General features: G+C 36.3%; 10 protein-coding genes across 18 annotated transcripts in view; 4 read left to right on the top strand and 6 right to left on the bottom strand.

Annotated features, from left to right (window-relative positions):
• LOC109082824 (homeodomain-interacting protein kinase 1-like) overlaps positions 1-6,700 on the top strand; it is a gene marked incomplete at its 5' end in the record, with an annotated part of 18,913 nt that extends 12,213 nt beyond the window's left edge. The window contains 5 exons of the mRNA XM_042713984.1: positions 1,136-1,291; positions 1,451-1,609; positions 2,360-2,547; positions 2,921-3,030; positions 3,993-6,700. Of these exons, the coding sequence (XP_042569918.1) occupies positions 1,136-1,291; positions 1,451-1,609; positions 2,360-2,547; positions 2,921-3,030; positions 3,993-4,400 (1,021 nt within the window). The remainder of the gene's footprint in view (positions 1-1,135; positions 1,292-1,450; positions 1,610-2,359; positions 2,548-2,920; positions 3,031-3,992) is intronic.
• A 2,143-nt stretch (positions 6,701-8,843) lies between these two features.
• Positions 8,844-20,667, bottom strand: LOC109078870 (E3 ubiquitin-protein ligase MARCHF9-like). The gene is made up of 4 exons (XM_042713563.1): positions 19,040-20,667; positions 11,353-11,508; positions 11,031-11,223; positions 8,844-9,826 (listed from the first exon to the last, which is right to left on the bottom strand). Exons 1-4 carry the CDS (start codon positions 19,382-19,384, stop codon positions 9,492-9,494), a joined length of 1,029 nt encoding a protein of 342 aa, XP_042569497.1. The 5' UTR covers positions 19,385-20,667; the 3' UTR covers positions 8,844-9,491.
• A 7,705-nt stretch (positions 20,668-28,372) lies between these two features.
• On the bottom strand, positions 28,373-34,467 carry LOC109078876 (tetraspanin-31-like). Its single transcript, XM_019094057.2, has 6 exons — positions 34,278-34,467; positions 31,424-31,591; positions 31,239-31,319; positions 30,994-31,134; positions 30,573-30,683; positions 28,373-30,147 (listed from the first exon to the last, which is right to left on the bottom strand). Exons 1-6 carry the CDS (start codon positions 34,338-34,340, stop codon positions 30,073-30,075), a joined length of 639 nt encoding a protein of 212 aa, XP_018949602.2. The 5' UTR covers positions 34,341-34,467; the 3' UTR covers positions 28,373-30,072.
• Positions 34,468-36,860: 2,393 nt separating this feature from the next.
• Positions 36,861-56,875, top strand: LOC109078872 (arf-GAP with GTPase, ANK repeat and PH domain-containing protein 1-like). Of its 7 annotated transcripts, none has more exons than XM_042713538.1 (20): positions 40,428-40,871; positions 41,290-42,395; positions 45,158-45,216; positions 45,587-45,674; positions 45,786-45,871; positions 47,652-47,793; positions 47,884-48,018; positions 48,108-48,223; positions 49,276-49,419; positions 49,890-49,970; positions 50,173-50,277; positions 51,135-51,318; positions 51,410-51,517; positions 52,049-52,186; positions 52,436-52,495; positions 52,743-52,891; positions 53,847-53,937; positions 54,052-54,274; positions 55,263-55,530; positions 56,130-56,875. In XM_042713538.1, the coding sequence occupies exons 2-20, from the start codon at positions 41,375-41,377 to the stop codon at positions 56,334-56,336; spliced, it is 3,405 nt and encodes a 1,134-aa protein (XP_042569472.1). In that variant the 5' UTR covers positions 40,428-40,871; positions 41,290-41,374; the 3' UTR covers positions 56,337-56,875. The 7 variants fall into 7 exon arrangements, with proteins under 7 accessions (XP_042569476.1, XP_042569478.1, XP_042569472.1 ...); XM_042713537.1 differs by having other exon boundaries at positions 40,429-40,871; positions 41,059-42,395; XM_042713542.1 differs by lacking the exons at positions 40,428-40,871; positions 41,290-42,395 and adding an exon at positions 36,861-37,174.
• A 901-nt stretch (positions 56,876-57,776) lies between these two features.
• Positions 57,777-65,303, top strand: LOC109084241 (zinc finger and BTB domain-containing protein 39-like). Its single transcript, XM_019098925.2, has 3 exons — positions 57,777-58,050; positions 59,528-61,042; positions 61,892-65,303. The coding sequence occupies exons 2-3, from the start codon at positions 59,561-59,563 to the stop codon at positions 62,783-62,785; spliced, it is 2,376 nt and encodes a 791-aa protein (XP_018954470.1). The 5' UTR covers positions 57,777-58,050; positions 59,528-59,560; the 3' UTR covers positions 62,786-65,303.
• Positions 64,461-67,783, bottom strand: LOC109084246 (G-protein coupled receptor 182-like). Its single transcript, XM_019098930.2, has 2 exons — positions 67,061-67,783; positions 64,461-66,527 (listed from the first exon to the last, which is right to left on the bottom strand). The coding sequence occupies exon 2, from the start codon at positions 66,522-66,524 to the stop codon at positions 65,448-65,450; it is 1,077 nt and encodes a 358-aa protein (XP_018954475.1). The 5' UTR covers positions 66,525-66,527; positions 67,061-67,783; the 3' UTR covers positions 64,461-65,447.
• A 4,400-nt stretch (positions 67,784-72,183) lies between these two features.
• Positions 72,184-79,605, bottom strand: LOC109084244 (phosphatidylinositol 5-phosphate 4-kinase type-2 gamma-like). Its single transcript, XM_042713561.1, has 10 exons — positions 79,173-79,605; positions 77,761-77,858; positions 77,430-77,526; positions 77,037-77,183; positions 75,162-75,308; positions 73,340-73,378; positions 73,141-73,254; positions 72,776-73,040; positions 72,548-72,651; positions 72,184-72,442 (listed from the first exon to the last, which is right to left on the bottom strand). Exons 1-10 carry the CDS (start codon positions 79,332-79,334, stop codon positions 72,362-72,364), a joined length of 1,254 nt encoding a protein of 417 aa, XP_042569495.1. The 5' UTR covers positions 79,335-79,605; the 3' UTR covers positions 72,184-72,361.
• Positions 79,606-80,697: 1,092 nt separating this feature from the next.
• LOC109076291 (SPRY domain-containing protein 3-like) lies at positions 80,698-136,718 on the top strand. Of its 3 annotated transcripts, none has more exons than XM_042713558.1 (12): positions 80,698-80,889; positions 81,266-81,375; positions 92,000-92,136; positions 93,610-93,685; positions 98,561-98,685; positions 98,894-99,029; positions 99,676-99,861; positions 117,236-117,385; positions 125,604-125,661; positions 133,960-134,079; positions 134,241-134,374; positions 135,198-136,718. In XM_042713558.1, the coding sequence occupies exons 2-12, from the start codon at positions 81,364-81,366 to the stop codon at positions 135,330-135,332; spliced, it is 1,269 nt and encodes a 422-aa protein (XP_042569492.1). In that variant the 5' UTR covers positions 80,698-80,889; positions 81,266-81,363; the 3' UTR covers positions 135,333-136,718. The 3 variants fall into 3 exon arrangements, with proteins under 3 accessions (XP_042569492.1, XP_042569493.1, XP_042569494.1); XM_042713560.1 differs by lacking the exons at positions 80,698-80,889; positions 81,266-81,375 and adding exons at positions 90,186-90,295; positions 90,839-90,915; XM_042713559.1 differs by lacking the exons at positions 80,698-80,889; positions 81,266-81,375 and adding an exon at positions 90,144-90,295 and having other exon boundaries at positions 135,198-136,717.
• Positions 83,217-87,052, bottom strand: LOC109084248 (insulin-like growth factor-binding protein 5). Its single transcript, XM_019098934.2, has 4 exons — positions 86,459-87,052; positions 85,565-85,599; positions 85,017-85,136; positions 83,217-84,632 (listed from the first exon to the last, which is right to left on the bottom strand). Exons 1-4 carry the CDS (start codon positions 86,826-86,828, stop codon positions 84,519-84,521), a joined length of 639 nt encoding a protein of 212 aa, XP_018954479.1. The 5' UTR covers positions 86,829-87,052; the 3' UTR covers positions 83,217-84,518.
• Positions 136,719-140,533: 3,815 nt separating the features above from the next.
• LOC109076290 (LIM domain and actin-binding protein 1-like) overlaps positions 140,534-144,179 on the bottom strand; it is a 16,759-nt gene continuing 13,113 nt past the window's right edge. The window contains exons 7-11 of the mRNA XM_042713546.1: positions 144,095-144,172; positions 143,661-143,706; positions 143,382-143,425; positions 143,108-143,241; positions 140,534-141,601 (exon numbers count right to left, since the gene is read on the bottom strand). Coding sequence (XP_042569480.1) covers positions 140,653-141,601; positions 143,108-143,241; positions 143,382-143,425; positions 143,661-143,706; positions 144,095-144,172 — 1,251 coding nt within the window. The 3' untranslated portion in view covers positions 140,534-140,652. The remainder of the gene's footprint in view (positions 141,602-143,107; positions 143,242-143,381; positions 143,426-143,660; positions 143,707-144,094; positions 144,173-144,179) is intronic.

The following is a 144,179-nucleotide window of genomic DNA, read 5'->3' as shown; positions in this document are numbered from 1 at the left end:
ACAGCAGTTTACACTTGCAGTTTTACACTTCAGGTTCTGTTAGAAACCTGGATTCGTTCAACCATCAAGTCTGATTTGTGTAAAAGCTTTACTATGGTGCTGTGCTCGAGTATGAATGCATCTGGGGTTTGCTTTAAAGGTGAATCTCACAAAACCTGTCAAAAATATCACCTCAAAATCAAATATATTGTTATTAATTAAAACACATTAATAATAATGGTATCATTTATTTAAATTGATAATATTTTAAATATTTCTGTGTGTGATTGTAGTAGTAGTAAGAAATATGGTATTATTATCATCAATATGATTATTATATTATAACAGTTAATATAATTATTATTATATAATTATTGTGATTATTGTTATTATAAGTCAGCTCAAAATAGAATTAAAATATTAGTAATAGTATTTTTTAATTACAAATAAATAGTCTATTTTTCTATATATTATTATTATTATTATTATTATATAGCAATTATTATATTATGATTTAATTGTTATAATTATTGTGTTTTATTATGTATATTATTATTTTATTATTAAGTAATTAATTTTATATAAATCGTATTAATTACTATTATTATTATTTACTGTCATTGTTGTTATTAAGATTTAAAAAAAAAAATAATTCTCAATACTGTAAGGTGAGAAAGAAAATGATATATATTTAAGTTATTTCATTTATGCTTTATGTTATTTACATTTAAAAAACAATATATGTAAAAATAATTTGGAAACAATACAGTAATAATTAAAAATGTACGTTTTTCTTTTTTTTTCTTTAGATTTTAAGGTGAAATATGAGCCGGGGAGGTTCTTGACACGTTTTGCTTGATTCACATGTGCTTTGTTGTCTAATTACAGTGTTAAAAGCTTCCGGCTGATCCGGTGATGATGAAAAAGCATTTTGCTAATGTACTAAGTGTGAATATAACTTAAAAATGATGAACTGGAATATTGCGCCTAGCTGTTCCCGGTAGAAATCATTGCAAATTGACACTGTGTCTGTGTTGCTGCTAATTGTAATGTAGAACAATGTGCTGCTGCAATGAAAACTGAATTTTACAAATTGCAAGTAGCTAATAACCAATTACAATTCTCAAAACAGCATGCATTTAATACACTCTGCCAGGGGTCGACATGGAGGTCAGTGCGATGGGACGCAGCAGGGCTCTGCACAGGGGCGCAACGTGAGCACACAGCCCTCCCAAACAAAGGCAGCCAGCAGTCGTACACAGCAGAGTGGAGTAAAGAGGTCAAAGGGTCGACATGCCGAGAGCAGAGCCAGGTAACACTGTTAATGAGTCTCAGAACGTGCAAACAACTAAAGATTTATCAAGAAAACAAGTGTCTGGAGAATAGATCGGCAAATGTACATTTCAAGTCAGACTGTCCAAAATATGGTACTGGGTACTCAATTAAAATCTGTTTTCTGTCTTTGTGACAGACCCACGTCCTCCCAGCAGCTGACTTCTTCAGTAGCGCACAACTGTGGTGATGCGTCCCAGCCCATCATCATCTCTGACACTCCGAGCCCCGCCGTCAGCATCATCACCATCCACAGTGATACTGAGGACGAGGACGACAGGAAGTTTCCTCCTGAAAGGTGCAGCATCACTTTCACATCCCAACCAAAACTCTTTATTGTAGTTGTATTGTAGTTGTAGTGTGTTTCTGTGTGTATATATATGTTTGTGTATGTATGTTTATATAGTTAATTTATTTTATGCTACATTATTTTTCTTTTAGAAATATCTTAATATTGCATTTGTTTATTTATTTTTCTATATAGTATTTATATGTATTCCAAAATTTGCAAAAAAATAAGTAAATAAAAAAAATGGGTAATCTTAGTAAAAAAGAAATTTTTGAGTCGTTAAGATCTTTTCAAATAAATTAATAACAATAAAATTAAATTAATAAAATGTGTAATTTTATTCAGTAAGGATGCATTAAATTGATCAAAATCAATAAATTTTCTTTTGAACTTTCTATTCAGCAAATATTATTGAAAATAATGTATCTCAGTTTCCACAAAATTATTAAGCAGCCCAACTGTTTTCAACATTGATAATAAGAAGAAATATTTCTTAAGCAGTAAATCAGCATATTAGAATGATTTCTGAAGATCACGTGACACTGAAGACTGGAGTAATGATGCTGAAAATTCAGCTTTGATCACAGGAATAAATTACATTTTAAAATATATTCAAATTAAAAAAAAACTGTTCTTTTAAATGGTTATAATATTTCGCAACAGGGTTTTTTTTCATAGTTTTTACAACCTTGGTGAGCATAAGAGACTTTGTTTAAAAGCATGAATTCAAGTTGTTTTTCTCTTGTATGGTAACTGTAGTGTGAACCAGCGTACAAACGTCATCAGCTGTGTGACTGTACATGACTCCCAGGACTCGGACTCGTCCACCAGCACCCCTCTCAGCCCCAAATGCCTTCCCAACTTTGTTGAGAACAACACACACTCCAAGTCTCTAGCCGTGGTCACGCCGTCAGTGAAAACACAGCTGTGGGATGGAGCGTCAGGAGGTCAGTGAGACTCATTCTGACTTCTAATCATCTAAATATCGAGCTTTGATTAATTAAAGGGACCACATTCTACACTACAGCGTTTTCCCTTCAAGTCCATTCATGATAAACAAGGCTTCTTACACCAAAATCAGTCACAGTTAGTTTTAAATGAGCATTTTAGAATTAACCAGGATTTGTTATTTGTTTGTTTCTGTAACTTTTTATATGAAAATTGCCTCTGTTATGATTGGTTCAACTCTTCGCATGTGAAATGAGTAAAAGCAAGTTGTTGAATATTGAAAAGACATGGATATACATATGGAAGTGGTCATATGATAATGTCATGGTTGTACAGATTTGACTATATAAGATCTTCTTTCTGTACCTCTAGAGCAACGTACTAATAGTTCTGGAAAATCAAAGAAAGGAACGGCCTCACAGTCCAGCGACCGGCATCAGAGAGCAGCATCAAACCGATCTCAGCCTCTCAACCTGAGCCAGGTACATCTGTACAGGTCCACATTAACCGATCTCAGCATTTTTTAATTGTCTGTTAGCTTTGAGGTCATCTAAAGTCAAACATCTAGGGTCAAGTATGTTTTTTTTTTTTTTTTTTTAATTGATACTAATATTAATATTAATAATATTTATTCAGCAAGGATGCATTAAATTGATCAAAAGTGAGAGTAAAGACATAAAATTGTTACAAAAGATTTCTATTTCAAATAAATGTTATTTGAACTCTCTATTCAGTGAAGAATCCTGAAAAAAATGTATCATGGTTTCAATAAAAATAAATATTTCTTTATTATTTGTAATCATTATTGTCTTATTATGATCAGTGTTTAAAACAGTTTTTGCTGCTTAATATTTTTGTGGAAACAGTGATACTTTTTGGATTCTTTTATGAATAGAAAGTTCAAAATAAAAATAGAAATGTTTTGTAGTAAGTGTGTTTAGTGTCACTTTTTTTATATATTTAATGAATCCTTGCTGAATTAAAGTTTTTGTGTGTGTGCCGTTTTTTTTTTTACTTTCACTTTTAATCAGTTTAAAACATCCTTGCTAAATAAATATTAATTTAAGGATCATGTGACACTGAAGACTGGAATAATGGCTGCTAAAAAAAATCAGCAGCTTTGCATTACCAGAATAAATTACAATTTAAGATATATTTAACTAAAAAATTAAATTGTAATAATATTTCATATTATTACTGTTTTACTGTATAGCATTAAATACTTCTTTTTAAAAAATTAATAAATTAAAAAAATCATTATTATTGTATCTTTGACTGGTAGTGAATCTGGATCAACTTACTGTTTGAGCAGGAAACACAACATCTCATGGTAACATCACAGTTTCATGGCAGAACATGGCGTATTTTTTTAATATTGCTTTTTTCAACCGAGTCATCTAGTGATTCTTTATGCTTTTGATTCACTCTGTGATTCATTCAACAGGCGCAGCAATCAATGATGTCATCCCACGACCGTGCAGGGGGCGGATCCCTGAAACGCCAGCCCACCTACCCTCCTACAGGCCCCTCCCACTCCTACAGGCTTCATGAAGCATCGCTCTTCGGCTCTGCCTCCAGTCTGTATGCATACCCTGCATCTGCAGCCCTGGCCTCAGTGTCGCAGGCCGTGGACCAGCTGCACAATTCAGCCTCCTCCTCCTGTTCCTCTTCCTCCGGCCGGCACACGCGCCCCCCCGGCCCGTACTCAGCCTCTCTGAGCCTTCTGCAGAAGAACAGTGCCATGGGCGTCATAGCTCCATATCAGCAACAGCAGCTGTCCACACCGTCCTATCAGCGGCCTGCGGCATTTCCCCTCAGCCAGAGGAAACTCAACCAGTACCGGTACCTGTGAGAAGCAGCCGTCTGAACATGTGCTGTGATATATGGGTAATACCAGAATGGTGTCATGGATGTTTAAGTGGAAATGGCATTTTAGTTTCTTTTATCTTCTTTTAGTGTTTTATTTCAGTGGATCACTTCTTGCATTTTAGATCATTTCAAACCATGTCATAAACACAAAACACTGGGCTTATTTTTAACTGTTTCTTAAAATATCACCTGCACAGAAGCCTCTGGATGTCTAGAAAAAAAAAAACACCTTAAGATACACCAAACTTTGTGTGTGACTAGAAAAAGAAACATGGCTGTTTGGAATAGCATACTATCATACTTCTCTCAGGATTTCTGCAGTGTACTGGATATATATAAGATTTTTCCAAAGCGACTTACAAATGAGAAAAACAACAAAGTGATTCATATTAAGATGACTATAACAGAGCACAGTTTGTGCAATTATGTATCCCACAATGCAACACACTCGACTTGAAATTACTAGTTCGTTTATTGTGATGAATGAGGCAACCAATTTTAACCAATATCTCTTATTCACTTATTTGAATGGACTGATATTATTTTCAACATAATGCAAAAAAAAAAAAAAATCGTTTTCTCATTCTCAAGGTAAATATATATATATATATATTTGAATTAATTTAATTGGTTAAAAAAAAAAAAACGTTAAATTTTTTGTAAAAAAAAAACTGCAACATTTTGTTTTGGTTTGTAAAAACAACCTCTTATTATTAAGATTTTATTTCTTTTATATTATTTTCTTTACAACTGAGCACCTTTTTCCCCATCTATTCTTAATGCCATAATGCAAAAATCTCATTCTTATTACTTTAGGGTAAAAAGAATTATATATTGCTTAAATTAATTTTTTAAATAATTACCAGTATAGTTTATTTAAAACAGTATTGTTTTTTTATGCAGTGTATACTGCACAGTAAGCAGTATGCTAGTATTCCATTCTGAACGAAGCCCATGAACAGTCACCTCTGAAAAATGTTAATGATGATTAAATAGGCCACTTTTTTAATTAATGGAGGGATCTTATTTAGTCTGGAAATTAGAGAATTGTGTTTTTATATATATATATATATATATATATATATATCTTTATATATATATATATATATATATATTTCAGCTGTCTTTGGGATGTGCGTCAGCAGACGGTGATATCTCTTAGAACTGATAAAATTATATTTATAAACGTTTCATTGACGTCTGCCCAATTATAAAAAATCTGTTGAAATGATACATAAATGATGTCACTCTGACAACACTAAAGCATTCTGTTGGCAGACCCAAATTTTATATTTGGGATGGTTATGTTTGCAACATATTTTGAAGTGGTGGCCGCATGACACAGGATGTCATCGCTGCTGTTTATTGGTGACTAAAACTGAACTGAAACTAGAAACTAAAGGCAGATTACCAGGAGAAAGTGAGCTAAATATGATACACACCTATTTTATATATCAAACTAATATTGAAATTTATTCCTAGTTAAAATTTGCTTATCATTAAACAGTCTTGTTTCCTCAATCACAAAATAACCATAAGAACATAATTTAAAATAGTTTTCATTTTTCATATTATGTTTTATAAGTGACATTTTACTGGCATAAACATTTTGTGTCAGATCTCTGTAGTTGCACACAAAATAATCAAGTTTTCGCTTTCAATATAACTTCTATTGTGCTTTATTTATTTACTGAATATATGTGGACTATTAATGATATACAATATGTATCTGTTTTCATTTAACCTAATAATAAGTGTGCTTTCATTTAAATCCTTTTAATTCTCTTCAATTTTGTGTATTTTTTTACATTGATTTGAAAGTATCCTTTTATTCTACTAGCACTTCTGTTTATTATTTGATTTGTATTTTATGTGTTTTATCCATAACTTGAGAATGAATTTGTCAGTGTGAATTGTCAGGATGGTTATCTGTCATTTGTTCTGTAATGTCGTCAGCACAATATAATGTCTAAAAGATGATGGTTTGGATAGTGTGTGTGTGTGTGTGTGTGTGTGTGTGTGTGTACTTACCCTGTTTGCACAGTGAAATCAGAGCAGGACCTCAAAGATTATCAGAATATTTAGATAGCGCTTAAACAGATGGTTAAGCTGTTAGCTGTTCATCTCTGTTGATCTTAGAGCACTTCATGTGTCGTTCTGAGCTTGTCTCGTAATGTTGCTGGGGTTCTTGGCTTTGGTGCAAAGATGGCTGTTTATACTGTTTAATCACCGTGTGATGTGGAGTGCAGAGTAGATGAAATCACAATAAACTTTCATCCAGAACACAGTGTGTGAGTGATAAATCTGAGGCTGCAGGAGCCAGTAGGCCGAGTGATGAATGAAGCTGCTTACTACACTCGTAGCGGTGGCTTTATTTTTATAATCTCTCTGAGGGGAATGTATTTTGGTGATAATCCATTGTCGGTGGCATTTTTAGAGCCAGTTTGGCTTTTCTCTGGCTTTAATCTTACTCCAAAAAGCGTTTTAAAAAATAATGCAAAAAAAATGGTTTAGCTAATATGCATGCAACAAAACAAAGGGAGTGCTTTTACTAATGAATCATCATATTAGAATGATTTAGGGAGTGCTTTTACTAATGAGAGAGATAGATAGATAGTTTTGATTACATTAATAAGTGATTTTTTAAAGTTTTATGAATTTAAAAACAATATTTTAAGTTTGTAATAATATTTTCACATATATTACTGTTTTTTCTGTATTTTTGATCAAATAAAATGTAGGCTTGATGAGCAGAAGAGACTTCTTTCAAAAAATTTAAAATAGTAATGTTTCCAAACTTTTGGTCTGTACTGTATATATGTATATATATATATATATATAGTATATATATATATATATATATATATTATATATATATAGTGAATGGATGGATATTTTAAATATATATTTCAACATCCTTTCTGTTCATTTGTAGTTAATTGATACAGTCATTAAAAGGGCTGTCAAATTGATTAATCAATGAATCGCATACAGAATAAAAGTTGGTGTTTGCATTTTATATGTGTGTACTGTGTATATTTATACACATATATATATATATATATATATATATATATATATATATTTATATATGCATATAAATATACAGAGTACACACATATATGTAAACACCACAAACTTTTATTTTGGAATCGATTAATCACAGTTAAGTGATATGACAGCCCTAATATATATATATACTTTCTAGTTGTCTAGGCCTGAGAAAACCAATTAAAATATTTTTCAAAATTTTTGTGACTGTTGGAGCTCTATATCTAATGTTTGTAATAAATATTTCTTACAGTATTGTACCTAATAAAACCTTTCCATTTTGATCACATATAAAATACATCTGTTGCTCCTCAATGGTTCCAGGGACCATGTGCGTGTAATCTAAATACTAATTCTCAACAAATAAGGCCAAATATTATGCAATATGCTTACCAGGCTCTTTAACTCCTAAGTAAATATGAGCATGTGGGTAAACACAGCCATTACATGTTCAAATAATACGCAGTATTATCATCGCAGAACATGATTAAATGCTGTAGACTCTGGTGCTGCTGTGTGTGGATGTTTCAGCGGTGTGACATTGTGGAAGGACTCACAGTGGGCTCCTGGCATTGACACACATCTGCCAGGTGAAGGCTTGTGACAGACACTCTCCCTGCAGCGTCGTGACCTCTGCAAGGGTCTCCCAATGATAGTGGCACCCAGGAGACCTCACGCTTGTAACCCGGAGTGATATAATCTATGAAGTACTAAAACAAAGCTGAATCAGATCAAGGTCAAGACACAGCGTGAGGAGCCGAAGTAGCTTGTTGGTCTCACACGTGCTCCTGTTCCTGAGAGAGTACAAACTGCAAAACAGCTTAATACTGAGCCATGACCCACGAAAATATTCTGTATTACTAAATCATATGAAATTGCGCCTGTTATGCACAACGCTACCAGTGGAACCCACACGAATTCACCAAGCTGCTCCCTCTAATGGAAACATTTTGAAGTTTGTGTTCAACAGATTAAATAGAAGAAAGAGATACAAGTTTTAAACATCAGAGGGAGATTTTGTGTGTGTATGAACACATTGAAATTGCAATCTATGTTTAAATGAACCGGTAATTGTATGCATTCATAATCATATAGATTGAACTAGAAAACAGAAGAATATAATATGGATCGTTATCTGCCTAGGGCTAATCAGTTGTTCTTTCAAATTAAGCTGCATTTAGTCATTTGTCTCTTATATGGTAAAATTGCTTGTAATTCAGTTTTGTTCACATTCAAATGAAAGCTCTTTATGTGATCAGCCATTGCTGAAATGCTACGTTCCAAACCGCCAACAAAAAAGTAGTATAGGTGTGTATCTGTAAGAGGATGCCACTTAAATGAACAAAAGCCTGTGTGATGATGCATTTCACAAACAGCAGATGAACAGTAGTGTTTATTCAAACGAGCACCATTCTGAATAAAACAAATTCATCATGTCCATGTGTCGAGGAGGCATAAAACTCTACCCTCATGCAAAGGTCACTGTAAAATATACAGGTATCTTTATTGCAGAGAAGATCAAATTCTTTTAAATGTTCACGTCTTTTTATTCTCTGTATAATCTTATTATTTCTTATTGCACCCTCCCCTTTTATATTTTAGCATGTAACAATTCGTATCTCGTTTCCCTGGTTATTGTGATCGTTTGGTTATGGTTGGCTTTCTTGTTGCGTCAGAAGCATCCGTAAACATCATTTACAACAATAGGTCCCTATTATGGGTTATCATATACATCACACGTCGATGTCACTTCATGTACCATTCTCCCTTAGAAAATCAAAACGTTTTAAAAACCGTATCGATAAAAAAACAACACCAGCGAGGAAATCGAACTTAAAAATGCAATAGTGTGCTAGATCATGAGAGAGTCTCGCCAATAGAAACTCCAGGAATGAATGTCGCCAATGTCCTACGCATTGTTCGTGTGCATTCCTGTCTGTTACGCAAGGAAAATCACAAACATCCTGGCATCGTAACACTGTCTTTTGGAGCCTGAAATTTGTCTTTGTTTCTCTCTCTGACCTCATACGGTCGTGACCCGCATCACCACCTCGCGGTTGGTGGCGGTTCCGAGCCGCGTGTCGCTGGACCGCAGCTGGCTGAGGATGTGGAGGATGGTGTAGCCGCAGTGGTGGTTGAGGATAGTCCTTAACCTGCGCACTCGCTGCCTCCCCCTGCTGCCGCTGGCCAGGCCGTGTGGGTTGTTGCGTGCACCGCGGCTGCCTGCCTTACTGCTGGAGCTCACCGGGTCTCCCAAGTCCTTCGACTTCTCATAGTTCAATACTTTCCACTGCTGGTTTACAGCCTGCCATCGCTTGAAGATTCTATACACGGATGAGCCCTCGTGGATTATAAGGCCTGTGAGGAATTAGAGATTAGTGGATGTTACCGATTCATCCATAAACATATGGAAATTCACTCTCACTTTAAAATAATCTTCACTTTGTTAATGCACTAGGTATCATGAACTAACAACATTTCGGACAGTATCAATTCATCTAAGTTAATATTATTTTATAATATTATATATTACATAAATTAACATCAGTTTATACATAAACATCAAAGTTGTTAATAGTATAATAATATTATAAATTGTTAATAATATTTATAACATTTGTGAATGGTATATAAACATTTTTAAAACTAAAAAAATTAATATTGAATTTCTTTTTATTTATTTATTTACGTAAGAATGCTGTATCACAGTTATTAACATCAGTAACATTTCATCTTCACGCATTATTAATGTACATACAAATATTAATAGTATATCTATTTGTATAACTTTATAATTAAATAAAATTTTCTAATACATAAAAACTTAATTTATTTTATTAAATTAATTTTTTATTAATGTTAATTACTATTAATAATTTATGTTTGTTCACAATATACTATATATAAGTTATATAAATGTTATTTTTAATAATATAAAAATTAAGAAATAATATATTACATAAATTAACATTCTGAACAAACATTAAGACATTAAGATATTTATAGTGTATGTATATATATATATATATATTTTATATATTTTATATAAATTTGATCTTTAATGAATGTGTTAATGACACCACACACAGTTTTTTAAATTATATAAACCTTATTTTTTATATTAAAAATATTTAATTTTACATAATAGTAATATATTACACAAATTACCAACAGTAACAGTTCTTGAATTCTGAATAAACATTAAGAAAAATATTAATTTATAGTACATTAATACATTTATAAATTATAATGTTAAAATGCATTAGTATATGCAGAAATTAACATTAACCAAGACCAAAATATGCTTAAGAAGTATCATTCATTAATTCAGTATACCTAATATATTAACTGTTAACAAACCTTTTTGTAAAGTTCCCATAATTTCCCTATAACAAATTTATACATATATACATTCATACGTATATGCAAATGTTTTCATATTAGGGTTGTTATGATTCAAAATTCTTATAGTTTGGTATGTAAAGCCAAAAGCCTATATGAAATCAAAGACAGGTCCTAATCATTTAAAAAAAAAATGGATCCATAGTGTTTTGCTTCTCACCTATGCACACAATGTCCATGAAGCCGTACATGCCATAGCAGATCTGGAAGAGCAGGTCCTGGCGCTGCCACTTGGCAGACGGGCTGAGAGAAGACCACACCAGCCATGAGATACTGGCGATGAGGAAGAGTGAGCCCAGGATAATGGCAGCGATCTGCACCTTCTCAATCACCGTCAGAGAAATCGCCTGCCACTGATACACACAGCATTAAAAAGATGAGACAGCATCTTCTTGCTTTGCTTGTAGAAGCCTATAAATAGAGACACTAGCCAGTGCTTCGCCCTGACCCAGATACATCACGGTTTGAGGCTGACGCTTTACCTGCAGAGGGTTCTTGGTGCTGATGGCTAGGACTTGGTACTTGAAGTAGCAGAGCTCACAGCTCCAGGAGCCTCTCTCGCTGATCCAGCGAATCAGACAGGGCTGGTGGGTGCAGCGTACGGAGCCGTCGCAGCGGCATGGGCTCAACAGCTCCCCCTGCAGACAGGGGAGATTGAAATCTGATGACCAACAAAAATCAATGCTATTTACTGTCTTAATAAAGGTCCCTGGACAAGAAAAGCCCCAGGAAATGGTTCATTTTCATTGACTTTCATCAAACATGATAACTTCCTCTGCCTCTGAAATGCCCTCTTTTCTGCTGATGTCACCAAGGCTGTGGGGCAGGAAGAAATAATATTAACCAATGGCAATAACACCAATTACAGACAAATCATTACAGTTAAATCCTGATCAATACAATCAAGTTTCACCGCAAACTGTTTCCAGCTTAATATTTGCTTTAACTTGAAATGTCAAATATCATTTTATGTTCTATTTAGCCAGTGTTGTTATTGTTAAATAAATCTAAACATATGAAAAATTATTGGTGATTGAAATAAAACCGAAATAAGATAAAACATTAATATTAGATGAAAAACGTCAACTTTAATACTTAAATGAAAATTAGAAATAAATAAAAATAAAATATTATTTTAAATTTAAACAATAAAAAAATTATTAAAGCTATATAAATATTTTAAAAAGCTAATAAAAATGACTAAAATTAAACTAAAATAAGAATGAAAACTAAAAAAGCAATTCAAAAGAAATTGAATTTGCGACAGCGAAATGTAAAATTTTTCACAAGCCAAACATGTCAGTCTCTGAGAAACATGTAGTTTAAGCCACAAAAAAAACTTTGTTAAACTTTCATTTTCTAAAATAAGTGCTAAAAAAGCATTTAGAACATCTCCAGCATATTTTACAAAACCCAAAAAGCAAACAGTTCAGCTCTCACGCACGTTATCGCGTCTGTCAAAAACTTAGGCGCACAATCATTTGCAATATTACAACTAAAAACATCAACATAACACACTCACGGGCATCAATCACTTCACTGAATACTTGCAAGCTAAGAAATAAATAATTATCTTACAATCCATCTGTTTTCAAATCCCCATCCTTTGAATATCACAACTTCGATATCTGTCAAAAAATAATGTGCAACATCTGTTTCAAATCCCCATCCTTTGAATATCACAACTTCGATGTCTGTCAAAAAATAATGTGCAACATCTGTTTTCAAATCCCCATCCTTTGAATATCACAACTTCGATGTCTGTCAAAAAATAGTGCAACATCTGTTTTCAAATCCCCATCCTTTGAATATCACAACTTCTATGTCTGTCAAAAAATAATGTGCACAATAAATACTAGTATTTACGAGAAGCAGAGTCCCAGCGAGTACACGCATTTCCTGGAAAGCCCATTACCGGATGTTTTCACTACAACATTAGTTTCTGAAAAGAAGGATAAAATGCTGCCTGAGTGGTTTCGACATGCTGTCTGTCAGAGACCGTAACGTACCTAATTCATAACACATGTGAGTTCTTCACCCACTGAAAATGACAGGTGATTTTTACTTCTAGTTTCTATTTCATTTCTTTCAGTGCTACCTAACAAAGATGTTGGCTCCAGAGTCTCAGATAATCACATGAACATCCAGTGGGATCCCAGCACACCTGCTGAAAGCCTCACAATCCTGTGACATCTGTTGTCATCTAGAGCTGCCATTACAAGCACAGGGCACCGGGTAAGAGAACACACACCTCAATATCCATTTATGAGCGGACGCTGCCACACACACAGTGTAGTGGTCGAGTTGATTTACGTAAATGAGTTATTACTCATGAACCCATCCGCCATTGCAAATGCTAAATCGATCAGGGACACAGCGGGCTTCATGCGGCTGCTGACGTGAGCTTTGTACTCCAGACTTATGAGGGTGTGTAGAAGGGACTGGAGGATCTGAAGAGTATGCAGTTAAAAGACGGGTGAGTTATTCTGTCCTCTGCTGCTCCAGACACTCAATCCATACACACCTGGGAGAAGCGCTCTGCAGGTACAACACTCGCTCTTTGGGTGAACTGATGGGAAAACGCATTTGAGAAATTTCATTGGAAATGCACCGGCTTTTGCATTCTGTCACTATGGTGCATTCTGTGGTTGCTATGTGGATGCTAGGTTGTTGTCAACAAAAGAGAAGCTTTAATTTTAATTTAGATGTATTTAGCGAGAAACCATGAATCAACTAACATTACAGATGCAACGGCAGCATTTCGAGAGCTGCCAAGAGAACATTCAATAGATAGAATGTGAATAACAAGTCAAGTATAAAGAAAAGGATGTCCAACTGGGGGGCAGAGATACAGTACTGTTAAGATTGATGTAATCTTTAGAGAAAGACTGCAAACAAAAGAAACACTGAATGGCTTCTGAAGAACTTCGGCATAAAAGAAAAGAGAATAGAGCAAAGCGATCTACGGTCATCAAGACATCAATTGATTCGTTAACTGTGGTACCAGCATGTCTAAATGCAATTTTGAGGTGTGACTTAAATAAGAACTACTTTAAGCTCAACAATCACTATTGATTCTGAGGAGAAACACAGATGTACTGTATAATGTGTTCAGTTAGTCTGAATAAACAGAGAAACAGGCCAGTAAAGAGATTTTACTTGGCACTACTGAGCAGTCAATCCAGCATTTGAAATACAAACAGTGGATCCAAAAGTCCACAATGTATGTATATATATATATATATATATATATATATATATATATTTTTATTTATATTTATTTTTATTGTTTTTGTAATAATCCTTGTGAGTGTATATATATATATATATAATTTAATAATAAATCATATTAAATCTGTAAATAAATATTAATTGATTTAAATAATAATACAAGAATTGTTTTAAGTTTAATAATCACTATTGATTCTGAAGAGAAACATAGTTTTATAATATGCTCTTCTCAATTTGTCTGAAAAAAACATGCCAGTAAAGATAATATTATAATTATTAATAATTATAAATAAATGTAATTTATTTAATTTAATACATTTTATATTTTTTAAATACATTTTTATTTGTATAAATAAAATTAATTAATATTTAATTAAAAAATAAATAATGTTAAATAAATAAATATTAAAGATTAATTAATTTAAACAATTATAACAAAAACTGTTTTAAGCATAATAATCACCATTGAATAATTACTATTCATACTGAGGAGTCTCAATTTGTGTCCTCAATTTGTTTGATAAACATAGAAATGGGCCAGTATATATGTGTGTATATACATATATATATATATATATATATATATATACACATATATATATATAATATATATATATATAATATATATATATATATATATATATATATATATATATAGATATATAAAGAAAAAGAAAATCTGGGATTTTTAAACTAATTAAAATGTAATTATTTGTAATGTAATTAATGTAACATTTAATAATTAATTAAATGTAATTTAATTTATTAATGAATTTAAAATTGAACTATATAATTAATTTATTAAATTACATTATATTACATAAATATTGATTAATAATAAATATTAATTAATTTGAAAAACAACAACAACAATAATAATACATTTTAATTTTATTTAAATAAGTTGATATATTTTATTGTGGAAATAGAAGGTTTTAGGATTTTGAACATTTTAAAACTAAAAAGTTATTGAATAAGATATATTTAAGATTCTGTACTAATCACTACTTAAATAACTGTAACACTGTTCATTGTAACTCCTTTATACAAAAGGATTTTCTTGCTTCCATTAAGGCACTAGATGCTCTTTGGAAGATCTCGAATGATGCTGGAGAAGATGATCAGATTTATACCACATTAGCTTAAGTGTTGCTGTCATTTCCATTCTTATACTGAACAGATCTGCATCAAATTAAAGAATATGAAACACGCATTTTCACCTTTGAAGCCCACTGTACTTGTCCTGTACATTTCCCGTCAAGTTCTCCAGTACAGTTGACATCACGAGTCTGTCCAATCTGATCAATGTGAGCGTTACGATAAGTGGACATGGATGAGTCATACTGTGCTTTAAAGTACAGCCTGTCCTCCTCTTGTTGTTTCAGAGTATCTAACTGTTATCTGAGATCCAAGGCCAGATTTTGTTTAGCCAAAATCATACATCAGTAACAAAAGCTCTCTCCATCTTTACATCTGTAATTAGCACTCAAGTCATTCTCTGTACATAGTAATCATTGACAAAGAGCTTTGTTCTGTTTGTGAAAAGAGACAGCAGCATCGTGGCAGATCTCGCTTTGGCGCTAAAACCAAATATTTCAAAAAACCTCTCTCAGCTTAATCTGATTAGAGCTCGTATCCAGAACAAGCACATCAAAACAAATCAGTTTTACATGTTCCATAAGCCCTGACAGATCAGAAAGCTGACTAATGAGGACTGATATCCCATCTCCCCCTTCAGCATGCCACTCATAATTAAAACAACAAGGACTATAATTCCTGGAGCTATATGTTTGCATTGTCATTCATCTATATACTGTAGCTTTGAAAAGTGAGTCATCATTATGCAGCTGCATTGTGTCAATCACATGAGCCATAAATCGTTCATAAATCTGGATAATAAACGACTAAACAGCAGTGTTATTATAGTTGTTTAAAACTAAAACCATATTTGTTACTTCAAATAAACACTAACGGAGACAAAATAAAATAAAATATGAAAAAAACGTGACATCATTATGCAACTGGGTTGTGAGTCAATCGCTTGAGCCATAAAAGGTGACTAATCACTCAGGGGTGTGTTTCCCAAAAGCAACTGTGTCGCAAGATCCGTCGTTACCATTAGAGTTCAGTGTAACTGATGACCATAATTAGCTAACGCTTTTGGGAAATGAACCCCTGGACAACAAGCAACTAAATAGCAGAGTTATTACACTTAACTAAAACCATACATACTTTAAAATAAAATGATATATATAAAGTTTTTAATTATTATTCTAAATTATTAAAATTAATTTTAATTCCTTTTTAAGTTTTTAAGTATTATTCTAAATTATTCTAATTCATTTTAATTCCTTTTTGTGTTTTTCAAAAAATGTCCATACATTGAAATTCAATGGGGTCCAGTAATGTTTTGAAGTCCAGTGTTCCTCAAAATATCTTCTTAAGCAAAGCAAAGCAAAGCAAAGCAAAGCCTTAAAATTATTTTCTAAAATCTAAAATAATTATATGGGCCTATTTAAATAAAACTAATAAAAATTAGAAATGCACAGAGCAAAATGACTAAAATTTCAATAAAATCAGAAAATATAAAAACGAATTAAAATATTTATAAACTATATAATAGTATCTCTATACTAAAATAACACTGCTAAATAGGTGTGACATCAAAGACAGGAAAAAAATATTTTAAAATGTTATATTCTAAATATTATACACTATTTATAAAATATGTAATTGTATATTGAATGATTTTAAGAACCTCCAAAACAGAATCAGGCAGTGGTAAATTATTTATAATAATATAATGAAATATGTGAAATTTAGAATGGTGTGTGTGGTAGAATACACAGCTACTTTTTTTTTTAATTGTTACTTTAATTATTATTCTAAATTATTCTTATTAATTTGAATTCCTTTTTATGTTTTTTAAAAAAAAATGTCCACACACTGAATTTCAATGGGGTCCAGTGTTGGTTTGAAGTCCAGTGTTTCTTTTGTGTTTTGCATAATGACATGAGCATAAGTTAATTGAAGAGTTATGATTTTTGGGTGAACTATCCCTTTAATTTTGCTAAACGGTGCAGTTACGATGTCCATCAGCAGAGGCTAATGCCCCCTGGATCTAAAGAGGTCAGTTCTTGAAATTCTAATTAAATTGTATGTTAATGAATAATATTATAACTATGAAAGACAGATCTTAAAATGCCTGAAAGTGAACTGCTTGTGCCTGTATTCTAGCAGCTGTTTTTCTTCTGTCTGTCCAGCACTTTCAACAGCTCATTAAACCATTTACCTGAGAGGCAGGTTTACACTGAGAAGCATCTCGCATTGAAAATAGACACAGAGGCTGACAAAATCAGATGGACTGCCAGATGGATTGTGTTGGTACATCGCTAACATCTTTCCATATTAGCTGATGTCTACAGCTAACTTGCAGCAGACGAGCTTGACAGGTTTCGCACATCTGTTGTTTCTCATCTTGGCTGTTGACCAAACATCCATCCTGTGTTCCGCCTATCCGATACAAATACAAACACACTGATTTATCCATGAGAATCTGATTATACTAATATAGATGTTCAGTTCACTGGATGACGAATCAAGCAGGTCATCCATAACGGGACAGAAAACATCACTCATAGATCTATTCTGCTGCTTAATAATTTGACAATTAAAAAGTGAACTGTGTTGCCTATTATTTTAATTTTAGGATCTCACTGAGTCTTGTTTTTCCCAACATTTCAGTTTCAGACCATGTGAATCCTGCTCCTGGCCTGCATTTACTCAACAGTCTTTGCATTGCAAATGAATCAGCTTCAGGCTGCCCTGGGCTTTAACATCCACACTAGGATCTATACATTTCCATACAGAACGTCATTGAGACGTCTACTGCTCATGAAAAGCAATAGAGAGGTTAATTGGGTGGGCATATTGAACCTGTAAATCAGCAGTCTCTAATGGCATACCTGTAAACCCATCAAAAGAGAAATGCATTATTAGTCTACATGCTGCCATTGGTTCCAGATTGTGTGACGGTGAGCTAAACATGCTGCCGATACTTCCCAAACAATTTCTGGTTATTTATGCAAAATTAAGGCTCACATTAATAGGTTTAACATTTACAGTAAGCAAGCAACACTACAGAGCAATGCATAACGCATAAACACAATATAATGCATATTCTGTAGAACTAAACAAAATGCTTATTATACACATAATTATGCAGTGCTGATGTTACAGTTTATTTACATTAATAAATATGCTAAAACTATTATCCAAGATATACTTAATTATGCAGATTATTTTTCTGCTTATAGTATAAATTAGATAACTTTCTTGTTGTTTTTGTTATTATTGTATTAGAATGTATCATTATAAGCCACATTTTGGTGTTCATGCAAGTGTTTTTACATAAATAAGTACAAATTAATGTCATTAATAATTAATAATATTATTGCATTGTATTGTAATTATATTGTTGAGCTGTTTACAGTTATGCTTTGTTGTTCATAGTATTATTAATAGTATTAATCACATTTCAGTGTTCATGCAAGTGTTTTAACATAAATATTATCGGACAACACATACTTATTGCATAACTATTTCATGGAGCTGTTTACAATTATGCATTGTTGTTCATATTATTATTATTATTATTATTATTATTATGAACCACAATTCAGTGTTCATATAACGTTGCAATGACATTTAAAAAATGAGCAATGTTAATGAACAACGTGTACTTTGTGGAGCTGTCCATAGTCTACTGTAGTAATTCACTACAGCAACAATAACAAACAGCATGTGCAGCATGGCCACTGCATTATAATGTACCACCAAAATGTAAATTTAAAATAGGAAATATGAGCATTAACCTAAAGACCCACACAGGCCTTGTTATTGTGCTCACACATGTGACATAAAACAGCGTCTGGGTACCTGCTCGGGCCCTTGGAAGCAGATTCGACACTGAGGTGTTCTCATGCCGCTGCCCGTGCTGCTGGAGAGGCTGACCGCGTCCAGGCCCGCCTGCAGTTTCGGGTCTTTCTCCTCGAAAGCCAGACTCCTGGGCCTGGGGTCACTCCCGTAGTATTCTTCCTCGTCGTCGCGGCTGGAGCAGTCAACGAAGGGCGGCCATCCGCAGCCGCCCATCCCGAGCCCCCTCATGCTGCTACTGGGTCGTCTGCTCGGCTCTGCGTCACTGTCGGAGCGTCCAGAACCGGATCGCATGAAAACCAGCACCTTAAGTTCGTTAAAAAACATGCGGATCCGGTTCTTGAACATGTTTGACTACATGTGTATGTCGTATGGCTGAAGTGAAATTTTTTGATGGTTTACGAAAGGGGTGATTATTTTTTTCGGTATTTTATTTTTATTTATTTATATATATATATGACTATTATTATTATATTTGATAGTTATTATTGTTGTTATTTTATATAATATTATTATTTTTATGCATTATTAATGTTGTTGTTTTTATTAGTATTATTGTTGTTGTTGTTATTGATCCCGTCAGGCCTATTATTAATATTTTATTCGGCAGAAACGGAGTTGCTACCCTAAAGTCTCAGAGGAAAGTGTCCAAACCAAACGTAATTGGTCAGAAAAATCTCTGGGCTTGTTATTTTCCTTCTGATGGCATGTATGTGCCTGTTAGGGCCGATGTTGTTCCTCTGATACAATCATGATAGGGCGCGAGGATGACAATAATAAGCATATGGTATTGCAATAAATAGCCAGCAATGCATTGTTCCAGGTCTAAATAGATGTAATTTTCATAAACTCCCAGCAACCCAAAGCCTGGACGCACGGATGAGAGACAAGGAAGATGCAAAATGGCATTTCAGAGCATCGCTGCCACATACAGTCATCGTCGGGGGATCCTTCAGCATAAAAACATAATCCAAAAGAGCTGGAAGTTGGATTCGGGTGCAATCCTATAGTTTTGTTTATTGTTCATCAGAGGCATCATGACGAAGCTTTCACATCATTTCCTTGTGCATCTTCCAATCGACATATTCCAACGCCACCTCCCATCCCCAACGCAGAGCTCAGAACAATCCATTAGGTTGGTGTTTTAAAAACAGCAATAATAATGGCAGTATTGGCTGAAGAGCTGGGGGAAATTGCCAGCATCTTGGCTCCATTTGAAGTTCATCACCATCCCCCTCCCGGCCGATATGGTTCCTCGCCACGTTCAAAGGAAGATGGGTCTTCCAGAACGGAAAAATAAAAGGCACCGTGCGCAGGTTCGCCTATTTTCCTTCTTCGCAGGGTGTGATAGTCAGTCGGAGCGGCTGATGCTGTGGATCGTAAAGTGATGGGGATGCTGATGCTGCTCCCCTCTGATTCATCCTCGAAATGGACGTTCTGCCGTGCGCATCAACACACGGCCCTTGTTTCCAAGGCGCGCTCTCGCCCAATCAAAATGATTCATTTACAAACGTCTCGCTCCCGTGCGCGCTCCTGCTCCATTCTCCCGTGGGAGAGTCCAAGTATGCTGAATTTTGACGGGCGCCGCTGTCCAAGGTGCTGATCTCTCGTCGTGACGTTTCCTCTACGTGTCAAAGGGACGCGGCGGGAAATATAAATGAGCTTTACGGGTCAGATCTGCTATGCAGAACCTCTTGAACTCTGCAACTCAAAATAGAAGCATATTTTTGAAGATTAAACCATATTTTCAAGCTCAGGCAACTATATTTACACAATACAGGCTTATTAAAGGGGTCATATGACGTTGCTAAAAAATAACATTATTTTGTGTATTTGCTGTAATGAAATGTGTTCAAAAAACACATTATTTTCCACATACTGTACATTATTGTTTCTCCTCTATGCCCTGCCTTTCTGAAATGCATTGATTTTTACAAAGCTCATAGTTCTGAAAAGCAAGGTGTACGCTGATTAGCCACCTATCCAGTGCATTGTGATTGGCTGAATACCTCAAGCGTGTGGCAGAAATGTTACGCCCCTTACCATACTGTGATTCCGTGTCCCGGTACGACGAGACAAAACCAATAAAACCCATTATAAACTGTTGCATCCAGTGGGAGATAATTACGGATTATAATGACTGTCTTTTTACGTGTTGCATTGCATCGCGCCATGTAAACATAAAACCATGTCTGCATTTGTGAACGGAGAAATGACAAACTCTACAATGCGCTACTCTACATTGCTCAAAACTCACATTTGAATCATCAGTGGCAAATCCTTTACATATGAAAACGTACTTACAGGCTGTGAGTCAGCATTAATTGTCAGAACACCGGCATTGTAGGCTATTGGTTTAGGAAACAGTCCTCGTCCTCCGTAAAATGCGTTGCACACATCTGAATATTTGGGTTGAACTGTTCTGGAACAGTGTTGTAAATACAACTTAACCACTGATTTCTAGTTGTGTCCTCTTTTAGAAGGCCAAACAAAGTAGTTTCACTTTCACAAGGAAACACACAGAGACTCCACGACATGGCAGCGGTGGCAACAATACTACAGCTAGATTCAAAGTTACTCATCCTTTCTTTGCGTGAACATTTGGGCGGTGTAATGCAAATCTTCACACACAGTGACGTAGACATCTGAGGGCGTGTTTAAACAAGGCGTTTTAGGAGGGTGTGGACAAGTCTGAACTTTTATAAAGAATATCTCTTTGGGTATGAGACATTAGTCTTTGCAACTTTAGGGATCTTATCTATTCACGAACAGCATGTAACACTCCAAAGATAAATGATGTTTTCAAAAACCTTGAAATCGCATCATATGACCCCTTTAAAAATGTGACAGGGACTTGAAAATGTTCTGCATAACAGGATTGACCCATATAAGGACACATTCGTGGCTTTAGCTGATGGCTCAGCAATCTAATGCAGTTTATTGATTGGAATTCTTGTCAACTTCTGCCTTACCAGGGCGGCTCTAAAAATTGATCTTTCACACCCGGCCATTGCATTTATTGCACGCTGTGTTAAGTAGCTAGGACCTGGAAGAATGAAGTGACAATTGTTTCTTTCATTACTGCCTACTTGATGTTCTAATGATACTGATACAGAATTACAACTGACTCTAAAAGGTACATGGACACTTGGTGTTATAATGCCACTGTATTAAATAACAAAATATAAAATGAAGTGGCATTTATGAAACAAAATTGCGAAAAAAAAAAAATTATTAGTGATGCATATTTTTGGCAGCGTTCACTCAAAAACTGAGATCAATGTGGCATATTACCAATCAGTTCCAAAAAGAAAGACAAAACCTATGCTAACTGAAAGAAAACAAGTTGACAAAAAAGATTGAAATATTTGGTAATTATACAGAATAATGAGACATTTCCTAGCGAATTTTTTGATGGTTGGTCATTTTTGATCAGGAAAACCAGAAGTTTGGGGGGAAATCTCGAAAAAAGTACAAAAATATCACTTTTTGGGGGAAGTTGTTAGACCCTGTGTAAGCAAAGTGAGTTTTAGTCCAATGCAATAACATTAAGCATTTTTCTTTTTTTGGGTCCTCTCTGGGTCAAAACATGAAGGTTAAAGTGATGACTTGTGTCATTCCAAACCGTATGGCTTTCTCTTTTCTGTGGAACACAAAATACTTTCTGATGGCACTTACATGAACACATGCCTATAACTTTGATCAGTCCTCTACAGTTATAATGGACAGTGAGTCAGACCCTGGTTGGCACTGAGCTGTCAAAGCGATCCTCTCTGGTAGTACAGATCAATCTCCAACAAATCATTACATACATATTACTGATTTATTGTTATGGCATGACTGTGCTGCACAAAGGCATATAGTGTGTCCGTTCTGCTCATCAATAATTGAACTTTTGCAAAGTGAGTGGACCCTTGCATGCACATATATTCTGATACAAACACTTCCTGGGAAATATTTATAGGATAATATTTTAATACCTTGCTCTCACTGGTGAACGGTGCAATTTGTTTATTTTTATTAAATAACTTTTTTAAAGTAATTTAAGTTATGTAGCAAAATCCTGCAGATTTGCTTTAAACAACATTAGGAAGTTTAGGGCCTATGTTGAAGATTACATGCTACACAGAAACATGACACAACACTCTTGGTTCAAGCTCTTGTTCTGTCCAGACTGGACTATTACAATGCTCTCTTGGCAGGTTTTCCAGCCAGTTCGATCAAACTTCTGGATACAACTAATCCAGAATGCGGCTGCAAGATTGGTCTTTAACAAGCCGAAAAGAGTGCACGTCACACCTCTGTTCTTCACTTTGCACTGGCTAGCCATTCAAGGCATTGATGTTTGTCTACAAAACCACCACTGGCTCAGCACCCCTTTACCTAAATTCACTACTTTAGACTTATGTGCCCTCCAGAAGCTTGCATTCTGCAAGCGAACAGGGCATTATAATGCCTTCCCAATGAGGCACAAAATCACTTTCACTGACTTTTACCTTAACTGTTCCCTGCTGGTGGAATGACCTGCCCAACTCAATCCGGGTCCTTAGCCATCTTAGAGAAACGGCTAAAAAATAAAAAAAAAATTAGTCTCTTCCATCTGCACCTGACCCTATCTACTTGTTTTCTTTTTATTTATAAAACAATTGACCCTCTAATACTAGCATTCTCTATTCGTTTGACTTGTTTTTTTATTATTATTAAAAAATGACACTCTGACTATAGCATTCTTCATTCTTTTTCTATTATACTTATAAAAAAAAAAACTTTGTTTCTTGTACTGCACTAGACTAACTGAGACTTGTCACAGCACTTAAATATTATTGCTTCTATTCTCCTCATTTGTAAGTCCCTTTGGATTACAGCATCTGCTATGTAACTAAATGCACGTATAAAATGAACAAAAAATAATTTATTAAAAATATTACCACGCGCACTTCCATATTTAATGTTTTTAAATCAAGGCTCTCGCTCACAAAGGGTGCATTTATTGGATCAAAAATACAGTAAAACAGCAATATTGTTTAAAATAACTTCTATTTGAATATATTAACTATTGGAAACTGTGATGCATTTTTTTTTTTTTCAGGATTCGTTGATTAATCAAAAAGTTCAAAAGAACAGCATTTATTTGAAATAGAATTTTTTTGTAACATTATAAATGTCTTGTTTTGGTCGGTTGGCCACTCACATGTTAATTTGATCCATTCAATCTACTTGCACTTTACACAGATCATTTACATTCGCTTTGATCATCATGTACCCACCTTCACGTCACTTGAAACTTCTATGACTTTTTTGTCTGTGGAACACAAACAGAGTTATTATCATAACATCAAAGCTTCTCTTATGCATACAATGAAAATGCATCCTGATCACTGTCAAGTTCAGCTGTAATTTTGCTTGGTTTAAAAAACATCATGTTCAAACAAGATGTGAACCCGTGTCCCCTTGCACGATAAATAAAAACCAATATACCACAAGACTAACACAACCTAAGCTCTATGACTTACTTTCTTTTATGATGGATTTTTTTTTTACAAGCATGCAGATTTACATTTCACAACATGTTAATTGATGGTCTGGAGTTGTGTGGTTTACTTGTGAATTATTGTGATGTTGTCGCCGTTCTGACGGCACCCATTCACTGCAGAGGATCCATTGGTGAACAAGCAATGTAAATTTCTCCAAATCTGTTCTGATGAAGAAACAAACTCATCTACTCCTTGAATGGCCTGAGGGTGAGTAAATTCTCAGCAGATTTTCATTCTTTGGGCAAACTACTCCCTTAAGCTTAGTCCTAAAAGAGTTTAGAAAGCACACAGGTTGGCTTGTCACTCCAAACACTATACCAGGGCCGTCCTTTCCAAACAGGTCATCTGATGCTGTGTGTCTCACGCAGCGAGGACACAGTACACGCTCAAATCTCATTACCCACAGACAGTTAGGCTGGTCCGTCTTCATTTGCACGAACAGCATGCATCTAGTCCATTCCATTATTTATGCTGCTATTGACCCCCTTGTCTCCTTGTTCTGAGGGGAGATTACTCTTTCTGTTTGTCCGACTGGATCAGCATGAGATATCGTAAACGGCTTCATTATATGTCTTCAAAAGACTCAGCCAACAAAAATGGCATTCGTCATAGCAGATAACACCTCACAGGTCAGGATGCAGAGAGTCGTTTTCCCATTGCTGATCATCATACTCCATATGTTGCACTACTACATTTAGGTCTTTGCTAAGGCTGCTTCTCAAAAATCTCATAGACCTTTTGCTATATTGGTCTCTAGACAGGTGGTCAGACCTGTTAGTGCATATGGACACTTGTAGAAAGGAGTGAAAACTGGCAAGTGTCCCAACACAGAGCCCAAGTGTGCTGAGAGGATGGGGGGCTTGCTTTGCTGAGCATGTCCGGAAATTCAAGGAAACCAGACACCTTACAGTGCACATTTTACTTACATGAGCACAAAACAAAAAATAAGCCTTCAAGAATTAAAACGTTATTAAAATAAAAATTCTACAAAATTATACAATAATAGACAAGCTTCATAAATGGTACACTTTGCATCTAATTGAACCGCAAAATTGTCCAGCTCTAATAATAAAATGCACTGTCGTTCCATTTTAAATTCAGCTGATGTGTTTATCCATGAAGTGCTTTCAGCTGTGAACCATTCGATCTATTTGTTGTGGCCACAACAGATTATTGATGCACTGAAGCTCATCAGTGCAAATGATAAGGTTATATAATGGCATTAGGATACTGCAGACATTTATTTACATTTACCTTTATAAAAGCAATAAAATTGAGTCAATTGTATAGTTGCATCTAAAGCCTGAAAACCTCTGTCTGTCATTATTCACAATATATCACATCCTCAATTATTTTATCACTTAAGTTTTGTTCAGTATATTCAGTTTGAGGGGTCATGCACAACTTCAAATGTTGTGATTTTATATGAACCAGTGATATTTTGACATTATGTTCTAGTATTTATTAATTTGAATGAGCTTTTATTTGCATATTTTCACTTCATTTTAAATTTATGTTTAAGTTTTGGTAATTTTGCTGTGCTTTTGTCATTTTTTCCTCACTTTTTTCCCCATTATATTCAGTTCAAGGGGTCATGCACAACTTTAAATGTTATGATTTTGCATGATGGGAGAGATTAATAATTTTAGCAATATTTATTATATACTAGTATTTATTAATAATTTGAATGAGCTTTTATAGTTTTTTAAATTTGAATTTAGGTTTTATTAATTTTTTATTGCATTTCTTTTTCTTTTATTTTTTTTTTTAGTTTTTTTAGTTTTTTTTTTTTTAATTTTTTTTTTTTAATTTTTTTTTTGTGTCATATTTAATTTAAAAAAGCACAAATATTTAAATATTTTTAATTGTAGTAACTTCTGTAGTTTTATGATTTTCTATTTGTCTAATTCTCTTTTAAATTTTGATCTAATATTTATATTTTATTTCAGCAATGTATTCAGAAAGCACTTTTTGATAGTTTTAGCTTTAGTTAACAATAACAATGTTTGGATTGTGGATTACAAATACTATACATGCACAGAATAAGCTCTAAAAGCAAAGCTTTTACATATTAGACCAAGCTTTGCTTTTTGGATCCTAAACGGTATCTAAACGCAGCATTTTGCTGTTTTTGTTCCAGTAAGCACCACATAGAGGCAGAGCATTTTGAGGTGCAAATACACTTGCCTAAAACCAGATTATAATGACTTCACCCATTATATAAAAGCACTACATGATCATGGGCACAATATAAATCAGCAGACACACAGCACAAAGCTTATTGTTTATGCTGGAATTTGAAGTGGATCTTTTACCTCTGAGAGACATCACAACAACAAATTTACCCTTATAGCATGAGTGTTTGTCTCTCACAAGGGGAACATCTTGTAAGATAACATTGTTTACAGTGGAATATTTTTTAGTACTGGTATGAATCATTTTACACACTCCTACACCCCTACACAAGTTGCATAATCTAAATATAACAGCCTAGTGTAAATTGTTTACAGGAAAAAAACACCTCAACACTGAATACAAAGTAAGGAGCTGGAAAAAAAAAAAAACATGTCTTTTTTTAGGATCATCCTTACGTAATAATGGATTATTAGCAGTGGAAATAAAAAGATGTAAAACTTGTGTTTTTAAAGTATGTTTGTTGTGTAATATTTGATTATTTGCAGTTTAAAGACAAAAAGCAATGACAACAAATTACAGTTTGCTTTGATATTCTAATCCAGTGGTTGTCAGTTGATACGTTGCGACCCATTTTTTTTTGGAGTTGGGGGCAAATGCTAATTGCAAATGATAAAATGTCACCACAATCATGTACATTTAAAATAAATGCAAATTAAACAGGATTATCAACACTTTTAAAATGGAGAAGTACTTCCCATATATTTTGATGATGACGTAAAAGGCTGTGTGTCCCATCAAACTCTATTCAAATTCACTTTGTAGAAGTAGAACAAATCTGACTGACATGAAACATGGACAAGATTAACAAAATGGCCTGATTCTCAAAAGTTATGAACAAAATTATGCAAGGTAAAATAACAGACCAAAGTAAGTTAAAGGAATAGTCCACCCAAAAATTCACATTTGATGAAAATATCCTCACAATCAGCCCATTCGAGATGTAGAGTTTGTTTCTTCATCAGAGAACAGATTTGGAGAAATGTAGCTTGTTCACCAATGGATCCTCTACAGTGAATGGGTGCCAACAGAATGAGAGTCCAAACATCTGATAAAAACATCATAATGATCCACAAGTAATCATTTGTTTAGAACAGTTTTGGACTGTTTTGACTTGTAAACGGTGTATATTTCTCTGCTGATTCAGATGAGAAAATGTTTTTTACGGGAAAAAGCTAATATATGGACATATTAATGATAGATTTCTTTCTTACAAACACACAGCTTTTCACTTCACAAGATGTTAACTGATGGACTGGAGTGGTGTGAATTACTTGTGGATTACTGTGATGTTTTTATCAGCGGTTTGAACTCATTCTGACGGCACCCATTCACTTCAGAGCATCCATTGGTGAGCAAGTGATGTAATTCTAAATTTCTCTAAACCTGTTCTAATGAATAAATGAACTCCTCTTGGATGGCCTGTAAATTTTCAGCAAATCTAAAAAACATTTGTGGGGGTGAACTATTCCTTTAAACACGGGTTTGATACTGTTGGGTCACCACTTAATGTCAAATGTAAAATTTTAATGAGTTTTGAAGCAAAACCAGTTAAGGAACACAACTCATGATGAGTGCACAATAAAAAAAAGAGAGAATTTCACAGATATTGATCTAAGAATATTTAATTGGAAAAGTCAGTTTCAAAAATACAAGGCAAATCCAGGGAAAGTGGTGCTTACAGCTTACCGAGTCGGGTAACGTGGCCTTCTCACAATTGCAATAAATAACTACTATAGCACAGACATTGATTTCACCTCTTCAAAATCCATCAGTGAAACACACTCATAATACCATGACCAAGTGAAGCAGAACACATTTAAGCTGCACTGAGTGATGGTTCAGTGTTTCCATTTTCTCAATCATGTGGGGCGGAAACTAAATCGGTTAAGACTTTGAGTATTAGCCAGTATGTTCCTCTATTAATATGCATAAGCAAATTAACACAAGAACATACTGGACATATGGAATTAACATATGCATGTGCACAAAAGTCATTACAAATGATCTATCTACTACAATAACAATGTTTAACATTGCAAAAAATGCACACTTGGCAACTTAACACTATTCGCACAAAACAAGAAAAAATTATAAGCGCAACAACAACAAAAAGAGAGAGATTTGGCAAAACACAAAATAAGAAATTTTTAACTGAAATGGCACATTAATCAGTGCTAAAATTATGGACCTGATGCCGTTAGTACTTTTTAAAAATAGCTGGAAAGAAGCGATACATGATTGCAAATAATAAAAACTGCAAGTTAGTGCATGAGTATATGGCTTAAACCAAGCTGACAGATAACTGAGCAAATAGCACGCCAAAATTATTTCAACAAACATCCACAAATCAAAGCATAAGATATTAAAACACTATATCCATGAGTAATACTAAGCTTCAAAGGAAATGAAGAACTTAAAAAGTCCAGTGAGAATAGCGAGACCCGGCTGAGGTGGTAGGATCTCTGCGGTTTAAATAAGAATGGAAAAGAATCTGTAAATTGGTTGAACGTCGACCCTGTCACGGTAAAGACTATGTACAACAGGAGGGCTGCAGTCCATCGGCAGGGGAAAAGCTCCCATTCACATGGCTCAGTTACACACAGTAAGACAAGTGTTTTTTGAATATTCACGTTTTATGTCTAATTCCTAAACTAATATCCCATAGGCTGGACTGGTCACCTCATCGAGACGGACTTCATAAAGCATTGCACAAAACACAGGTGTTTTTCAGGTCTGCACTGATTCAAAGCGGACATGGATGCGGTTTTCCTGGGAGATACATGACTAACTGATACTAAACATTAACATAGTTTATGTGGGTTAACTTTCTGTTACACTGAAACTACAGGAACCATTTCAGCACTATATACCTAGTTATGTGTACATAAGTGAGCTGACCGTGTCACAAGAAACTGAGGCTATGAACATGCAGACACCGATGGCTTTACATTGCAGATTTTCGTTTTGCATACAGGAAACAGGAAGAGTTTCTCACATCAAGGATGGGGGAAGTGCCAGAATGAGCTTCCTATCATACATGAAACCTCCTCCTGCTGGTTTAAATTAGCCCTCTGCAGACCTTGTGTGGAAAATGGGTCATCAAAATAGATGTGTTTGTTTGTGCGGTGTGTTATCTAGTGTGTTCTGAACCGGGTGTGCAAATGTGAGTTTGTTAGCGGGATCTGTGGTTGTGTTCTGCGTTTAATGCTTTAATGGTCTCTTGGTGCGCTCCACTCTACCTGTGCAAAAGGGAACTGGAATAGCTGGACTAGTCTAAACATAGTTTAGGACAGACGGTCTGAGGGACTATAAGAAAGCACTGGGGTTCGCCCTCGGGTCCTTTTGGTTCCTGTAGCGCATGGCCAGCCAAACTCCTAAGATCTGAGAGAAAGGATAAAAATATAGATTAGAAACAAAATACTGGTGCATAATAGCTGTAATAAGCAAAAAGTCATTCAAGTCCACGTGCTAAAGTGATTCCATCATTTAAGGCAAATTAACACTTGAATGCATGGCTGAAAGTGACATATTTATATATAAGCAATATGATTAAATAAGAGATCAATGTTCAATATTAAATAAACAAATTTTCCTAAAATAATATTATATTATAATTAGGCATGGGCCGTTATGAGATTTTTACGGTATGATAACCTTAAGCAAAAATATCCCAGTACCACGGTATTGTTGTTACAGCTCTGAAATGTGTTATTTTTAAATGACTGGGTAAAAAAATCTCAGAGTAGTTACCACAACTTTGTTGATCCTTGCACATGTGACCCAGACAACATGTGATCTGAACTAACCTCTGTAAAGCTGAAAAAGAGGCCGACTCCTCCAAGGATCTTCAGAGCTTCTGATGAATGCTGAAGCATCTTTTCACCGCAGGTGAGGCAGGAGCTCTTTTTTACACATGGCTGCAGGAAAAGAAAACAGGGTATTCATCTTCATTTTTCACATTCGGGTAACTCAGCATTCACCAATCAGGTTTCGTGTTATTATCAGATACAAATGCACCATAAACTGTAGCGGGTTGATCAGACAATTTCTCACAGTCTAAGCGAGCCAGAATAAGATGTGGACCAGATTAAATTCTTGCAGCTCGTGCTTTTTGTCATGCTCACCCCCTTTCCTACCCAATTTCCTTTTCTTTCTCTATTTTATCTGTTCACTAAAGTGTCAAATAGCCAAAATAAAACAAAAGCGAACACAAGGATATATTCTTACAGCATCACAGAGTTGAAAGTCAGACATAAACACTCCCAGGTTCTGTGTATTGTTGAACAAGCCACAGCAGTCCAGCTTCTTCTCAATGCTGATTCTTGTGTTGTCATTCATCATTCCCCAGGATGAATTCAGCAGCTTCTCCTGTTTTGGGAATGTGACAAGACAAAAACCAGGAATCACACTCAGTTTCTCAACAAACAATTGTGCAACAACAACAAGAGTGCTTTAAAGTTAATTAGGATTACCTGTTGACCCTGGTTCATGGCCAGGCAAGAACAGGAAACTCCAAACTGGAAGAGGAACACAACGAAGAGAATGACCATGTACTGTGGAAAAGCAGTCGTGGTCAAGGACTTCACAAGATTCAGAAAGAAGAATATAGAATTGATGTTTTATAAAAACATGTAGTACAAATGCTGCTAAAGGATACAAAGAAAAGCATGACTTGGTGATGATTGACGGCTCCAATGAGTCCCACAATGGCGATCAGCAGCAGAAAGAAGCCCACGGCAATCACGCCACCAATGATGTGGATGCTGGAGACAATGCCAAAGCCTTTCCCCCATGCTGCTACCACAATCAACAGGAGACCCACCAGCTGACGATGAAAAAAGACCAATCAGAAACACGTCACAACCTTCCGTATACATAAAATTTTATTAAAAATAACAATATATTTTGTCTAAAGTGGAACTGAAATGGTGCTTACAGCATAGTTTACTTCCATAATATGACATTTTCAAGTTAAATTTATGAGGAACTGGAACTTTATTTGTAGAGTTTTTTTAAAGTAATAAATAAATGAATAATTAAATACAAACAAACAATAAAAACACCATACTGGCACTGTTACAATAAACATTCATTTTAACTGAATTAATTTGTTTACAATTTTTTTCCATAGGATTGTCTGAAAAAATAAAACTAAATAAAAAAGTTAAAAAAACAAACAAAATAAAACAAATTAAATCCAACAAAAATAAAGTAAACAAAAAATTGATTGAGAAACGAAATAAAACCAAAACAAACCCAATCAAAATTAAACAAAACAAAAGGAAATAAATATAAAATAAATTAATTAAACAAAAGTAAAACCAAACCAAATTAAATAAATTTAATTTAATAAATAAAATAAAAATAAAATAATAATTAAAAATAAAAAATTAGGTAAACTGAAAAAAAAAAATATATATAATATATATAAGTTACAATAATATTTGTTGCACACACATATCACACTTTGGCAAACCAACAATTATAAAATAAGTTACAATCAATAGTGCATGCAAAAAAGATGGTAAATTATGAATGTTCATCAATGGGCATGGTCTCTCTCCATATGACCATGTAGTTGGAGAGAATGTAGTTAGCTAGAGAAGGACTTGAAGAAATAACAAGACAAACAATGCACTGATGAATCATTCACAATAAGGCTATTAGAGTAAACGGTCAATTTTTATTTCATGTTGACTTTAAGTGAGGCCTACAGTTGTTAAAACTATGGGAATTTTGCAGTGCCTAAAGACGACTATTGCATTTAAATTCATCACAACTACTGTGACAGAGACATGAAGCACAGCTCGCATGCTGTTATGCTTCTAAAATGTGTATAACTAACTACACATCATTTCTATAAGCTAAACTGTGATTAGGGTCAATCTACAGTTCAAGGTTTTGTCTGAAATCTATATAACCCAAAGCAAAGGGCAGCAAGATAAAGACTAGGTACAGAGAGCAACATGATGTGTATCAACATAACCTAACCGAACAGCATTACTGTCATAGACAGCATATCACAAAGCCAACCGAATAATGTGCACACAGTCCCTCCTTAAATGGCAGCATGAGGTGTATGATTATGGCCTTACGGAGAACATTGCAAAACCAAACCAAACACACCACAAAGTGGTCCAAGTGATGAAGACCCTGATTTGTATGTTCAAAACCCATATTTAAATCAACAAATTTACAGTACACTCATTACAAAAGCAGTCCCTATGGACAACCTGAGGTGAAGCTTCTTTACCTTTAAAGGGTTAGTTCACCCAAAAATTAAAACTATGTCATTAATGACTCACCCTCATGTCGTTCCAAACCCATAAGACCTCCGTTCACCGTCGGAACACAGTTTAAGATATTTTAGATTTAGTCCGAGAGCTTTCTGTCCCTCCATTGAAAATGTATGTATGGTATACTGTCCATGTCCAGAAAGGTAATAAAAACATCATCAAAGTAGTCCATGTGACATCAGAGGGTCCGTTAGAATTTACTGAAGCATCGAAAATACATTTTAGTCCAAAAATAACAAAAATTATGACTTTATTCAGCATTTTCTTCTCTTTCGGGACAGTATACCGTACATACATTTTCACATGTATGTGACAGAAAGCTCTCGGACTAAATCTAAAATATCTTAAACTGTGTTCAGACGATGAACGGAGGTCTTACGGGTTTGGAACGACATGAGGGCGAGTCATTAATGACATAATTTTGGGTGAACTAACCCTTTAAGGCCTTTAACCACTAGACTACACCACCCAAAGTCATTTAGCAATGCAACTTCATTTACAGCTCTGACTGAGTGCAAAGTCCCTTATTTTTGGCAACGTGTGACACCATGATTTTAACCCATCATTGTCATCACTCGTGTGAGTCAGAGACATTACGGAAGTATGATCAGTGACTCAGTCCTGTGTGTATCATATTAAGCAAGCATGCAAACTAACATTTGAGCCTGACAAATACATTCATGAAGCTGCCAGACCAAAATCTTCCAGGGTAATCAACAGTGAAATAGACACACCTACATATATATATATTTGGGACATTTAAAAATACACTTATTCAAAGAGGACTCGAGTTGTTAAAAACATATTACACAAACACGGGGCGGTTATGCAACCGTGGATGGCGAAATATAATTCAGAAGATTCGCCAACAAACAAACAAACAAACTAAAAAAACTTAATATCAACACCCAAGCCTGTTTTTATTCCCTTTAAAAAAGGTTTTGTTTAACTAACGTTAGTAAGTTACCGCCTATGACAACAAGCAGCTAAGTTAGCTGATTCATTTACTGATAGCTATAAAACAAAGACCTCGCCTCTATAACCTAGCATCAGACACCTTTATATTGAATATAAATACAGCAAAATGTTCATAACACGCCTTAAATCCAGTACAAATTACAAAAAAGGGAAATAACTAATGTTTCAAGTATTTATACCGGATTAGCCGCTGCTAACGGGCTAGCTGAGCTAAATATACACGTATGTGCGACTCACCATATAAACTACATTTAGCGAACAGAGGGCGTTTTTCGAGCACGTAAATCCGCCACAAACCATGTTGAATCTTCGGGCATTTACTGGTGAGATGAAATGATATGTTAAAGATGTTGTTTTCGCTGCTGTGAGTGCGTTATAAGCTGCTCTTTCTTCTTCTCTTGTGGTAAGCAATATTACGAATCGTTCATTGGAATCGAATCTTTTCTATGAATCAACTGAACTGAATCGTTCCTAGCTTGTGGTCCAGGGCTGCGTTTACCAGCCACCAATGCGATGCTTTTGAGAAACGCAGCCCAGATCTGGAGTCAGCGACTAAATTAAATTGAGCATTGTTTAATGCCAATGTAAATTATATTTTGGTTGTAAATAACTATAATGTTTCAATAGTTGAATCACGGCTGCAACTAACTCAACTAAAAGACATGAAATTAGCATTAACTACTATTGTTAATTAAACAGAAATGTGTTCCTCCATACAGAAACGTTTTTTAGAGGATGTTATGAAACTACGTGATGACGCACGTAAGTAAAGGAATCACTAAAAATCCTTCCGTTTTAATTGATTCTTTTTACATGAACAGTTCCAAAGAACTGATTCGCGAAACTCGGTTCATCTCTTGCTGAACTAGCCGGTGACGTCAATCGGAACCGCAGCCCCTCTAGCGGCAGAACTTTCGCTCACGCGCTTCGCTTGTAATACACGCGAATAGACGCTAGGAGAGGGAATTTCCTAAAACATTTTCGTTGACATAAACCCTACCGCATGAAAAACATACAAATAACAGCCAGCGTGTCCAAAATATTAACTCATTAAAAAAAATTGACGGTGGAAAAAATAGAGGTCGCTTCCCTTTCTTACCTTAATATTTTTTAAATGAAGGAAGTGTCTAAAATTTATTTTTTAATGTATTTTTTATATCAGTGTTTGATTTGACAGTTAAGCTAGTTCACACATGCCATTGATACAAAGTATAATAACATGTATTACTATTTCCAAAATTATCGTTCCTTTTCCTCCTTTATTCTCGCAATAGCACACGCTTCTGCCACCATACTAATTTTATTTATAAATCTTACGCATCTTAAAGAGATGAAGACATATTCAGGGAGGGTTTCACAGTACATTTGTCCACCTGTCCGCATACATGCATGCTCCATGAACGAGAAGGCAGGTATTTTATAGCACACAAAGCGATCATGCTTAACGTGATTTGGTTTAGAATGCTTCTGGATATTACTATGTTTATTGAGATAATAATAATAAGTGCCCTGATTTAACGATTCTTGTAAATAACGAGCCTTCCTTCACTCCTTGTTGACTGATGTTTAACCCAGCGCTGAAGTGAAGCTTGTGCAATGGCTGAGCAGAGTAGCAACAAACTACGTCACACTTCGGCCCGCCCACTGTCGTCACGGGCGTGAGACACAGGATGCTGCATTGAGAACTGATGAGAAACACAGGCCCATATTCCGAATCAGACACTATGCATCACTGAAGATACTGGGAAATTTACATTTTACTACGTTTTTTTTTCGTCTCATGCGAGAAATTCCCATAAATGCCACATATTACTTATAAATTCATATTTTATCGAATTGTATAGGGTAGGCTGAGGCTAATTGTCACACTTTTTCAGTCAATTGAATGTCAGTTTATCTGTAGGCACAAATATTTGTTACAAAATAAAGCTACATTTTGATACTAAATGTGATAAGTTGTCACAGTGGGAGCCTGTTATTATGGCCTATAATATGAAATATAACAATAAAAATGGGAAAAAAATCTAAACATTATTTAAGCCAATAACAGATATTATAAATAATACATTACATGAAAGTCAGTTAAAAAAATAAATAATACAACTTGTAACACAGATATTAATCTGACAAAGTGCCTGAATTTACATAAAAAAATACCCTTGTCTGACAAACAGCATGTGACAATTAGCCCCAATTTTCCTTATTAGTATAATCATAATAAGCTGTCATAATAGGAACCTGCTATTAAATATCATATTATATGAAATATAAAAAGAAAATCAAACTATTATTTAGGATAAAAACTGATATCATAATTAATAAATTATAATTAAATGATAAATTAAAAACTATTAATTGATTATATTACATTAAAACAGTCTTCCTTGACATAACCTTTATGAAAAATATATATAAATATATATAATACTCTTGTCTGACAAATCTATTTCCCTTATTGGTATTATAATATATATATATATATATATATATATATATATATATATATATATATATATATATATATATATATATATATATATAGCTTTTTTTTTTTTTTTTTTTTTTTGGCCATATCAGTACTGAGGTTTTACCATTACAGCTCTAAAACTAAATGTTAGAAAATAAATGTCTATCTTTTTGAAAACTTATTTGCAGTTTGGAACCAAAGTCTTATTATTTTTTTTTTATTATTATTTTTTTTACGGTTGCCTTGAATTTACCACAAAATCCTGTTTGCGAGAAAGCAGCCTATGAGATGGTGACAGTTTTTAAAATCAGGAAGTGAATTCAGAAAAAACGAAAGAGAGAGGAAATTCATGCAAGCAAAACTACTTCTGCTCTGAGCTGCATACCTAGAATCTGAACAGCTTTCTGCTTCTGTACGTGACATTGACATGAATAAACGGGCAGGAAATGCTGAAGGGTTACAGGAGAAACTCCATGCAGTTTGAGCAGTCACATTGGTCTAAATATGAATAGCACAAATAAAGTTACACACTCAACTGCAATTAGAGCTGAAGTGAGAAGACATGAAAGCTTGCAAAAGACCATAAACAAATTTCTCAAACAGCTGGAGAGGGTTGAGGACCAGCAGCTCAGGACAGGACTAAAGGTTTTCCTCCACAGCATTCAAGGTGAGCCAGAGTTCCTTTGAAAGTTCTCGTAAATATCATGAGATGTTTATTCTGTCCACTAGAACACTTGCTGATATGGTTTTGCAAGGTGAGATGTTTACGACTGACTTGCACATAAACAGTACGCTGTTTGAATTGAGGTCTATATTGGAGGCAGATTCGTATGTAAGTTCAAAAGCACATTTGCAAGGAATTAGGCTTTTTCACAAGGTTTGATTGCTATTGTTCATTATTATGTTTGTTATCTTGAGCTTTGTAATAATGTCATATAATAAAATGTCCCAAATGTATATTTTAGGGAAGGCAGACAGATAAAAAGGAGAATAAATGTTTAGACTCATGTTAAATTGAATCATACATCCAGTAGACGTCTCCAAATGCACATGCTCCTCCATTAGACTGTGATGATGAACTGTTATTACAGTCCGGATGTAGAATCAGAATCATGGATGTTAATTTAAAGAGGCCCAGGTTGAAACATTAGCACCATCTTAGAGACATTGTCATGGTGGCAAGCTTTTGAATACGAAGTGCTGGTCCATTTCCTGTCTGACGCGCTCTTGCTGCCCACGAAAGCCACATCCTCTTCATCTCAGGCACCACCTGTCTATAGTGCTACTCTTAATCTCCGTAGCTGACCCAATTATTTTAAGTTTACCATAAGATTACAAATTAAATTTGCTGTTGGGTTTTAAATTATCTGGCATCCATCGAGTAAGGCATAGGCAAGTTCAGTTATTTTAAGATGCAACATCTATAAATCATGTTAGATGTGAGCGTTGACATGTGTGCATATTTTCAGGTCACGACATATGGTGTCATTGACTAATGCATCTTTAATATAGTGTTTGTTGATACTCCTTATAATTTACTTCCTCCTCGCACTTCCTCTTGCGAGCGTTTAATGCATTCGTCACTCTAGATTGCAGCTCAATATGAAGACATTATGAGCATAATCTCACACCTTATTTTTCTGTAAGCCAGAACCAAAATGAAAACAGGATATTTTCAGTACTTACCCATGTAAAACTTGCCACAATGATGTTAAGATATTCTGGATGGTTGCTAAGGTATTCTAATTGCGTATGATATTGTTTCTATCATATAGTCCCTTAGTTAACACATTTTATCATTTTCACATTTTAACCAGCATCACTAATGCTGTCTGTAAACAAAGTTGCAGAACAGATGAGATGAAATAGTAAAAAACAAGTGGATGCTCTTTGAACATGGTTTGTGTAGCCTACATAGTCATAAGATGATTCAAATTATGCTTGATGAGAATAAAATAAAAGTGAAGGAAACTGGTGCTGTTGGCTTCTGAGCATAGGGATTTGCGAATAGGACTGACACATTTAAATGTTGCTTACTGCAGGGAGCCAAGAGAGTGGGAGACAGGCAGAGTGACAGGGATTTAGGGAAAACATATTTCTGAGTGAGGCAGAGATGTCGACCGTGAAATTTTAGCACAGAGAATATTTAGCAGGATAATAACATACAATACAATTAAACAAACTATATTGTTTTTAATTTTCTGATGAAAATGTGAGTGCCGTTTGCCTGTGGCTGCCAGGATGTTGCTATGTGGTTAATAAGGTATTCTGAGAGGTTTCTAGCGTGTTGCTATGCGGTTGCTAAGGTCTTATGGTTTGTTGCTAGGGTAATTTCTTTCATAATTTACTCATGCCATTCCAAACCTGCATGCATTTTGTTTTTCTGCGGAATACAAAATCAGATATTTTGAAAAACATCTCAATGTTTTTTTTTTTACAGTCCCTTTAAGAGTTTTGTTGAAATCCCTTAACTATGAGCAATAGTAATAGTGACTAATCCACTAATACATAAAGAAGAAAATCAATAAAAAGAAATGAAAATGAGAGATGTTCAGACACATAACTGCATGCCCTCTTCCTAAATGTTCTGTTGAATAGTGTTCTATATGATATCTGTTTTCATGATTGATAGCAATCAATAGCATTGATTTGTAAACTCAATACGACTGCTAATTGAAGGGCAATTCCTACCTCTACAAGATTATTTCAGTGAAAAATATATATATTTATATATATGTGTGTGTGTGTGTGTGTGTGTGTGTGTGTGTGTGAAGTCATTGACCCATGAACAATACCTGCTTTGTCATCAGTACAGTAACAGGAGGTGCTTCAGTCATAACAAACATTAACATGGCTGGTGTGTGTGTGTGTGTGTCATTACTTTTGTGTGTGTACATATATATATATATATATATACATAATTTTTTATTTTTTCTCCAGACATCTAAATAGTCTTGCATGGGACAGCTATATTCTTTTACTCTCATACCTGTCACTTTCAAAAGGTACACTTTTGTACTTTATTTATCCCTATAGGGTGTATATTAGTACCTAAGGTGTACATAGTATCTAAATCAGGGGTGTCCAAACTCTGAGGGCCTTTGTCCTGCAGAGTTCAGCTCCAATTTTCCTCCACACACCTGCCTGGAATTTTCTAGTATGACTAGTAAGATCTTAATTAGCTGGTTCAGGTGTGTTTAATTAGGGTTGGAGCCAAACCCTGAGTTTGGAGACCCCTGATCTAAATGGTACCACAACAGAGACAGCTTTTGTACCTTATTTTCTGAGTGTACTGAATCAATCTGAGTGTAGTATTTACTTAATCTAGTATTTAATCAAGCCCAGTTGACAAACAGATCAGTCAATAAATTTGTCAATAATATTGCATGCCCTCACACAATCACTTACTCATTCATACACACCTTGGCAAGGACAGTCAGTGCACAGCGCAGGGGGGTTAGATATGGAGATAGCGAATGGGAGCCAGAGACTAGATGGAATCAGTGCATGAAGGAGGAGGAGTTTAGCCTTAGAATACCTTGGTAACAAGCAAGCTCAGTGTCTAGGAAAGAAAAGGTGGGGGGACACGGCGGCTCCTGAATCACTGTACTGACTGTGACTGTGATATGTGGCACGTTGCCGCCTGATACGGCACTGGATCGAGTGCAAAATTAGCTTGATTGATGTGTCAGTTTTGATTAGCTTTGCATGCAATCACTCATATTTGGGTTGTGTTTTCTTGTGCTGTTAACCCTCTTTCCCTGTCAGAACCTTGCAAGCTTTACAGTCTGTCTTTATTCCTCAACACATCACTGATTCTTGCTTTTTAAGCAGGAGAGAGTGTGCGAGCAAGAGAAAAGAGAGGGAGAAGGCGAGGGAGGGCGGGAGGAAGGGAGAGCGAGAGGAGGGGGTAGCGGGCTGTGGAAAGCAGGGGCTGGGAGCTGTCTGGCTGGTGACAAGGGCAGAGAGAGAGAGAGAGAGAGAGAGAGAGAGAGAAGCAGGAGATGGAGAGAGCAGGGTATTCCTGCATGGTGCCGTTCTGCGTGGGTTTGAAGAAGACCTTCAAATGGAGAGATCTGAGGGAGCCTTGTTCATGATGCGTGACTCGTCTAAACCTTTAGCGTGAGATGCAGCTTCCTCTCTAGAATGAGGCATGATTGTCTTGCGTGTCTGTTCTATTGACATCCCCGACGGCTTGACGCACTGATCACTGGATGTGTGATGGATAGACTCTATATGGGGACACTGGGATCTCTCTCTGTGGACTTACCATAAACATTTCCACCGATCCAAGTGGCATTTAGACTGACTCCTCAGTTTGACTCTTCAGTCTGTCAGCATCTCCTCCACTCACCGTGGAGCAGGTTGGTGAAACAATGTGCCTTGATCTGAGGTTACCAGTTCTGCATGTCTCTCAGACGTAATTTTACTCTTTGTCATCCTTGGAGGAATTTTCTATCTTGTTTCCATCTCGTTCAATGTAATTTTTGCCTTCAAATCTGCCTCTTGTTGAATGTAGTCAATGGAATCAAGAGCATGCTTTTCATGCAGGTGTGGAGAGGTGGGCACATGTCTGCATGCCTAAAATAGGTGTGAGACGACCAGAGAACAGTATTATGAAGAGAATGAAGTCTGCGAAGAAACATGAAGGTGTGAAAGAGCACAAAGGACATTAGCTAAATTCTTGCCCACTCGAGGGAACAAGGTCAGGCTTCACTTCATTTTGACATGCTTGCCTGAATTGTCTCTTTCTGTGAATTCTTTGATTTCTATCCACTGTAGAATCCACTGAACAAGAGAAGAAGAAGATTATTTGACTCTTTGAATTTATTTTCTGTCCTTGATCTGTTGAGAAATTCTGGACCTCATGAACCGAACCGGGACCTCACAGTCAAAAACCACCTACCTTATCTCCCTCACCTTGGTGAAGGTAGAAACCACTGAGGAGAATGAGTTGGAGAAGTCTAGGTTGGCTGTGGGGGGAGCAGTGTATGATTCCGATGGTGCTAAACATCTCAAGCACGCTGGATCCAATAATGAGGGCCAGGAGTGCCAGAAAATGGGTGAGGCTGTTGAGCTGGAAGCTGGAGAATCTGTCAAATTCTCAGTGGAACAGGAAATACTCCAAAGCCCAAGGGAGGACAAGGCACTATTTGCAGATGGTGTTCATCCCAGAGATAGACAAAAATCAATGATCTCACCCACCACAGAAAATGGAAGAGCCAGAGAATCCCCTGGAATGGCCCAAACCTCTTTTTCCCGGGATGTAGCTAGGCATCTTGGTGACATCCCAGTCCGTGCAACCCAGCGGCCTGTGTCGCTCCTTAAAGCTCACGGAGGTGGCCGTGAATTTAAAGAGTCCAGAGAGAGCATCCATGCCTCCTCCAAGAGCCTTGACCGTAAGGACAGTCGGACCAGGATCCAGTCCCCAACCAGCCCCACTCCTGGATCTTTTCGGGCATCATGGGCTGTAAGCGAGGTGAAACATTGCGATGAAGACCTCAAAATGGGTGTTGGGATGAAGAAGCCCACTGAAGGGGACATCATAGCCATGCGAACTCAAAGCCCTCGAGCAGAGAGATTAAAGTCAGGATCTACATCTCTTCCCACCCCTGTCGCCTTGATTACCAAGCCTCAACGCAAAGGAAAGAGTCGCACCTTGGACAACAGTGACCTGAACTGTCTGTCCGAGGACCTCCTGAAGTGCAGAGGTGGTCAAATGGTAGCAGACTTTAGAACAGCTCAGTCCCAGGGGGCTTCAGCACGTGACCGCAAAATGCTAAGATTTATTAGTGGCATTTTTACCAAGAGCACTCCAGTTGCAACCAGTGCAACCATTGTGACCCCAGTCTATAGCACCATTCAGAGGGAATCCAGTGAAGAGGAAGGTAGGAGAACATGATGTACTCATCCATATACAAATGAAACTAGCAGATAAATAGAAGCAAGATTGTTTACCTGGTCACGCCAGGTAGTTTGCACATTTTGTAAATGAGGGCTTCCTTGTGTATGAACATCTGCAATCCATTTATAAGTTTCTAAATGCTACATTTACATTGAAGGGATTGTTCACCCCAAAAATGTGTCACTCTAAACCTGAACGACAGTTCAAATCTATGCAGTGAAAGTCAGTGGGGTCTAAAACAATATTGGACTTTTTTATTGTCTGAAGAAAAAAACTTTTTAAAAACATCTTTTGTATTACACAGAAGAAAGAAAGTCATACAGGTTTGGAATGACATAAGGACTGATTACAGAGTTTTTATTATTTATTTAAATGGTTTAGTGTTCTTAGCCTGTTGTTTTAGCTGCCATTAATTAAAAAAAATTGACATGTGGAAGTCTGTACAAACATTTGGGGAATTCTAATGCCTAGGGATATATATATAAGACGCTGAAAGCATCCTAGCCTTTTCTTTATAACCACCCCTACTGTTTCTGTTTCTGCACTGGAAAAATTGGAATGGTAAACAAATTTGATAATACCCATGCCACAGGCAGCATAATTTTGCCCAACATCCTAATCCCATCTTTGATGTTCCACCCACTTCCTGTATTCTGATCTCATTCTTTCATGGAAGCTTCAATCCTTTCATCACCAACCTCTTAATTTCATACCATATCCAGCCATGAATATTAGCACTCTAAACTGGAGGTGAAACATTGGTTTTTGTAGTGGAGAACTAACTCAAAGACGCAGACAGTATCTGTATCCACAGGCATTTCAAATCCACCCAAGCGAAGTAAGTCAGTTTTTCTTCTAATGATCTGCTGTAATGTTGCAGAGATGCCTTCAATTTATATGCAGAGCTTGTTGAACAAAGGATTCTTTTCAAACAACGTCTATGTTTCTCAACAATATAGATTTGATAATTAGGTTCCTTATCTGGTACGATATAATTAGTAATTGCACAAGTGAAATTCAGTATAGTGGTGTGTGGTCTATATGCTATGAGCAGAAGGTCTGATGTGTCTGTACACACAACGCATGCGCACACAAAATATTTACGTATGTGTTCTCCAAGTGAATAGAAGCAGTGGCTGGAGGTGGGGTTGTCATGGCAACAGGGAGGGCTGAGAGAGTTGCCTGTTGTGTGGCTGTGTTATGCCAGGGAGCGAGCCACAGATGAAATGAATGGGAGTGAGGGTATGCGAGGAGGGATCCTTTTGACAACGAGAGAGACCAGCTTTAGAATTTTAGCATCCGTTTAGATGGAGGGGGCGGCGTGTGGTATATGGCACATAAGGATCGCACTGTCTAACTGCACTGGCTCAACTCCTGATGTGCCGTGCCATACAATGACCTCATAGATTTGCGCTGAATTCAGAGGGGGTTAAACCTCTTCCGTTGTGTCATGGGTGGCACTTGAGCGAGGAAACTGCAAACATCACTAGTGCCAACTCAGATGGTATGCCGATCAAAGCTGTGAACTCTTGCATCTGTGCGTCGTGAGCTGCTTTAATCAGTCCACGCCAGTCACAAGGGTGTATCACACCGAAGCACCCCCCTTAACAAAAGCATCTCATCTGCTGCTTGATGCACACACAGGGTGACACAGCTGTGCAGGCACACAAAAAAACGAGGTGATGTGCTCGTCTATCACTGTGTGCCCGATCTGAAGCTCTGGTGAAAAATAGTGAGCGTGTGCTAAGACTTCCAATATAAAGCAGAGAGGGGTGTGGGAGCTCCATGCTCACTGCTGCACGGATACACCTGCAGTCCTTCACGCCCTGTGAATTATCAGAGATTTATAACACCTCCAGATGAACCATCATCTGAGGCTATACAGTGCAATGAAATTGCACTTCGATGCAGCATAGGAATGTGCAACAGAAGGGCTGGGTAATGCTTGATCTGTGTTTAAAAGGACACCGATTGCTGTAAGAAAGCTTTCTTAGGCCTGAACTGAATTTGATAGTCACAAAAAATACCGTGGCTTGACGTGAAGGGAAGTGATAATGTCATTAATTCTGCTGCTCTGTGAGTGTTGTGATCACTGTACAGTCATAAAATCATGTCAAACTCACTCTTCCTGTAAGTGAGTCATCTGAAGTTTCACGTCACTGACATCAAGGGTCAGAACAAGGGGATTTAAACTGTAGATCAATATGAGAGATCTTTTTTGGAAAACAGAAATACAGTAGCTGACCTATCGAGACTAGAATATTCATAAATCAGCACATATCCCATTCCATTTTCTGTTATATGATTCATTCATCTATTTTTCTGCTGCAGTTTTATTTATATTATACTTGCTAAGCACCAATACAGACTACAATATTACAAAATATAGAACCCCAGTTTGATTTAAATTAGACATTGCACTTAGAAGATATGAGACTCTTCCTGATTTCCATTTTTGTCATTAATTTAATCCCATCCCATGGCAACACCATTCGAGATATTTAAAAAATCTGTTTGTAATTCAGAATCTTCAGTGTCTTGGTGTTACATTGACCAAGTTTGGTGATCACATGAATTTTAAAATAGCTTAAAAAAAATAGCTTATTTCCTGTTGGGCGGAGCTAATGACTATGATATAGAAAGTTGTCCGGCTTCATGAGAACAATATATTTCCTAGTTTGGTGACTGTAGATAAAACTTTTTTGATTTGAAGTTATGACTTAATGTTGACTTTTCATTTTTCAGCTTCATGTGCCAATAGCCAGGAATGGACCCTAACTCGTGCTATTCCAGAACTGCGATTGGTGAGAAAACTTAAACATTTTTTTTAATACCTGAAGCATATAAACAACAATTTTAAATTATTTTAGGCATACATCTATAAAAACAATATTTCAGTTAGTTTAGTGTGCTAAAAAAAGATTTATTTTTAACTTTTGTCATCCTGTTGAGTAAGGATACATCTTTGCCTGCAGGAAAGAAAAATCACAAATGAGATCTCTTTAAAATCCCAAATGTTTCTTCTAAACTCCAACAAAATCAAAAGATGACAAATGGAGACTTTTGCTTAAATCCTGCTTTAGCTTAAGACCCTAGTAGTCTCAAATGTGTCCTCAGGAGTTTCAGATGAGATCTGTTTTTTGGAGTAAAATATTATCTTTCTGCCACATACAGGGGGTTCTGGGTAGCCTTCGCAGTGGAAAATCTGCTCTAGTAAACAGATTCATCACAGGAAGTTATCTTCCACTTGAGTCGCATGAGGGTGAGAACTTTGTTCTTTCTCATCTCTTCTATGAAGACTGTCATTTTAACCGTTTATGCGTATTATTGTTATCTTATCTTTCGCTTTTGTCCTCTTTTTCTTCTCTGAAAGGGGGAAGATATAAAAAAGAGGTGTTGGTGGAGGGACAGAGTCATTTATTGCTGATCCGAGAAGAATCTGGCCCACCAAGTGCACAGGTGTTTATTTCTGCTAAGTACACTTGAGACAGAAACTTACTGTATGTAAGACAGAAATATTCGGCCAAAGTGTGCATCTTCCTCTTTTTTTATACTAACATTAGTGTGTCAGTAAAAAATTGCCAATAAGTTGTCTGGGCCATTAAACCAGAAGTGTTTAACTAGAAGCTCAAGAAGAATTTTTGCAATTACGTTATAGCATTATAGCAGAGATTAAGAATGCTGCATTATGTTGTGTCATGAACTGCTTCAGACATATTTTGGACAATGCATGAAATTTAGCTTGTGTAGCAAAAAGTGTCTTTGTGTACATATTCATGTAGAGTATATTTTGGGGTCTTATGAAAATTCACAATTTTATTTATTTATTTATTTATTTATGTATTTTTTATGTGTACTACCATTCAAAAGTTTGGAGTCAGTATGTTTTTCAAATAATTTTTGAAAGAAGTCAGCTTCACCAAGGCTGCATTTATTTAATCAAAAATATAGTAATATTGTGGAATACAATGACATTTTAAAATAACTATTTTTTTATTTGAATACATTTTTAAATGTAATTTATTCCTGAGATGCAAAGCTGGATTTTCAGCATCATTACTCCAGTCTTCAGTGTCACACGATCCTTCAGAAATCCTTCTAATATGCTGATTTGCTGCTCAAGAAACATTTATTATTATTATAAATGTTGCAAATAGTTGTGCTTCTTAATATTTTTGTGGAAAATGTGATTTTTTTTCAGGATTCTTTAAAGGGGTCATGAACAGCTTTTTATTATTTTGTACTGTTCTCTGAGGACCACTATAATGTTATCAAGATTTTTACATCAAAATGCATCATAATTTAGAAGTAAATATGCTATTTTCTGTGTGTTTTGACCCCCCTCATCTGAAAGCTCTGTTTGAATAGGTGTGGCGTTATTTACACATGACGTGCAAAGCGATGGGCAGGTCTAAACAGGCAGTGATGTAGAAGCAGGTGTTGATCTTATTCTGTGGAGGCGGGGTTTACCACACTATTACATCATAAAGTGGCACATTCGTTAGACTAACTAGAAAGTTTTGAGTTCTGAAACTTACAGGTGTTTTTATAGTACACTGATCTCTTATATGTCAATTTTGATTTGCTCAATTCATGACCCCGTAATGAAAAGAAAGTTAAAAGAAGAGAAAAGAAAAGAAAATTATTTGAAATTGATATCTTTTGTAAAATTTTAAAGGTCTTTACTGTCTCGTTTGAACAATTGAATACATTCTTCCGTAATGAAAGTATTAAATTCCGGGAAAATCTAACTTTTGAACAGTAGTGTATAATGCTTTAAAGGAATAGTTCACCAAAAAATAAATAGTTGTTGAAAATTTACTTTTAAAGAAATTTAGCATTATATCACTTGCTCAGCAATGGATGTTCTGCAGTGAATGGGTGCCGTCAGAATGAGAATCCAAACAGCTGATAAAAACATCACAGTAATCCACAACACTCCAGTCCATCGGTTAACATCTTGTGACGCAAAATGCTACGTGTTTCTAAGAAACAAATCCATAATTAAAGCATTTTAACGTTAAACCATACTTTTTGGCCAAAATATATATAGTATATATATAGTATATATATATATATATATATATAGTCCATAATCCATAATAACTGCTACATTTCTCCAAATCTGTTCCAAATCTGAGGGTGAATAATTTTAAGCAAATGTTCATTTTTGGGTGAACTATTTCTTTAAATGTTTCTGTTTTTCCCCTGTTTCTCATTTCTGAATTTGTGATTTTAGATCTGCAACTGGCTTGATGGCGTAATCCTAGTTTTTAGTCTGGAAAATGAAGCAAGTTTCCAGGATGTGTACAAAAACTACAGTGAGCTAAGCGCCCATCGTAACATAGCAGAAATCCCAATTATAGCAGTTGGAACACAAGGTAAGAGCTCTACTTGTCTTGGCTTCAGGGATGTTTTATTGAGCAATACGATGTTGTGTACAAACTCGATGTCCGTTTTTCTTCCTGCAGATAAGATTAGTAGCACTAATGCCCGTGTGATTGAGGACAAGAGAGTCCAGCAGCTGTGTATAGATGTGCGTCGCTGCACTTATTTTGAGACCTGTGCCACATATGGACTTAATGTGGACAGAGTATTTAATGAAAGTGAGTTTCATCTCAAAATAGGGGCTAAAAAGGCATGTTACTTTAAAACCAAATGCAAGTGTTGATCGGACAATCTGTTTCCCACTTAGTGACTCAGAAGATTGTTGCTGCCAAGAAGCAAGCCATCCTTCTGGCCTCCTGTAAATCTCTCCCAAACTCCCCGAGTCACTCAGGGGCCTCGACTCCACTGTCAGGGCCCGGACAGGTATCTCAGGGCTCATGAGTCTGTCTGCTGCTTGGGTGAATCTCATTAAAGCTGTCAAGAAATGTCTAGGCCATTTTCTCCTTTTTCCAGTTCTAAGTTCGGTGGAAAAAATTCTTATTTAGAAAAAAAGGATGTAAATGTAACAAAGTACTTTTGTGAGATACATCTGTAAGTATTTATAATTTCTTATACTTAAAAATTCTTCTTTCTTTTTTTTTCTTTTCTTTTTTTCTTTTTTTTCATTACAATATTGTGAATTTGTGGAGAAATTTGCCATTAAAACAATGAAAAACACACAAAAAACTTTATATTATAAATATTTATATTACTTTATAGATATTAAACATAACGTTTTTTTCTTTATAAAAAATTAAATTTCCTTGTGTAATTATTTTTGTTTTGTTTTGTTTTGTTTTGTTTTGTTGTTTATTTTTTGTTTTGTTGTTTATTTTTTGTTTTGTTTTGTTTTGTTTTGTTTTGAAATATGACCCGGACATTTCATTGTAAGACTGACCCCTTTATCATTATAATTATTGTGAAGTATTTTAACGAATTAAGTATTGTGATGGTGTTGTCCTTTCAATGTTGAGTATTGTTGGGGTGTAAAAATTTGCTTTGACAAAATATTCAGATCTGATTAATTTAATATTCTTTGCCTAATTATATGCTTTGCAAAAAAATCAGAAGTTTGGTCACATTTTGGTTGAATTTTATTTATGTTATTTGATAATTATATTAATTTTTAACATAAATAATTATAATAATTTAATAATTATTATTAAGCAAACTTTCTTTGACAATAAATGACATGGTTATATTTTACTATAGATTAATTCTAAATGATTAAATTCCATATTTCATATATCCATTAAATTCATATTCCATGTGAAATTTTCATTTCATTTTCGATTGCACATTTTTACACCCCTGTTATTAAGTATTTGACTGTTTTGAGTGATTGTGGAAAGTTTTTGTCTCCATCAATCTGTCTGCACCATTCACCACTCCACCCTCTGTCTCATTCTTCTCACCATCCCATCATCCTCTCTTAGGCCAGTAATGGGGGTCAGAGTAGTGATTACCCCTCCTCTTTGCCTTCTACTCCTGTGATAAGTCACAAAGACATACGGGGTGGGGCAAGTGGAGATGGGGGCTCGCAAAGAAACCTGCCCCGACGACGGACATCTTTATTTGGGGTTAGTTCTTTGAGCTCAATACAAAGAGTGTCAAATCTTGCCAGTTAGATTATGTGCAACACCAGTGAAACTGTGTGTGGAACGTTTGATACTATACCATTCATATTTTTAAATAAAATTGGATTTATATCTGAATGATATATCAGAGGTGATTTGTGTTAATTTTTGATGTTAAAATAAATTTATTCTATCCTAATTTAACCAATGGCAGACTGGGAAACCTGTTTGAAAACAGTCATTGTGTGGCCAAGTTCTTGTTGGTGCAGAAATGACACACTTTTATACAATAAAAAATTCTGTTTTATACAATAAAACAGAAGCATGGCTGTATCTTTAGTAATAGTTTCTGTTTGTGAACTCTCGTTGTCACTCTAACACTCACCTCATCTCATGAGCCACATCTGTTTCCTTCCTTCATGTGTTTCAGTTTCTTCTCATCTGCACTTTATTTAACGTGTCTGTTATTTTAGAACCGTCGTGGGAGTGACTCTGAAAAAAGAGCTTCTGATAGCAGAAGTGACATCAGCAGTCGATCAGTTCCTATTAAACAGGTACGTGTAAGATTTCAGCATTGACTTGAAGATATGACGTGAGACTTCTGAGAAATGCAGTGGCCCCGGAAAGTATTTGGACACGTAGAAGATACTTAAAAATATCTCAATCTCATTGCATTCTAATAAAAGAAGAAATTATTAATAAATAAGTAATAATGAAATAAATAATGAAATAAATTGCTTCTTTTTTCTTTGTTAGGGGACTTTGTGGAAACGCAGTGAACGCTCTTTAAACAAGGAGTGGAAGAAGAAGTATGTGACGCTGTCAAACAATGGCATGCTTACATATCATTCAAATATAAATGTGAGTAATGCACTTTTGTTTTCAACAAAGCATCAAAAATATTTTTTTTGCAGAAGTTTACCTTGTGCTTTTTTGTTCCGAAATAAATGCTCAGTATTTTTAGCTTTATTTGTTGCATGTAGTCTAAATTTAATAGCCTTTATATATGTCTATATAGTTTTTATGCATTTTCATTTGTTTTATTTAAGGAATAACTAATTTGGCAACTAGCTCAACTAAGTCTGAGTTTTTTATATTTTATTTAAGCTAACTTTTTATGCCTGTAGTTTTAGTTTCGGTTTTAGAAACTACCCAATATAATCATATTAAACAGTTAATATAGTACTGTGTATACTAATTTAATATAAAATATTATTATGTTAGGTATTTGATAATATATAATATATTAAGATAATGTATTGTTGATATAATAATTTCTTATTATATTATTGCATTCTATTATATAATTATATAATATAATTATATAATATAATAATTCCGTATTATATTATATTATATTATATTATATTATATTATATTATATTATATTATATTATATTATATTATATTATATTATATTATATTATATTATATATAGTTCCATAGAATTCTAACGTTATAATTACATTTTGGGTGGGGATTTATCATTTGGTTGGAATGGTTAAAATCCAGTGCAAAAAATATTTTCAAATATTACTCTGTTTGTTGGACTTTTTTAGTTATTTTATTTATTTTTATTATTACTGAAAAATCAATAGTACTTCAGTGAAATTGCATTATGGCATTTCTAAAACCCCAAAGCTGTTATGTTGAGATTCTAGACTGTGTAAGAATAGATCATACTGTAGTATGTTATAGATGTATTTTTGTGATTGCAGGAGTTTATGCAGAATGCTCAGGGTAAAGAGATGGACTTATTGCGAGTAACAGTGAAGGTGCCAGGAAAGCGTCTTCATCGTGCTGCTACTCCTGGTGGACCATCCTCTGGCCCTACTCTCATTCCTGTGCCCGGTGTAAATGGACTTAGTAAAGACAAGCAGTCATCTGAAGGTGGCGCTTCATGTAAATGAAAACCCTTTTTTTTACGTTAAAGTGACCCATTTTTTTTTTTTTTTATGTACACGATCACAAATCTCTTTCTCTCTTTTTCCAGCAAATCTTCTGACTGTAGAAGAGGCGTCCAGCACTGGTTTGTCTTTTCATAATGATCAAAAGGTGAAACGTTGCCCGTCATCTGTGTCTAACAAAGGCTTCAGTGTGGGTATGTGAATTATTTGTTTACACCTTTCACTCATTCTTCCTAGAACAGAGTTGGAGAATAACTAATTAAATGTAAAAATACTACTAATCTGATGATGACAGAAGTTCAGCACTATTTTCCAACAAGTAACTGTGTAGCTACTGATTCAATTCAGCTGTTGATTCATATGCATTTCAATTCATTTTTTCTAATTTTGCACCAAAATATTTAGTTAAATACATTTAGTGTTAATTTGTGTGTTTGATACTGTAAATTATTGTTTATTACTAAATAATTATAATAATAATTTTTAGTTAAATACATTTAGTGTGAATTTGTGTGTTTGATACTGTAAATTATTGTTATATATATATATATATATATATATATATAAATGGTATTATATTAATGTTATTGTAAGATAATGAAATATACTCAATTTAATTAATACAAATGTAACTGTATTTTGGGTGTGTATTTATTATCAGAATGGTTACAAGTCTGGTGCAGGAAATGTTTTGATATTACTTTTTTTGTGTGTTATCTTAATAGACTCGAGTATTGAAGGGGCTACAAGTCCTCCTTTAGGAAAAGACCACATCCCATCTTCTCCAATGACTGACAGGAAGAAGAAAAAACGAAACAGAAGTATTAACTTGAAAGGAGACGCAGCGGCTGGGCAGGCTGAGGGTAAGAGATCAGATTTATGAAAGATCACCAGATGCCACAGTGATCCAGTTTCACTGATTAAGCGATTATTATTAGTATTATGGGGAAGAGTTGAGGTGAATTTGCTTTCCTCTCTTTTCTAATGTGGACCTGATTAATTGCTTTCTCTAAGGTCCTTTTACAATCTCTTTTACTTCTTTCTTTCCTCTGTCTTTTCTTCCTTTCTATCCTCTTATCCTCTGCTGCCCTGGACTAATTTCTTGCACCGAGCCAAGCGCAAAATGTGGAAATTAAAAAGCTTTGGTAGCTTGAGAAACATTAACAAAACAGGTAACCTGAATGTTTGAAATGAGTGGCTGAGCTGTCTCTTGTCTCGCTTTCTTTTCTGCAGTATGTGTCCATATCCATCTCTTGTCACATCATTAGATTTCAGAAAATGGGTCTGAGTGTTTCTGTGTGTGTTCCTGTCTCTCTCAAACATAATTATACTGAGACGATACATTAGACTGAGGACACGATGGGTGTTTTTATTGATCCCTTCCTCTCGTGTAAATAACTGTTGCTCTCGCCCAAACAGAAGAGGAGAGCTCAGACTTCATCATCATATCAAGCACAGGACAGAGCTGGCATTTCGAAGCCCAAAGTCAAGAGGACAGGGACACCTGGGTTCAGGCCATCGAAAGCCAGATCCTTGCAAGTCTACAGAGCTGTGAAAGCAGAAATAAGGTAAAAATTAATCCAATCTCTATCAGCCTGACAGTATCAGAAATATATTTCAAACATTTACAGCACAAACCTTTATAAGCTTTCAAGAACACTTTTGCACTTATGTGCAATATCCATTAAAAAGGTCCATTCAAGTTTCTGTGGCCAGTACGTCTTTAAAGGACTAGTTCACCCTAAAATGAAAATTTGCTGAAAATGTCCTCACTCTCAAGTCATCCAAGATGTAGATGAGTTTGTTTCTCTGTCGGAACAGATTTGGGGATATTTAGCATTACATCACTTGTTCACCAGTGGATCCTCTGCAGTGAATGGGTGCCGTCAGAATGAGTCCAAACAGCTGATAAAAAACATCACAATAATTTAATAACAATAATAACAGTAATCCACTCATCTCCAGTCCATCATCTATATTGATGCTTCCTCCTGTGAAAAAGTCCATGTCCTGTTGTCCCCTCACATCAAAATCCACCGACATATTTTTTTGGACTGTTTTCGCTTGTAAACAGTCCTTGATCTGTACATCTTCCTCTCCTGATTCAGACAAGACGGCTTTTTCACCTGAGAAAAATTTTAGCTTCTTACACAAACACAGCTTTTCGCTTCAAAATACATTAATTGATGGACTGGAGTCATGTTTGGACTCTCATTCTGACGGCACCCATTCACCACAGAGGATCCACTGGTGAACAAGTGATGCAATGCTAAATTTCTCCAAATTTGAGTCTTTTTCTACATCTTGGATTGCCTAAACTAGAGTAAATTTTCAGCATAAAATAAAATAAAATAAAATAAAATAAATAAAAGGGCTATAACTGGTTAATTTGCTTATTTCCAGACCAAAAAGGATGCTGATTCATCCTACATACATAAATCATGTTAGGCAGCAATATACTATACATATGAACAGTTTGCCCTGCAATATTACAAAATAATAGACTTCATTTTCAACTCTCAGGCTCGAAGGAACAGCCAAAGTGAAGCTGTTGCCCTGCAGGCCATTCGTAATGCCAAAGGGAATGACCTCTGTGTGGACTGTGGAGCACCAAGTAAGTGCGGTCCTGAAATAATGCCTTGTGATGAAAGTCTAAACAATAAAGAGTACTATATGTTGAGATCTCTGTCACTGTTCAGTATGTGAAAACACTATGGTCTCCTGTCAGATCCAACATGGGCGAGTCTTAATCTTGGGGCTTTAATCTGCATCGAGTGTTCGGGAATACACCGGAACCTGGGGACGCACCTGTCCCGTGTGCGATCGCTAGACCTGGACGACTGGCCCAGTGAACTCACAAAAGTGCTTGCGGCTATAGGCAACCATATGGCCAACAGCATTTGGGAAACCTGCACCCAAGGATGCCAAAAGTTGACACCTGAGGCAACAAGGTGAGCAACGAGGTGCCTGTTAAAATAAAGTAAATAAATACATTCAGTACTGTTCAAAAGATTGGGGTTGGTTAGTTTTTTTATTATATTTTTAAAATTAGCCTCTTATGCTTACCAAGGCTGCATTTATTTGATACTGTGAAATATTAGTACAATTTAAAATAACAAATTTCTATTGTAATATATTTTAAAATGGCATTTAATCCTGATATGGTAAAGCTGAATTTTCAGCATCATTACTACAGTCTTCACTGTCACACGATTCTTCAGAAATCATTCTAATATGCCCATTTGCTGCTCAAGAAGCATTTCTGATTATTATCATCATTGAAAACAGTTGTGCTGCTTCATATCTTGTGTAAACCATGATACTTTTCCACCCTCCCAGGGGAGTTGAATAGAAACAGCATTAGAAATCTTTTGTAATGTTATAAATGTCTTTACTGTCACTTTTAATCAATTTAATGCCTCCTTGTTGAATAAAAGTATTCATTTCTTTAAAAAATATATATCATATTGACCCCAAACTTTTGAACAATAGTGTACTGCACTAAATTAAATTAAATTAAATTAAATTAAATTAAATTAAATTAAATTAAATTAAATTAAATTAAATTAAATTAAATTAAATTAAATTTTGCTTTATACTTAAAGCAAGTGAATAAATCTCCTAATGAAAGACGAAACACTTATATTCAGTTATATATTACATTTATATTCACTTACAGTACACATAAGTCTTAAACTAATTTGCTTCTAAACGCATACATTTATTATTAAATCTGTTAAGATATTTTTACTGAAAAAAAAAAACCCAAGACAAAGATACTGTTTAAGATTTTTTTTATTTTTTTTTGAAGTATTAACTAAAAACATAAAACAAGGTTACGGTGCTTCAGTCTTCATCATGACACAATGTAAAGAGATAATGACTAATGCGGTTAGCCACTATGATAATAATTTGGCTTTGGCTTTGTGTTTGTCTCAGAGAGCAGAGAGAGTCATGGATCCGTGCCAAATATGAACAGCGGGCATTTGTGTCGCCCTTGCCCGCTCATTGTTCAGAGGACACAATGTCGACTTGGTTGCTTAAAGCAGTAATTGACAGAGACCTTCCCACACTTCTGCTGCTCCTCGCACACAGCACCAAGGAAGTGATCAACATCCCACCTGAAGGAGCAGCACAGCAGCATCACAGCGCTTTACATGCGTCCTGCCAGCTGGGCGACGTGGTCATGACACAGCTGCTGGTCTGGGTGAGTTATTGAGCCGGTGTCTTTGAGTTAAAGGAACAGTTCACCTAAAAATTAAAATTTGCTGAAAATTAACTCGCCCTCAGGCCATCCAAGAGTTTGTTTCTTCATAAGAACAGATTTGGAGAAATTTAGCAGTACATCACTTGCTCACCAATGGATCCTATGCAGTGAATGGGTGCCGTCAGAATGAGAGTCCAAACAGATAATAAAATAATACACAAGTAATCCAAAGAACTCCAGTTCATCAATTAATTTCTAGTGAAGTGAAAATCTATGTGTTTTAAAGAAACAAATCCATTATTAAGACTTTTTAACTTTAAACCATTGATTCCCATTAAAATATGAATCCTTAATAATGTTTCCTCCAGTGAAAAGGTCTTTAGACTGTTTTCACTCTTAAACAATTTGTTCCAAGATGACTTTTTCACTATATTATAAATCTATATTATGGGTAGAGGACTCATATTTAAATTTTAGAACTTTTAATTTTAGGAATTTTTCCTTTTGGGTGAATCATTCATTCAACTGTTGGACTACCGTATTGCATTGTTTGCTCATTTCTAATGGATTATAATTTTTATTTTGTGTGTGTTCAACAGTACGGCAGTGATGTGAAGTCAAAGGATCCACAAGGTAGAACCGCACTGACGTTGGCACGCCAAGCCGGCAGCAAAGAGTGTGCCGAGATCCTTCTCCAACACGGCTGTCCCAATGAGACGTCACCCACCTCCCCGACACCTGTTCTGTCCCGCAAAAGTAGCATCACCAGTATCGGACGTGTCAATTCAAGGAGGAGGGTCTCGTAACCCATGAACATTCACGATCATATAAACATTTTCTCCAGGGCCATTTTTAATTCTTCATACAGATTTGTGTGTTTCGTGTGTCTGTGAATTTCCCTCCGAGGACATTGCCAACAACGCTGTATTTATATACTGTACGTTTATCCCTGCGGATTCCTCAGAAAAGGGAACAAGTAAAGAGAAAAGAAGAAACTCTTAATTGTCCATATTAGAACAGGCTTAGAATGACAGCTACAAAATTTCAACATGCCTTTTTCAAAAAATGGAAACTGTTTTACCAACTTAAAAGCAATATTATTTATAATATGCTGATTAATATACTGTAATATAGATGCATTATATGGTAAAATGTAGCTTGAGAGTTTCCCAAAGCAATCTGAGGGCATGTATTTACCATTATGACTGTCATGACCATTGTCCTTTAAAACAGACATCATCACTGAGGCTAGTGTAATGTAAGAACATGTTTATATTCAGAAGAAATAGTATTTGTCATTGTGCATCATTTCTATAAACTATAGACAATAAACGCTGATCTTCAACCTCTGCATGTTAAGTCTACATCTTTTTAAATCAAGAAGCAGATGTTTCAACATTTTAATGCCTCAAAACTTCACTATCATCGAAGGTCTGGTTGATTTCAGATAAATCACCTGGTTGAAATTTTGTTATCACACTGTATGTGTAAACACAAATATCAAGTGATGGAATAAAATGACTGAGTTAATATATTGTGCATTATACATTATGTATTATGGGCTCATATAGACTGCCAAATAGCATACTTTTTGGCTTTATTATCACATATTTGCATTTTACATTCGTGATGCGATAATAGTGGATAGTTTGCTGAGCTCTATCAACTTTTTCATATGTTCCAATATGTATTTTTTTTTTTTTAAATAAAATGTATATAAAATATTTTTTTTTTATTGTAATAATAGCTGTTCAAGCAGGAAAGTAACACAATCCAAAATGGAGAGATGGCTGAACGAAACATATTAATCAGTACATGAAAAATGAATTTTTTTTTAAATGTTAAAAATAAGAACATTAACATTTTTAAACATTAAAAAACATCAATTCGTGCTCAAACGCGGTACAGACTAAAGTCTAACGAGTGTGACTGTACAGCTTTAAATATTTTTTTTTCCAAAAAAAAAAAAAAAAAAAAAAAAATTAAGTACTAAAGCAGTTGTATTATATTTTATATATATATATATATATATATATATATATATATATATATATATATATATTATATTATATTATATTATATTATTGCTATATAGATCTTAAGTGTTATTGGTTAAAACCTTCATCATATTATTAAAATATCGTGTTTAACACAATCTTGTATTATATATAGACAAACAAACATTCCTGAGTTATGCGGAGGTTTTCCAGAGTAATAATAGGATTAACGTTGAATTTCACATGAATTTCAATGGGAGGCGTTCCCTCAGTGCTCGGTGTACAGTTTGTTGTAGTCTTATATGACACAATGGCCGTGTCTTAAAAATACAGCGAGCTCTTTAGCCTAGACCTAGACAGCATTTTCTGGCCATTACATGCCCTTTCTGAACCAGCCGAGTTTTCTAGGTAGGCAGCTCACTAGGTTTTAAGGCACCGTCAGTGTCTATGCAGGAACGACAGTCTGGACTAACAGCAACCGAGTGAGATTATTTATCTATCGCAAACTAGCAGCACTCCATGGGTAAGGAAACATCTGAGTTGTTATGTGGTCTCTGTGTGCTCGTTAGTAGCCGCGAGAGATGAGGCTAAAGTGCTAGTTAGCCCCGCTTGCTAATGGAATCCAATGGCAACCGGTTAGCTGCGGCTAAACTAATGATGCACTAAATAAACAAGAACAAGAGCTGTTTCATCGCACACTAGTTGTGTGCAACACATGCTTGAATATATATTGTCTACAAAGGAGTAGCAAATCCAAAAAGGCTAAATATTTGTGTGTGATCTGGACTGTCTTTGTTAGGACACGCGTTGTTTTGTTGAAAGGTGTATGTTCACGTATAATTAACGTGTGTTGAAACTATCCGGTGATAAATGTAAACATAAGTTAGTGCACTGCCGTGTGTTATAGTGAAAATGCATTAGTTTTTGTAAATATGATTTTATTCGTGACTTTAAGGAAGGTACAGGATAGTGTACCTGTTATCACTTTATTCCAAATAATGTTCGTCTTCATAATCTTTCATCAAAATGTAAAGACCTGCCCTGACTCTAAAACGACACATGATATGTCTGAGGTCACCAGGCACTCTTGTTTATCAAGTGCTTGTCATATCTGTTGTGTTCAAAATACAATACTACTCTACTACCGTCTGAATTCTGTGCAGTATATAATTAATACCACGTACTGTTTGCATTATTCCAGACAGTGTGCAGTATTCCACGCTAAACCTTTCAAACATTAATCATGCATAGTGATGAGGTCATGTGACAACAATGTGGTGTATTATCTATTTGTCACATGACCTGTTGCAACACCATGAATGATTAGTTTAGTCAGTGGTGTCCACTAATTATCTTGCAAATGTTAATTCTGAATGCTAATTAAGTTTTAGTAATTAAGTTACGTGCTTTTGTCATTTTTATTAGGTTTTCATATCTTTATATTAAGTTTATTTAGTGTTAGTAATTTTAATAATATTTTAATTTAACTTATTTCTGTTAGTTGCGAAGGCAATATTTCTAATTTACTTTGCATGTAAGTTTTTCATGTAATATATTTTATTTGTTTAAGCTTTATTTCAATTACCTATATATATTATATATATATAATATATATAAGCTTTATTTCAATTACCTATATATATATATATATTATAACAACACTGGTAGTGTGCTTGTAATGTATGTATTATTCTATGCAAACAGAAAATTGAATATTGTGCACAGTGCACTATGATACACACTGTATATACTGCAGCACAATTTAGAGTAGTATGCTAACAGCTATAGCCATATAGACCACTTTTCATGATTTATTCATTTTCTGATGGATAAAAGACACGTGCAGATTTGTCACATTACTAAATGCTGTTTCATAGTGACTTCAAACAGTGAGGTTGTATAGTTATATTAATGTAATGTAATATAAGTACAGAATATGCACCTTGCTATTATAATTTATCTGAATCTCATCCATTTTTCCATTCACTTCTGTGTTTCAGTCCAAATCCTGGCTTTTGTTGGAATTGCCAGGCATGCGGATCAGGCTGCAGGGCTCTGGCCACGCGGCCCGTCTCCTCTCCGAGCTCAACCGCTGCCGCCTGTCTCGGGTCCTGTGCGACATCGTCCTCCAGGTAGGAGGCCGTTCCTTCCCGGCTCATCGCGTGGTGTTGGCGTGCTCTTGCACACACTTTAGCAGCCTCTTCTCCAGAGGTTCCAGCAACCAAGGTGCCGTTTCCACCACCTTCTCTCTGGACTTTGTTTCTGCTGCCAATTTCGAGAAAGTCTTGACTTTTATCTACACGGGTGAGATTTTCACAGACTTGATTGATGTGGGTGTGCTGTATGAGTTGGCGGAAAGGCTTGGCGTGAGGGAGTTGGTGAACGCTTGCCATGCCACCTTCCCTGACCTGCAGAGCTCCAGCTCTGGAGACCCGGTTGCCGAAGGGGATTTGCAAAGCGATATGGTGTCGGTCAATCCCGTGGCTGTGTCTGTCTGCTCGTCCTCTGCAGCATCCTGCTCCTCATTGTCTTCTTCAGCCGCTCCCACTCCTGTAACTCCATCTCCGGTTTCTCAAGGCAGGAATGGCAGGTTGAATCGCTCCCACTTGGCCACCCAGTCGCCTAAAAACGAAGACTTGCAGATACATTTGGGTTACAATCAACAGGTTACCAACAAGCCGAGTCCTTTGGACAGTAACCGTTCTACAGACGCTCTTCCTGCCTTGACTTTGCAGCTCAAAACTGAGAGGGAGGATGAAGGAGAGGATGGAGGAAGTAACTCAGTGGACCGGCTTGTTGTCAATGGTAGCAAATCAACATTTGGGGCTCAGGAGCAATGTTCTGTCCCTGATTCTTCAGCTCAGCTTGGCGGTGAAACCTGCGCCCCTTCGTCATCCTCCAGTGATCCCTTGGACAGTTTGCAGCTGGGGGCCATTGCGGGACCAATCAAAGATTCAGATTTTTTTGAGGAAGATCTTTCTAGGAAGAGGCACCGACTACAGGAAGAGCAGACGGAGGGCGGCGATCAGTGGCGAGCACTTTCAGAGGACATCATTGAGTTGAGCGACGAGGAGGAGCACTTCATTGTGGAGGAAGAGGACGAAGAGGACTTGATGTGCATAGAGAATGGTGAAAACGGGGCATCTCTCGGAGAGCTGCCGTCATCGCAGCCATGCAAATCGTGCGGGATGCTACTTCCGACAGAAAACTCCATCATACAAACTCACGCTGAGACGCACCTCTCGGAAACTGGTTCATGTCAGGTGTGTGGCACCTCCTTCTCGGACCGTGCTGCTGCTGTTGCTCATGCCCTCACACACGTGGGCATCTTGCTCTTCTCCTGCGACGTTTGCGAGCATCAGTTTCAGACTGAATCTGCACTGATTCACCACAGGCGTCAGTCAGCTGCCAAGTGCGCCCCACAAAACCCAGACCAGCTGAACGGAGCCTCCCAACTACAGGGAGGGGAACTGCAGTGCACCATCTGTGCTAAATCTATGGTGAATGATTTTAAGGTTAGTAGAACAGGTTTATTTGTTTGTTTGTTTTTTTAAGCCTTGTAACCCTAATTAATTAAAATAAAGCTGAAATCGTTAATTGAAATAAAATATAAATATTCAATGAAAAATTTAAAAACTTGGCCACTTATTGCAAAAAAAATAAGTTGAAGTTGAAATATAGGAATATGTAAGTATAGGAGAAACTTACATATAGTTTAAAACTTGCCAACTTACTGAAGTAATATGTTGAAATACTAAAATTACTATATAGCTAAAACTGATAATTAAATTAAAGCTAAATAAAAATGACAAAAGCACATAAAATTACTAAACCCTAAACTAAAAACTGAAAATATATGAAAATTGAAAATATAAAAATAAAAACTAAATAAAAAAAGTAATGCATACTATAGTATAGAAGTGTGTGTGTCATGAATTTTAAATATAGTTAATATAATTCAGTATTAAAATAATATGCTAAAATACAGTTTCAAGTAATTACTCAAGTAATGTATCAAGCTGTATCAAATAATACAATATTCAAAAACTATTTAAAAATTTTTTTTTATTATTATTTCGTATAACATTAAAAAAAAACAGTATTCAATTGGTAACAAGCTGCTAACTTGTTTGGTAAAGGAAGAAAATTACTTATCAACTTTTTCTAAGATTATCTTGAGATATTGTAATATTTTAATATTTTTTATTGTTGTTTTAATATTCTAACAGCATTTATGTTGACAACACAACCAAATACTGTAGAAAGGTTATATAGTTCAAATTCCATTTACTCTAGTATTAACAATATATTTCAGTTTATTTTATTGATTTGGTAATATTAATAATGGATCATTTTTTCCTCAGGCTGTCAGGGACCACGTTCAGAGCCACGCATGCTTGAGTACATTACGCTGTGGAGTGTGCCAGCTGTCTCAGCCCTCTCGATGCGCCCTCCTGTGGCACACACTGACACACCTCTTTCCTATTTACACTTGTCCACAATGCGCCAGCCCCTTCCTGGAGAGCACGCTGCTGGAAAGACACCTGTCTCTACACACAGAGGAAGGAGCATCGGGGAAAGGGGCCGACGGCAGCCCAGAGACCAGTGGAGAAGGCCAGGCCGAGCTGCGCTGCTTCCTGTGTCCGCAGACCTTCCGCTCGGAAACCGCGTTTCATTACCATCTCAGCGTGCATTCGAACGAGCTCCAGGGCAGCCAGGTATGGCCGGCCAAACGCAAGGCGGACCAGATCCTCGAATACTCCTCATCCTCCTCCTCGCCTATGGAGGCGAGTGGCCCAGGTAAAGCAGGTTACAACTTAAGCCTAGGCTTCAATCTGCAGGACAAAATAGCTCACGGTGGGGTCCTGTTTCCTGCCGGACTCGTACTGAACGGCAACTCTGGTGGCGGAACAGGGCTTAGGGAAAAATTGTATCGCTGCCGGTACTGTGGTAAGCATTTCGCACACTCGGGCGAGTTTACATACCACCTTCGTATCCACACGGGCGAGAAGCCCTACCAGTGCAAAGTATGCCTGCGCTTCTTCCGTGGCCGTTCCACCATGATCTGCCACCTAAAGACGCACTCGGGTGCCCTCATGTACCGCTGCACCGTCTGTGGCCTGTTTTTCTCCACGCTTAAGATGGTTTCCTCACACATGGAGCTGCACAAAGACCAGCTGCCACCCGATTTCAACATCGAGGAGACCTTTATGTATAATGACCACTCTAAAGAGCCCGTCCCTAACATGGACACCTGAAACCCGCCGTCTCTGAACGCTCCGTCACACTGTGTGCCCACGTTTACTTAGTCAGTATGTTGAGGACAAATGACAGTAGACTTAGAATTTAAAGTGCCCCTATTACGGATTTTTGAAAATTACCTTTCATGCAGTGAATGAAAACATCCTGCAAAGTTTTACATTTGAAAGTGCACCGTGTATAAATTTATTATCTTTCAAATGAAAGAGTCGATTCTGATTGAATTGTTTGGGAGGGGTTTGGACAAATGAATCGTTGATTGAATTGTTTGGGAGTCGTAGAGCAAGTAAGGTAAAAATAAATGCATATTATAAGACAATGAAAGTGTTTTTTGACCTTGCATGCATGTCAACCTTTTGTTGGGGACTCCCAAAACCAAAATATGAACCTTTCATTACCCATAATAGGGGCACTTTGAAGTGAAGTGTTTAATGTGATCGTCTTTGTGTCGTTTGTATACAGAATGAGAACGATTCTTGTTTTTTGAAGACTAAATTAAAGGTAAACTTTATTTTAAAATGTAGTGCTGATACTTGACCACTTGATGGCAAGAGAGACTGAGCAAGGCTGCATTGCCAATCAAATGTTTGGACACGCCTACTTATTTCCATTTCTTTTTTAGATTTTAGAATAATAATAATGTAATCAAAGCTATGAAGTAACAAAAAATAAAGATCTCATGCTGTAGCTTCTTCAAACCGTTGCCAAGAACATTATGAGATACAGTGTTTGAACACTTGAAGAAGTTCACGTGTGTGCTAAGCACTTTTAGGCTGCTTTTCAGTCACTATTTGGACAAGCTCGTTTATTTAAAACAAAAATGTAGTTTTGTAAAGAAATTCTTGCACAGACACAACAAGTTATATTTATCTTCAAAGTAAGTATAAGCAGTTAGATCAGAGGATTTTTAAAGATCACGTCAAAGAAATTCAGTCAAGTGTGTCCAAACTTTTGATTTGTAGTGTTTTAAGTAAGTCATTTTTAACAGGATGCTTTTCCAAGTGCCGATCTGCGATTACCTCTGTATACTCTTCCGGCAACTCTTATCACAATAAGCTAAAGGTCTCTGGATATTCCAATGCAAATGCACGCTGAGAAGACTTTTTTCTATGTTTTCTGATAAATAAAGCAGTGCTCTAGTCTAGGTCAAGGATATAAAATAAAATTGGTCCTTTTTTAAAAAATAATAATAAATATATATACTTTTCTTTTACAGAATAGCTGTTATTTTTATAGTAGTGTTGTATATCATTGACAGACTAAATTAGAAATAGTTACTGGTTTATGAGATGTAGTTTGGATGTTATACATGAAGCAAAACTCTTCTTACATAATTCATTTCATTTGGAAAAGAGAAGCGATTCAGACTGAGGTGCTAATACATCAGTCAGTTCATATTGCAGTGTTCACTTTCTTCACTTGGGACATATCAGAGTGTTTTGTGCAAATGGTATTGTCACGAATAAATAATAATTCTCTTTAGAAAGCTGTGATGTTCTTCTGTACAATTTTCCCAGCAGTTATATGCTTTATCTTTCTTATATGGGACAATTTTACATTGTACATTTAAATAATTTCTTGTTCAATTCAAAAACCGTTTTAGCACACCGGTCCATTCATAATTGAAGTCATTGGTCAAACCACAAAGTATTTATTCAAAACTGCTGGGACATTGTGGTTGGTATAGCTTTATTTGTAATGTAGCACAGAAAAATACAGACTGAACCTTATAAAATGCCTGGTTTCAACACCTTTATCAGTCAATCAGTTTTATTTTTAGGAAAGAATGCACATTACCAGTGCTTTGCCACGGTTTGAAGCTGATGTTGTGATCATAAACTGTAAATATCTTGATACTACATTTTATTTTCAACATGAAACAACTGCCTTATATTACTTAAGTGTTATTTATATGATTTATTCATGTTCAGTGTCACTATTAGAAATTTATTCTCTTTTACTACAGCTGTACTTGTGTTCTGAATAAAATCAGTATTTACGAAACTTGCTAGAGTCTTGTCTTTTTAACAGTTAAATTTTGGCCATATTCACATCATTTTAACACAACACCACTACTTATCAATGGTAAATACAGCGTATTTATATTCAACATACATTTCTATAGTGAAAAATAATTTTTTAGACATTGGAGCAGCACATGCCAACAAGAAATGGCATTAGCCTACAAGGTTTGCCATTTTTACTCAAACATGTTTAAAAAACTTTTTTAAAACAAATTTTATTAGATTTTTTTTTCCATTACATCACATTCATAATATGTACAAGTTGCTGAGCTCAAAGGCCATTAAAACAGCTCTAGGTGTTGTGATTGCGCATATGGACAGCTAAGTGAAAGTTTTGTATTTTTGAGCAGAACAATCGAAACAGTCTTTGTACAAATACTGGTGTGTGGACAGAGCTGTTATTACTTGTCAAGGAGTTCCTAGATATAACAATAGGAACCGGTGGAAATAAAGGTTACGAAAGGTTGACAATATTTCCTTCCTTGCACTGTTAGCGGTACTGAGGTGAGAAAAACAGGAGACAATATGGTTAGTTACCAGGCAACTGACCAAAAACAATGGCCTCAACAAGGCCATTTCTTTCGTAGCACATTCATGTGCTGTGATTCACCAAGTCGCCATTTAGGAGTTTCCCTCTTCATGCGCCAATGTCGGAGTGACTTGTGCTGGCGTTACTGAGCTTCCGCTCTTTTACCGCCATTGTCCCTGCATTGTCGGCTACAGCGTTAGTTGGTGCACTGGTCGGTGGTAAAGAGATGCGGCTGACCACTGCATTTATTAGATTGTTGCGGAAGCTCTTACTGAGGAAGTTGTAGAGGATTGGGTTGGCAATGCAGTGAAAGAGCGACAAGCATTGCACGAGGCTAAAAGAGAAGTACAGCACCCCGACCGTGTTGCAGGAGAACAGGTGCGGGTCCAGGTCGTCCACTGTCAACAAGAACAACACCAAATGGTACGGTAGCCAGCAGGCCACAAAGACCAGAGAGTACACGTGCACCAACCACACGTCCCGGCGATTCTGGATGTCCGGGACTGTGCGGATGGCTCGGGCGATCAGGACGTTGCAGGTGATGATGACAGACGCTGGACCCAGGAACTGGAATATCAGGCAGAGGAAGGAAACTGACACGAACCACTCCGTGTAGTACTGCTCAGGGACCATGTAGCAGCCTGGTTCGTCCCACTCCAACAAATCGACGTGGACGTTTTCTAGCAAGGCCAGCACAAGCGACAGGAGCCAGATCCCAGCACAGAGAAGCCAGCGGCGTTTGTGCTGCGTCGGAAAGCAGGCGGGCTTGTTGGGCCGCGTCAGGGACAGGTATCGCTCCAAGGTCATGAAGGCCAGGAAGAAGGAGCTACTGTAGAAGTTTATGACATATACAAGGTGCGTGACCTTGCAAAGGAAGCGTCCCCACAGCCAAACTTTGTCCATGGTCACCTCCAGCATGAAGAAGGGCATGGTGAAGATCACCATCAAGTCGGACAAGCTCACGTTGATGACGCAGAACAGCACGCCGTTCGCCGAATGACGCCTTCGCCAGTTCACCCACACCACCAGGGTGTTTTCGAGCAACCCTACCATGAAGAGCACTAGGTAAAGGAGGAAAAGAGTGATCCGTCGGCCATCCTCATCTAGGTGGATGGTGCAGTCGTAGACAAACCACGGCGTGCCGTTGTAGAAGTCGTACGATGAGTTGTGTAGATCAAACGTCATGTTCTGCAGACGAAAAGACAGAAATAGTTGTTAAAAGAATGTTTACAAGGATTACCTTGAGCTATTGTACAAGTAAATAAGAATTGTACTTGCTGAGCTGGGAAAGGCAAAAAAATGTCTAATACAAAATCCTCTAAAAGTGGACAACTGCTCTGTCCTGATGAATTTAGCTCCAACCCTAAACATACCTACCTGAAATTCTCCAAGTAATCCTGAAGACTTTAATTAGGGTTGCAGCTAAACTCTGTTGTGGCCCTTGAAGGCCAGAGTTGTCCATCCCTGCTGTTAGAGGATTACGTGTAAGGCATTTCCCCCTAAAATCGGTCACTTTTGTCCGTTCCCAGCTCAGCAAGTTTTGAGAGTAGACTTTGAGGGCCAGGGTTGCCCACTCCTGCTCTTTTGGCACCAAATGTATTACTAGGTTCTTGTTCCCCCGTTTGAAAATTCAAGTCAACATAACCCCAGCAACTACTTTAGGTATCAACGCTAATCAAATTCTTGTTGTTTTACACACGACAAAGGTTTAGGAGACATACCTTGCTATGTGGTTACTGAAGATGAGGCTCTGATGTTGAGCCCTTGTTAGAAGCAGTCCTGGAGAAAATATCACCGGGGTCTTTGCTCTTACGAAATGTTGTGTGGGATCTAGCCATACACTGGGCTGTAGAACAAAATAAGCTCTTCCCTCTCACGTGCCTGGTTGCACCACCATCACACTGACAGGACATCCTCACAGGACAGGAGGGGGTTGAATCCAACAGGAAGGATTCCAAGAATCTTTTGACTGCAGATAATATCATCCATATAACCAGAGAGAATGTTTGTTTTTCTCAGAGTTCTGGTCTAAAAAATGCAAGGAGCCATGAGGGAATTAAAGTAGTTGCACGAGGGTGTGGTGCAACAACAAAATAAGGATTAGAACAAGCTCCAGGGTGTATATGTTACACGTTACCCAAAGCACAGCAAATCTGTACTAATGAGCAGGCACATTGGTTGCTAAAAGCATTGTGAATTCAGCCACAATGTTGTGTTATAAACAAACTTTCAACTTTAGGAAAGGTTGGGTGAGGTCTGTTAATATGTTTGGAGTGATATTTACTGTTTTAAACAACTGTAGTGCATCTCTTGCATTTTATCTCAATCTAAATGTAGCATTTTTAAACAAAGTGGATATTGGATACATTAGGATTTACACGTATTCATTAGCATATTCATTTGATCTACATGCAAATTAGGCAAACAAACATTTTATACTTAAGAAGCAATATTATCAATACTACAATATGGAATTTTAATTCTGCCTCTAAAGCAAATGGGTTTTGAATAAAAAAAAAAAATAAAAAAAATAAAAAAAAAACTGTAAATAAATAAACAATTTACATAAATAAATATGTTGCATGGTTATTTTAGGAAACCAGAAACTGGTTGTTCAAGTTTGTTCTATTAAAGTTTGCCTTTTATTTATGATTATGAATTATTTAGCCTGCTGCACTACAGTTCAACTGTGAATTTTTTAGCTATATGTGGATTGACTGCTTTGATCTGAACACAATAAGAGCAAGATAAACCTGTATATTTTTTGGCCCTGAGCTCAGTTTTTTCCCCAGAGAATCTTTTCACAGTTTTGAAAGTCTAAAGGGAATTTTTGCTGGTTTGTGCCTGATATGCTGAAAAAACACAGCCCCCAGCAGGACAATAGCAGGAAATGCTTTCGTGGTCGAAGGGGCAGTGAGTGGCAGGCAGAGCAAGGGAGGTAGGAAGCCAGCCGTACATCAAACCCCCCTCACAACACCCCCTCATCCCCCACTGACCGACGTGCACACACTCAGGAACACTACAAACTGATTCCTAATCTAATCTGACTTCAAGACATCCATTTCTACTTAGCAGCTTTTGGCTTCAAAGAACAAATGTTTGAAATGTTGTGGTTGGGTTGATTGCTTGGGTTGGGTTCAGTGTTTAGACATTTTTGAACACCCTCTTAGCAGTACCGCAAGACCCGGGTTAAAAATGACAAATTTATAGCAAGTCTGTCAGCAACAAAGGGCAAAATTCATGAAATATGAGTCGAATAAATTACTGTGTGAATTATACATTAAACACACCACTTCAATGGGCAATTACGTTTGTATTTACAAATGTAAAAATATATTCCCGTGTATATGGCTGTTCAGAATTAAATACTAGCTTACTGAATAATGCCCTATACACTGCATACTGCGAACTATTTCAAAAATAGTATTTCTTAAACAAGCATCGACTAGTAATTCAAACATTTGTATGTTGCAGTAACTGTTATGACAGTAACATACAAGGTCATACATGTGACCTCGCTAGGGTGCATTTAATTCAGTGAATGTCCTCCAGTTTTAATGAATTTGCATTTGTAATTGATTTTTCCTAATTCTATGCAGTCCAATGAAATAAGAGTAAACACAATAGTGGTAAAAATCATGGATGATATTATAGTTCATATTTGGAAATGGAAGATTGGGCCAAGCACATTGCCTTATGGGATCGTTTTGCTCAAATGCACTTTTATATACTACACGTTTTGGCAAATGTAGTAGGTCATCAGAATATGCAATGCCAGAAACTGCACATACACTACAAAAATAGTAGTAGTATCTGCTAAATCAAAATCTGCTAAATAAATCAGGAGTTATTGAAATAAATCAGAAACTATTTTTTCAAAATGGGGCCTAAATGTATGAACACTGACCCTCAGTTTTCTATGTATATTTAATTTATGATTGGCTTTTACAGGTCTAATACTGCTCTGGAAGATGCTAACATACTTAACCGCAGGTTAAATTTGACCTTAACCAAGCACAGTATGAAAAGCCTTGAGGAGAATGTGACGCCCTGAACTCCGTGTTCCAGCTTCTCCTACAACCACAAGAATTCGTCAGCAGTTTGCTGGACGATTAGCTTTTTTCCCCTGCACGCTCCCCATTGTTAAGAGTACATCTTTTTGCTAGTAAAACAGGAAAGAGTTCGTCAGCAAAATCACAGCTCCTGGAAAGGTGGATCCTGTCCTTGACCTCACGGAGGTCCCGGCTAAATGATAGAAACCTCAACTCTTTCAAAGTTTATCAGCTACAGTAAAAACAGTAGCTTATCATGAGCTATGTAGAAAATACATTTTACATTTAATTCAGTGAATGGCCTCCAGTTTTAACGAAACGGTTTCAAAAATTGCATTTGTAATCGATTTTTCTTAATTATTGGCAGTCCAATGAAATAAGTGCAAACAAAAAAGTGGTAAAAATCATGGCTGATATTATAGTTCATTCAAAATATTTGGAAATGGAAGGTTGGGCCAAGCACATTTGTTTATGGGATCGTTTTGCTCAAATGCTCACACGTTTTAGCAAATGTAGTAGGTCATCTGAATATGCAATGCCAGAAAGTGCACATACACTAAAACAGTAGCTCATCATGAGCTATATAGAAATTAAATTTGAAATGATTAACACATTTTAATTTTCTCAAAAATTATATTAATATTTTTTATTATAAAGTGTTGTTAAAAATATGAATATAAATGTATACCAAAAATAATAATGAATAATAAAATTGTTATTATATAATAGTATGTACACACATATATATGTATAATAAAAAAAAAAAATAGATATACTTTCATTTATGTGATTTGAAAGTTTTTAATGACTTAGGGTTAATTCGGAGCTATTATTCAGAAATGTGGAGAAATAGTAGAAGTCCAAATGTTGACTGAAACTGTACACAAATTTCATGTATATGTAAATGTTGACTAAACTTGTTTCAACAGATATATAAGAATTTTATTTTTATTGTTCTTAGGAATGCACATTATTGGTAATTACAGTCGTTACATGCATTATGTGAACATAATGTAACAACTTGTCTTAATGTAACATCTTCAGGTGTTAAAACAGCTCTAAAAATACCATTTCAAGTACAACGATTATGGACATACTGTAATTGCGCCAATTGTAATTGTACAAACCTAAAATGAATAAATAACAGAAACCATGTTTTTGGAAATCTCTGAAAAATATATTTGGTCCAAACACTGATTTGCAAAATAAATAAAATGCAACAATAAGGCATTTCATACTAAATCAGCTCAGTGTTGGTAGAATATTTCTACTACATACTACTTTTCTGCATTAAGGCTAACTGCATAAAAAAGCTCAAATAAGAGATAAGAGTGTGCTCCATCTATCAATATAAACAGTCAGCATTCAATTCATAATATTACTTTAATCTAGACCCTTATTGTACACTTAGGGTCACCAGCTGGTCGGTTTGTGTGTGTTTTTTTTTTTTTAACAAGTATCTTGTCATCCTCTTTACAACATTCTAGTGCTGTGTAATTCAAGTGAAGCTAGTATGCACTTAAAGCATTGGACAACATGAGTTTCTGCTTTTCTCCACAATCGGTTCTGCAAGTGGTTAAGGCAAAGGTTTCTCTTTCTGCCAAGCCAAAGTCCATAGAAAGAGAGAGAACACACCAAGAGCGTATTATGTCACTGCTACAGTTTTGGAGTTGTCTCCTTAACAGATTAGGCAACGTTCCCATGTTCATAGATTGTGCCATGAGCTGATTTCATGTGAATCTATTCTAGTGTTATTCATTTGTGAATACATACTTAATGAATGTAGCTGTAGTGTGGATGAGAATGTTTAGTTCCTGTCAACATGTTGTACTTAAATAACATGTTATGAAAATATATGAAAATATGAAGCACAGCCAATAGAGGCTAAAAAAATAATCAACCTATGGGACGGCAGTAGACCGAGACCGCAAAAAAAACATGTTGAGTGAATCTAACAAAACCTGTGAAGCCCATGAAGAACAGTGCACGTCACCCAAGAATAAAAAATAAACTCAAATATTATATTTTGCTTAAAAAATTAAATCTATTAAACGCTATTAAGATTATTATTTTTTTAATTCAGACTTTATTTTTATAATAAAACACATTTCCCCTCCAAATTCTCAAATAATGCAAGATTTTATTATAAGAACGTGTGTGTTTGTTTTTGTAATGATAGTACTAAAAGTATATATATATATATATATATATATATATATATACATACACACACACACACATATCTATATATATATATATATATATATATATATATATACATACACACACACACACATATCTATACACACACATCTGACTGGCTGAGAAGAGTGTGATATTATACACACAAAATATAGAAAAATGTATTAATGAAAAAAATTAAAATAAGAAATACTTCCATTTATATAAACAATAACAACCTAATAATATAACCTAACCTATTTTTTTAGGTTGAGTAATATTATTGCTGTGTGTGTGTGTGTGTGTGTGTGTGTGTGTGTGTGTGTGTATGTATATATATATATATATATATATATATATATATATATATATAAGAACTGCTCCTATCTATCTATCTATCTATCTATCTATCTATATCTTTATATATACACACACACACACACACATATATATTAATATATAATTAATAATACATTTTATCTGTGTGCATATATATACACACACACACACACAAACACACATATACATATATATAGACAAAGTACTGTACTGTACTGTAGCAGTACTGTATTACTGCAATGAGAATCACAAAAAAAATACATCTGGACATATTATAGTAACAGGGGCAAATGTGTTTATTGTCATAAAAATAATGTCACAGTGAAAAATAACTTAACGGTCCTAAAATAGACCTAATTTCTTTACGCAAAATATAATTTATCATTTTTTTTCTTTTGATTTTGGGGTGAAATGTGACCTTGAAGTGTTGCTAAAGACACCCAGAAGTAGTTATGCAAAAATATTGGAGATGAATTCGCGGAATCGTTTTGCATACTGCTCTGGATGAACCGTAGATATTTCAGCACCAGCCTGAAAGGGAGGAACAGGATGAGTCATGTTATTATAACCTCCTCCAACTCAGAATTAAGCAAATTATACTGAACGAGTGTGCAATAAAATTGTTTTTCCACTCACGCCATGTTTTACGGTCTTTGCAGCGTGTGCAGCTTTCTTCTTAGTGTCGTACTGCGTCAACACGTCAATGAGGCCCATGAAATACACCTCTCTCTGCGGCGCTCCTGGAATCCAACACAAACACACACATGACCTCCTTTCCCGCTTCCCTCTTCCATACATGCTAAACACATGTGGTTTCCTCTCTATATCCTCAACTTCCTCTCCGCTTTACCAGCCAGAACTTACCTGGGGCGCTTTTGACAGCATATACATCAATGTAAGGGTCAAATTCTCCAGGTCCCAGGGGTTTGAAGGAGTTCATGTAACCGGCGATGCCCTCTGGCGACGTGCCGTACGAGCCCACCTGCACGGTCGGAGCAAGGCCATTTTCAGGATCAGTGTCATCTTCACAGCTGGGCTCCTCAGCCTCCTCTTCCTCCCGCTCGCCACGTGCCATGTCATGGATGCCTAACAACAGGCTGTAGTCCATTATCTTCAGCTTCACCAGGAACTATCGTCACGGAAACAGGAAGAGCAGGGATTTTAGAACCTTTTCCAGTTCATCATGACATACACATTTTGTTGCTTAAAAAGTTCTTAAAAGTCTTTACCTCTACATCTCGGTTTAGTTTCTCCATAATCTTCTCTTTCTGCTCTTCTGTCACGTACACCTTCTGCATGTTATTTCTGAAATCCATGTCTTTAAAAGTCGGCAGATCTTTTACCTGCATTAGAAGAAGTAAGAATGTCAGAATTGTGTCCGATGTTGCATCAGGTAACTTTGAAAAATGATCTGGACTGACGTCCTACCTTCTCTTTGTCACTGGCCTCACGATCTATCAGGGAACCCTGAATAAAAACACATTGTTAGAGTCTTTTTAAGAGAGTCTTGAGTGTGTCTTTCATTAAATGTATCAGCATCAGACGCTCTAACAGACCATTTGTTGTGGATTTGTCTCTGTTGTACATCGTGAGTGCAATCACACCCTCTTGTGGAATAAAATTAAAATGGCAATAAACAAGTCTGGACATTAAGGCCCATTTATACCAAAAGGCACTAATATATTTTGTTAATAGATATAGTTAATTATGATGATTATTTTGTTGTTTTTTTTATTATGATTCACACTGCAGTTAAAAATGTGTTGGTCAGTGCTTTTTTCAGCAAAGATACATTTAGGATTTATAGTTTTTAAAAATTGCTGTTCTTTTTGAACTTTATATTCAACAAAAAATCCTGAAATAAATAAATACAAATCATAATAATAATTATAATAAATAAACAGCACTACTGTTTTCAACATTGATAATAATAATAAATGTTTCAGCACCAAATCAGCATATTAGGATCATTAAGATTATGATTTCTGAAGGATCATGTGAGACTAAACACTGGAGGAATAAAACGTCACAGGAATAAATGTCATAATTATTTTTTTTCATAGTATTTCACAATATTACTATTTTTACTGTATTTGCAGTAAATAACAGCAGTCTTGGTGAGCAGAAGAGACTTTCCAAAACATTTTTTTTTTTTTTTTTAAATGCCACCAACCGCAAACCTTTTGTATGTGTATCATAAATGGTAGCGTAAATATAATATAAAACAAATATATAAACATTAGTGATTAATTTTACAACCAGCCATTGTTTCCATGTTGTTCAAAAACTTTAAATGTAAGAAACAAAACACTTTGACTCAGAGTAAGATCAATTCCCTGAAAAAGACAGCTTAAAGTGATTCACAGAAATAAATCAAACTTAATTTAAAAAAAATATAATTGTTTTACATACATTTTAATTGCAACACAGCAAGAATATTACAAAAATACTAATAATACTAATTTTTATTGACAGACAGTCATTAACTCTATCCTAACATGCTACTGAAGTGTAAATGTGTAAAAAAAATAAAAAAAAAAGATACTAGTATTAGGGCTGCACGATTATGACAAAAATCATAATTGTCGATTATTCCCTTAAAATTGTAATTGTGGTTATTAATTACGATTATCACAATTTACATTGAATGATGTTTATACCATTGTTTGAAGCAACTGCATGCCATAATTTTAAAATAAATAAGCTGAAAAAATTTAAACTGAAAAACTTTTATTAAAAAACATCTTAAGCAAGGACAATAACATAAGTGGATTTTGAATGATTAATTGCCACTTTGAACGATTACATAATTGTGGCATCTGTAATTATAATCGCAATTAGGAATTTGATTAATTGTGCAGCCCTAGCTAGTATAATCTTAAATATTAATTATTTAAATTATTTTTCTACATTTTGTCATAAATATATTATATTGCCAATTCTACAGGATGGAAAATCCTTTGTTCTCATTGAATTTTATCCATAAGATGAATTTACAACTCTGAGAGTGAAGCCCAGCAATCGGTTCCTCAACAACAGCTACATCTGAGGTACTATTCATGAAATATTCATCAATCATGTCCACCTAAATCTCTTGAACCAAGTCTAAGGGCATGTGCTGCATGATTTAGGTGCTGTTTGCTCAATGCTCATGAAGTTAATGATGTGTGCAAAGACAAATATCAGTCACGCTATGTAAAGTTCAGTGTCAAAACAACATCTCATCTCAGCCGCCAGGAACAGTTCCTACCTTTAGGTCGTATTTCCTGTGGACAATGAGTCTGTGGCTGAACATGTTCCTCATGACGATCAGGTACGTGTCCTCACTCTCCACCGTAACCCGGTACATGCCCAGAAACTGAGGGAGGAGTGTACTGCCATGACACTTCACTATATGCTGCGAGACACAACACAAAACATACAGAGTTATATTTTGTGACCCATAAAGCTTCACAGTCAAAATGTTCATTCAGTGGAACACACACAGTTCATAACCAATGAACCAACTTTGAGCAGCATATGGTATCCGGCACCATAACAAGCCCACAGGCTTAATAAATGACAGTGTTTTTCCCTCTCTGCATCACTGCACACCTAAACTCACTTATTATCAGCAGTGCTGAACCAAAGTTGGAATATGAAGGAAAATGCATGATCATAGCACTTAAAAAACAAATATTTGAATGGAGCTTAACATTTAGTAAGTCTGGGACACATGCTAGTGCACCCTCAGGACATGTTGTGAATATACTCTAAAGCCAGTGCAAATGCAGAAGCACAGTCTCGATTAAAATCTGCTCGTTCTGCTACAATGGAAACTGAGAAACCCACTCACACAAACTTATCTCATGACCATCACAGCACTGTAAACAAGACAGAGGCACTCAAACGCTACGCTAACCCAACACTTACACAAGCACAAAAACAAGAGTTTAAAAAAAAAAAAAAAAACTAAAAATACTTCATACTGCTCAAAAGTTTGGAGTCGGTATCTTTTAATGTTTGTAAAATAAGTCTCTTATACTCACCGAAGCTGTGTTTATTTGATCAATGTTTTTATGTTTGAAAATGTAATTTATTTCTGTGATGCGCAGCTGAATTTTCAGCATCATAACTCTAGTCTTCAGTGTCACATGATCTTTCAGAAATCATTTTAATATGCTGATTTGCTGCTCAAGAAACATTTATTATTATTATAAATGTTGAAAACAGTTATGCTGCTTAATATTTTAGAGGAAACCGTGACACGTTTCTCACAGACGGTTCACGAAAGAAAATTAAAATAGAAATCTTTTGTAATATTATGAATGGCTTTACTGTCAATTTTTATCAATTTTAGTGAATAAAAGTATTAATTTCTTTCAAAAAAAAAAAAAAATCCTACTGACTCCAATCTTTTGAACAGCGGTGTAGCTGTTCTTTATAAGGATGGTCACCATTTATGGTGGCTGCTTTTGGACAATTTCAGCTGTGGACTACATTAACTACTCATGACATACACACCTGTGAATATAACACCCAAAACTTTATCACGATGCTGCATGCATGCCAAAAGGTGTACACAATCTAAGACTACCGCTGTATCAACCATAAACACAACATAAAACAACTTCCTATACCCATAAGCACCCAGAACAAAAGCTCATTGTCAATTATGAGAAGAGCAATTTACCTATTTCAAGGAAGTGTAGTGGAATATGAAAATGACTTTAGTGGCTGAACAAGTTTAGTGTGACAGTGTACAACTGGGTAATTAAACACAAAAATAGCTGGAGTCTGAATTCTTTTGTCTGATTTTTTCTCCAACGCAAGCAAACTTGTGTAATATGTAAACTAAATACATTTAAGTTGAAGGGGACAGCAAAACTGCTTAAATTGAAACACAAATACCTGTGACATAATGTGCCTGTATTGTTTGCAACCAGCTTGCAACCGTGCCTCCTAAAAATTTGGTTGTCATACTAGTTTCAGATCTGTCACCACTTCTAGAATCGTACTTGTATGTAAATACCAATGTGCTTAAGACGCTTTCATGAAGGATACAGCAGTTGAGCAGATATTAATGATCTGTTAGATTAAATATAACTTTTGATATTGCTTGACTTAACAGTATGTTGTGAGATACCTGGTGATACTCGGAGAGAATGTTATGCATATCAGCTACTTCTTCACTGGAGATGTGCTTTACTATCAGCGTACGGTCATAGGAGGTGAAGAGAAGACCTTGCCCCTGTCCATCGCCTTTCATGGGAGCACTGCGGGCCAGGGACACCTGATGGAAAACATCAATGCACGCAAACACAAAAATTCAGATCAGATTTAGCAGTAATATTATACTGTATTACATGCATAACAAAAAAAAATAAATACTTTTGATAAGTGACAACAACTGCTCAAACTGTATGTATTTGAGAACTTTGAATGTTTGATGTCCAAATACAAGCTGATTCCTCAATGAATGCAATGCACAAAAAGTTTAGTTGGTTTTTTTTTTTTTAAATAAAGTAAAAAAGGTCACCTGGTAGTCAAGATCTTCAATTCCGAATCGCTCCCTGAGATTCCTGAAGACTTGTGGACAGTACTCCTTAAATTTAAAATGGCCTGGAAGATTCTCCCTGCAAGGTACAGAAGGATCATTTCATATTAAAAGCTTTTTTAAAAACGTCACATTCACCTGAAGGCGGAATGGCTTGTCTGCAGAAAAAGCTGCCAATTACACTCTTTCACCGTCATCACAAGAATTCATTTAAATGAATGTAAACATTCCTGTTCACATGCAGCTGTATACACAGCGAACACACAGTGCAATGAAAATCTGTGGAAAATAATGATGTGCTTTTGATAAATACTTGTTGAAGAGATGGTTGTTCACTTTAATTTTGGTGTTGGCCTTGAAGTCGTCAGGGAGCAGCATGACAGGCACTGGAACTTGATTCAAATCATTTATCTGGAAAAACAGTTTGGGAAAAACAACTGAAATGAACTTCGCTTTCTAACACTGAATGACTCGATGCTTATATACGCCCTCTTCTAACATGTCATTGGATGAAGATTTCCCAGTCTCGCAAGTATGCAACAACCAGAGATGGGCGCAAATGCATCAAAAAGTATTTTGCTACAAATTACAAATACTTGCTCATTAAATGTATTTCATTTAAGCAATCATTTGAAGTGCAAGAGACAGTGCCATTACATTTAGTAATACAGGAGTTAAATACACACATAAGTGCTTTTCCCTCGTTGAACAACTTCTAAACAACATATACTTTAATGTTAACACTAGAGAATATGTCCAATAAATTGATTCTTTGTTCTTCTCATTTCTTATGTTCACTTAAGACACAACCGCCTATGTTTTCTTGAATACCATCAAGCATGCCTAAACTTTATTTTTTCATGTTTCTTTATCGTTGTAGCCATATTAATCATGCATTTTTACTAAATTGTTTTTTTTTTTTTGCATGGAACATTAAAATGCAGAAAAACATTATATAGACAAGACAAATTTAAGATATCAAAAGCATATTTCGACAAAAATTACTTTCTCTACACCAGTTAGTCATATGAAATCTGACTCATTTGCCAAACGGCTCTTTCGAACAGTGTCAAAGAACCTTTCAAAGAAATGATTCAGTGATTCGTTTAACTCGCGACGTTAAGTACATAATCACTTGGTACTTCATTCCAGAGTTGAATATGATCTAAAACGTTCAATCAGACTTATATATAGGTACATATGTTTAAAATGTTTTATTTTCGTATGTATTACATGGGTGATTATTGTAATTTCACGTGCACTTGTTAAATTTGTTGCATACGCAATTCAAATAATAAAAACAGAGTCATTTAGAAGCTAAATATGATTTGCAAGTCAATTAAACAATACTAAAAGTAAATTAATGCCCAGAATCGGGTAAACTGCTTGGACCGATTCAGTCTGATTCGACACAAATCGTCGAAACTAGCGTTGTGAACCAATTCTATTTCAAAGATCCGACTCAAAAGAACGATTCGTTCGCAAATCGAACATCGTTAACAACAGCAAATCCGCCTCGTGCAATGAAACAATGTGTTCGGTTTGCGCGTGACCCCATGTGCCAAAATCCATATCAACAACAGTACACACAAATTATGTATTTATATAATAGATAATGCATTTAAAGATCTCTATACCCCAACATACGTACTTGCAGCTAACTGTTAGCTCTTAAAATGGCAGTTGTGTGATGTAGGAAGTTAAGTAAATCATATACCACCTTACCGAATGATTAACGCCCCACATGAACACGCTGAGCATCGGGTCGCTCGCCCGGAACACTTTAACCTTCTGCTGCACGAAATGTTTCTTTTTGGTCTTGGTTTTGGGGGCGAGCATGACCATCGGGCTGGAGGCGCTGCCGGTGTTACCGTGGGACGCCATCATCACGGTCACTCCCCGTAACACAGCGGTCTGTTTTCCTCTCGGATCCGCCTCCCTCTGTTCCTGCTCCGGTTTCTCTAACTGGCAATCAAAGGTCGAAAACAGCACACGCGCTAAGCTGCGGAGGCCGGTTTTCCGCTGAGGTTGCAGGCCCAGATGGACCGATTCTTCATGGAAGTGAACAACTCTAGGTTGCTGAAGTGTGGCAGTGCTCCAGATGCTCCTCCCACTAGTTCAGAGGAACAGATCTTGATATATTGTGACAGCAGGAATGCGTGTCAGACTCTCACCTGAGTGTGCGTCAATTGTGACAGCAGGAATGCGTGTCAGACTCAGATGAGACAGTGAAACAATTCTAACCTAACTGACTCGTTCCTGTGGTTGACATGATTGACATGTCCGAGCGAATCGTTGTTTTGAGGTGGATCGCGATTAATCGCATCCAAAATAAAAGTTTTTGTGTACATAATATATGTGTGTGTGCTGTGTATATTTGTTATGTATATGTACATAATAATACATGCATGTATATATTTATTAAAAAATAGGTTATGTTTATATATTAAATATATTTATTTGTAATACAAATTATATGAATACAAATATAGACATGTAAATACTTGTAAATATTTTCAAAATATATACTGTATGTGTGTGTGTATATATATATATATATATATATATTTATGTTTATATATATATATATATATATATATATATATATAATAAATATACACAACACACACACATATATTATGCAAACAAAAACATTTATTTTGTATGCGATTAATCGCGATTAATCATTTGACAGCACTTAGTTAAAAAAAGTTCTCGAATCAGGCTTTCGAGCGGAAACATGCCCAATTCGTAATGAGCAGAACCAATCAATGAATCGAGAATTTGATGTAGTTTCCGAGAAATAGAAAGACCTATAAATTGAGAACAGCTAGTTTTGTCAACATGAATATGAAACACGCTGGATTTAGCCTAACTAGGCTAAATAAAATGTGCAAAAAATGTTCAGCCCGAAGAGAATTAGTATTATTTAATGTAAATTTGAATTATATTTATATTGTAATGGCTTGTTTGGAATATTTAGCCTATTTGTGCCAAAACACAGCTGCAACAAACTGAGCTGGGATGCATGGAATTACAATAAACATATACTAATTAATCTTAATCGAAAGAAAAAAACGCATAGTGCTACATGGGTTTACTAAGACATTTTAGAGCATGTATAGCACGTCAACATACCAGTGGCTACGTAAGTACGCGAAAGAATCATCTGGTTCTTTGAAAATTGTTCGAAAGAACCGATTCGCGAAATTGAGTCTGAGTTCTAGCCACAAGAAATGCGTCAAATAGTGGGGCGATTTACCTTGTCTGAATTAAGAGCTATTATTCAGAATATCAGTAGAGATTTGTGAGTGGAGTTTTTTGACGTTTGAGACAGTAAGCAAGCACCTAGAGCCTGCATAACAATGAGAGAAATCACATAGCAACACCCTGACAATCAACCACCCAAGCCATGCTGCTAGCATTGTGAACTTTTACACAGGTAAGCAAAACTCACATTTTCCTAAAATCTGTCGAAATTGGCTATAATTATTCTACTTATCATTTAACACGTAAAGTCGATTGTCTTAGCTTTAGGCGCAATGTCTGGGAAGCCTTTTTGAAAATTCATTATTTTTGCAATTCTGTTTGTTAACGCTAGAGGTGCAAAAATCGTACACTTCTCCATCAAAAATATGGAACTCTATGTTTTTTTATTTTATTTATTTACTGTGTATCAAATGTCATACAAATGTATACTGTTTACATATATTTGGTCATATCTTCCTTTGCAGATTCTAGATTTTGGCTTCCGTAGTTTTTGATAACCAGATTTGACACAGCGAATAATGCATTCAAAAATGTTGCTTTCATTACAGGGTGAATTCTCCAAGTGACAGCGGTACAAAGTAGGGCATGATGTAAGCACAGACATATGCTATATTCTGCTATATGATGTTACCTTGGAAACAAGCATATGGATTGTTGTGTGAGTATATATGTGCATGGATCTGTCTTGGCACAAAAAGCTCCAGCAATATTTAATCTTTCCTTTTATATTCATGAAAATTGGACACTATAAATAGCATTATATTTAACAGCTTGGCTCTATAAAAAGATATTCTACCCTGATAAAACATAAAGTTATTCTTAGTAAGCAAAATCTGTTCTGGCTTCACAAAAATGCACAGTCACCATACAGTGGTGAAAATATTTATTTGATCCCCTGCTGATCTTGTAGAGACAGAATATCAACCAAAAAATCCAGAAAAAACACATTATATAAAGGTTAAAAATTTATTTGCATTTCAGTGAATGAAATAAGTATTTGATCTCCTACCAAGCAGCAAGAATTCTGGCTCCCACAGATTGGTTATGTGCCCATGTGGAACACAGATTAGTCCTGTCACTTTAAGAAGTTACTCCTCATGACAGCTTGTTAGGTGTATAAGACACCTGTCCACACAATCTGTATCTAGCATTTCTAACCTCTCCCACCACCATGGGCAAGACCAAAGAGCTGTCAAAGGATGTCAGAGACAAGATTGTAGATCTGAGGCTGGAATGGGCTACAGGACCATCAGCAAGAAGCTTGGTGAGAAGGAGACAACTGCTGGTGCGATTATAAATGGAAGAAATACGAAACAACCATCAATCGGCCTCAGTCTCAAAGGTGAGGGATCAGCCCCGAACTACATGGGAGGAGCTTGTTAATGATCTAAGGCAGCTGGGACCACAGTCACCAAGCAAAACATTGGTAACACTACACCGCAATGGACTGAAATCCTGCAGCACCTGCTCAAGAAGGCACATGTACAGGCCCGTTTAAAGTTTGCCAAAGAACATCTAAATGATTCAGAAAAGGCTTGGGAGAAAGTGCTGTGGTCAGATTAGACCAAAATTGAGCTCTTTGGCATTAACTCATTAACTGGAGGCAGAGAAATGCTGACTATGACATGCTTTGGGGCTGTTTTTCTGCTAAGGGTACAGGACGACTTCACCGCATTGAGGAGCAAATGGACAGGGCCATATACTGTAAAATCCTGGACGAGAACCTCCTTCCCTCAGCCAGAACACTGAAGATAGGTAAACAAAATATGGATGGGTTTTCCAGCAAGACAATGACCCGAAACATACCGCCAAGGCAACAAAGGAGTGGCTCAAGAAGAAGCACAGTAAGGTCATGGAAGGGTGGTGGCCAGTCTCCAGACCTCAATCCTATAGAAAATCTGTGGAGGGAAATGAAACTTTGAGTTGCCAAATGACAGCCAAGAAACCTTAAGGATTTAGAGAGGATCTATTAAGAGGAGTGGATCAAAATCCCTCCTGAGATGTGTGCAAACCTGGTGACCAACTACAAAAAAAATGTCTTACCTCTGTGCTTGCCAACCAGGGTTTCTGCACCAAGTACTAAGTCATGATTTGCTTGGGGATCAAATACTTATTTCACTCACTGACATGCAAATCAATTTCTAACCTTTATACGTTTTTACGTCTCTATACGTCAAAATAAACCTACCATAAAAATTACAGACCCTTAATTTCTTTATAAGTGGGTAAACTTACAAAATCAGCAGGGGATTAAATAAATATTTTCCCCACTCAGTATGCACAAGGCACTATTTGTATGTAGCATTTGTTTGAGCATATGGCTGTATTTTTGCAGCCAACAGCAGCATCTGCTCTTTCTTGTTGCCTTTGCTAATTCATCGCCTCTGGGGTTTTTTTTAATATCTTCAGTTGTGCATGTAAATTTGGTAGTATTCATAATTTATCATATTCCATTTCATGCATGTGAGTTTCTAAATGAGATTCTGCAAAGAGTCAGTCTTTATATTAACATATGCATTTATTTTTCTATGTATCATTTTTTTTTTCTTTTTCTCATAGTTCTTGCACACGTTATAATTTTTGCAATGGATCCCTTTTCAAGGATCCACAACTACTGGCACATATATTGATACAACAAAATCAGTGTGAGGTACATTGATCAGACATTATTTTGTGCACTTTTTTTCTCAATGCATTTTGGGAATGAGAAAACACAAGTGTTCTGAACAAAATACCCAGAATACCATCTGAAATTTTGAAAATTAAGCGATATAGTAACATTTTCCAATGCTGAAGGATCAACATATCAACATAAATAATGAAACAACTGTGACATAAAATAACAAAAAATGATATAAAAAACACATGTACAGCAGTAAATTCTCTTAAGGGCGTGTTTAAATTGTATTTTTGTTTTTAATCCCTTTTTATGGTGATACCAACTCATGGCACTCACTCTCTTAGCAAATAAAATAAGCTCTGTTTTGACAATGAAAAACTGCTGACAATATAAAAATACATGGCATCGTAGTTCATTAAATAAATCAACAAATTATATATATTTATATATATATATATATATAAAATAGCATATTGAAATGTATAAAAATATGCCTAGCAACTTCTCGAAAAAGGTAACAGCCATCAGCATTCAAGAATATTCCACCTCATGACACAACCAACCACGATAACCTCACTTATGTACAAATAATCCACGACGTGCATTTGCGGTCAGAGTGTCATATAAACAAAAAAGGAGTACTTGCCAAATGTGCACATTATGATAGACTTTAGATGTCGATTACATGACAATGTGTACAATTCAAAAGTATGCAAGTCTTTGAGGAAAAAATTCAAGGAAATTTAGTAACTCCAGAATAAATTAGACGAGAAGGTATATTCCATTTTCATTAGTATAGTTAAGTCAGTGTATCACTGGAGAAGGGGAGAGGGGACGTGTTTGAAAGCATAGCCACCCCATCTGCTTAATAGAGAAACAAACATAAGCGCGGATAGAAGTTGAGGCCAGGAATTAAATATCTCTCTGTAACAGCTGATCTATCCCAACTTAAGCTCATGTGGTGTAGTGGTCATAAGTGTTCTGATGCTGTTTATTCGAGTTTATGGCAGTGAATGTGGTTTGGACGTTGAACGAGTGAGGGCCCATTCCCATGTCAAGTGGTTTATCCCTGGAGTGTCCTGGTCAGGCAGTGGCTTGCACCGAGCTGAAGTCATCCCCTCTCCCTGTACCCCTCCTCCTCCTCCTCCTCCAGGCTCAGAGCTGTGGGGCTGTCGCTCCCATCACTCTCCATCACATGGTAAAATACCATCCTCCCCGGCACGTGATGGCACGGTGTTGCCCATCTCGTCGACGCACCAGCAGTGACCACGCTGCATGCCCTTAGAGGACCGACACTACAAGACAACAGGAGATTGTTCTGGCTTTGATACGTCATTCTACTGTGCACACCGTCAGAGGTTGTCATTTGCAATACAAAATGGCTCATAATGGTGACCTTCAGATATCAAAACTTCCTCCTCAGTTAATTTATGGAAACTAAGCTGGAAAAACAGCTTCTGAACTTCCGCAAGGAAGTAGGGTAGATACTGTTATTTAAAAAAAAAAACAGAAGACCTATCAATAAGAGTAAACAGTGATAAAGTGATACTTCTCATTATTCTAACTTTTTCTAAATGATAAAGTTACCAACCCTTTGGCAATGTAATGCCGTTTTGCCATGCCAATAAAGCCACTTGAATCTTCAAAATGAACATGATATTAAATTAGTCAACCAGTACCTGCTTTTTCCTGTAGAAACCACGAGTGTCACAGTTTGGGATGTAGATGTCCCGATCAGACTGGAAAATGGTGAGTTCGAGACCACGCAAGACAGTGTTGAGCAGCTTACGACATGGAGCCTGGTGAGGAAGTGTTGAAAACAAAATATTGGAATACCACACATACCGTAACTAAGCATTTGCATTATGCATATTTTTCAAATGCATTTTGGTTGTTCCATTCTGTTCTGAGACAGATTTTTTTTTTGTACATAGCAAAACCTAGAGGTACACAAATGAGTTTGGTGTAATAATATAAAATAATGATTATATTAAATTCTATAATTATTGTAAAATCATAAAATTCTCAGGATCTTAAAACCAGAGTTCCACTTTAATTTAACAGCCACGATCTGAATTCTCTTTAACATTTAATTTTAATTTGAACAATTGATATAAAACATAATTAATAATAGAACACAAGTAACCCTTTTCCAGTAAGTTTTTGTCTTGTTCATGCTCTGTTCACATTGTGAGCATAGGAAACAAAAACCAAAGGATAGACTCACCTTTTCTATTTCACCGCTATTCGAAGGATGTGGCCCTGTGGAAAACATTAATAGAGACATTAATACTAAATTATGACTCTGCATTTTTGAGAAAAAAAAAAGGCATTACAAACTGTGTTTTGACTAAATGAATATGTTTAGCTGTGATTTAAGAGTATATGTTGTTTGATTGGGGTTTCTTAAACTTGACAAACCCACATTTTTAGGGAATATTTCCTCAAATCATTCCCATGAATTGACAATATAGGCTCTCTTTAGTTGTAATGACCTAAAGTAAACAGTAGATGGAGACTGCATGACTGCATTTCACCTGCTACTTGAAATGAGACTGTAGGTATGTGGGTGACATTAACACACACACACACACACACACATTACTTTTGCTCTTTTTCTCCTCTGTTGCTCCTCTTTATTCTGCTCTGAATAGTTCTGATGTCCATATGCATGGCACAATTCATATACTGTCACACAACTACTCACACACACATCTGTACTCATATACATCCCTTGCACATTCATACAAATGTCATTCATTACAAGTGATGTTCATGCGTATTTACGATGTGCGAAAGCCTCAAATCACAGAAATGCCTTTACACCCTGAAGGAATTTACAGCCATCACATGCAAACCAGCAGCTATTCCCGGCACTTTATGGACATGTCCTTGGTTCAGTTACAGTTTTGTCATCCTACCAAGCCTCTGATATGGACACTGCAGCACAGCGGCTTGCCAGCATATCTGAACCTGAAATGCATCCTCAAGCTAATTCGCTGTGGTATTTAAAGCAGATTACCCATTGCATTTTCTCACCGCATGCGGCATGGTACAATGCCGGCGGAGCTACAAGACAGAGGAAGGGACTGCAAAGGCATCCGCTGGCTGAAGCTCTTACCTGTGGGGCGGGGCCTCTCGGTGGGACTCGTTTTGCTCTGTTTGGCGCAGGAGCCTCTGCCCTGCAGCAGAGCCTGAAGTGGGCTGGGTTCACGTGGAGGGGGCACACAGCGAAGCCCCTTGGCGCAGCCCAGGGTGTAAACCCCACAGGGCTCCCCCAATGCCAACAAGATTGTGCTAGGCACCCCAGCCGGGTCCCTGGAGGTCCGGCCCGCACCCAAGGGGTGCCCATCTTTGCAGGTCGGGCAGTTTTTGTTGGGGCCCAAGCGATTCGCCAAAGACCAGGATCCACAGTGGACGATCAGCAACAGGACAACGGGCGTCAAGTTGGAAAGGAAGGACATCTTGCGTCCGGGTCTCAGGTTCTCCATGCTCGGTTGTGTCGTACGTGACTGATGCTATTTCTGGAAGTCTGTTTCTCTTTCCCCTCTCTGTTTCTTTGCTCGCTTTTCAGCTTACTGAGGCTGAGAGCCGGGAGTCCCCTGCAGTGCCAGAGGATACAAACCGAGAACGAGTGAGAAATGGCAAGCAGCGGCTTTTAAAGATTTGAAAGGCGGTGATAGAGAGCAAGAGGGAGAGAGCACAGTTATGACACCTTCAGGGGCTGGGACTGAGAGACAGAGAGAGAGAGGGAGAGAGAATGTGTAAGGGGGGGTGGAAAGAAAGAGAGAGAGATTATTTTTCCTTTTAGAAATCATCAAGCACTGCTCCAGCTTTCCCTCACCCATTATTGTATCTGGAAACATTCCTTTGCCCAGGATACTTACTCTGGCTATGATGGTTACTTTTTCTGCATCATCTGTGAAAATGTTCTAGTAATCTTTGCCATGGTAACAATGAAGGCGAGGGATTCCATTTCTCTGCCGACTACGGTAATTTACTTGTGGGAGAGTTGCACCATTAACCCTGTTGCATTTAAGAATGCCAAAAAGATTGGCCACTTGATAGAAGTCAAGCTTTTTTATGTATAATTGTAGTATAAGTTACTTTTTGAACCTTTTCATGATCTTTCAGATGCAGAAAACTACTTGTGAAACAAGTGGTGAAGGATCTTTTCTTTTATATTGTGACATACTTCCGAACATAACAGATTATTGAAAAAGACATAATGTAGAGCAGGGATTTGGTTCTTGGTTTGGTTGTCGATTGGATGTTAATGGATGCAGATGAACTTGAGCATGGGGTTTAAGCACTCAAAATGATTGTAAAAGTACAGCATATGTCACTGAAGGTCCAGTAATTATATTTTGTTATGAATTATAGAGCCAAAATGTTTTTTAAAAAATGAAACATATTCGTGGACCAAGCATACACAAGAAGATCAACAACACGTTAAGTTGTGACACAAGAAATACAGTTTCTGGGTCCAAGCCTCTACTTGTTTCAGTTGAGAGCACTCAATCTCAACAGCTGTTTATAAGCACTATTTATTCACACATTCAAACAAAGCTCTAAAAAAACTAAAGGTATAAACTACAGTCTCTGGGCTCAGTGTCCTGGACACCAATATTTTAACAGTTCATGAAAGATGAGCCGCTGTCTGACCATCTGAGATTTCTGTACGGCGATAAAGGTTAGGATCATGATTTTTCAGTAGTATTACAACAAGTTGTGAGTGTATATTAGTACCATTTATTGTTTGCTTTTGGGATTTGATAGAACGTTTGGCCCAGGTGACTCGTGACATCAGACTTAACAAGCCGAGTGAATGAGCACCTGCATTGAGAAAGTTGCTTTATGATGCTGCGATTCAACCAAAGGAGATTCTGCCGCTTAATAGTTTATTTTGGAGAAGGAACCGTGTGGATATTTGGGGCAGTGTTTTCACTGGAATGTACACAAGACGATATATGCCAGCAGCTAATAATGCAATCCATCAGTCAACCAGATAAATCTGATCTTTTTGGAGGACTTCATAGAGTTCTAGTTGTCCTTTGGCCCAGAAACTATTAATCGAGAGTTCATGAGTCATCTTTCAGTGCAGAGAAGTCTCAAAGTGCTGATAAAAATTCCATACAGTGGCCAAGGGGTTTATGCCAAGATTTATACCATCAGGATGCACCAAGCAGATGTATTTGATGGGGTGTCTTACATGCAAATGCCTGCTTTCAGGTCACATCCAGCTGAAAGGGTCCCATAAGGACAGAGTGGTGTTTTTTAGTTGTTGTTGTCATGAAGCGGGATGGAAGTTAAGATGGTAGTTAAGATGGTATGAGTGCAGAAGGCAAACAGGATTTAGATGATTATCTTATGATATTGACATGTGTGGTCATAGTTCTTTTTAACACAAACACGTTTGCCTTCTGAGTGTCTGTCTTGCTGTTTATCGGTTATGGATACCATTGAACAATCCCGATTTGATAGGCCTACTATAGTTATTTAACTTCTGGAAACCACAAAAGGTTGGAGTGTTCCTTGTTTGGGGAGATGTCGGCTGGCTGATGTTCTCTTATTAGAGTTGATTAGCCTTGGCAAAGAATGCAAAAAATCACCTGCTGTCTGACATTCCCATCCATGCCACAGCACGACCCCGTTCTCTGTTTCCACATGTTCTGGCTGGAGAATGTTCCAAGAAGTGTGCCAAACTGATGGGGTCTCTCTGCATCCAGATCCACCAGATTACACGTTTTTTCTCCCCATCTCTGTCTACAAGTCAGAGTTTGATGGTTCCAGCCCTCGTTTTTCTTTTGAAACCTTGCTGCTGCCATTTGTCAGCAGCTTCTTAGTGTAACTTATACCAAAATTAAGATGCATGCATCATCCTGTCTTTCAGATGTCACGCTCGCTTACAGTATATAGTACAATTAACTCCTGCAGTCATTACGAGTCACTATTATATCACCCACTTTGCAGTTGTGTGAGCCTGAGGTAATAGAGTGGCAGACCGCTTTAATAGTCTGAAAATACGTCCTCGCAGTGAATGAACAAAGGAAGTAGTATTGTCAAACACTTGTGTTAATAATGTTATATTTGTGTCACTTCATGACATGACTCTCTGGAATACTTGATTCTGATTGGCCATTCTTTGTATTCACTAGTCATATATTTCACAATAATAACCATTGACCAGAGAATTTATGTATAACTTTGATTTTTACAACTTAAATCAGTGTTTCATGTCAATAATTAGCTGTGAGATAATTTACAGTGTGTTTTTAATTTTAATTCAAATGTGACTGTGGGAATATTCAAGGATAATATTCAGTCAGTTGGCCATTATTGCGGAATAAACCCTGATGGGTTTATTTTATGCGATAATGACTGAATATTGTCCCTTAAATATAGCAAACAATCGTATTCTTGTATTCTTTATTATATTATTATTATTATAAAGATAATATTATATGTTTGTGTGTTTTAGTTTATTTTTGTTTTTTTTTTATATATGAAATAGGTATAGACTATATTATAGATTTTTTTTTTTTTTTTTTTTAAATGTATCTTAAATTTTCAGATTGTTTTAACAAATTATTTATATACTTTTATGCTTTATTCATTCTCGTAAAATTATATGTAGGATATAAAATTGATCAAAAGCTTGTTTCTCCTGCGCAGTTCGTAAAAACCACTGCGACTCGCTGCGAAGTTTCTCATTGGTCAAACGCCTGTCAATCAACTCTGTTGTAAAAACCACTGCGACTCGCTGCGAAGTAGTTCAAATGGAGTGGATCGCCTTTCAATGGCGCGCTGCATTCATTCCTCCGCTGACGCCATCCAGGAAGACCCGCCCTCACTTCCGCGAAGTTTGTCAGGTAGCTTAGCTAATGGAGTCGAGAGCTAGAAGTAAACATAAGTGGCCTTAGAATGTTTTATCGTCTTACCCACTGATGAGCATAAGGTACGTACGTGACGACATAACATTTAGATACGTTACGCTTTAATGACTGTAGACATTTAGCGGTTCTGTAATTTTTGTGTTTCATTTCAAATAACGTTAGGCCTCAATGCTAATAATTTGTTAGCTATGCAAGGTGATTAGCAGTGATTGAAACTAACCTGCTAGTACGAGCTATTGCATCTATTACGTAATAACTATTTTTTCTTCCGTCTCAAATATGATAGACTTTTCTTTAAGCATACAAATAATATTTAAATAGTACGTTGTTACAACTTATAAGTTAAGTAAGAGTTTATTGTTGTTTTTATTATTTTTCTTATGTGTTAGATTTTTCTTTAAGCATACACCTGTCGCACTTCTCGCTTTAAATAGTACGTTGTTACAACTTATAAGTTAAGTAAGAGTTTATTGTTGACACTATATATAGCATTGATGTAGTCTGTCTGTCCGACTTTTCATGAGAAACAAATAATACCTGTATCTTTTGCTAAATGCTGTAGGAAGTGCCACCATGTGACTGACATGATAATTATGACAATCTAGAATTATCCTCTGTCATATGCTGGATGTATGAATGACAGCTGACACGTTACATCAGTCGAGACCTTTCAGACTCTTAGATAACTCCTCATAGCAGTGCCATTTATTGCATGTGTGTATAGGCCAAATATGACAGTAAGGCATTGTGATAAAATAATGTTTTGTGAACGACTGATACTGGGGAACTTTATACAGTTGACTCCAGGTGATTAAGTATTTAGTGCTGAGTGTTGTTCATCTTAGTTGTAGGTGGGGAGAAAATATGCATCCCATTTCCAAATCATTGCACACTTCAGAGTAGGAGTTATCATAAAATATAATATATATAGTTATAAATAATATATTTTATTATGCACACTTCAGAGTAGGAGTTATCAAACCTTTTATTTTTTTTAAATATTATTATTTATATATGGGGCTGCATGACTTGTTCAGGAACGACGTAATTATTTTGTTATATTGTGACGATTTCAGTGATTAACTTTGATTAACGCTTACTTTAAATAGATTTAAACCTCTTTTTAGTTCATTACATTCACACTGGTGTTTTAGGAACCCAATCAAACAGAATATAATAATGTTAAATTTGATAATATTAATAAATACTATTATTATTATTAGTTTTAACTATTATTGTAACAATAAAGAGTGAAATATATTGCAATTGTACTGTAAAATAAAACTTGAGTTTGCGTAAATAATGTTATCCAATTTTATACGAAAGTTACAATATTAATATATATATTTTTTACATTCTTCAATTTAAAACAGTAAGCTTTTTACATTTCAGATCCTCAAGCGTTTATTTTGGAGGAATACTGGTGAACTGTTTTATCTTCTGTTCTCAAAAATTCTGCAAGTTATTCGAATATATGAATAAAGTGAATCTAGCACACTTTGAAATTTAAAATGCATAAACTCACTGCATATACAGAGATGGAGTTTGTGACAACCAGGATTTAATGTGAACACAAATTGACCTGTAATGATTACTAAAAAAAAACATTATTGGAAAATGACTAAAAGCCGTATGTTCTGTCCACAGCTCGTTATGGTAATTTGTGAACAGCAAGTCCATCATTCTCGTGTCTTGAATGAGTTGCGAATCTCAGATGCTCAGTCCGAAACCTTTAAATCTTACAGCGTCTGTTTTCCACTCCACAGATCAATGAGATGGATGATATCAATTTACACTACAGATTTCTGAACTGGCGGCGCAGGATCAGAGAAATCAGGGAAGTCCGTGCTGTTCGTTATCAAGAGCGATACAAACGAATGTTGAAGAATGGAGACACGCTAAGGTAGGTTTGCCCAGCGAGTGACCCTAGCTCTGTTCTTTTTCCACTGTGTTTGGTAATTAGCTCCTGGCCTGTGTTGACCCCCCTAGTTTATATGGAAAAATTCTGCATTGCTTTTCATTTATCCTTATTTATTTGTATACTTTGAACTGCACAACCATCCACCCCCATCAATTTCATTGAGCTGGGCTTACGAGCGTAAAGCATTGTGAGTGCGTGTATTTGAGCCACTAAAGATGCAGTCAGCCTTGACTCACTTGACCTCACTGATTGAAACAATTATAATTTCAGAGAAAAAGTCAATGGCTACTTGTTTTTATTTGATCAGAATAGGGATGAAATGCACATTCCATCCGTCGGAAAAATAAATAGGCCCGCACATGTGATGTTGTAATTCATCTTTTTTTAAATGCGAAGTCTCCAGCATGTTCAGAATTAATTTGTATCAGTTTATTTGGCCAGTTTGAGAATCCTCAAAGAGTGCAAAAAATTTGTTCACTCACTTCAAAGGAATAGTACTCTTAAAAATATCGTAAATATGTATGAGTTTTTTTTTTTTTTTTAATGTTTTGGAAGATTCTTGTCTCACCAAGACTGCTTTAATATGATCAAAATTCTATAAAACAACAATATTATGAAATACTAATGCAGTTTTAAAGAATTTTTTTTTTTAAAACACATTTCAAAATGTGATTTATTCCTCTGATGGCAAAGTTAAATTTTCAGCATCATTACTCCAGTCTTCAGTGTCACATGATCCTTCAGAAATCATTCTTATATGCTGATTTGCTGCTCAATAAACGTTTCTTCTTATTATTATTGTTGAAAATAGTTGTCTTAATATTTCTGTTATGAAACAATAACCCCTTTCACACAGTAATAGTAGTAAATTAACTGAAAAATTACCGGAACTACTTTACCGGTAAATACAAAAGCGTGCTGTTCAACGACGTTCCGTCTTTTTACCGGTATAAACCATTCACACACCAGTTTCAAAATATCGGTAAATTCTGTAACCTCATTTGTAAAATGTCAAGGTAATTGACGAGGTAATTTACCAGTATAGACTTTGTGTGAAAGGGGCTAATAATACATTTTTCCTGGATTCTTTGATGTATAAAAAGATCAAAAGAACAGGAAATGAAATCTTTTGTCTCATTATAAAGGTCTGTGTCTCATCAGAAATTTAATGCGTCTGTGCTGAATAAAAGAATTAATTTTCACAAGAAAAAAATGACCCCAAATTTTTGAAAGATATTGTGTGTATGTATATAAATAAATATTGTGTGTAAAGTGTATAAACATACTTTACATGTGTAGTCCAAAAGTAGCTCTCACCCGTATCAGTGTAAAACATGTAGTAACATAACTAAACCTGATTTCATCAACTAGTCCACACATCACTGGACATTTTAATAATGTGCAACAGTGCTCTGGTTATTAGAGATTAAGCTTTTTATTACTTCCCTTCTGTAGTTACCAAGGGAACTCTGATGAAGTTGGCTGTTACGTGGCTCCACGCCCCTTATCAAAGGGAAACTGTTACTTCGAGGTAAGCAGCACACCTATGTTGTCAGGTTGCTAGAAACATTAGAATCATTTCAACACCCTTTCTGTTGCCTTTGTTAGGAAATCCATTCACCTAAGTACTAATAACTTTATGTAACTGAATGCACAGAGATATCAAGTCAAGTGATTTCACCTATTTTAACTTAGTGTGATTTGGTAGATGTCCTGTATTGTATGCCTCAGTCACACAATATTTTTTTTGTTTTTAATTTTCCAAATGTTTGACTTGTGTCTTGTCTTTGACTATCATTCATTTCATGGCAGTTTGAACTAATAATCATGCCATGTCATTTTTTGGAAAGAAAATTAACTTTCAAAAGTGAATGCTGTTTGAAAAACTTGATCAGGAACTTTTATGACACGTCATTTTGTCCCTGTATTTTTGTTACTGGATATTGTAAATCACTGTTCAGACAGGATTAGTTTTCTAAAAGGTATTTGATAATTATTAATATAGAATGATTTCATGATCTGATTTAGACAGCATTGTGCTGAATGAGTTAAAATCACTATTATCGTCCGAAAATATATGGCGCGCCACACCACCCAGCAGTGTTCAGTGTGCAGGTTTCACTCTCTCTCTAGGAGTTTTCACTATGCAGTGTGATGCTCCGTTCAATATTCCACTCTATGTATGTGCGATCCGTTGCTCATGGCACATGCGAACGCTTCACAGCTCATGCTCACCAGAAAAGCAAAGTCCGCTCAAATAACGCACTGACAGGGAATTTCTATGTAGTATACTTTTTCTGTTTGCAATAGCACTACTGTGCTGTAACATTGCAACGCTTGTTAAATGACGCTACCCTCTTGTTCACTGATCTGCTCCCCCACTATGCTTTACTCACATGCTCTGATAATAGGCCTAATAGCGTTGTAGGACTATGCATTATTTGGATAATTAGTTATTAAGTTATATCCGATTCAGTTGCATAAAACTGAATAAAAATAATATATTGATATTTAGTATATCTTCTGTCCAATTTTGTGTTACTTTCAATAAAAATACTTTTATTTTTATTTTTTTATTCCGTATCATTAAAGTTATTGAGTTAAATTAAAAAGTCTTACAAAATTACATAAAAAAAATAAAATAAATAATTATTACAAAGCATTTTCAGATTCCGTTTTTGGCCAAATGTATCTAGAATTTTCAGTTTCCCTTTTGGCCCAGAATTTTCATTTTGGTGCTAATCTGTTTTTAAAATGTGTAATGATTCCTGTGACTGTCTACTTCACAATAGACACTGCCCTTTGAGTTGATATTCTCAGATAGCATTGTTACCTCTCTAGCCATAAAATACAGTTTGGGAAGTAACTCCCAGGTGATTTAGTACAGGAAAACTCACAGGGATTGGGCTATGAATTAGTCTTTGGGAGAGGGCAAGCGTTTTTTTAATTTATGGAGCGCAGCAGACACTGCTTGGATGTGTATCTGTGGCAGGAGACAGCTCTGATGGGTTTTCTGCTGCTGGCAGATTGAGCTGATGTGATAAACTTCCTCTCAGGGGGATTGGAGCGGGAAAGTACTGTAACACCCTGTTTGTTACTCAAATGAATCTTAAGTACCAGTGTTTTTTGTTAGTTTGTCTTTTGATGAATAAGTCAAATTTAAATTTAGTAAATAATTTATTTTTAGTCAAATTAAAATGCATATAATTCTTATAGATAAAAACAAACTGAATAATTTATTAATTGAAACTTCTACCAAATATATTTTTATCAACATAAAATATTAACTACTTTTTAGAAGTTACTGTGTTGTGTATTCTTCCACAGAGATGGTTATTCAGTTTCTGTGTTTTAGAGACCATTTAGGATATTGCTTTATATTTAGTGTGCAGTGTTGTGGCAGAACCACATTCATAACGAGAGCTGCATGTTTTACTCCCTGTGTGTTAGGGCACATGATTTTGCCAAAAAACATAGTTGTTGATTATTCCCTTGAAATTGTAATTCCGATTTTTACGATTATCATTATTTACACTGAAACAACTCATGCCATATTTTTAGATGAAAGTAAAACACTAACTGAAAAAACTTTTTTGCTTTTCAATAGTATTAAACCTCAAATGTCAGCTACATTTGACTGGTTTCTTTTTTAACTAAAAACATTAAAATATGCATGTTAGGGCTGCTCAATCGCATTTCTAATAGCAATTACAGTTACGGATGCCACATTTGTGTAATCGTTCAACGCGGCAATAAATCGTTCAAAGTCCACTTATGTCATTCTGCATGCTTAAGATGCATTTTTTTCTTTCTACATGTTTACCCATTACAACAGTATATCTATTAGTTTTAATTTTTGTTTTAGTTTTAGTTTTTGTTTAAATTTATATTTTTATTTTTTTTTTTTATTTTTTTGTATAATTTAATGAGGTGTATAGTTATGTGTATTTTTATGTTAATTTAAAGCTTACTGCATAGAAACTGGAATTTTATAGAAAAGCACTAAAAGTTTTACAGTTAGTGTTTTCAGCTTGTTTATTTTCATATAAAAATACAGCATGCAGTTGCATCAAACAATGGTATATACATCATTCAATGTAAATTGTGATAATCGTAATTAATAATCGCAATTACAATTTCAAGGGAATAATTGACAATTATGATTTTTGTCATAATAGTGCAGCCCTAATGCATGGTATTATAATGTTATAATAAAACTAAAATTAAAACAATGGAAAAACCCTGAAGATAACCCCGAGAAAGAAAAAAACGCATCTTAAGCACATAACATAAGAGGACTTTGAACGATTAATTGCTGCGTTGAATGGTTACATAATTGTAGCATCCGTAATTGTAATCATGATTAGAAATTTGATTAATTGTGCAGCCCTACTTTGTGTGCATATGGTTGTGATAAAACATACATGCATCTTTATTAGTAATGTTTTGCTATATTATATTTTGTTTTGTCAAATTTTCATAAACAGAAACATACTGTTGAAAATTTGGAGGTTGGTAAGAGTTTTTATGTTATTGAAAGTGTTTATGCTCACCAAGTCTGCATTTATTTGATAAAAAATACAGTAAAAACAGAAATATTGTGAAACATTATTACGTTTGGAAATAACTATTTGAGAATATTTTAAAATGTAACTTATTCCTGTGATGGCCAAGATGGACTTCCAGCATCATTACTCCAGTCTTCCCTGTCACATGATTCTTCAGAAATCATTCTTATATACTGATTTGGTGCTCAAGAAACTTTTTTTCTTCTTCTTATTATTATTATTAATGTTTATAAACAGCTTTCCTGCTTAATATGTTTGTGGAAACTGTTAAATCGAGGAGTTTTTCTGTATACTGTTCATTTTTGGAGGAATTACTGAGATGTAACTTTTATTCTAATTTAATAATCATCCATGGCTTGTAAAAAAAAATTCTCAAAGCAGATGTCTCACCAGACTGTATCGCAATCTTATTGACCAATAACGTCACTCAGTGCGTGATTGTGCACCCTGGGAATATCTGCAGCCAGTGGGAATGAATGTGACATCTTCAGCAGTGAGCTATGAGTAATCAATAAAGAACTCGCTCTTGCTTTATACGCTCTACACCACCTGATTGTGACGCAGAATCCTTCAGATTGGCGAGAAGTCTGGGAACTTTTTTTCCTCCTCCTGCATAAAGGTCATCTGCCAGTCAGGATATGCGTCAACATTGTCCTCATGTTTCCTCATTACATTTTCACAGGGGTTTCATTTCAGCCCCTGTGGGTGAGGAAGTCGACGCTCCATCAAAATTGGACCGTGTTGCTGCACCTTCACTGCCTGTTTCAACATTGCAGTGCCATACAGTGATTAACCTCTGGCCCTGTTTTCTCAGGGTGCTCACGTGTGCATGTGCAAATCAATTTTGTCCTTAGTCAAGTGGAAATATCTCTATTAGTGTAATTGATTATTTTCCCTGGAGCTCCGGCGTGGAATTTTGTAGCCACAAAGTTCATGGCATGGTTTTATAAGCTGTGGTAAAATAATTGAGTGCCTTTAAAATTAATCATTGAGCACTGAAACTGCAGCAGAAAAGGCTTTAAACCAGCAGTAAGAGTTTGTATGTAGGTTATCAGGATTTACAGTCGCTTCTCAAAGCTTGGAAAGCAAATCCTAGAAAGAGGCTACAAGGAAGATGAGGAAACTTGGACTTGAAATTGTGGAAACTGGTGGGGTCCCTTTTTTTACATCCATGTTTGGTTTTGGCTGAGGGCACAGAGTTAAGTTTAGTTTGTGGAGCAATAACTTGGTAAATTTGTCTATGCTTGCCCCCTCCAATGGTATGGCTACAATTGTTGAGTCACATGCAGCAGGATTAATCCGTCTTTTTTGCACGATAGTCCCTCATGATTAACAGATCCTATTCCATGTTGAGTTTTCAATGAAACTAATCGCTCTGTCTGTCTGAGAACTTGATTTATGAGCATGAGAAAATTTAACAAATGAGCTTTGGCAGTCCTTTCCAAATTTCATAGCTGTATGTTGGAAATTTACTAGCTTCGAGGAGGTTGCTGTGGAGAGGGTGTGGAAGTTGTTCCTGAAATGCTTTGCATACAAAGGGAGAGATAAGTAGTAGCCGAGACGTTAAAATTCTTAATAGCAGGTTACCTGACATTTCCATCCTGTGACTCAGCCTAATGCTTCTTGTTAACTGTTGATTCCATCACCGTCTGTTATTTTGGAATCAGTGCCGCTTGTGACGCACATTACCGGTGGCATTTGCATAGAAGTCCCTGAAAGATGTCTTTTGCCCTTTAGTCATTTCAAAACAAACTGTCATAAAAAAAAACCCAGTTGTTTAGCTGTGCTGCACACATACTGATGCCCATATGTTTTTAATGGTTTTTATGCTACTTCAAGTGACCATTATGGATACTGGAGTGAGAGGGACAATTGCTGTTGGACTGGTTCCCCAGTATTACAAACTTGACCATCAGCCTGGCTGGCTTCCACATTCAATAGCTTACCATGCCGATGATGGAAAGTAAGTTTTTTTTTTTTTTTTGATTCATTGTCTTTTACTTGTGTTTAAATATGTAAGGTATTTTAATAACTTACTCAGCAAAATTAGTTTTTTGTCAACTTTGCTTTGTTGGTTGCCTGGTGGAATTTTTTTGATTCAGGATCACTTCTTCTTTCCATGGACCTTTCCAGTTATAAGTCATTAATGACTTTATCTCTGCTCTTCACAGACTGTACAACGGCAACCCTGTCGGTCAGCAGTTTGGTCCTAAATGTAACCGTGGTGACCGGATCGGTTGCGGTATCTATGCAGACACTTTCGATGCCGGACTCGTCACTGTGTTTTTCACAAAGAATGGAAAGGAGGTGAATCTCAATGCCTTGGTACCAAAGTCAAAGAACATGTCACCAATTTACAGAAACACGCAAATTCTTAGTGTATTGCAGATGAACACTGCTGTTGAAAAGTATAGACTCAGTAAGACTGTTATGTTGTCACAAAAATCAATGTTAATAAATGCAATTAATAAATCTTGAAAAAAGTATCTCAGTTCCCACAAAAAATGTAGGACTTATCTAAGTTTAAAGCTTCTAAACATCCCTTAAATTCCATTTTTACATAAATAATGAAATCGCCAACTACCAGGTAAAACACTGTTAAACACATTTAATTAAATGCAAGTGTTACCTTTGACAACTTTGTAAAAGTAATTAGACACTATAGATTTAAGAATTCTTTAGTTAATCACATAACACCTGCATCAAACTATGAGTTCTATAGTACACATAATAGTCTAGTCTTCAAATTGAGGGTTGTTTTCTGATGACTGGGTTTCCTGAAGGCCAGATAGTAGGGTCAGGAGTGATACAAACATCATTTCAAAGAGCAGTCTTTATTCTCAGTTATAATGTGCTGTAAAATTGTGGTTAACTTTATGGAATGCTTTAACAGAGCTCTCTTTGTGTGTGTGTGTGTGTGTGTGTGTGAATGGAAGGTGGGTGTCAATGGAAGGTGGGGTCAGTGGTGGTGGTGGCTCCAGATGGGCTTTTCCCTGCCATTGGCATGCACTCCCTCGGCGAGGAGGTACGGTTGGACCTGCAGGCGGAATGGGGTTCGGAGGAGGACGACAGCGTCATGATGGTGGACAGCCATGAGGATGAATGGGCACGCCTCTATGATGTCAGAGCCAGCGGCACGGTGAGTGGGGGATGGCCATCAAAAACCACACCAAATGTGAAACCAATGAGTTTCTGAATTATTTTTGCCTCTGTGGGTCTATGGAAAATATGATGAGCTGAGTGTCAGCATGGTGAAAGACTGTAAAGTAAACCATGATTTACACTAGGTTAATTGGAAGTCATATATTGTTAGGAATTAGTGGCGCATGCTAAGGCAAGATTCAATATACCTGTTTCCATATTTAGGCTTAGGGATTGTAATGAACCCTGAACCTTGGCGGACATGAATGATGACGTTTCGCGGCTCATTTCTGAGCAGTTGAATGTACAATTTTCGCCTGGTGGATGATAAAACTGGCTCAGAGATTTGCACTAAAAGAGGAACATGAGCTATATCTATATACTTTGTGGTGGTGGGTTTTGCACAGGGAAGTACCAGTTTGCAATACCATGGTATTGCACCGTATTCATGGTTCTAATATAATGTCTCATAATTTCTTGGCGCCAGTTACATGGCATTGTACTCAACCACATATTTATATGGCAATGCCGTCAACTAAAGCATTATGACCAAGTTTTCCTGGTAAGAGAGGATCATAGCCATTTTTGCAGAATTCTGATTACCACCCACATTTGTTTTTACTTGTACCATTCAGAAGTTTTTTTTTAATTGTTTGTAAAGATATTTCTTGTTCATCAAGACTCTATTTATTTGATCAATAGTGTAAAAACAGTGATATTGTGAAATAATATTATAACAACCTAATCATTTGAGTTGTCAACAGCCATTACTCAAGGCTTCAGTGTTTTATGATACTTCAGAAATCATTCTAAAATAATTATTTGATTCTCATGAAACATTTCTTATCATTTTCAGTCTTAAACAGTTGTGCTACTTAATACTTTTGTACTTTTGTTTTTTAAGGATTCTTTGATGAATATTAAGTTAAAAAGAACAGCATTTATTTATAAAATAAGCCTCTTGTGTCATTTTAATTGTTTTTGCTATCACTTTTGATCAATTTGCATATTTGTTGAATAAAAGTTTTAATTACTTTTAAAAAAGAAAAACTTTCTGACCCCAAACTTTTGAAATGTAGTGAAATTCTAACATTATTGTAATAAATAAGGTCTGTGTTCCCAACATTCAAGCCTTTTAGTGTTACTTTGATGTAATTCCCGCCTAAAATAATTTGAACCATCATATCTCACAGGTTTCCCTCAATAAATTACGACAGGAATGATATAAATCCAAAAACCACACATCACTTTACTTCCTGTCAGCCATTTACCAAGCTGAAATTATCTTCATTCCTAGAAAGAAAAAAAAACACCTGGAGGAACGCAGTGATAGAGGAGTCTGCCGAACCTTAATACATGTGCAGTTGGGACTTGAGTGGAGAGAATTGCTCGCTGGAGGCAACGTTTTTTCACCCATAATTCCTCACAGTAGTGTTTAGATAAAGTTGAAAGGAACAAGGAGTCATGTGTTTGGATTGGTTATGGAGCAGAGACCTCCCAATAGAGTGAGTCTCCGGTGCAATACTTGCAGATGTTCTTCTGAGAAAAGAATGTGTGCCCATCATGCTCACCTTCCCATCTGATGCCCTGGACTTTCCTCGTCCTATTAATGCTGCACTGAGTTCATGAAAGCATTCAGCATAAAGTGCCGCACTGTTGTTATGCTTCACTGGGCTGATGGCACGAATGGGGCAGCACAGGCCAGAACTGGCACTAGACCAGCTTGTAAAAACTCAATAAGAGGACTTACGGGGTGCCAAGGAATCTTTTTGCCTTTCTAAAATGTGGTTTTCTCAGTTGTGTGCCTTCTCTGTGAGTCCCGTTGGCTTGGCGAGAGGGTGTCCCGAGACTTAAAGACTCTGCTGATAACGGTGTGTTTTGACAAGAACCCGAAAAGTTTGGTAGTTGGAACCAAGTGTTTAGTTTCCACTGAGTACGTTTCTTTCAGAATTAGCTATCTTGCGACAAGATGTATTTTGTGTAAAGCACTCGCCGTCAGCGGCATGCCAGTAATTAAATGATTCATCTAGTAGGTTTAATAGCTGATGTTCATCAGGCAGCTTTTGAAGATGCTTATCTCCTACTCTTCAGGCACGATCTAATGTAAACCAAGACTTAAGAGTTCTTTTGCAGTCTGTCACAAGAGTCCATTGTGTGGCCTGTCTCCGACGGATCCAACATACTGTCTGCGGCTTTCAGAACACCACCAGTCATTCTCTCCATTTATGGAGTAGCTCTTGTCTTCTTAGCAATAGTTGGTTGGGACACATTTCTATTCTGTGGTAAAATGAATTACGTCTGTGTTTCAGTAGGACATTGGAAAAGCAAGTTTATTGCTGTATTAGTATAGATATCAACGTCAGATCTTTAATCTGTTAAGTATTCTTTGTTTATCAAACAAGGCCATTGGGCTTTTCCGCAACTTTTATGTGATGTCACCATAGAACAGTGCAATGAATTTAATAGGAATGAACCTTAAGCGATCCAAGTCAGGTGAAGGAATAATTCAACCAACAATTAAAGTTCTGTCATAATTTAATTGCTTTGGAATGCGAAAGGAGACATTGGCAGATTTGCTTATTTATGCTTTGCGTGTCATCGTGGGTTTGACGTCAATAACACCAAGCCGTATTGGTCCTTGTGCGTCTTGTAATTAATTGTGACATGGAAAGCTTGAACATGCAAAACTGGAAATAAGCAGTATAAAAAATTTTAAGACATCTCCTTAAGAAAAAAGTTGTCATACAGGTTTGGAATAACACAAGGGTGAGTATGATAGAGTTTTCGTTTATGGGAAGCATCCCTTTAAGTGCTTTGCTCTTGAAGAAGTGCTGGCAGATCCAAATACGATAACACTAATTTGCCCTGTAAGGCGGTTCTTCTTCTGTTCAGGTTTACATTCTTCGTGATCAGAGAACCACTCCTGTTTAGATAAGAAGGCATCACATTCTGGCACGCTGCTAACTGTCATCGTAGAAATCACAAACACACCTTGGCGTAATTAAATTTATTTATTGTCTACATCCTTTGTCATCCATCTTTATGCATGCCATAACAGGGAAATATTTTGGTGTGCTTAATAGTGCAGTTCACTGTTTAATAGATGGCGTGAGATGGATGTTTTTTGTGCAACACTTACAACATGGTCTTGGATCATGGAACTTACACTTGTCATGGCCTTTCCTTGTCCATCATGTATTTTTGAATGTTGATGCTAAAGTGGTTTTTATTACCATGAACCAAGACCTACCATGTGATCCTGTGGCTCAGTGGTAGAGCATTGCAATAGCAGCGCAAAAGGTTGTGTGTTCAATTTCCAGGGAACACACATACTGATAAAAAAAAATGTATAGCCTGAATGCACTGTAAGTCGCTTTGGATAAAAGTGCCTGCTAAATGCATAAAAAAAGTAAAAAAAAAAAAAAAAATGAAAACCCAACAACAATACGCAGTATTAGTAATTATACCAGAAAGGTGTGCTATTAAGAATTTATTTGGGAATGCCTTTTTTAAATTCAGTGGCTTCACTTAAATTCATTGAAGTGAAAATTAAAGTAAAAGAGAATTAAAGTACTAAAGTAGAATTACATTTATTAAATTAATATTTAAGGAAAAAAATAAAATGTGTATATATAAAAGGAAGTTATTGCTTTTTTTTCTGGAAGGATACAATAAATGGATAAGAAGACATTTACAATTATTCTAATGTTACAATAATTGTTAATTAAAGTATCCTGAAAAAAATGTATCCTGTTTTCCACTGAAATATTATGGCACAACTGTTGATTATAATAAGAAATTAAAATGATTTCTAAAGGATTATGTAACACAGCTTTGCATCAAAGGAATAAATTACATTTTAAAAGATATTAAACTAGAAAACTAAATTTATTTTGGACTGTAACAATATTTTACAATATTATTGTTTTTACTGTATTAAATGAATGCAGTTTTGGTGATAATGAGAGACTTCTTTCAGAAACAGTACAGTTTTTTTGTTCTTTGTATCATCTGGGTTATCATGCAGCTAGATCACTGCTGTCCAGATGAGATTGTTACTTTCGGTGGAAGATCCCTTTCACAGATGAACTCTGGGAAACTGAAGATTTGCTGACTCCTTCACTTCTTTTTCCAGTTAGCCTGTGTAAAGCCACTAATTAGCCCATTCCCATATCATTTAAGTGGTCTTTCTGGGTTATTCTGGAAATTCTGTGTTAAATTTAGCATTAGTCTTACTGGATCTGGCGACTTTAAACAGTACGACGTCTGCTGCTGTTTCTGGTCAAAATTAATGCATGAAAACATCATCACTTAAGTGCAGTCACAACATCAGCCAGAGAAAATTGCAATCAAATGAAATGGAAAATGGTGGATTAGTATGCTTTACTCAGATCCATAAATCTTTAGACTAACCCTGATATATGTTGCCAACATCTACAGCATGAGCAAAATTGAGCAATGAATTGTCACACATGGGTCACCCCGGTCTTTGTGTGTGTTTGTGTTATGAGAAGGCGTTTGGCTGCCTCTGCTGTGTACGTGCGGTTCTATGCGAAAGCACGGCAGAGATCAGTTTAGCTGTTACTACAGTAGAGCCTCTGCCCACCGACTAATCTCTCTACGGCTCTGCCGCCGCCAGACAGCAACCTGGACTACCGCTCGCACACATACACATCCACACCGACGGTGGCATGCACATACTCACTTCCACAGCCTTACATACTTCTTCATACTCATGCATGCACTCTCACTGACTCACACGCACACTTATGAGCTGGTTGGGAGTGATAACGTCTGAGAATGCTGCCTTTAGAGTGAAGATTTATGGTCAAACTCTTTGGCCTTTTGTCTATGAGGAACGTGGGTTTTTTTTAACGCTTCAACTTGGAGTGTTTGTGGTTTCGTCAGGCCTGGCAATGTTGCTGAGTGTCTGAAACTGACGGGGTGACTCAAAGGGTTCAGCCCATTACTGTATATTCCCCCGTCCCAGTCAGAGAAATTATTTAGTCTTAATGTTTTACACAAGAAAACGAATGACAGTCCTCAAGTCTTCTGGCACTGTAGATGTGACTGTGGCCTGGTTAATTCTGGTTTAAGCCGCACTTGTACAATTAAGCTTGGACGGGAATTCATTATTCATTATCATTATGGCCGGTTTACCACTAACCGCTGTCAGACGGTCTTCATAGTTTCATCTTGAATAAGCTACCAGGGACATCTGTTCCTGCTCTCCTTTTCTTTTTTTTTTGTGTAACATCCCTACAGCACAGTTGGATAGTTTTCTGTATTTCCATTTGGTTTGGAGCACTAGTTCATGTGATGAACATTTAGTGTCCATATCAGTGGTCTTCTTGGTCAGCCTGAGTTCATCTGTTTCCCACAACAGAACAGTTTCATTTGAAACTCGGTGTGGAACATCGCTTCATCCATCAAAGGGAACTTGAGAGTGTGAGAAAAAGGAAATGATGACTTATCTGAGGCAGGGAGAGGCTGTTAACCTGCTTTAACTTGTAATTTCCGTTACGTTTGCATCCTTTTTGATAAAAATCAAGATATGGCAGTCAAATGACGTGTAGGGCAAAAGGGAGAAACCCTGATGCTCAATATGGCATCAGAAATTCAATTTTAGCATGTTTTGAGCTCAAGAAACACAATTTATTCTACCATTTGTTGTCACTTTATTGCTTACTTGATCTAATATTATTGAAGCATAAACATTTTGGAGATTTCAGAGAAGAGCTGTATATATGTGTATATATATATATATATATATATATATATATATATATATATATATATATATATGTCTACATAGAAAAATGCTGCCTGGGGGTAATGCTTGTGTCACTTCTATGACCTTTTTAGTTTAAAGTTTAAACTAAGTCTCTACAGAGACCCTTGATTGGTTCAGGTCATTCTTGGAGTGTAGCTGGTGGAAGTTTAGCTGTTAGCTTGCTGTTGTTGGGAATTATGTTCATGTAACCAACTTCAGGAAGGCTTAGCATTCAGGGCTAGTTACTGGAGGCCTGCTGGTTTGATACCCAAGAGATCCATTATCACTGTGTTTTTGAGCAAGGCATTTAACCCCAAGTTAATCCAAAGTTCTCAGCTCCATTCTGTTGTGAAATCACATAAAAGTTGCAAAAACAAATTCCCGAGCCTGTCGGGAAACGGGTTGTTGGATTGTCATTGCAGGAGATTTTCAGGAAAGGAAGTATTTGTGATTGCAAATTGCAAACTCAATTCCTGGAGGGCCGGAGCCCTGCATAGTTTAGATTCAACCCTAATTAAACACACCTGATCCAACTAATCAAGTCTTTCAGGCTTATTTGAAAACTATATGGTATGTGTGTTGAAGCAGGGTTGGAACAAAACTCTTCAGGACTCCGGCCCTCCAGGAATTGAGTTTGACACCACTGGTTTACAGCAAGGTCCCCTTTGTTAATATTAGTTAATGCATTAGCTAACATGGGCTAACAATGCATATATTAATCTTTGTTAATTAAAATACAGTTCTTCATTTGTTAGTTCACAGCGCATTAACTAATGTTAACATACAAATTAGAAAATTGTACATTTACATAACATTTAAATAAACGCATCACTTTGCTTCAGAAGGCCTTTATTAATCCCCCAGAGCTGTGTGGAGTACTTTTTATGATGGATGGATGCACTTTATTGGGTATCAAAATCTTGACCACCATTTACTGCCATTATAAAGCTTGGAATAAAGAATATAGTCATATACACTAGGGCGGTGCGATTTGAGGAAAATATCTAATTGCCATTATTTTTTATTATTTTTTATTATTTATTTTTGACAGATATTCCGATTTAATTTGTGATTTTAATTTTGCAAAGTAAAACTTCAGCTTAAAGGAGTCATATGATGCATGGTAAAAAGAACATTATTTTGTGTATTTGGTGTAATGAAAAACACATTATTTTCCACATACTGTTCATTATTAATTCTCCTTTATGCCCCGCCTTCTGAAACACGACAATTTTCACAAGGCTCATCGCTCTGAAAAGTGAGGTGTGCTGTGATTGGCCAGCTATCCAGCGTGTTGCGATTGGCCGAATGCCTCAAGCGTGTGACGGAAATGTTACACCTCTTAACATATTGTGATGCCTTGTCCGGCCGGAGCGACGAGACAAAAACATAAAACCTGTTATAAACTTGATATAAACATGATTTCTAGTCGTGTTTTCTTTTGGAAGGAAAAAACAAAGTAGTTTTAGATTTTTATGTGTTTTAGCGTCACAAACCGGCTTGAATGAGCAGAGGTGGGCAGCTTGAGAACGGTGCGGCAGGCGGATTCTACGAAGGAGCGTACCTTGGTCTTGCAGCAACCACATGTGACGACCCTGGGCTGGACGCCGCTTCGTCCACGGTGAAAGCCGTTTTAGCTATCCACAGTTCAAAGTTGATGTATTTCCTCAGCGACCAGCACGGATCAGCTCCAGGACGAAGTTGATATTGTCCTCTTTGGAAGGGCAAACAAAGTAGTTTCGTTTTCACAGTGAAACACACAACGTCTGTACAACATGGCGGCAACGGCAACAACAATACTACAATGAGAATAAAAGGTACGCCTTCTTTCTTTGCGTGAACATCTGGGCGGCGTTATGCAAATCTTCCCACATACTGACGTAGAGATGTGGGGGCGTGTTAGAACGAGCCGTTTCAGGGGGGGCGTGGACGAGTCTCAACTTTTATAAAGAATGTCTCTTTGGATTTGAGACTTTAGACTTTGCAACTTCACAGATCTTCTGGGGACGTCGTGGCCTAGTGGTAAGAGAGTTTGACTCCTAACCCTAAGGTTGTGGGTTCGAGTCTCGGGCCGGCAATACCACGACTGAGGTGCCCTTGAGCAAGGCACCGAACCCTCAACTGCTCCTCGGGCGCCACAGCATACAGTAAATGGCTGCCCACTGCTCTGTGTGTGTGTTCACAGTGTGTGTGTGTGCCTGTGTGATCACGTCTGTGTGTGTGTGTTTTGGATGGGTTAAATTTATGGGTATGGGTCACCATACTTGGCTGTATGTCATGACAATTTCTTTTTTTTCTTTGCTTTTTTTTTTTTTTTTACTAACTTCTCTTAGCTCTATGAAAAGGAAGAAAAATTAAATTGCATCATATGAACCCTTTAATATTGTCAATAGTGTGCAGCACAGTAACTTATGGGTATCGTTACCCTGCTGAAAAAAAAAACAATAGAAACCATCACAGAAATTCTTATGGTTTCCATTAAAACAATTACAAAATTCCTTTTTGTAGTGTTTTGGACATTATTCCAATAATGAATTACTGTTGTTCTATTGTTTCCCATCTGCCAGATTACATACCACCAATAGAATCCATCAAATACCAGTAGACACCATTATAGTTTACATTAAAGCCAATATAATTTCCATTATAACCCTTAAATCCATTGAATTTTCTATTGTGTTTTGGGAGGAGTTCTATTGTTTTTTGTTTTGTTTTTTAAGCAGTGAATATTATAATTGTATTACTACTTTTACAGAATTTACTTAATTATTGAATTTCACAAGAAATATTAGTTTATTTTGTGTAAATAAAGAACTTTATTACTTTTAGTCAATTATTAAAGTATTACATAGGTTACGTAGGCTGATTTATTAATTTTTAAGTATTTGGGATTTTAAGAACAAGTGGAAAATGTGCTGAATGTTTCATTTCATCCAAGTGAAATTAGCAAAGCAGTTAGACTGAATTTTCACTTGTTTTAAATGTGGAGCCAGGCGTGAGTTGACACAGGTTGCGTGAGTGTGTCAAGTCTCATCCATGTTGCCAGATGCGTTCGTGGAGATGTGCGGTGCGGAGCCGCACAAGAGTATAAATGAGCATTACAAGTCAAGCTGCATGTGTGCGGCAAGTGTAACGTTAATCGGCTCCTCTGTGAGACGCGGCAGAGAGGAAGCGAGTATGAGAAGCATTCAGAGACACAGGCAGTGTGTGTGGTCTTCTGAATAGGGAATAGTGAACATGCATTATAAACTTCTTTTAAATTAGAATCTGTCAGGGAGATAAAATGTGCAAGATAATGTTCATGTACTAATAAAAACATTTAAGAATATATCTTTTTTTCTCCAGTACTGAAAGCAGAACTGATAATGGAGCTCTTGATATGTGTTGTGACACAGCTCTTGTAAATTAACGTTCCCTTTTTTGTTTGGTGTCTGTCAATTCGAAGCCGAAGTAATCTCATATTACACAAGTATTTCTTTAGTATTGATTTGCCTAACTATCGATCTGACCCTGTAGACACCATAATCATACACACATACTCTCTTTCCCACTTTCTGTTTTATTTGTATTTTTTTAATGGTGGGCGTTTACGCAGTTGTTTAGAGCAGAGCTGATTGGAGAGAACGGAGGTGCGCTCACTCTATTGGTTAGTAAGACTGCCACTCAATGCTGGCAGTCATGCATATGCTCTGGAACAGAGTAATGTCGTGTCCACATCGCAGGCTTTGCGATTGGCAAGATCACAACATCCCAAATCGCGATTGCAATTCAATTTCAATTAATCGCACTGCCCTAATTTACACCTAGGATTGAGGTTGAGTAAAGCATGGGGTCATTTCATTTTTGGGTGAACTATCCCTTTAACTAATAGAAAGTTTTACCAACTCAAATGTAAGAAATTATTTTTAACATCAATGACCCCTGTTTCGTTTTAGGGGTCTCTTTTTATTTATTTATTTTTATAGTGTTTGTCTGAATGTTTCTCACCATCTGGTCAGCAGTGAGTAACATGCTCTGGAGAATTGTATTTTTTTTTTTTTTTTTTTTTTATCAGTAAGCCATAGTTTTGGGGTGTTCACAGAAAGGTCAAGTATGTGGCGGTTTATTTTTAACTCCTCGGTCATTTCATCATGAACTAATCAAAAGGAAACCAAAAAAATGTTGTGGTTGATATTCTTCAATGTGACAGCTGCTTTTTTGCAGAGCCATCGAAGTATGCAAATGTCTTTTATCACGCTATGTCCAACAGCATCAGTTCCAGCAGTCCTTTGGTAGGAGTGAGTGATTATTATGGGGCAACATCTTTCCTACTGGTAGTGATGGTTAGATATATTAAAAGGTGGTGAAAGACTCCACAGACCAGGCCACCATTGAGATTTATTTTTCAGCTAAACACTGGTAGTTTTATTTTAAAGAAATACAAAGGCTCACTTTTGATTATAGTAAGACAAATACCAACGCTACAGTGACACAACTCTTATCATATTTCATAGGTAAATGATCGGATATGATTGATATTTGATTAGTTTATTTTATATTTGTTCTAATCAAATATGATTAGATATTTGCAGATATTTGTATATCACTTTTTGAGTGAAAAAAAGTGTCATGACCTCTTCGTATTGTTTTACAACAAGGACCAATTTGTTGACATTTGTAGTTAATACATTAACACATGCTGTAAAAATTTTTTTTATTAAATTAAGTGTTGTTGTATATTTGTATTGTTTTATGTTATATAAATAATATATTAATATATATAATATAATATATAATATATTTATTTATTTATTTATTTATTTTTTGCATTGAAAGCTTTAATTTAGTCATTAATACCTTTTTCACCCTCTCTCTATCTACATTGAATCAAACATCTGGCTTTAGTGCTACTCAAACACCCAATGCTATTATTGGCTAATATCTTAGGAAATAAGTATGAACGCTGACAATGGAGAAAATAATCCAGAATAACTTTGAAGGGTTTATAAATCTGTATTCAGCTGTTCGATCTAGCCCATGTAGCTTATGCCGCACCCTAAGCCATAAATATTAAATAGCTATCAACAGATACATTACATTACTTATGGCTTTGCTGTGGGGTGTAGTTATAGTTTTTAACACCTCCATCTTTCATTAACAGCTTCTTGGCAACTATTTAAACTGATTCACAAAAAGGACTATATTTGGCTGAGATACAACTATTTGAATATCTGGAATCTGAGGGTGCAAAAAAAAATCTAAATATTGAGAAAATCGCCTTTAAAGTTGTCCAAATGAAGTTCTTAGCAATGCATATTTTTGATATATTTACAGAAGGAAATTTACTAAATATCTTCATGGAACATGATCTTTACTTAATGTCCTAATGATTTTTGGCATAAAAGAAAAATCAATAATTTTGACCCATACAATGAATTTTTGGCTATTGCTACAAATATACCCCAGCGACTTAAGATTGGTTTTGTGATCCAGGGTCACAAATAATTCAAGATGAAATGTCAAGCAAGTTTATTATCCCACATTGATGTGGACAGGCATATTGTTAAATAATCGTAAAGTTGATAATTTACCCAAATTCTGTCATTATTTTCTCACCCTCATACTGTTCCAAACCTGTATGGACTAACTTTCATCTGTGAAAAAAAAAAAAAAAAAAAGATATTTTGAAGAATGTTGGGGTCCGGACAATTTTGAATCCTATTTACTTTCCTTTTAGGGGCAAAAAATTACTGAGACATTTTTCAAAAACTATTTTCTTTTGTGTTCCACGGAAGAAAGTCAGTCACACCGGTCTGGAGGCCCTTCCACATGAGTAAACGGTGACGAAATGTTCATTTTTGGGTATCCATTAAATCTTTTTTTTCCTAATGCTGGGCTCTTTCTGAAAGTCATGCTGGTTTCCACAGCCAGCAGCAGCACAATTATCTTAATCTTTTTAACTTGTCTCGGTGTCTTAAAAACGTGTTAGCGAGGTGCTCCGTAACGGTCAAAGACATCCGTCAAGTGTGCATTTCGCAGAAAAACAGTTTAAAACAGTGCAGACTGACATGTTTTTGCAGCTAGATGCAGCAGAGTGGACGTGACGTGCTGAACTTCTTTTAAAATGAAAAACAAGGCACAGAGATGAATGAACATGTCTTACGTGAATGACCTGAAGCAGTACTTTTTTTGTGCAGGAAAAGTGACTGTTCTGCACCATCTTTATTACTTCACTGACTGGGCACCATTGAGGAAGTCATAGAAGTGATCATCTAAACATAGAAAGTAGTGTTTCTGTGGAGGTAGTTATGTTCTGTTGTGTTCAGTGAAATATCACAATGTTGCAGAAGAGCTGTTTTTAATAGCTTCATATAGTTTTGAGTTCTGCAACAAAATTTTGCAGGCATTGTAAATAGTGTAGCAATGTATTAAGCACATCTCACACAGAATTCACTTTCAAACCAATAGTCTTTCTGTTGGTCAGTGCCGCAAATTCTCATGACCAACTTGGTTGAATCTGGTGCAAAGTTTTTATGTGGAAATCTTTAATGCTCTCAAGAAATTTCTGATCACATGCATTCCTGAAATGACTGGATTTTCTCCGGTAAAATTTGCTGTACAGCAGTAAATGTGATTGCACCATTACAATGTGTTATTATAGTACAATGAACTAGCAGAACAAATGAATGGATGGGGATATTCCTGCCACATCTTGTCTAAAAAGATTTAGAAATTGTACAAGGATACCATGACTCTATCATAGATGATTTGAAATCATTTTGTTTTGCTTTTTTAGGACCGTCTTGAATAGTGACAGGAATTCCCAGAGCTCCACAAAACGGAGTCTGCATGTTGAGGCTTTTAATATATTGTTTTGTCAATTAAACAAGCAGCTGAATGCCAAGTTCAACTTAACACTCTGAAGAACAAGGTGAATTAAGGATAAATTGCATTTAGACAGACTCTGAGTAACCGCTAGCCGACAGACAGCTAATAACAACATCATCTTCAGCGATTTCGTCTTCGGCTGTCAAGACATAGACCTTACTTCAAAGACTGAAGGCAAACATCTCAGCGGCTTCACTTGTGGGCGTCTCCCACTTTGTTTCCTCAGCCTTTTTCACGTTCTCCGTACTGTGATATGAAGTTGTGGGACTCGCTCGCAGTGTTGCACCTGTTGCCGGGGCAGCAGGTCAACAAAACAAGCTGCCACCCCCACGCAGGTCTGGTGATGGTGACGTTCGAGAGCATGTTGGATCTGTCAGCACTGTCATCCGAGCATGCTGGGAGCTGTTGAGAGTCGTTAGGAGTGGTATAAAGGTAGACAACCTCCCCATTACTCAGCATCAAGGAGGCAGAAAGGTGTGACTAGGTGCAATTTTGCCTCCATCCCCAAATGCGCAGGCAACCGTCCTGGCACGAAAACTTGAAGAGGTTGATGTTGAAAAGAAGAGTCAGGTGGAGGCAGGAAAAAAAACTACTGTTTTGCATCTATAAAAAGCAATCTACGATTAATACCACTAAATGGATATCAGTTCCTCGGTGGGTGCATCCACCCGTGAGTCTCAGGAGATGAGGAGTGAATGTCTTCGGTTCGAGAAACACGCATTCTTCCATATTGAACACCAATCAGTTTAGTTGGATTGATCAAGTCTGCTTTGATCAAAGCAATGGCTGATTGTTTTCAGAATTTTGCATCCTATTTTCTGCACTTCATCAGTGGTTTTGATGTCAGTGGGGGATATTTTTGGACAACTGACAGCAACCTGGTCATGTCAGTTTAAAGGCTGCGTTTGACTTTTGCATGCACGCTTCCATGTTTTTCAAAATGTCCAGTTATTACCAGCATGTGGTTGTACGAGCCCCCCTGTCAGAGTCTCCGTCTCACCTGCAGTCATCTACATAAACAAGGATACCAAAGGTTGTTGTAGATGGCATTGGCAAATCTTTCCACTGCCCCAATAAAGCGCTGATTCTGACATTGTAAATGGAAATTTTTAAGTAATTAATGACAACCAGTTGAAATCTGAAAGTAATCACGATGCTGTGTTGGGAGTTTAGAAGCTGTGCTCGCAGAGCTGTTGGGCCAAAAACAGAACGTGAGAGAGAGACTGGCCTTTTTAGGCATCATAGCCATGTGATGCCCAAAAGTGCTGTTTAGGTTGGCAGCTCACTAGGTTTTAACATTAAACTTTCTTTTTTGATTGTTCAAAAGTCATATGAACATTTGAAAATGCATAGGATGCCCAAAAATGCTGTTTAAGTTCTAGCTAGATTCTATGCTAGGTTCTCAATTGAAGTACAGCCAATGACACATGCCAAAAAAACTGTCTAGGTTGGAATCTGAGGTGTTAAAGTTTAATTTGAACACTTGAAAGTGTCGTCAAAAATGTCGACTAGCTTTTAATCTGAAGTTTAATGATGTCTAGGTAGTAATGTTGTCTAAAGTACCAACTTTGGTACCAGTCAGTACTAAAATTAAAAAAATGTCCATTTTCCACGAGCATTTTGAGCGCTGTTGAGCGGATTCTTAAACACCGAGGATTGGCCATTGTGTTCACGTGCTCAACAGCAATGATCCCTGCAGCCAAGCGCAGACATGTCTGTTAAGCACAGTGGCCAATCAGCAATTTAAGAATCCGCTCAACAGCAATTAAAATGCTTGTTGGAAATGGACATTTTTTAAATTTCAGTACAGACTGGTACCGAAGTTGGTATAACTAAAGATATAATTTAGTTTTGGTCTTTTAATTGATTGTTCAGAAGTGCATATGTCCAGAGCTAAGACGGCAGTCCATTAGGTTAGAACTTTGCTCACTTGAACAGATACATGCTGTAGGGCTGGGCGATAAATCGATTTTATCGATTAACTCGAATGTGTAGTTTACATCGGTTTGTTTGAATGAAAATCGGTTTTCTTTTTAACATCCACCGACGCTCCACTCAGGGCTCCGTAGTTCCGAGTGGGCTCAACCCTCCCACCGCGCGTTTGTCATAGAGACATGCTGCCGAGCAGAGTATGTTTCTCCGGAGCGCGGAGTAGAGCGGTGTGATTTTGACTGGAGCGAGGAGCGGAGTTTTTAAAAGTCGGAGCGTCGTGGTTTTCACTCGCTCCAGCACCGCTCCATCACGAGTACAATTCATGCCAACAACCCGTAATATAACTGCATATTTAGCAAAAATTCACGTTAAACATATTTAGCTATAGCTTGATACAGATGGATCTCTCAAATCAGAAGATTATAATGACAGCAATAACCGAGCGGGAAGTTACAGGCTAGTTCTCAAGGAGTTTGTCTGTTCCTTTTACTGAATATTTTCGGCTTAAAGCATGATTTAAATAGATACAGCATATTCACACACAATCGCTTTCGCAATAATGCATTCAAACAAATGTAATCTTACAGTACTTCATCTGTGTCTGATTTTGAATGATTTTGAAATCTGTAAGAAATGCATCGATCTGTAGATAAAATAACTGACGAAAATGAACTGCTGTTTTCATCACAAACAAAATTTGCACAGCAGAAAGCAGCAATTATACCTTTTAATGCTGACAATGTTATTAGTTTGGCATGTGGTAGGAAAAAAAAGTTTGCACACAATAGCCTAATCCCCTTTGAAACTCTACTGTTATTTTACTTTTTATTTTAATATAGGCTACATTATGAACATAACATTTCAAACATACTGAAATACTTTAGCCACGGAGCGAAGGCGGAGCGGTGTTTCTGGTATCAGTGAGCGTGGAGTGATTATTAAATGCTCGGAGCGTGGAGGGAAATAGTTGCCGCTCCACTCCACTCACATACTCTGCTGCCGAGTGAGAGAGATGTTTTGCCCTACAAAATGAACAAGACCCGCGGCAGCACAAGCACAGCACATCCGCCAAAAAGCAACCTGCAGCAATGCTCGTTGTGCGGCTCACCAACAAACAACTCTCGCGTCCGGTGTAGTTTACAAATAATTATTTATTATCTATTTACAAATAATTTATATAAGAAAAAAATGACTCACTGTAGTTGCCAGTTTTAATCTTAACAGCTCTTAACGCTGAGTGGATGGTTAGATGCATGATGGGCTAGTAATAAATAATAAAAAAATAATAATAATAAAGGTCTTTCCAGCATTAAGGTAATAACATTACTGCTTTTTTTTTTTTTTTTAAATCATCTTCTTGGTTATAAATTTGACTGGTAAATAATAAATAAATAATTATATCAAAACTTGTTTTGATCAATTTCTTTGTCATTTGAATATTGTAGGGGGGCAAAAAAATCGATTTATATCGTAAATCGGATTTTTGGTGAAAAAAATCGGGGAATTTTTTTTTTTTAGGTCATATCGCCCAGCCCTAACATGCTGCCTAAAAATGTCATTTATGTAGGTAGATTTAGAGGTTTACCCTAAAGTGTTTGACTTGGCCTATGAACTGAATGTTTTAGTGTACATTATGCATCACAAGTTCGAGACAGTCTATGGGAGATGGCTCACATTTGCATGAATGGCATTTTTTGCAACACATTGTTACGCCATGTCAAAATTGTTCCATTGGTAAATTTTTCTTTTCATTTGTAAGGCTAGGTGGGGCTGTCGATACCACTCGCGTGTCTGTAGTTGAAAGCCCATGCCCCACCCTCGCTATCCCATGAATTAATTGAAGACAGGTCAACCTTTCTTGTCTTCCCTAATAATCTTATTACATATTTCTTTGCTAACACACCTGATGGAAAAAGTCAATCTGAAGATGTGTCATCACTGCTGTGCGCTTGGGTTTGCCCATACTTGATCTCATTTCTTGTAGATTATTCTTCTAAATATTCTTCTCTAAGTCCCTTGAGCTCAAAACCATCACTCACTTTTTCTTTATATATACACAATGCCATTCGAAAGTTTAGGGTCTATAAGATTTAAGATCACAGAGGCTGTTTATTTGATCAAAAATACAGTAATGTTGTGATATATTACAGTTTAAAATAACTTTTTTTTTTATTTTAATGTATTTTAAAATGTATTCATTCCTGTAATAGTAAAACTGAATTTTCAGCATCATTACTCCAGTCTTCAATGTCACATGATCATTCAGAAATTTGCTTCTCAAGAAACCTGATTGGAAATGTTGAAAACAGTTGTGCTGCTTAAAACTAAAACTTAATTATTATAATTTTTTCATTATTCTTTGTAACAGTGTAAAGTCAGTTTAATGCTTTTGAATAATTTAATGCATCCTTGCTGAATTAAATTAAAGTATTAATTTCTTTAAAACCAAAAACTGAACCTCAACAGTAGTGTGTCTGAACATAAAACTCGAAACCAGTTTCACAATGACTTGGCATAAATCAAGATCTTCCTTTTCTTGAAAAACTGAGGCTTATGTTTGCAGCACAACATATCCGATTTCCCAAACCTGCTCACAGCCAGGCTGACTATTTTTATAGATACATCTGGTTTATGCCAAGTTAACCTTAAACTGACCAGATTATCCACCTGACAAGATCCTGTTTATTTCTACATGAGCAATCGGTTGAAAACACAATATTAAAACACTTATAATGATATGTAATGCACTATAATGTATCTAAAGTAAGTCTCATTAAGTCTGTGATGTTTTCTGCCATAGCTTCTGGAATATGTCGGGAAAGGGAAGAGCATCATGGACGTGGGTCTGGCTCAGGCCCGGCAGCCCCTCACGACACGAAGTCACTACTTTGAAGTGGAAATTGTGGATCCCGGAGAGAAGTGCTACATCGCCCTGGGCCTGGCAAGAAGAGTAAGTCGTTTGCTGTATTGTTCCTCATTTTTGAGTTACTTGGTTTAAAAGCATCTGCTACACCAGTGAATGTAGGGAAGTGCATGCACACATGGATGAAAATTACCACAGTGTCACACTATGGAGGTTAAATGCATTGCAAATGCTGGTTAGTGTTTGTTTTTAAGGTATTTTTGACAATAGTATAGTCTTATAATCAAAAATTCCCAGTGGTTTTTATGGTCAAGGCCTGAACAAGATCCAAATGCAGCTAAGAAAGAGAGTTTGATATTTAAAATGCCCTGAGGTGCAGAATGCAAATAGAACAGTCGTTTGAGAGAGTCCCCTCAAACGCACAGTTCACTCGTCTGTCATGATTTACTCATCTCCACGTCGTTCCCATTTGACTTTGTGTCATCTGACAAATGGTGACCAGTGGCTGTCAAGCTCTAAAATGCATCATAATAGATTCATAAAGTAGTCCAAATGACTCATGCAATATTACTAGTCTTTTATTAAAACCTGTCTTTGTACAAGCAACAGACCAATTATTTCCTAAAAAAAAAAAAACTCGCCTTGGGCATAGCATTCAGATCTCAAAATGTCCTTAAACCCCCGTTGTTTCACAGTGTGACAAAGTAAGTTTGCTTAAGTATTATTTTATCCCCATATATATATATATAATATATATATATATATATATATAATATATATATATATTAAATATATAAGTCTGACCAAAAGTTTGGAAACATTACTGAAAAGAAACTCATGCACTGATTTGATCAAAAATTGAAAAAAAATGTCAGTGATATATTTGTTTTGTTTCCAGATTGCACACCATTATCATTTTTTTGTGAATCTAAGCTGCATTTTTAGGATCAAAAATGATCCTTTAAAATCATTCTAATTGATTCAACAAAGTTGGAAATAGTTCTGCTGGCTTATATTTTTCAGAACATACCCGATACTTTGATGAATAAAAAGTAAAAAAAAAAAAGGGCCCAAAAAATGTAATAATGTAATGTAATAACTGGTCAGTAATTTGGCTTCATGTTTTTTTTTGTTCTTTCTTTTTAAATAAAATCAATACTTTTATTCAGCAAGGATGTGTTAAATTTAAAAAGTGAGCAGAAAATATATTATTAGAATATGCAACTTTGTTAGAATTTTTTTTTTATTTTTAAATGCAGTATTACCTTTTATTCATCAAAATATATACTGTTTCCAACACTCACAATAAATCAGAATATTAGAATGATAAATATCATGAAAGACGGGATGTTACATGTGACATATATAATGATGCTAAATTAGCTTTGCATCACAGGAATAAATTATTTTTTTAAAGTATATTCAAATAGAAAACAAAGTTTTAATAATATTTCACAAAATTACTGTTTTTTTCTGCATTTTTGATCAAATAACAGGCTTGATGAGCAGAAGAAACTTCTTTCAAAAACATTAAAAATAGTAATGTTTCCAAACTTTTGGTCTGTACTGTGTATATATATAAAATTAATTTATTTTTATTTCAGCTCTAGTTTTAGTTTATTTATTTCCATTTATTATTTTTAGTGCAACATTCTTTTATTTTATTGTTTAGATTAAGTTTTTCTTCTAATATCCAGTTTATTTTAGCTGTATTTCAACTAACAAAAAAGTTTTCAATGGTTTTAGTTGTAGCTCACAATAATAACCCTAATATACAAGGTTGAGTAAATGAGTTATTTTATTTATTTATTTATTTTTTTGGAGTGAACTATTCCTTTAATCGGGAATAGTTAAGGTGGGAACAGGAACGTGACCACCGTGTTCTTCTCTCTTCCTGAATGCTGTACAAGAACATGAGGAAAGTGTAATTAGTCTCAGGTTGGGAACTGCAAACAGTAAACAAGCCTGCCATGTTGAGTCGTGCGAGGCCGCTGGTTGCTCAGAGAAACGTAAAGCAATTAGTTTTTTTTTTTTCAAATTTTGACGTTTTCTGGAACTTTGCATCTGTGTTTCATTAAGTATCAAATATCAGTTAAAGCATAGCTGCCTAATTACTGTTTACTCCCATTGGACATGTACCGTGTTCCCAGCATCCTGTGTCTGGAGAGACATTTACAAACAATGTGGTTGTTAATTGTTACAACATCAAGTGTGCGTGTCACCTCTGCCGTTTGAGGAACAGCCGCGGAATGGCAACCAGCCTAAGTAATGGCAGGATCTCAGCTGCGGTGGGAACATCAGATAGGCCGAATTATAAGATAGTTTGCTCTCTGACAGTCCCAGTTTGTTGTATGAGTATGTTGGCGGATGTGGGGAGGAAGAGCTGAGCTCTTATCTGCGATCAGTGAACCCTCACCCCCTGTGAACGGGGACTTTAGCTGGCTGTACAAGCTCATAAGCATGCATCCGGAATATACACTGGGTTGCTAGGATGCAAGACAAAGATTTTCTGGGTTCTAACGAGGGGCGGCGGTGTGTACTGGAGCCTCAGCGTCCACGTCTGCGTGAATGGGTTCGACCCTTATCACCTCCTGACCTTCCCTTCTCGCACCAACCCTTTCCTCTGCTCTCATCCGGCACCACGGTTTCAGCAAGCTCTCTAGCACTTCCCATGGAGCGATCGAGAGAGTGTGTGTTCCTGAAAACCCTGGTGTCCTAATTTATTTTGGAAAAAAATCACATTTCAAAGTGCAGATCAACTTTTGAAGTGTTTGGCAAGAAACACAATAGTCCATCTGTCACCAATCCATCTGACGGCTTCTGGCGCTCCATTGTATTTTTTGGGTGTTTCATCAACTTTGACCACTTTTTTAAGATATTAACAACTGCCTTGGAAACATTTTGCGTATAAAAAATATTTTTGCTGCTTTCCAAATGTCTTGTATTGGTAGATTTTAATGTTTTAACCTTGTATTTGTCTTTTAACTATTGAAATACATCATTTAAATATGAATTGTTACATGTTTAAAACAGGTAATCTAAAAGAAACAAACCTTTTAATTGTTTTATGCATACGTATTATGTATACACTACAGTTTTAAATATTTTTTTTTTGTTTTTGAAAGAAGTCTCTTATTCCCACCATGGCTTATTATTTTTTTTTAATAAAACAGTAATATTATCAAGTAGTAATACAATTTAAAATAACTCTTTAATATTTGAATATATTTTAAAATAATTTATTATTGAGCAGCAGATAGAATATACCACTTATGCCTGGTTTTACTCTTGACTTTTAAGAGTTCACTTTCTAAAAGTACTCATAGTTTATTGTTTCATGATGACAGGAGCTTGCACAAATGCCATGCCCAGCGCCCGTATTGTGGTGGTTGAGGGCAGGTACTCTCTTGGCCTAATCTCTGCACTATATGTCATGTAGAGATGTGCATCTGCCTCCACCGGCAGCCTCTCTGCTACTTGTTGTCTTTGCCACAGTGTGGAAATGCAGGCATCTCGAGTATCGCACATAAAAGCCCCGGGTGGATCTGATAGCACTCTGCCATGGACACATATGCTACTGTTTGTGTTTCTTGGAAGCTCGATGCTTCTCTCTAATGGCTTTTGCAGTCTCCTCGGGGGGGCCAAACCGCTATATGCATGAACAGCTCCTCTTCTCAAACAGGACTATGTGGTATATAATTTCATTTGACGAACTCAAAAAAAACTGTTATGTGGGTCGCTGGGCCGAGGGGGGTGATTGATGGCTTGTGTGCTTTGCGTGGCATGCTGAAGTGTCTGTTTGCTTGTGTGTTAATACACTGTACATGATATGGAACACAGACGTAATGCGCTTTCATTTATCACGGTGTCAGGGCGCAGATGTAAACTCATTCGAAATTAAGTAATGTTTGCAAACAGTTTACTTTGTCATGTGTCATTCCAGGGAACGCCACTACATTGTCTCTACATGTTTAGAGCTGTTTGTCAGATTTGCCTCAGGTATCATCATCATCCCCGCGCTCTCTGTTGCACAACTTCATTGTCTCGTCCCGAGCCGAGTTAGCGCTTCACTACACCAGCGGACTGAGGGATGTTAAACGTGTCGTCTTACTTTCTTAGAAAAGGATTTTGTGGCTCTCGTTTAAATCATTTGTCAGTTTTAGGACAGGGTTTTTTGAAAGTGACAGTGAAAGTGAAAGTGACGTGACATACAGCCAAGTATGGTGACCCATACTCAGAATTCGTGCTCTGCATTTAACCCATCCAAAGTGCACACACACAGCAGTGAACACACACACCCGGAGCAGTGGGCAGCCATTTATGCTTTCTCCTCTTTCTTATTAGATAAACAGATTTAAAGATCTCGACTTCTCGACTTGAACCATAACTCAAGCCTCTATTAGCCTTAACCAAAACACATCCCCTTGTAATCAACTAGCCGAGATTACAGAATGCCAGCACATGGAGCTGCTCACCTGTGTTTGACTTTTCTTGTTGTTGTTTTTAAAAAAAAAGTAATTTTAAGAATTGATATTTGTTTTTAAGTAAAACATTTTATTAAGTAACATGTAATAAGTCATTGCACTATAAAAACATCCTTTCACGTTTCAGAGCTTAAAACTTCCTTGTTAGTCCAAAAACAGCTTTTATTGAAAACAAGATCAGAAAACGATTTTACACATTATGACATAATAGTGTGACGAAAGCCCGCCTCTGCAGATTCAGATCAACACCTACATCTACATCATCACGTCTTTGGCCCCGCACACTGAGAAGGAGAAAAGAGCAAAACAGGATCACTGGACTAAAAATACCTATCTTCCAAAGGATCCTAATCCTAGGAAAGTGGCTATTTTTTTAATGATGTGTATGTCTCAGTAGATCATTATTTATTGTTGTATTTATTTATTGTTGTATTTAACTGTGGATTCTTTGGTTAATCAGTCACAGTTTTCAGCGCAGGCTTTGCAAACAGATTTTTGATGTAAGATATGGACCTGACAGTAATGCCACAACATGTAAGGCCATGTGCCCACCAAAGCTCTTTTTTCCCGAGGCTGGTGTATTTTTATTTTTATTTTTTTCAATTGTTTTCAAAGGTAGTGCCACGTTTTTTTTAAACGGCAGGGGCATGATGAGGTGCTGAGCACTGTGCGATGGGGTTTTTTTCTTGGCGCAGAGAGTTGAAGAATGTTTGACTTTGGGTAAAACAGCACTCATCACTGTCACTTTTTAGTCAGCCATCCAATCACAATAGAAGATGGGCGGGACAAATTCCACACTGATCAACCACCACATCCTCCTTGTACAACAGCGACAGACAACAAGAAGCAGCACAATAATGGAACAAATTCATTTAAAACGAGGGCCAGAGCAAGTACTTTATATTGTGTCAATATTTTTATATTCATAAATAAACTATCTACAACTATCTGCAGAGTGCCTGGCATTTTCAGCTGGCTAAAAACGCTTTGCTGGACATTTGGCCTGAGTAATCATGTTCATTCTAATGCCTAATCAGTGATTTCTGATATGTAATAATTTTTGTACAGTCAGATGTTCTTTGTCTCAAAATCATTTATTGCTGTTTATGTGTCAGTAAATCAAGCCAGTGACATAATGGTCAACTACTCATTGTTTCTCTTAGTAATGTGAAAACAATCTTTACAATTTAAAATTTGATTAAAATATATACTGAAAACGTGAAAGAACGCTCCCTTTATAATCGCTGTAGCTGTCAGTCACACAGCGTGAATTTATTATCAATGACGCAGTCTAAACTGCACAATGAATCTCTTATTTACGTTGTGTTTGCAGTTAGTTATGATGAAGATCACTGCATTTGTGCGCTCAACAGTCTGTCATTGGCTACAGTGTTTAGCGCTGCAACCTATCATGCAACGGGAGTCGATCTAATTAGGGTGTTTTCACACTTGGTCCTTTTCAGGGGTCTGAGCACGGTTCGCATGATACTGCTTAAGTGGACCAAAAAAGGATCCGAGTTTTCTTTCAGGAGCTGAGATAGTGTGAACACAAAGAAAACTGGGTCCTTTTTCACTTGATCCACCTCTTGGTCCACTTAAAGGGTTAGTTCAGCCAAAAATGAAAATTATGTCATTAATGACTCACCCTCATGTCGTTCCAAACCCGTAAGACCTTTGTTCATCTTCGGAACACAGTTTAAGATATTTTAGATTTAGTCCGAGAGCTTTCTGTCCCTCCATTGAAAATGTATGTACGGTACACTGTCCACGTCCAGAAAGGTAATAAAAACATCATCAAAGTAGTCCATGTGACATCAGAGGCTCCGTTGGTTTTTGTTAATGCATTGAAAATGCATTTTGCTCCAAAAATAACCAAAATGATGACTTTATTCATCATTGTCTTTTCTTCCGGGTCTGTTGTGAACGCGACTGCTGTGACTGTTGACGTACGACGCTGCTGACGTTTTTTCTGGTGCGCCCAATAACAAAGAAAACACGTCAGCAGCGTCATACGTCAGCGGCGTCAATGCAGTGTTGTGAACGCGCTCACAACAGACCCGGAAGAGAAGAAAATGATGAATAAAGTCGTAATTTTTGTTATTTTTGGAGCAAAATGTATTTTCGATGCTTCAACAAATTCTAACTGACCCTCTGATGTCACATGGACTACTTTGAAGATGTTTTTATTACCTTTCTGGACGTGGACAGTATACCGTACATACATTTTCAATGGAGGGACAGAAAGCTCTCGGACTAAATCTAAAATATCTTAAACTGTGTTCCGAAGATGAACGGAGGTCTTACAGGTTTGGAACGACATGAGGGTGAGTCATTAATGACATAATTTCCATTTTTGGCTGAACTAACCCTTTAAAGGTGTCTGGGTTCGGTTCTTTTAAAGAGGACTTAAGTGTGAAAATTCCCTGAATGTAATGCAATAATCAACACTCTCCATGATTAGTTCATCTTAACATCTAAAATAGTAAAAACATAGTACAAGGTTTTGAGAGAGCTCCACGTGTAATACTTATTTCAGATGTTAACCACTCATAGCAATGGGCGTTTCCATTGAAGTCTCCCAGCAGACACGTCCCATCAAACAGAGCATTCAAATTAGAGGGCTAAAATCAGGGTAGAAAATGTCCTTTTATTTCTAAATTATGACAGTTTTTGATGTAAAAATCATACTTACATTATAAAGTGCACCTCAGGAAACTTTATCAAATAATTAAAAAAAATGCCATTCATGACTCTCTAATGCTTCCATAAATAACTATTAAAATTCACCATCCACAATATTATGTTACTGTGGCTACAATTAGTCGTCGACATACACTTGTGTTTAAAAGTTTGGGGTCAGTAAGATTTTTTTAATTTGTTTTATTTTATTAAGACATTTTTATTATTATTTTAATTAAGAAATTACTACTTTTTCCACAAAGATGCATTAAGTTATCAAACTGAATTTTAAACAAATGTTATGATCAATGTGTTCATTTTTTTTTCAGCATCAATAAATGATGTTAACAGCAATTAACGTAATTTAATGATGATTAAAAAATGAGCACATTGAAGCATTTGTTCAAAAGAATTAACACTTTACAATAAGGTTCAATTTACTAACATTACTTAATGCATTAGGTATGAACTAGCAATTTAAAAACGCTGTTACAAAATATAAATCCTGATTAATGTTGATTTCCACATACAGTATACATTTTAAGTTGTGTGATTTAACACTAATGTATTAAGAAACATGAATAAACATAAACGACATGTTACAGCATTTATTCATGTGAATCTGATCCCTAATGCCTTTACTAATGTTAACAGATTTTTTTTGAAGATTGTAAGGTGTATGATGAATGCATTAAGAATGTTTTATAGTACTTGTACAAGATTCAAGTGATTTTTGCTACAATTTTTGGTGTAAACACGCTGTAAAGGTCTCTTCAAATGACAACAGAGAAATACAAAAATATCTTTCCTTGTTGATTAACTCTGAGCCATTCTTAGATCTTATCAAAATATTGGCCGCTCCTCGTGTTTCTGCTGGCATGGTGTATCTGTATATGAAAAAACATAACCTTTGCTATGTGACAGCAACACTTAAACCTAAAACAATGAGCTGTGATGCTGTAATTGTTTTGTGGCTATAGAACTCAATCGTCTCTCCACCACATTAATTTGAAAGTGTTGAGTGAGATTGTTAAAAGTAAAAGTGTGGCAAGTTCTTTACAGTAAATCCATCACTTCCATTGGTATCTGTAAAATCAGAATTGTTAGAATACCTTTACTTATTCTTCCTCTCTTTTTTTCAGGATTACCCAAAGAACAGGCATCCGGGATGGAGTCGAGGTTCTGTTGCATATCACGCAGGTGAGTTGTTATACGTTTTTAAAGTTCAGTCTTTTGTAATGATAACAGTCTGTATGTTTACCTGCATTTAATTTTCGTGCTACAGCAGGCTTTTGCATAGTCGGCCAGAATCTTACTGTAAAAAATAACGTAGCAGAATTTTAGGTTTAATGGATTGAACATAAATTTACAGTTAAAAAAAAAAAAAAAAAAAAATATATATATATATATATATATATATATATATATATATATATATATATATATATATATATATATATATATATATATATATATATATATATATATATATATATATATATATATATATATATATATATATTTCATTAACTGATATATGTTAATATACCAACCTATTGAAGTACTAACCGCCATAAAAACCACAAGTGAAATAAATACTAATATATAGAATTTGCACACTGTCATTCACACAAATAATAAACATGATGACGGTAACACACTTGACACTAAAGTAATGCAGTAATAAACATTAATTTAAGCAACATTAGTTGTAACATAAAACCCTAATATGCATAACTGATACAAAAAAGCTTCAACTGAAATGTCACATAGGGAATTCTGTGAATGTTTTATGCATTTTCATTGTGCATTATAAGATGAATTGATTCCAAAAACTTTAAATTTAAGTGTTTTACTGTGGAATGACATTAGTCATCATCTCCTTAATAGGTTTATTACAGTTTTTCACCATAAATAATAAGGCAACTTACCATTAACCATGTTTTACAGCTTTTTTTTCTTATTGAAATTACAATCATTTTTGCAGTTAGTTTTTATCCAAGTATGCATAACACATTTCATAATCAAATAGTTTGAAGGATGAAATGCATACATCGTGTCCTTTTTCGGCGCATGTGCACTATGTTCAGGCCAGTTGTAGTTTGGTTATCATATGCATGCTGGACAAAGCCAAGCTACAGTGGCATACATGGTAAATCTGTTACGTGACATGAATTCATTCTGACTTAGTACATTTAAAATCTGAAATCAAACATTGAAAGTCAATGCAAAACTATTCACTTTTTTGCAACATGCAGTTCTGTTTGTATACACACCAGTCCACACATCCAGATCCTGTTTACATAAAGTTAGTTTTGTTTTCTCCGTTTTGTCATCTCTGGTTGTGTTCCTATCACAGTTCATGCATGGATTACCCAGAATTCCTGCAGGTGGGGATATTTTTTGAAAGTTTATTATTTGGCTCCTCATCTCTTTGTAAGCCTACACATCTATGGGCACCATCTCTTCAGTGTGTGGAGGTCCTGGGTGCTGATAAGAGTATTGTCGAGATGAGATGAGCGTGTCGATTAGAAGCAAATCCTCTTGAAAATGGCAGGAGGATAAATAGCCCTATCTCACTCCACAGTTCCCATCTTTCAAAGCAGCTCAAAGGAAGTGGATATCGGATAAGATTTCTCCTCAATGTAAAGACGGCAATCTTTATACTCAACCCCGTCATGCCTTCATGCCACTCCACATAACAGATTAGTCACTGAGTATCATGCAAATGAAACAATGTGCTTCTTTGGTGACTCTGAGCCTATTGTTTAAGGGTGAGGGATTTTCCCCGCAAGCCAGATAAACAGTGACTGTTCTGATTTTTTTTATACACATGTCTGTTAATACTTTTAGTGGGTTATTTTGGTTCTTGGGGTTTAGCTGCAATAATGAAGATGCCATAAACATGCACTCTCATTAATCTTGTTTGATAGCCCAGACATTGATGGATTTGTATTTTCCTTGATATTTCTGATGCATCTGCAGGCCTGAGTGTCCAACTCCACTACACGACTAACAGACTTTAAGCACTTCACAATTCAAAGAAAGCATATATAGGACATCAAGATACTGCTTGATCTAGGTGATTAGGGATGCATGATACATATATGTATCATGTTAGTTATTTAAATCAACCGATATTCTATATTTAATTGTGCATGATTATTTCTTTAACTATTATTTTTACATTTAGATTACATTTGTCATTTAACACTCACTTAATTAGTGGTCGACCAATATATCACCAATGCCGATATACTATTATTAGTAATAGAAAGGCAAACATTATAATGTATTCTTGTTTACCTTTAGCATTCAGCAAATATGCATTTACATCATTTAAACAAATGTTTGAATGTCTAATAAACAATTAATTTCACAAACCTTGCAGACTTCGTAAATAAAATTTACCATTTAAAGGTTATTGGCCATAACATGACAGTAATTATTGTATCGAACCAAATTTTAATTCCGGTGTATCTCCAGAAGTAATGGAAGTTTGTTTATTTGCTAGTCAATTCACCCAGCCCATGTGTTATTCTTAAGCGTGAAAAATTCCATCATTTCAGCACTTTCATCAGGGCGATGTAGTTTTTCTTTGGCACCTTGAGGAGTGTCAGACTCTCTTGTCAGCTTTTGCGCAGCTGCATTTATGGGGCATGTAATTTTTGTGCCTCATTGCGTCACCCGCTGATGGAGGTCTGGCATTGACATATAAGCGGGTCAGATTAGGGGGGCATGACTCATTGTCCTGCCCTGATCAATAAGAGGCCCACATCTATGACTCATAATCCTGTTAGTCATCATTTTTTTTTATGAAAATGGATGTTCTGATCATACATTGTTGCCCTAGAGTAGGGTTGGGTACCGAAACCTGGTACCAATATGGCACTGGTACCTATGTAACTGGTATGTACTTGAACCAAATCAGAATGCAGATTTCGGTGCCTCATTTTGGTGCCATGCCTGAGCAGTCGATTTAAATATTTGTCCTCTGGTTCTCCAAAACATACAGTAAGCATCATCATCACCGGCCCTGCACGTGAAAATTATTTCCCGACTGAGAAAATGCATGTTGGAATGCAAGTTGGAAAGCTCTAATAATAAAAGCCAACAAATATTTGTATTAACGCAAGTGTCCATGTTGTTTTCACATTCTGAGTTAAAAACACAATTTTGGAAATGAGAGCATCCGAGCAGCGCGTGAATGCAGCAATTACACTTGCTCTGACTGCAGCACACTCTTAAAAATAAAGATGCTTCGCTATGCCATAGAAGAACCTTTTTGTCTAAATGGTTCCATAAAGAACCTTTAACATCTGAAGAACCTTTCTGTTTCACAAAAAGTTCTTTGTGGTGAAATAAGGTTCTTCAGATTATTAAAAGGTAAGAAAAAGAGAGTTCTTTAAAGAACCTGTGAATTAATGGTTCTTTGTGGAACCAAAAATGGTTCTTCTATGCCAGGGGTCGTCAACCTTTTAGATTTTCTATTATACAGAATGCGTTAACGCTTTGTACAGTACATACACATTTTTTAAATGACACAATAAAAATAAAAAAACAATAGGCATATTTGATTTCCATGCAGATAGTTTAAGATTTTTTCATAAATTGTTTTTTAAACTTTTCAAGTTTCTTTAATAAAAGATATAAAGTGTTACCGTACTGAACATCACTGTATGTGTTACAAGGCCAATGCATAAAAACGTTCAGTTTAATCACCGTTCTATATTAATGCACAGCTTTAATTGATGCGCGCACACACACACACACACCACTAGCACACAGATCTTAGATCCCACTGTGCAAAAAGTAACATTCAGAAGCTCATAAACTTGTTGTCAGCACTGCCACGGGACATTTATTCATCTATACTGAATCGCTACATTATATTTCTCAGAAAGGTGGCGGGTAAAATCGCTGTTTTTAAGTAACTAAACTCAGCTTCATATATTGTTTGTAGAGAGAGACAGACACAGACATTTCTCTCTCTCTCTCTCTCTCTCTCTCTCTCTCTCTCTCTCTCTCTCTCTCTCAAAATCAAGTGGCCATATTTGGGAATTATTTTTTTAGTAGTTTGCATTACTGGATAGGCCTATAGATGTCAGTCATTTAACATTTCTACCGTAAACATATCGTTAAAAGTTGACTAATATTAAATGATTTGCAGTTTCATCTTACCTCGCTTAATGTTAAACTGACGCTTCGCGTTCTGCTTCTGCGAACAGTAAACCCCGCCTACTTTGATTTGATTGGCCATCTCAGTCATTTTGACATTGATGAGCGCTGTTAGACGTTAGAGGCTTTGATCTGAAGTGCCTAGTATGTGCAGCAGTTGCGCGCATCCGTAGACTAGAGCAAGTTAATTCTTACACCTTAATAGTATTTAAAGCTCCTAACAGGCTGTGACTATGAGACGTTATTACCTCAAAATGTACCTCAGTATGCAGTTTTCCCTGTTGCTCGTGCCAGTGATTATCCCTCTGTGTGTCACTGTTGGCACACGTGCTGTAGGTTGCTGACCCGTTCTATGGCATCGCTTGAAGAACCTTTTGAAGCACCTTTATTTTTAAGAGTGCAGGTAGCCTTCTGTTAACTAAGCTAAACATGCTTTAATTAAAATGCCTAAAGCTAAACGTCCCTTGTATTCACATTTCTAAACCTGTTCTCTAACAAAAGATAACATTATAACCTTTTTACTCCACAACACCAATCAAATGCTTTCTTTTGTGGCTTCTTGTCACAGAATGATCAGAAAATATGTTCCATTGGCTACTTTAAAAAGAATACTTTGATTAGCAATGGATTATAAATGCACTTAATTATTATAAAATACAGATAAACTATATTGTCGCAGTCGAGTGTGTATAGTCTTTGCTTTATCATTCAAAATGTTTATATGTTCTGTTTACTCAGTTACAGCTATAATAGCTATGTCTTTGTCCATACAAGGGATTTCCTGGAGGGTCATGAGTTCTACTTCTGTGACTGGATATGTGGATTTTCTGTGCGAGGGCTCCCTCTGGCGTCCAGTATGAATGAAACTGACATCATGTGTTTATAGTGCTAATGGCCAATCTATCTTTTTTGGGGGGAATTTTTATTTATTTTTTGATAAATAAAGGCACTGTTTAGGCACCAGAACCGTTTTAAAAGTATCGATTTGGTACCGGTATCGAGAAGAAGAAAAAACGATACCCAACCTTAACATAGAGACACGTTATGGCCACTGATATGTCACTCTGGGGGTTGTCATTCAGAGGACAACAGAGCTATTTGTATCTTATTTTACTGGAGAAATAAGTTTGGAAGTCAGGGTGATGAATTTATTTGGAGTTAGGAATACGTATACAATCCCCATTCCTGTTTTAATTCATCTGCTGACTGTGCCAAGTGGGTCGAAATAGTTCGAAATATTCCCAAATTACTATTTTCAGTTGTGTACTTTTCCTTTTATTTTGGTTTTTGTGGGTTATGTTTTAATTTTGCTTTTAAGTTTTTTGATGATGTTGAAATGAACTTTTTCCGTTCTTAGCCACCAGGCTCATAAAGCGGCCTCCTTGTTTGCGGAAGCGAGTCTGCGTTCCCAGTCTTATCCAGAGAACAGCTCTGATATTCGAGGAAAGCCTTCTCTGCACTCCGGTGTGCCGTTTCCTGTCGGCTCGGGTGCCAGAGTGCCTGAAAACTCTTCAGCAGGCTCAGTGAGACCGTGCAGCCGAACCCCCCATGTCTATTTTTAGTTGCCTTCCTCTCCCACAGTGGCCGTGGTGTTTGCAGTGTGTGGTGTTGGGACAGAGGCCCACATGGGAATCATAATGATACAGTGTCTTCATCTCCCTCTGCATGTTCAGATAGGGATTGTTTAAACAGTATCCTGAGCTGGGAACGGGTCCCATGACAACTCCATAAATATTTACCAGCCACACACTGCAAGAGGGCTTTTTGTCTGCAGGCTACCTTTCCATGTTTTTCTTTCACCTGCTCTTGATTGTTGTTGTCTCTTTGTTTTGTTATCTTCTTATATAACGAGAACTTCAGCTTAGGAGAAAGAAATGTACAGAGGCATGAAAGCACATCTCCTTTCATCCTGTCAGTTTCTGGATGAGGAGTATAAGACTTCTCTGGATCATTAAGAGCAAATGTGTGAGGAATGCATCTTTAGTGCTTAGGTTCACGTCAGGTCTTGACAGCACTTTGATGCAAAGCACTAACTTTAGCATTTGTGCTTTATGTCCTAAAATTCATTCAGATGATGAGTTTTACCTCCATCAGACTATAAATGGGTCAGCCTCAAGGGAGGCTTTAAAAAAGATAATCAGATGTAGGGCTGCACAATAAATCAAAATGGAATCGAAATCGTGATTCGACAGAAGCTGTGATTGTCGTGTATGTTTCAGTTTGTCATGGTTGTGTGTTGATTGTTATGTGTGTCTCTTAAGGCCAGAGGGCGCTATCCCGCTGAAAATCCAAATATGCCTTGCAGAAGAAACCCAGGAAATGCCTATAGCATTAGCTGACTTATTACCACACGATTATGACAATATATGGTTTATCTGAGTTATTATTATAATTTTCATTATAATAAAGTATATCTATAATGCAATGCTAATCGACATAGCCTTCTTCACTGCTTAGAATAATATGAAAAATGTTGCATGCCTTATTCTGTGTAAGAAGCCACGTCATCTCACAGAAGGATTTATTTCAACGTTATGAAGTGAGTTTGGAATAAAAATGTTATTAAATGTGGTATTTTCCCATGCTTTCAGATGGAGCAGCATTTACTACACAGAGCCGTAGTTCACTGAGAAGCTATGCAAACAGCTTTCATTATGGCGAACGATTTCTTCGATTTCATAATCGCGCAATAAAATAGTAAGCAAATTTTTTTTTTGTAACTTGTCAGTGCACTACAGCTCTGTGTAGTAAATGCTGCTCCATCTGAAAGCACGTGGTGATGATGATTCACTGTTGATTACAGAACCGGCTTTACTAACAAAATGTGCATGACAATCCCACTCGAATAATCGTGCAGCCCTAATCGGATGAGATACAGAAGCAAATATTACAAAATATGAAATCAAACACTGTAATCACTAATTTTTCCTACAGTAAAACTATCCCACAACGACACCAGCAGATGACATTTCAGGTGGAGGTAGCACTTAAATTAATAGGGCACCTCCATACGAGTGACCATAATGATACCGGTGAAAGTGAAAGTGACCCATACTCAGAATACGTGCTCTGCTTTTAACCCATCCGAAGTGCACACACACAGAGCAGTGAACACACACACACACACTGTGAACACACACCCGGAGCAGTGGGCAGCCATTTTTATGCTGCGGCGCCCGGGGAGCAGTTGGGGTTCGATGCCTTGCTCAAGGGCACCTAAGTCATGGTATTGAAGGTGAAGAGAGTACTGTACATGCACGCCCCCCACCCACAATTCCTGCCGGCCCGAGACTCGAACTCACAACCCTTCGATTGGGAGTCCGACTCTCTAACCATTAGGCCACGACTTCCCTGAATGTATGAAGGATTTGCTGATTTAATGGTCCAAAAAGTTGAATACTAAATAAAAGCTACACAATATGGGCTTTTTTGTACTTAAGTAGTTTTTATGTGTATTTGAAGCCATGTAAAAATATTTAAAAAGCTCTGTGACTTGTGGTATGTGGTAACACTGTGGTACTTTTGTGATTTTGTTGGAGCCATGTCTTTTGTTTCATTACTCTTTGTATTTCACTTAGAAAAATAGGTTACAGAGCATTTTCCAAATATGATAACTGTATTTTACACATGGTACACTACCGGTCAAAAGTTTGGGGTTGGTAAGATTTTTTTTTTTTTTTTTCATATTTTTTTTAAAGGAGTCTTTTATGCTCAACAATGCAGTAAAAATACAACAAAACCTGTAACATTGTGAATAGTATAATTTAAAATAACTGTTTTCTATTTTATTTTAACACTATTTATTCCTGTGATGCAAAGCTGAATTTTCAGCATCATTACTCCAGTCTTCAGTGTCACATGATCCTTCAGAAATCGTTCTAATATGCTGATTTGCTGTTCAAGAAACATTTCTTACTAAAAGCTGCTTCATATTTTTTTTAGAAACCATGGTACATTTTTCCAGGACTTTATGATGAATGGAAAGATCAAAAGAGCAGCATTAATTTCAAATAGAAATATTTTAAAACATTTTAAATGTTTTCTTTTGATCAATTCATTGCATCCTTGCTGAATACAAGTGTTTATTTCTTAAAAAAATTTACTAACTTCAAACTCTTGAACAGTAGTGTTAATATACACACTATAATGTAAATATATTGTCCAGATTCTTCTGAATGACTTTAAGGTTGTTCTTCAATTCTTCAGAGTATTAATGGCCAGGATATGTAGAGTTCATCATTACATATATATTTTGATGTAAAATCATGGTTTATGAATGGAAGTTGTCACATTTGAAATGTATATCTTCTCTGCTCGTAGATGATGGGAAGATCTTCCATGGAAGTGGAGTAGGAGACCAGTTTGGGCCTCGCTGTTTTGAAGGGGACATCATGGGCTGTGGAATAATGTTTCCTCGGGACTATGTGCTGGACTGTGAAGGTGAAAACACGCATGTGGTGCTCATTAAAGGAGATGAGAAGTTTTCCATTTTGCTCATATTACTGCCAATACATGCTTGAAAATGCATACTTTGATCAATTTAGCATGTTGTAGTACAAGTTTTTTAGATGTGCATCCAGCTCAATTGGTTTCTCTGTCAGATGAAATGGATGACTGGGATGCTGCTGACGTACGACCAAAGCAGGGGCGTGTTGAAAACTTGCTGTATTTGAATGATGAAGATGAGGAAGAGGGAGATGATCCAGAACAAGAACACGAGGGCCGAAAGGTTATGGTGAGTATTTTTGTTAAATAAAAACCCGTTGCTTATAGTAATGGCTGATTTAACTTTAACTATAACAGGAATAAATTACGTTTACAAATGTATTAAAATAGAAAGTTATTTTAAAATGTAATAATGTCTCTTGCTTTTCTTGTCTCCTAACTTTTTTAAGCCACGAAACAAATTGTTACTTATTACCGAAGAGCTCAAAGCCTCAGTTTTGACAGCTAAGCAAATGAATCATCATTGTTTGTTTTTAAAGCCGGTTGGAGTTGTTCTAACACTCATTCATCAAGTCAAATGTTTTAATCTTGCAGAAGATTAATGCATTAAGGTCTCCCAGCTGTACATTGCACTATCAAGAGCACGCCATGCCAAATTTGCACTGCGCAACTCTGTAATCAGTGAGTTTCTGACTGTTGCCTCGACACGATGGCTTAACCACAGTGCATTACATTTGCTCACTGGGTGAGAGTTAAGATGCTCGCTTCCACACTTGTGCAACAATATGAAAAATCCTGCTGTCAAACTCTTTTATAAGAGCCATCTTTTGAGGGTACAGGATATCCTGGATGCGGTTAAGATGAATTTGCTTGCAAATATTTCAGTCAGTTGCCTGGAAAGGCTTATTAGATATAAAAGAATGCCGAATACCCTGGGTACTCAAAAAACAGATGTTTGCCAAGTGTTTTCTTCATGTCCTCATCATGTGTCCGGAAGTATCAAGAGTTTTAGGACTGTCAGACGTCCTGTAGCAATGGAAATGCTGACTCACTCTCTTCCCAATCCAGCTGTGGAAATGCTGACTCACTGTCGCCCCTCTGTGCTCATCTAGGTGTTCTTCACCCGGAACGGCAAGATTATCGGCAGGAGGGAAGTAGTTGTCCCTGCTGGAGGGTTTTACCCCACTATTGGGATGCTCAGCAGCGGAGAAAAGGTGAAGGTGGACCTCCATCCTCTCAGCGGATAATAAACAAGGAACTGCACGTCTCTAATCCAGCCGTCAGCCACAAACGGATGGAAAAGACCCCAAAAAATTATGCTGAGATTTTTGTTCTCTTTCTTACGTTTCAAAGCACTTCAAAATGCAAGTTTAACACGTCTAACACGTTCACTCCGATGCATGTTTCGTCTAAAGCGTTCGCCTCAGCTTAAAACGGTTTACTGTGAAACAACATGGAGGGCTTTGTGGCATGAAATGGTTAATACTGGGCCTCAAAAGAACCGTTTAACTGGTGACCGAAATATTACAAATGCATAGAAAATATTAAATTATATATTTCTAATGTACATGTACATATGTAAATTTACATATTGGCTGCTATACAAACATTTATTTAGCTAAATCAATCATGAATATTAATAAACAGCTGGACACCCTAAAGAAAGTTAAAGATATGGCATGAGGGTGTTGATAACTATTAAAAAAATTACACATAAATATAAAAGGTGTGATAATGTTCAAAACAACTTCACAGTTTTCCACAAGCACTCCCTCTCACAAAGGACTTGTGTAGGTGATGAAAGCATATTATGGTTATTTTTCTTATCGTGATTCATTTTGAATCATATCGTTTTTGTCTGAAAATGAATGGTTGAGGGGAAGGTGTTTTGCCAGTAAATAACATGAAGTAATTGCTAATTGTGACATCAGCGGAAGCGAGTTGTATTGTCTCCTGTTGTGTATCATACACTCTCATCCGTCATCAGGAAACGTGATTCAGCATCACCAGACCAGAGAGAGCAAGACCGGAAAAGAACACACTGAATCGGCTACTTCATGTTTATTTGTCAGTGAATGCATCTTAAACCAGTTATGTTTATTTAGTTCAGGCTTTTCTGTAAATGTAGATTTTTGTGAATGTAGAGTTTGTGGATGTTTTATCAGCTATTTCAGGGCAGACAGCACATTGGGAGTCAAGTCAGAAAACATGGAGCTGTTTATTCAGGAATTGTCCACTGTAATGTGAACTAGTCTGGTTCACAAATGCCACAAGCACTTTAGAGACGCCTCAACTTAAGCTGATAGTCCGATGAGCGAGCGGCTTTGATGCTGCGCTCTAGACTTCTCAACCGATGCCACTTTGCACACCTCGCTGTTGCAATAATACCCTTCCTCTTCTGTCCTGTTGCATATCACATATGGAACAAAATGGTTTCATATTACATACATTGCCAAATTTATTGTATGATTTGATCCCTTTCAATATAGTTTCTCCTTCATCATGTCTTATAAACATGGTGCTTGAAATTAAAGTGATAGTTCACCCAAAAATGAAAAGTTGATGTTTATCTGCTTACCCCCGGGGCACCCAAGATGTAGGTGACTTTGTTTCTTCAGTACAACACAAATTATGATTTTTAGCTTCAGGCGTTGCAGTCTCTCAGCAGTACAGTGCTTGGCAATGGTCTCAGAATCTATGAAAGAGAAAAAAAAATGCACAGAAAAATCCAAATTAAACCCTGCAGCTCGTGACGATACATTGATGTGTAAAGACACAAAACGATCGGTCTGTGCAAGAAACTGAACATATTTATAAAACACAATTTCCAAACTGTTAATACTCTTGTGAACAAACTTCACAGCAGCCTGCATCATCATCATCTTGTGGCTTTATGGCAGATCGCAGACTTGTAAGTGCATTACCGCCACCTATCTCTCAAATGGAAGATCGCAGATTTGTATGTGATTTAAATTGGGATTTTTATTGGTTAGCTTGAGAGATAGGTGGCGGTAATGCACTTCCAAGTCTGCGATCTGCCATAAAGCCACAAGAAGATGATGATGCAGGCTGCTGTGAAGTGTGTTCACAAGAGTATTAACAGTTCAGACATTGCATGAATCAGAGGTAAAAAAAAACAAACAATGTAAATACTGTTCAGTTTCTTGCACAGACCGATTGTTTTGTGTCTTTACACATCAATGTATCGTCACGAGCCGCAGGGTTTAATTTGGATTTTTCTGTGCATGTTTTTTTCTCTCTCATAGATTCTGTGACCATTGCCAAGCACTGTACTGCTGAGAGACTGCAACGCCTGAAGCTAAAAATCATAATTTGTATTCTACTGAAGAAACAAAGTCACCTACTGTACATCTTGGATGCCCTGGGGGTAAGCAGATAAACATCTTTTTTTTTTTTTTTTTTTTTTTTTTGGTGAACTATCCCTTTAAATTTTACTCTATATTGCCCTCATTTAGGTCCTTCAGTTTCTGAAGTTGCATTCTAAAGTTTACTGGTTAAATGTCAGGATATTTGGTTATGTTTCGGAATATGATACTTGCATACTGCACAGTGTATACTGTATGTCTACACTTTTTAAAAGAATATTAGAAAGTGCAAAATAATGGAAGCTTGTAGTAGTGACTTTAACTCACAATTCAGACTTTTTTTTTTCTCTCTCTTTTTCAGAGATATAAACGAGATTTGTGAAATAAGAATTGTGAAATAAAAAGTTGCAATTACCTTAATTTTTTATTTTTTAATTCCATGTCAGAAGCAAACCAAAAAATTCAGAGGAAAAAGTCAAAGAAAAAATCTTGCAGTTCTGTTTTTCCCCCCTCAGAAAGTCTCAATTACCTTTTTTGTATTATTTTTTTCTTGGCAGAATAGAGCTTCTATACAAAATGATGACAAAAATACCTTATTATTCTATGCATAAATGTTAATGCTATGCACAGTCTACAATATACTGCAGAAATGGTAAAGGAAGTATGCTATTTTCATATATAGTCATAGTAATATTTGACAGGATGCATTGGATTTCAAAACACCTGCATCATTGAATAATGAGCTTTGATTTCATTGGAAAGTTCCTCAGTGATTTATAACACCCTGCATGTTTATCATTTTCTACTTTTTTTTTTTTTACATAAAATATTTTAAATGAGAATTGTCTAGAAAACCTTGTAAGACGAATGGGTGTCACCATCTTCTAAAGCCTTTCTGTTTAGTGGTGAGAAGAATATTCCAGATCAGATCATTTAACATAAAGACTTGCTCGTGTTCCAGACATAAATTGACAGCACAGGGAAGCCAAAACCAAATACCTCTATCAGTTAAGCTTATGCAAAAAGCCAAGTGGTTGTCCTTTCCTAGATCATCTGAATCCCTCCACAGGAATGTGGTTGCTTGGCGCATCAATGGGTGATGGTCGTTTTGCTTTCACACAGTCTTACTAAATGGGGACTCGCATTGAAGATGTTGTGTTGCTCTAATTGTAGCATGCACACTTTTGCTAATGTGTACATAATAAAGAAACATTATTTCCACACAAACTGTGCTTGGGATTGCAGTGGAATTCCTTTTCATAAACTTTAGACCTCCAGGGATTGTATTTTTAATAAACATTAATTTTGATTTAAGTGGTTTTGTTTTTTATAAAATTTAGATATTATTTGTTTGTTTTTTTATTAAGTTTTTTGATTACATTGATAATTGTAAACATTTTTTGTATTACAAGTGTTTCTAAAATGTTATATTTAAATATGCAAATGAGGCATTATTTAATGAAATATGCGCTAATTTGCATAAATTTCTACTTACACAGGAAATTTACACAGGATTTCATCTTACACAGGATGAAGTCAGTTTCAAAATTCTTGTTTATTTTTTTTGACATATTAGAGTCAAATGTTTTTACAGAAGGAATTATGGGTATCTCTTTTTGTCACTCCATAATTCAGAAAATACTTTGAACAGCTAGAAAACAATATGTTTTCACCATTTTTGGGGGAATAAAATGTTGTATATAATCAAGAAAATTATATATGAACAAATCCCTCTGTAAAAACCTTCAGAATATAGACAGAAATACAAATATAAAGTTTGGTGTGTGTAAGTGCCACTGAAGTGGAGATTTATGGCTCAGAGTTGGAGAAAAAATTCATTTTGAGAAAACGGCCTTTAAAAATAGGTGTATTGTAATTGAAATCTATTGACACAAATAGATAAAGTGCTATAAAAGAAACACTTTACAGTGTCTTTTGGATGTTTTCTTTCCATAAGTCTGAAAAAACACTTTATGAAAACCCAAAAAGCCCAAAATCTAAATATTGACAGGTGCATGAAAAAACACTGTTTTTGCCTGCAGTGTCTCCCATTAACCCTTTGAATCCCATCTGTTACATGAGTGACTGAAATTAGGCTTGTAGTTTGTAAAAAAAAAAGTTGAGATATTTTATGCAAAATTGATGTTGAGTTACATGACCAGAGCAATTTAATTCCTGTTTTCCCCACTGATGTCTGTTTCACAGCCTTAGTAGATATGGCTACCATATTTCATACAGATGATGTTTAAAGTGTCTATTATGTTCAAGTGAGATTGCTCTGGCTAATGATAACAGGTCACAGAAAAATGCAATTTGTCATTGTGACTAATGGGAAAATACAATTTTTTTTTTTAATAGGTTACAGTCAAATAAAACTGCAGATTTTAAAACATTGCCTTAAAAGAAACCAAATGACCAATTATGCATTTATTGGTATATCACAATTGCACGTTAATGATTGTTGTATCAATCTCTTAGATAGTAATTTAATTTATGTTTGTTTCCTGCTCACTTAGCTGGGTAAAAAAAAATAAACATCAAAAGTATCTCTATAGAAAAAAGATATTCTCTCTCTAGATTTTGTAGCAGTAAATTTATTTGAAACGGAAGTATTCCAATATTTGGTCCCATGATAAAATAAGTGACATTTAAAATAGTTAAAATTTTGCAATAAAATAAAACATTCGAAGGTTGCCAATTATATCATATGTGGTACAGCCAGGGGTGTTTAACATTTAAAGTACATCCAAGTGCACTACAGTAGTGACAGATCACTTGTGTGAAAAAAAAAAAAAAAAAGACTGGTGCTTGAACTGAACATACTAAGATTGGCCTAATAATCAAATTTAAATTCTTAAAGCAAAAATCTCTCTTTTTAATTATATTCTGCAGCAGAATAAAATATTCCAGCCTATTTGTGTGTGTTTGTGTGTGTGTGTGTATGTATATATATATATAATATTTATATTATATATAGTGTGTATGTATATATATATAAAAAAAAACTAGAAAAAGTATTGAATTTTTTTAAATTTAGTATTGATGGGATTGTAGGGGTTCTAGTGTATCATAGACTAGAGAAACCTTCTGGATAACTTGATAACTACTTGGTTTTTAGTTCATTTACATTTCATAGGCACATGTAAAAGCTGAAAACATGAAAAGACAGACAGAGACCCACAAACAAAAATACGCTGGTGCTTGCATACTAATAAAAGTCCATGGACATCTACTCTATCGCTCAGACCACATCTTCCTCATCATCATAATAATGACGGTTCTTCTTAATGAGGTCCTCCACGGTGACATCAGCTCTCTCTTCCTCAGCTTCTTCTCCATCCCAAAAGCCCACATCTTCTGAGGCCTGGTTCTCCTCGGGATCCAACCCAGACTCGCTCTCAGGTGACGATGAAGGACTGTTGTCTGGTGAGCTGCACTGCAGCGAGGAAAGTTCCTCTTCTTGTGCTTCCACCTTCTCCTCTTGTTCCATCTTTTCCTCATCGTCTTCCTCCTTGGTTTCCGTTTCACCCTGTTCCTCCTCTGATTGGTTGTGTTCGGTCATGTCCTCGGAAGAGATCACCGTGTCAGTGGTGGAAGAAACGGTTGACATTTCCTCCGACGAGCTTGGTTTCTCAGTTGAAGGAGATCTTTGGCATGTCTTGCTGGGTTGGGTGACCGGTGCGGCGCTGAAGATGGAAAACGGCTTGCTTCTCTCCTTGAGTGAGACGCTCCTGCGTATCTTTGGGAGAACAGATTGGTCTGAGTTGCTTGATGCCCTGTCACCCTTTGGAGGCCATTTCGGGCGGATGGGTTTGATGCCACTGCCGTCGGTAGATCCACACACATGGGCTGCGCTCTCGTCCCCTTCTGACTGCGGCGGCCAGGAGATCTTGAGTCGTCCCGTCTCCAGTGGCTTCTCCCCCCTCTGAGAGGTGGCCTGGGTTCGGGTCTCTAAAGTGGTCGCAAGCACATTAACTTTAACCAGTGGAGACTCCTCTACGGTTGGGCTGGGGGTGGTTTCTTGAGGTGACAGCTTCACTTGCTCCTCGGCTCCTTCTCCTCGCGCCTCCCAAAGCTCTTTGTGGGGTCGGTGGCCGAAACCCTCATCATAGTTGCCCTTGGCTTTAAACAGCTGGCAGAAGTGCGGCTTGCAGTAGACGTTGTTGTGCAAAGAGGCGTAGTTCACCAGACTGACCAAAAGAGGACGGCAAAGTATAGTGAGAGATTAGAAACATCTCAAATTAAACATCATTAAATACTCACACAAGCACGGTGCTAAATGGCACCCTCTAGACATTTTTACTGACCAAAATGTAATTTTATTTTGTCTAGAATAATGCAGACAAGACGAAAAATGGTTCATCACGTCGATGAATCAAACGATTTTAATTAAAGAAAAGTTGATAGCATCAAAATATGACCGGAAAAATACAGTCCCTGCTGAAAAAAGATAATAAATCCATCTTAAACCAGCCTAAAATGGTTGGCTGGTTTCCGCTGGTAATCCAGCGTGGTCATAGCTATTCAGCATGCTGGTTTTAGAGGGGTTTTGGCCACTTCCTTAGCTGGTCTGACTGGGAGACCAGCTGGAACAACCAGCTAAAACCAGCTTGACCAGCCTAGCTAGGCAGGGAGACCAGCTAAAACCAGCAACTTCCATCTTAAACCAGCTAAGACCAGCCAACCAGCTAAGGGTGTGTTTAGCTATTTTTTGTTTTTTCTCAGCAGCGATGCCACATGAAATGCACTAACTTTTCCAACATTTATTTATTTTATTTTTATGAAGATAAAAGTCTATATGGATTAGTGACACAATTCATGACAAAACAACCCTTGAAGCACTTTGCTAGTCGGTCATTCAGTTAATCTTATAAATACATATTGAAAACACAAAACTGGCCTGTGGATGACGACAGTGACTGGATATGGACCCTTCAAATTATAAACGGTTCATCTCTCCATCTCTGACTGTAAGTTTACTGAAACTACACACACACACACACACTAGACTCTCACGACAGCTCATACAGCAGAGTTTCGCCTCAATTTTGGTTCTGAGTCCTGAAAATTTACAAGGATGGGTTCGGGAACACAGAATCTGGTTGTCATTTTTGTAAATAACCGAACTGTGTGTAAACATAGGCTATTAAACCTATTAAACTCAAAAACAAAAATGACAATCATATGGACGTGGCCAATATGACTGTTTCAGATAATTTAGTAGTGTTTATATATATATATATATACACACTAAGCCCAATGCATTCTATATGAGAATAGTCAGATATTCAACATAAACATGTGAATTCGAACAAAGTTAACGAAACCATGAAGAATTCACATTGTATTTAAATGGTATACTCATTATAATGTTATTTCAGAAGATTTTACGCGTGTAATATATAACATTTTTTAAAAATTAAACAGTAAAAAAACTGTCCAACAGTTAAATTAATTATATACCGTTTAAAAAAATATGATTAAAATGAACATGACAAAATACTGACTAAAAATTATTTTTGTCAGTGGACAAAAACAGCAAATGTAACACGGGCTATGGGGTAAGCAAACTTATGATCACCCCTCTGCATCATAAATTGACAAATGGGACACCCTACAGTTTTCTGTACTTTTGAAAGTCCACATCAAGTGTTTCAACATAGGATCAGGGCCATGGTAGAGTCTCTTGTCCTCACCTGAGTTTAGTGTTGCAGTAGGCACAGCGGAAGCAGGTGTTGTGGTAAATCTGCTGATTTGCTACAAGTTTCTCTAGCGGGTACACGGTCTTAAGGCACGTCACGCAGGTTTCAAGGACAGGCAAGCGGAACTTCTACCAAGTGCACAAAAACACATACAAATGTTTTAGCCAAAGTGAAAAAATACAGAGATAAAACTAAAAGTTTCTAAACAAATAACGAAAATAAATATCAATTAAATAAACAAATATTTATATATTGACTGAATATTCACCCTAACAGCTTTAGGCTGGTTTTGATCAGGACTTGTAACAGTGCCTGTAAATAGAGAGAACAGTGCTGTCAACCTCTAGAGGGCGCTGGCTTCCAAGTGACTAACAGTGCATGCTTTTGAGAAAACACTGAGTTCATCATAAAATAAAAGCATGATCAGTTCTCACTATGTGTCAAAATACTTAAAATACAGTTTAATACGAGATTACAAAATACAGATTAATAACAAGTACAAAATTATTACTCATGATTTGTCTGTTATTGCAGACAAGAGGCTCACCATTCCTGTCTGAATTGGGACTTTTCATAGTGTTGGATTCAGAGCCCTGCAGATACAAAGAGAACCAATAAGGAAAGTGCTAGAAACATTTACTACTATTTTTTTTTATTTTTTTTTATAACCTGTCATGTTAAAATGAAATTGCAGATGTAACACTTTTTGCTTTCATAGTGTGACATCACAGCGAAGACGGATATTCAACAAAAATAAAACACACAAGAATCATGAAAAGTGGGAGGAAAAACTGGAGTCAGGCTAAAAAAATAAATAAAAGGATTCATGATGTCAGCTGAAAAAGAAAGTCAGATGTGGGGCAAGTTGTACGATCAATGATTATGAAGACAAAAAAAAAAAAAAAGTTCACAATAAAACCAGGATCAACAAAAGCAAATAGGGTCAGTTCAGTCACAGGATTTCATGTTGTCAGTTCTCACCACATCAGCAGACACTGGCGGCACATTCTCCTTCTGCTTCCCACTGAGACTGCGGACTTCATTGTCTGCTGGTTCACTCTACCAC

Source organism: Cyprinus carpio, chromosome A23 (genome assembly GCF_018340385.1).
Source record: "Cyprinus carpio isolate SPL01 chromosome A23, ASM1834038v1, whole genome shotgun sequence".
Lineage (NCBI taxonomy): Eukaryota > Metazoa > Chordata > Actinopteri > Cypriniformes > Cyprinidae > Cyprinus > Cyprinus carpio.
This window is presented reverse-complemented; position numbering and strand designations above follow the sequence as displayed.

Excerpts from the sequence above, each read along its gene's own strand:
- LOC109078870 (XM_042713563.1), bottom strand. The coding sequence starts at position 19,384 with ATGTTCAAGAACCGGATCCGCATGTTTTTTAACGAACTTAAGGTGCTG. Across the intron at positions 11,509-19,039 it reads GCTTCCAAGGGCCCGAGCAG|GGGGAGCTGTTGAGCCCATG; the intron begins GTACCCAGACGC and ends CCCTGTCTGCAG. Across the intron at positions 9,827-11,030 it reads CATGGACATTGTGTGCATAG|GCCTTATAATCCACGAGGGC; the intron begins GTGAGAAGCAAA and ends AATTCCTCACAG.
- LOC109078876 (XM_019094057.2), bottom strand. The coding sequence starts at position 34,340 with ATGGTTTGTGGCGGATTTACGTGCTCGAAAAACGCCCTCTGTTCGCTA. Across the intron at positions 31,592-34,277 it reads CGCTAAATGTAGTTTATATG|CTGGTGGGTCTCCTGTTGAT; the intron begins GTGAGTCGCACA and ends TTTCATCGTCAG. Across the intron at positions 31,320-31,423 it reads ACCAAGTCATGCTTTTCTTT|TACATGGTCATTCTCTTCGT; the intron begins GTATCCTTTAGC and ends GCTTTTCCACAG.
- LOC109078872 (XM_042713538.1), top strand. The coding sequence starts at position 41,375 with ATGAACCGAACCGGGACCTCACAGTCAAAAACCACCTACCTTATCTCC. Across the intron at positions 47,794-47,883 it reads TATAGCAGTTGGAACACAAG|ATAAGATTAGTAGCACTAAT; the intron begins GTAAGAGCTCTA and ends TTCTTCCTGCAG. Across the intron at positions 52,496-52,742 it reads GAGAAACATTAACAAAACAG|AAGAGGAGAGCTCAGACTTC; the intron begins GTAACCTGAATG and ends TCGCCCAAACAG.
- LOC109084241 (XM_019098925.2), top strand. The coding sequence starts at position 59,561 with ATGCGGATCAGGCTGCAGGGCTCTGGCCACGCGGCCCGTCTCCTCTCC. Across the intron at positions 61,043-61,891 it reads CTATGGTGAATGATTTTAAG|GCTGTCAGGGACCACGTTCA; the intron begins GTTAGTAGAACA and ends TTTTTTCCTCAG.
- LOC109084246 (XM_019098930.2), bottom strand. The coding sequence starts at position 66,524 with ATGACGTTTGATCTACACAACTCATCGTACGACTTCTACAACGGCACG.
- LOC109084244 (XM_042713561.1), bottom strand. The coding sequence starts at position 79,334 with ATGATGGCGTCCCACGGTAACACCGGCAGCGCCTCCAGCCCGATGGTC. Across the intron at positions 77,527-77,760 it reads AACAACCATCTCTTCAACAA|GGAGAATCTTCCAGGCCATT; the intron begins GTATTTATCAAA and ends TGTACCTTGCAG. Across the intron at positions 73,041-73,140 it reads AACTAAACCGAGATGTAGAG|TTCCTGGTGAAGCTGAAGAT; the intron begins GTAAAGACTTTT and ends CCGTGACGATAG.
- LOC109076291 (XM_042713558.1), top strand. Across the intron at positions 93,686-98,560 it reads AGGGAAACTGTTACTTCGAG|GTGACCATTATGGATACTGG; the intron begins GTAAGCAGCACA and ends ATGCTACTTCAA. Across the intron at positions 98,686-98,893 it reads TACCATGCCGATGATGGAAA|ACTGTACAACGGCAACCCTG; the intron begins GTAAGTTTTTTT and ends TGCTCTTCACAG.
- LOC109084248 (XM_019098934.2), bottom strand. The coding sequence starts at position 86,828 with ATGGAGAACCTGAGACCCGGACGCAAGATGTCCTTCCTTTCCAACTTG. Across the intron at positions 85,137-85,564 it reads ATAGCGGTGAAATAGAAAAG|GCTCCATGTCGTAAGCTGCT; the intron begins GTGAGTCTATCC and ends CTTCCTCACCAG. Across the intron at positions 84,633-85,016 it reads GTTTCTACAGGAAAAAGCAG|TGTCGGTCCTCTAAGGGCAT; the intron begins GTACTGGTTGAC and ends GTTGTCTTGTAG.